Below are 119,525 nucleotides of genomic sequence, written 5' to 3' on the forward strand. Positions count from 1 at the left end.
AGATTGCTTGCAGATGGGGTAGCTGATTGCTTAATTGATTGTGGCCACACCCACACCTGCCTAGTTAAAAGCTCTGTGCTGACAAACAGAAGAGAGACAGGATGCAAGCAAGCAAGCAGGAATGCTGTTTTAAGCTGTGATGTGTTGAATTAATTTTTTTAACATCCAAATGGCAGTTTTTACCTTCCCATCGTTTAAAATGCACAACCAAGAAGCAATGGCTATTTTACAACTACTTAGGCTTAAGAACTACTTAAGAGGTTTTAAGAAACGCAGCCCCGGTTCATAAGCTCAGGAGCACCGGAGTCCATACCTAATATGCACCGCCTCCGTGGTCCCCTGACATTGGACATATGACTTTTGATTGTTGGTTTTTTTAATGCAACAAAATGCATGCATTAGAGATAGATAGATAGATAGATAGATAGATAGATAGATAGATAGATAGATAGATAGATAGATAGATAGATAGATAGATAGATAGATAGATAGATAGATAGATAGATAGATAGATAGATAGATAGATAGATAGATAACTTTTTACATTATCAACTTTCCCAATAACACCATAATGCCTCATGTGCATGGAATAACCCAATGGGGCAGCATTGTCTCTTTGAAATAGGCTACTAGAAATACTACCGTTCTGTAGACACGGGAGAAAGTCACCCATTCATTGTGTGCACGAGTCAAATGCAGAACAACCTTCACCACAAACTTCCTCTGGATAATCTTCATTTATTTAGATTTTTTTAAAAGGCAGATGCTATTTTCTGTTTGGTGTAAAGAGTGAACAATGCTATTTACACCGGGTGTATTTAGACAAATATGCTATTTCCACCCGGGTCTTCGTAGTCAGTAATGCTATTTACACCCAATTTTTGTCACATCCAGGTGTAGACAACAATTGCTATTTGTCCAGGTTATTCCGGTTTCACAGCACGACAGCAACGTTATTTCTGACGACCACTTTGTTTTGTGACAATGAGTCATCCAAATGGCCAAAAGGACCAACGCAAATGACGTCACACTTACATAATGCGTTAACTGAGACCAGTGGTTTTCAAAGTGGGGGTCAGGCGATACCTGCGGGGGGCGCGAGGAGATGCTAGAGGGGCCACGACAGGTTAGCAGGAAACACAATATATGTAAATACTTGAGTAAATTGAATAACTAAGTACACAAAAAAGAAAAAAATAAGCCAAACAGTATTCCCATTAGTTCAGAACAGCAATAAAATAATCTATTGCATCTCTGAACATTACTACTTGACTATTATGGGGCACTGACACAGAGACAGACTATTTGGCTGCACAGAAAAATAGAGTGGCACAACTTATATAAGGGGGGCCTTGGCTAGAATACCGGTAGTGTATATGGGGGGCCTTGTCATGGTGAAGTTTGGGAACCCCTGCTCTGGGACAATCAGAGGAAGTTCTCAGAAGTGGTCCTTCTGACACTTGCCAGTGCCAATTCTTCATTCTGAAAACACATTTATCTGGATTGAACCAGAACTACACACTATCTGCCCTGAGAAAAACAAGTCAGTCACTATACTGTAAGAAGCTTGCCTAACTGAATTCAATCTAATCTGGCTATTCTGTCATTCTCGATAGCACGTACTGTATATTCTTTTGCTTCTCCTGCTGACTCCACAACTCTGTTGCCTCCTTTGTTACTTTTGAAAGTATTCAAACCTTGATACATTTCGTCTCTACCAGATAAGCTGAAGGAATGAAGGATTACTTTATGGACATTTGCCTGTCTGTTACATCTCGGAAAAAGTAGCATTTTTGTTGTGTCAAACGTTGTTCCCTGCAGCAGAATTTGACTAAGGACTTTATTGTATAAAGCTACTGTTATGTTCTCTTAAACCATGGCTAAATAATTCTTAGTGTGCCATGTTGGTCCTTCACACATTAGCATTAACATCAGGATAATAAATTGGGGGGGGTTTCACTCATCACTGTCATTTGCAGAGTTGTATAAAGTAGAAGTAGTACTCTAGAGATATAATTACAACACTATTGGTCTGATATTACGAAGCTTAAACAATGTAATATCATAATACTACTGCTAGAGTTGTAATTACATCTGTAAGAGTACTTCTACTTCTACTTTGTACAATTCTGGTCATTTGCTCCGACACTTTGATGCATTTTGCGTACAACATGTATTATGTTCCTACTTGTACTGTCTTTTGCAGGCCACGGCTCCTTACTGTGAGAAATCAGTGGCGTCGCCTGTGACATTAAATGACACCGTGACTCTCTGAGCCACACACACACACACACACACACACACACACACACACACACACACACACACACACACACACACACACACACACACACCAGGAGATGAGGGCCAGGTTAATGTGTTAACCGGCTGCAGCAGGCTCGCTCAGAGGAAGCCGAGAGGGGGACAAACTGGTCAGTAGTCCTGGGCCCAGGGAGTGAGAGGGGGGGGGGGGGGGGTCAGAGCTTGGTCCTCACTACATTGTATATGTACGGGGTGGGGGGGCCAAATGACTTTGTCCCGGGCCCAGCCAAAGCTGCCAGCGGCCCTCTGCGTGGCTCGCTGACCCACTTGCGAAACGCTGCCCATAAACTGGACAGCAGCAGCAGTGTGACCTTGGAGGGCCTCGGGGGTGTGTGGGGGGGGGACGGGATTTTGGCAGAGCTCGGGCTTATGTCAGCTAGAGTCCCGGTATAAAACTGAGGGGCCAGGAGGAGAGGCGCTGTGGACATGCTAACACGGCATTGATCCTCCACAGCCACTGCTCTCTCTCTCCTCTCCTCTTCTCCCTTTCCTCCTCTCCTCCTTCTCCACCTCCTCTGCCTCTTCCACCTCCCCCCTCTTCAACAGCTCTCCTGTGGATTACCATACCGCTCGCCTCCTTCTCAACATGGGTGTCGCATACAGTGTTGGAGAGTAAGTTCTGTGCACCACATGCACCACAGTAGTCAAGTCATCATTTATTGTCACTTCTTCATATGCACAAGTCATACAAGGAAAATGAAATTACGTATGCATGCGTATGTATGCATAACAGTATGTATGCATGCAGTATGCATCATAGTTCACTTCTTTTTAAAAAAAAATTTTTTTGGTGCTTTTTGCCTTGAATTTGGGACAGGACAGTGAAGGACAGACAGGAAATGTGTGTGGAGAGAGAGAGACAGGGAGGGATTGGCAAATAGCAGTCTAGTTCCCTACCCTTAGAGCCACGGTAGGGCCCAGGTTACTTCTCAGGCCAGGAGTGTTGAGATACATGTGATCAGGACCGATACATGAGAAGGATTAGCGTGCTTTTAGTTATACAGAAATTTTGTGTGACTTTCTTCCTTGCTTCCATGAAAAGATGTACGGTATGAGATGTGACACTTGTCTTTTTGCTATAAAATGTCTGCGTAGTTTGCACTTGTGTTGTCACTGTAGCCTCTTTGTGCAGATGGGCCCACCAGCGGGCCTGTTCACTCTTTGCTGAAAATACTCAACACCATAAACAACATTGATAATATGACATTACAGAGAGCCAACAGATTAAGACTAAGTTCTGTGCAAAGGGGTTATGCAAAGTTATGATCTGGGGCCTGATATACAAAGACGTCCGTAGATTTCCTACTGAATCTTTGCGTGAGTGAAAATCTGAAATATACATTTGCACCTAAATTTTCAAATGTATCAGTCCATGCATAAGCAGTTTTTCAGGCTGATTCATGTGGTATGTCCAATTTCACATCAAATGTTGTAGACATGTGCCTTTTCAAATCAGTATAGTACTGTAGTATAGTGCATCTGAAAATATGTGTGAAAAGTTACTTACGGAGCTTTTTAATGCGTTTTGCACTTGAGGCCCCTGGAAAGCCTGTTTGGAAAGACCAAATGAAACTAAAACAATAGCACAATGGTGAGCTATGAGCTATGAGCGATGGACAGATTTGTTATACTTCCTCTGTTTCCTACTGTACCTTCCTCTACAATATCTGAAAAATCACTAGTGACAAATCCCAAGTGAGAGTAATATGACAGTTGAGAGGGAAGTGCAAACGTCATGAGCAGCTCTCTACTGTTTTGTGGGGGGGAAAAGTTTGCACACTCCTTTGAATTTTTTCTTCTTTAAGTTATTTTTGTCTTTTTATTCATTCACTGGCAAGCATGATGACGTTTCGACCTCTCGGTCTTCCTCAGCTCTCTACTGTAACAACTGTATCATAAACACTCACTCTGTTTTAAAAGACATTCATCACTTTTTTTTTTACTAAAGACTGTACTGAACTGCATGACCTTCCAGGTTTTCCAAGGCTGTTTAGAAGGAAAAAAAGGTTTAAAATGTTGTAATCAGATGAATGTACAGTAGGCCTATTAGATCCCTGTGAGAGTTACGTGTGTAACGTCATGGGCAGGGAAGCAGACAGGGGGGGACAAAGGGGACAGTTGTCCTGGGCCCAAGGACAGAGGGGGGGTAGAAATGGGTTCTCATTACATTGTTTGTATTGGGTGGGGGGACCTTTCACATGGCTTTGTCCTGGGCCCAGCAAAAGCTGTCAGCAGCCCTGGTCATGGGAAAGAAAAACAGAACCTGCAGCCTTACTAAGTATTACATAAGGTGCTTTACTCTGAATCTACTCTATAGCCTACTACATCAGTGTAATGTATCAGATTTAAGTTTGAGATGAAGTCGAGCAAAGTCTGGGAAACATGCCGGAGACGTGCAACCACTTTGTTGTGGATTGGGCTCCTAATTATCCCAGAGGAAATTGAAGAGATTATAATAGAGAGTTGTTTTAGTTAAATGTTTTAACCGAGCACTTATTTGTGTTGTTTTTTTGGCAGGGTGGACCACCTTTACACTTTCTTTGTGCAGTGGTCACCAGACATCTACACAAAGGACACCAAAAACCAAGGCTTCATCGTGGAGAAAAACGACCGGCTTTCAGCGAACCTCCGAAAGAAACCCATCTCAAAAACCTGGAAGGTATGTGGGATTGTTTTTTTTTTTTTACTTCGGACATGCTCAGACAGGGTTAGCCTCTTGACACACACCATTCCAGTGGAATGCTGTAATAGTCATATAAAAAACGTTACTACCATAGTACTACACCACTATGGCAGTGCACATGGCCTTTAGTAATACATTACGACTAGGTCATTGCCATTCTGGTTACAGCTAAATCATAACAGGGGCCGTGCCTTACTGGTAATCGATTGATTCGCTGTTCCGAGGCTGTTTTATTGCTTCGCATGAACTGACGGTTTCTGAGGAAAAGAGTGGCCGCACAAGACCCTCGTCTCTCTCTTCAAGAGGGGGTGTGGCTCGTCGGACAGGGCCGTGGGAAGCCTGTAAATAGCCTACTGGACCGACAGTGTTTTTTGATAATGTGAAAAATCTGGGAAGAAATCGGGAAATGAGTCAAAATTAGGGAGTTTCCCGGGAAATTAGGGATGGTTGACAGGTATGTCGCTCCATTGTCCTGGAGCGACGCTGCATTCAGGCTTTTTAGGTTTGAGTTTTCTATTAAAACTGTGGGTATGTTGGAGCTGAATGAACACATTCTAATGCAAAGTGAGGGTCCTAGCTTTTGAATGCAAGTTATTTCATATTTGTATGTGCTTTGGAGGCTGAAATATTTAGGTTTTACTAGGCAGAGGGCAGCTTTTCCCAAAAAGGGCTTAAAAGGGGTTAAACCAGGAAGTCCATACATGGTAGTTCCCTTTCTCTCTACTACGCCAACTGCTCTTCTGTCTTTTTTTTTCTTTTATGGGAAACGAAAGTAAACCACATGGGTTTTTCTTTGAGAGTACACAGGAACATTTACTGTACCGCGGATGATGTGAGGGTATATTTAATGGGGATGAGTCTCTGTGCACAAACTGGCTTCACCACACACAGTCAAGCTGAAGGTGACACTAACAGGATTATACGAGTCATTTTAATACTTTATGTGGCAAATGGCACCCAAAGTGGACCACAGCTATAGGATTGTTTTCTATGCAAGGGATGGTGATGAACCATTTGTGCAGGTAGGATTTTGTTTCGTACTACTAAAGCATGCTCAAAGCAGAAAGTTATTGAATACAGTATGTGTAATATCATGTGAATGAGAATCTTAACAGACAATGCATGCTGTGCTATCTGTGTAGATCATCAGTGCAACAGACCAAAAGCGCAGACAAAGTTTATGCAGCTTTGAGGATGAAGAACCAGAGGATCTACTACCGGAGATGAGAGAACCCAGCCAAATACTACAGGACCAACACCTTGAAAGAGTGAGTTACTATGCCCTTTAGTAGTATATGTCCTACCTCTAACTTTTTTGTCAGTATAGGCTACATAAATACAGTACAAAGAGATTGAAAGCATGGAGTGAATTAAGTGAATAACAGGGGCATGTAAAAGAAACAAAGAAACAAAGAAACAAAAAAAAGCACAAAATTCATCTTTTGTAATCTAAAATGCTTCAGGGTGTTAATATCATTTAAGGTAGAGACCAAGAATATCTCTTTATACATTACTATTTCACACCAATTTTCTTCACAATTTATTTGTTTATATATATATATATATATATATATATATATATATATATATATATATATATATATATAAAGATGACATCTCATGATATCTTCTTCCATGATATGAGTTGTAATTGTTTTGGGGTTTTTTCACCCTCTGCTCTCCACGTAGCTGGCTGCCCACCTGCCCGCCCGAACGCAGGGGTACCCATGGCGACTAGTGTACAGCACAGCCGTGCATGGCACCAGCCTCAGAACCCTCTACAGAAACATGGCCGAGACAGACCGGCCTGTGGTGCTCGCCATCAAGGACATGGACAACCAGGTAACCAGCTCTCACACTCAATATGCAACATTTCAAGCTCACTACAGAAAGTAAAGTTGAATGTCCGCACACTTGCTCCCGTCTTGCTTTTTCTTGTAGCCTTTTACTGCAGATGGGGTCGCCGGCGGGCCTATTCACTATTTGCTGAAAATGCTCAACTACATCATAACAACATTGCTATGGCTATGAAGAGAGCCAGATTAAGACATAGCCATTACAATTTTGGTGACAGTAAGGTTATAACAGAGGCTCTGCGGTAAGGGGTTAAAGAAAAAGCAAAAAGGGAGCAAGACATTCAACTTTATTTTCATAGTTGTCTGACCCTTTTGTCCTGCACCTGCGTCTTGGATGTGCGCACCATACCATACTTGACAAGCAGCTCACTACTCATTATTCAAACTCTTGCATTCCTGTGCACTTTGTATCTGATAGTGATGTTGACTATGATTATGTCCTCGACTGTAAGTCGCTTTGGCTAAAAGCGTCTGCCAAATGCAATGTAATGTAATAATAATAATGTCTTGTCACCATTTGTGCAGGTGTTTGGTGCCTTCTCATCCCATCCCTTTCGCGTGAGCAGTGGCTGCTACGGAACAGGAGAGACCTTCCTCTACAGCTTCAGTCCAGAGTTTAAGGTGGGCACAATGCTAACTCTAATTCGGTTATTCTTTTTCCAAAATTATCAGAATAATGCATACTAAATACTACTGCTGATAATAATGTAGTAATAATAATAATAACAGTAGAAGTAGTAATAATAGTAATGCCATTGACATACACTGTAAATGTGCAAAGAAATATTAAAATGGTTACACACTAAAGCTCAAAGTCAGGCATAAAAATGCAGCAACTAGCAATCATCACTGGTACCGTATCTGCACCTGTGTTTCTAGTTCTGGTGTAAATTAAAACTGTGAATATGCATAATAATGCTTGATGTTCCTCATATTCACACAGATGTTCAGCTGGACTGGGGAGAATTCCTACTTTGTGAAAGGCTTCATGGACTCACTACAGTTAGGCGGAGGAGGGTGAGTAACTCATTCTCTATCTCCCTCCCTACACTACACTAGCTAGTAGTAACTGGCAGTTACGTTCCACCCAGTGTACTGTCATCACCCCTCTGGCTCATATTACATTCATAGGGCCCTATGATTTCCGCGATAAGGAAAACATGGACGGAATCATGGAATGTAGACATTAAAACGGAATTTGGTTAGGCCTATAAACGCGGAATTGCCCGGAATTTGCTCATTTCTTATGATAAAATGAAAAATTCATTATTTTCGTCATCATTGATCAGTCTAAAAGACATTTCAAACACAAAATATGGTCACAATATCATATCTGGCCTATGCGACGTGATGCGCAAAAGTTCTAGATCCATGATCCATGTCAGCGCATGTTGACAGTGAACGCATCCAAAGACGCATCCCTCTCCCACGCGGCATTTCCGATGGTCTCCCGTCCTAACATTGGCCGTCAGAGCATTGAATACATCTTAAATCTCAACATGTCAAGAGCAGGCAAGTTTGGTTAAGTAAACAGGTCAGGAATGAACCTGTTGTTCTGACCATCTGACTGTTACCAAGACTAGAATATGCGATGCGATACAGAAAGGACGGGCGGCTCTCCACTACACTTAAATGATGAAATCATCCGATGCGAGGCACGAGTTTGGAGTTTGTTACAACAGATGCGACCGCTGGAAAATAAAAACTGAACAGGCAATGCTTTGATCATGTCTTGTTAACTTTGTTGGCCACGAAGCATAGTGAATAAAAGTTAGCAGTAACTTTGTTTATAAGAGTCAAGTCATCATCAGAAGAAAACGGCCGTCTTCTTGTGTTTGTGTGAAACGGTAGACGGTAGGAACTTTGGGAGGCTGTTTAATGCCTACATATAGGCCTAACGTGACCAAAATGTCTCTAATGTAGCGGCACGTTGCAATAGGCCTATAGCCAAACTTATACGAGAAAAACTGATGCAGCCCGAGTGCGACTTGAATGCATCAGAAGTGAAATCGCCTTCTCGTTGGGTGCGTGTATATAGGTTATATTAGAATATATGCGCAAGTACATTTTCAACTACCTATTAACTGGAATAGTTTTTAGAGCTGATATTACAAAAAAAATAGTAGGTAATTTTACTTTTCTTTTCTCTACCTACCATCCAACCACAAGTGGTTGGCTCTGTCCACCCAATAAGTTCAAAAATGTAAAAAACCTGATATGGTAAAAAAAAAAAAAAAATCCGAAAAAACTGAATTTGAGAAAAATAAAACGGAATTTGAGAAAAATTAAAACGGATTTCATAGGGCCCTACATTCATTCATAAGTGTGAATCTCCTGTGACCTGTTTTTTGCCACTAGGGGACCCTTTGGTCTCTGGTTGGACGCCAGTCTCTGCCGAGGATCCAGCTACGCCTGCCACACCTTCCACAACCAGCCTCTGGCCGTGCACCCTGACTTTGCAGTGCAGGAACTGGAGGTCTGGACGTTCGAGTGAGAAGAAGAGAACAAGGCTGGACTGGCCATCTGACATAGCGGGCATTTCCCGCAGCCTTAAATTGTTTTATTTTATTTATAACAGTTCTGAAAATAAGAGCCCACAAGGGTGAGTGGCCCACTGGTGAGTCAGTTCTGCACCGCTAATTATGAAGGGCCCCTTTAATCCAAAGGTGCCTGGACCCTATTTCTCCGCCAGTCCAGCCCTGGAAGAGAACACTCTCAGGTTACAGTTGAAGAATGTGAAGAGCGAAGAAGAGCCAAGCTTAAATTATGACTTTGAGCACTAAAAGTTTTAGCACTGAGCATTGATGTCTGTCTACAGCGGTGGTGGGGAACCTTTTGCATTCGAAGGGCCACTTCAAATTGCTCCAAGGGCCATACTAGAGTGGCCATGTCCGTGACAGCAAAAAGGAGGTATTATTTATGGATGGAGGGTTTGGGGGTCCTCCCCCAAGAAAATGTTTGTTTCTTAGATGCAATTTAATGCATTTTAATCAATTAGGTGTCTGGCTTAATGCTATGCCTCATGCCGGACAAGGCACTGAAAAGACGGACAGACCGTCCTAAAGACGGACAGACTGTCCTAAAGACAGACGTCTGGCCACTCTAGGCCATTCTATGAACACAAACCAAGATTTCCCCCAGCACTTTAGGCCTATATTGAAGGCAGACACCTTTACAACACACCCCACCGTCTCTAGGTCCCCTGAATACAGCTTAATTGTATCGCAAATGGAATTTCTAAGACTCCTTTACAAAACATCATATTTTATGTGAAGCTGCATAGTATTAAAATTACTGTATGTAGGGGGAAATAACGGCTTCAAGGGCTGCAAATGGCCCTCCAGACATAGGTTCCCCACCCCTGGTCTACGGACAGTGGATGGGCATTGCACACCACACGCCACAGTGTGGAGGTTAGCCAAGAGATTTGCAGTTTTGTTTACACTCCAAATTTGTCCTTGCACAACACGTCCAGACACATTTGCACAAATCTGAATTGGGGACAGGGCTGGACTGGTAATCTGGCATACAGGGCATTTTCCCGGTGGGCCGACAGTCCCCAGGGGCCGATGCTGTTGTTGTTGTTGTGGTTGTTTTCCTGGGCATTGGCCCACAATTTAGAGGGGAAGGCCCATTGGTCTGTTGTTAATATATAGACAGTGGACGCAGCCAGTCAAGATATAACATGAAAGTGTCCTGTGTGTGTGTGCGTGCGTGTTTGGGCCGATCAATGCCAAAAATGCCCGGGCCACTTTTCGGTCCCAGTCCAGTGCTGAATTGGGGACATGTTAAGTGGAAATGCCTACTACTTTTACCCGGTACCACAGCCCATTAAAGCACTAAACTGAAGTGGTGGCTTAGAAATGATGGCCAACTCAGGGGGTTGCGTTGTGTTATTTTGACATTCCTCCACACTTCTTTGTATGTGTTTTTGGAGTAAATAAAAAGGGATTTTTTACGAAATGACTGCATGTGTCCATGTATTTGTGGGAAAGATTTTGTACATGAACATGAAAGTTATATAAATGAATATGAGCACACAACACATTTGTAATAAATGAAGGCCTAATCAATCCTAGATGCACGAAATACTCTACCTACTAGCACAAAATGCTGTCAAAAGGATCATACTTATTGTTGTTAATGCCGGGGATCTCAGACATTTTCTATGCTGGAGAGGAGACCCCTAATGGAGAAGATTTTTTCATAAGGACCCCTTCAAAAATTGCACTTCAAATAACAGTTAACAAAAATTGCTTGAAATAGTCATTTTCAAAGCAAAAAAGGGGCTTTTGGTCCCCATGTAAAGTCATTAAATTATTGATTAAGGTCTAAACTCTAAAGCAAGACTCATTGTAATTAATCACTTAGCCTAAATCATTTTTTAGTGCGTAGACACATGTAGACGTCTGCGTTGGGGGTGCGAGGCTTGTCTTGGGTTAGGGGGTGCCTCAAGAAAAAAAGGTTAAGAACCACTGCTGTACACCATTGTTTCACAAATGAACTACCATGTTTCTGAAACTTGACTTTTGAGAATTAAGTGCGCGCATAAACAATTTTAGTTCGGCCAACGACAGCATTCCCGATTTTCATTTCGGGCATCAAAGAATTTTGAGTTTGACAACCTTGCTTTAGGTCCCCCATACTCAAATAGCGGCCCGCGGGCCACTTGTGGCCCGCGGGGCATCTATTTGTGGCCCTCGAATAATTTTGAAAAAATAAAAAAAAAAAAAAAAAAAAATTTTTTTTTTTTTTTTTTTGGTCCGATCGCGCTGCCGGCTCTTATTTTGAAATCGCGCCACAGACGCTAGGAAGATGCGTGCCGTGTCTCCGCCCCCTCAATCAGTTTCTCCCTGCAGGCTCCAAACAGAAGTGACTATGAGGGTGGCAGAGGCTGTTGTGAGGTAGACTACTGAAGGGAAGTATGGTAGAACTTGTAAATAAATTATTTACAAAGTTCTCTTTGCCTCGTTTTTGAAAGTAATGGTCCACATTTCATTGCATACAGTGTGTTAGGACTTCGAATTGGTTTAGCACTAGCTGTAGCTAGTTGCTAACACAAATGAAGGCAAATTGTGTTTGAGCTCTGCTGGCAGCTAACTAGGGGTAGCCTACTTCAAAACGAATTGCTTGATAAACTTTTCACACTTTTAAACAGTCCCCAAATAGTTTGTTTGGAAAGCTAAGCCCCTCATAAGATTTCAAACAAAGTTATGAGCAACTTGATGATTTATTATTGGCTGTTGCATTTAATCAACATTGCATCAATGTGCCATTTTCTTGTTGGCAAAACCTGGTGTCCTCCTATCTATGTGTCCTCTTTGTTGGGTCCATTATTGCATCTGATTCTCATTATGCATGTGAGAGCTGCATAAACAAAGTCATAATAAGCAACATTTGTTTGAAAAGTGTTATTTTCAGGCTTATTGGAAATAAATTAAGAAATAAATGTTTATGAATGTAGTCTGCAAATATAGGCTAATCTTATGTCATTTAAAAAAGATAATCTTATGTCATTTAAAAAAAAATACTGAAGGGTGGGTGGCAATGACAGCAAGGCAGGCACCTCACCCCACAGTGCTCCAGAAAAATGCAGGCCCTTTATGAGAGAAATGTTCTCCCATCCTGTCACTGGAAACTAAATATCTGCTGTGGGTGTGAGTGCGTGTGTTTTGTGATTACAAAGGCCTTATCATTTTTATTTATTTTTTTAATATTTTTTTTTGGTGGGGGTCGTGTCGTGTCAGCCCGGCCCGGCCCTTTATTGGGAGGAATTTTGAAAAACTGGCCCTCGGGGACTTTTAATTGAGTACCCCTGCTTTAGGTGAAGGCTATAGCGTGCTCAATAATTGTTTTATACAAGCTGGATGATTCAACCATCTCTGTTCATCAGATATGTGTGAGGTAAAACATGGTGTGTGCTCTGATCAACTATTATATGATAGTCCTCCCAGTTTCTCAAATTGAAGAGTCGTGCACAGGGCCGGATTAACCCACAGGCTAGATAGGCTATGGCTGCAGCCTGGGGCCCCCACCTGATAGCTCAAAAGTGAAAAATTGCACAATTGTGACAAGATGCAATATTGAAAAATGTATCCATCGTGTTGAGTACGGAATTTTTAGCATGTAAATTGTATATGTACATTTTTCTGGAAATTTGCCTGCCAGGGGGCCCCACAGCAACCTGTAGCCTAGGGGCCCTATGCCATCTTAATCTGGCCCTGGTGGTCGTGCAGTACCCAAAAACAAACTGAAAAAGTGTGTCCCATTTCCTACAGGAAGCATACAGGGTCCCGGTTCAGAAATAGAGAAGACTGCCATGTTCCTGGAAGGGTAAGGGAGTAAGCACATTTCTGAGGAGTTAAGTAATTCCATTTCCTATTAGCACACATACAAAGTACAGAGTTGAGTAAACGCAAAAAGATGATTCAACAGTCGGCCATGCTCGATGTGTGAAAGAAAGCCGAAAGCCCAACTGGGAAACTCCAACTCCCATTGTCATTGTGACACACTCCACAGCACACAAGGGTTCACTGCACACAGCACACAACAAAATTGCATTGATGCTTCACCCGTAGCTACCAAAAACAGTAGATGCGTATTAGATTACACTTAGCTGACACTTGATTTAATCCAAAGTGATTTACAGTGATTTAGGTACAAGGTATTGGTTACAGTCCCAGAGCAATGTGGAGATAGGTCAGGTGCCTTGCTCAAGGGCACTACAGCCATGGATGGAGGTGTAGGGAGAGGTAAGGGTAGGATTCGAACCGGCAACCCTCTCCTCTTAGGTCCCCCTCCCTACCTAATTGGCCATGGCTGCCCAACATATGCATGTAAGTGGAATGACGTTCCTACTGCCTCTGGTAAAACTGCTCATTTAATTGAATAATCTTGGAAAATATACTCCTTCTAGGCCACATTAGACCTGCAAATTAACTTGGAAAGCTTACCCATAGCAGTAGGCACTAGTCTAATTATGATTTAATGTGCTGAAGGGAAAATAGATAGAATTAAAAGCCGTCACTAGGTGGCAGCAGAGTGTCTCTAGTGTAACGGCTCATCTCACAGTGAAATCCCACCTGGGAAACTGCCATTATCATTGTGACACAGTACTCCACAGCACACAGTGCTCAGCGCACACAATACAATGGCATTTATGCCTTACCCACACAAGGGGACAGCCCCAAGGGAGCAGAACGGTACCATGCTCAGGATATCTCAGTCATGGAGGAGGGAAGAGAGGACCCATTAATTACTCCCCCAACCAACTTGGTGGTTCGGGAGTCGAACCAGCAACCTTAGGCTAACAAGCGTGATGTCCTGACTGATTACCCATGACTGAGGGCCCATCTCATTTACCAACCTCCTGTCCTCACCTTCTGCTTGAGGCCTCATGATGCGAAGCAAGATGTCATTGTCGCTAGAGGTTTTCAATATCTTGCAAAAGCACAATTCAAAGGTAATTTTTACATTTGCAATCGGGATGTTGAATGGGTAAAACAAGTCCCCCAAAAAATGTTGTAACTAGGCTGACAGTGAGAAAAGTATTGTTTTCTCCACAGAGGGGGCATGTCAGCGAAGCATGAGGCCAGGGAAGGATGAGGCCAACAGGGCGGGGGACAAAGGGGTATGTTGTCCTGGGCCCAGGGAGAGAGGGGCCCCAAAATTGGGTCCTCATTACATTGTATGCATTGGATCGTGGGCCCTTTCAAATGACTTTGTCCCGGGCCTGACCAAAGCTGTCAGCAGCCCTTCATGAGGCCACCAGCAAAAGGAGAGGACAGGATTTGTACAATGGCAGGATAATGGCACAAGATGAACATAGAGAGTATGTACATATTCTCAATGGAAGACAACAAGTTCAGATGAGAACAATTCATTGTAATTTTAATTAGCAAAAATACACAAATGCAAAAATGAACAATATTTGTGGTGAATTCATATTATTGAGTATGATGCTTTCTACAAATTTAAACGTAGAACTCGTTTAGGCCAACAGTAACCATACAAATAATCAGAAAATACACAACCTTATCAAGTTTTTCACATCTAATTTTAAGTCCAAAAATAGCTTTCATAAACTATGAACTAAAATCTTTCGATTAAAAACACCTCCATAATTACAGAATGCAAATCAACTCATTTGTGGAACTGTGTGACATAGTGTAGCTGCAACGCTTAAAAATTAACACAAAGGTGTTTTTGAGGTTCTTGGATCAGACTTAAGTTTGTGACCCAGTGCCTCGGGCCTTTAGACCAAGCTGTCGGAATTCCTTCATTGTAGCCGTACTCTCAAATCTGAATCCCTCAATGATCAAAACGTCCACAGCGCTTTCTTCACTTCTTTCCTGTTCTACCTATGGTCACAACAAAATGAGATATTTTAGCAATAGATATAGAACATTCTCTGGCACGGATTGATTCTGCACTCACACACACATAAAGTAAAAAGTGTGTATACATTGAAATACTAATTTAACTACTAACTATTAACTTAAAGGGATCCTACACAGTGCACCTTTAAGTACGGTAATACATCATGACTCAGTCATTTCCATTCTGCCAAGAAGAAACTTACGATCACGTTCATGGGATGTGTCTTAATGCACTGACATTTGTCCTCTGGCCTACAACAAGCACCTTCAGTAATTATCACTAATGGCTATTGTTTAACTTGACAACACTGTGCTGTACCTCCTCACATCTCTTTGTGGACCCTCGGTGTGTCTGTTTTGTTTTGGTGTCAATGCCACATTCTGCTATCAGCCCTTCTATTGACTCCATCAGTCCCTGGGCCTGGGAAAATACTACACTAACACATGGGGTTATTCATCTTCATCACAAACAGTATCATTACAATTTAGTGTTGCAGATTAGAACAATGAATTCATCTAGATTAAGATGTGTTGATCTTATAGGCCACAGTAAGTTGTACATTCAGGTATTCAGTCACAAAAGGATTTCACAGTAGCATTGACAAAACATTTTGTGACCCGTTATTAGGTCTTACTATATTAAAATGTGAACTACAATGTTGTACTGGGTGGGCTAGTTGTAACGCGATAGTCTTTCAACTTACACTGCTCTCGTTGGAAGTGGCAGAGCTGGAGTCTCTCTTCACACGACAGGTCTCGCATGTCCATTGCTTCCTCCATGGCTATTTTATAAGAAACCCTTGTAGTGCCTTTCAGAGACTTGACCTTCAGGGAAAAATAAAACAACCAATAAAAATGTGCATCCAAAATAAAGCAATCAAAACTGGTGTACTGTACATGCAGTACAAACTCTGTCCCGTAGCCTCTTAGTGCAGAAGGGGTCGCCGGCGGGCTGAAAATACTCAACTACATCATAACAACATTGCAATGACAGTACCGAGCGCCTTAAGTAACTGATTAACACATAGCCATTACAATTTTGGTGACAAGTAAGGTTATAACAGGCTCTGCGGGCTCTAAGGGCTTAAAGTTCCCATGGCATGAAAATTCCATGGTCTTTTGGGGCTTTGTATGTGTTTGCGGGGGTGTCAGGATGCTATATCCGCAATCTTTCTCAAAATAAAGCTGAAACGCGCCATTTAGGCCTCTTTGTTGAAAAGTCTCCTCTCCCTGTGCGTCGATCTGTTAATTATATGCAACAGGAGGAGGAGGGGGGCAGGAGGGGGAGTGTCGTTGATGAGCAGGGGAGGAGCCGCGGGCTAGTGTTGTGTTGGTGGTACGGCAGGTTAGCTGTTACCTAGAGTTAGCAATTTGCCCTAGTTAGCAATGGGACGTCCAGCACCTGATGGAACTTACTCTCGCTTGTTTTGACCGAAAGATGACACAATCTATTGCCTACCTGCTCATGGGCTTCAGTGCAGGACGCCTCAGAAGGGTGAGTTTGAAATGTTATGTCTGCAATTTTCGTTGAATGGGCAGTTATGAAGCACTGTTACTTGCCAGTAACTTTGTAATTACAGCAGCAATCATTCACCATGCAAGGACCTGGCAAGCACCGTCATAAATTACAATATTCTTTTTTTTACATATGAGCAAACAACCCCATTTGATGTGTGTGATGCACGTTACTGGCATCGCAACTGTCTCTAAACCCAGCAACTTTCTCCGTGTGGTTAGCATGCAATTGCAAGTCCTTCCCCTTTGTAATGTTATGCCATGCAACACAAACGTGGTAAAAAATGTTATTTGAACGAGGTTATAGTAGAGGTTATAGTAGACGTTTACACCTTTGTTTACAGCATTGTTCTGTTTCACCAATGCAATGCTTATCATGCATCACAAGTCTGTTTGAGGAGGGCGGTGTATTACATGACAAAAGGCTACTCTATACTAGTTATGATGTACGCACTTCCTCACCATCATAAAATGTGTCTACATACAACTAATCTGCATTTGAACAGCTCCCCTGTGCACTGCCTGTGCTGGAGAATAGCCAGCTTTCCTTTGTCCAATAAATGGCATTAAATGCATCTATTATGCCTTGTATTCCAGTGATTCCCAACCTTTTTTGCCCCGTTACCCCCTAATTAATTTTTTCACATCATGAGTACCCCCTCCTTCATGCTCTGTATGATCCTCTATACCAATGTGAGTACACTCCATATATTTGTTAGCATCACATTTTCCACGTACCCCTACTGGTACACAACGTACCCCTGGTTGGGAGACACTGTTGTATACAGTGGTGTAGGCTTGTCTATGTAGAACGCGGGTATACCCACTTCTAAATTTCAGGGATTTCAGTATACCCACTTAAAATTGAGTGATCCATTGTTTTGAATAGCACAAATATATACAGTATACCCACTTCAAAAAATGCTCAAATATACAGTATACCCACCATAAAAAAGTAGACTACACCACTGGTTGTATACAATGGTGAAATATTCCATGCTCTGTTGACATCACATTTATCCATAGTTGCCAGTTAAGTTTCCATTGCGAAAATAGCATCATCTCATGTTTACCTGAGAGTAACCTGGCTAACAGTATCAGAAAACTGCCTTTTTTGTAATAAGGTTAGCTGCTAGTGTGGAAACTGAGACAATGCCCACAGAAAGAGATAACATTATGCTGCCTACCTCAGGTAGCATTACTTTCATTTGAAGCCATCTGTGCATATAAGAGCAAACTTGCCATGTCTTATCTTTATCAGATCACTAAAACTTGGAGAGAAGGCAGGAGAGCCACAACGCATGCTGGAACTTTTTGTACAGAGTTCAAGATCACTATAAGCGGCTAATCCAATTATGCAGACAGTGTGAAGACAGTGTACACATTTATTTACAACAGCATCAAGAATATTAAATTGGAACATGGGAATATTTTATGGAAGGCAAATATTGTATTGAAAGAAGAACAGCAATAACAGTCTCTGTAACCATCTTTTCTATTTGTCCAGCTGTTTCAGGCATTTGTCCAACAGTGATTCGAGTGTTGTCTTGCATATCCATGCCGAGTTCCCCGATGAAGGACGTTGGGACCTCGATACAAGGCTGGCGGTGACCTCCTCTGGCTGGCTCGTCTGAACTGCGCTGACTTGTCTTCTAGGGCACCAACATTGCATTAGTCACAGGGTTTCCGAAGACCTTTCCACACAAAGCATACAGGAAAAGAAAAATATTGTTTAGAATGCCATGTCATTTTTCAATTATTGAAGTAACACTATTAAAATGTTATGTCAGAATTAGTTGAACTGAATTCTTTTCAAATCTTACCAAAGGTTGGATTAGCTTTTGATGTTTGCCGGTGGTTGGTGTGCATTTTCATTCTAGGGGACAGCCATCTGTAAGAAGTGTCTGCAGGTACAAAAGACAATGTGTGAACAGAGTGTCCCTCTTATTTTTCATTTGGTCAAGAGGGTGAGGGTTAGCCAGTTTCAAAGACAAACCTTGTTATTGTCATTGGAAAGGATATGAAGGGTTCCTTCCTAAAACACTGCAAGAGCCATTTTATACTAATGCCATGAATTGTATTGTGTAGTTATAATTACTTACATCAAGTCAAGTATCACCTGAAACCGTGTGTGTGTGTGTGTGTGTGTGTGTGTGTGTGTGTGTGTGTGTGTGTGTGTTGCATTGCCTTGTAAATCAAATATAGACATCTCAACAGAAGAGTGTTTTCAGGGGGCATAGTGAAGGTATCCACTCCATTATCCCAGCTCATGTCTTCTACTTGCGCTTGTGGCCCAACAACCTAGCACCCATGGGGAAAATAAGTTTCCCTGCTATGCACAACAACTAATAAAAAAAGACATTTGAATTTATCTTCTATGAGTTGTTGAATTGCCCATCTATCAGCATACCACATCATATTTTGCAAGGTCATCACAAGGCCACAAGCACAAAGGAGGATGAGAGTTTGGATAGTGGAAAGGAAACAAGGTAGGCCTACATGTTTTGCACTTTAGTGTAATCCTGCTTTAAAAAAGAAAAACAAAACAAAAATCAGGCGCTAGAACAAGATCCATCTTCTCACCTGCACAGCATATAAGGAAGGACAACATTCTTTGGAGCAACTTGTTCCAGTTAGACAGATGCATTTTTTAAACTTTTTTATTTGGCTACAATGCTTACGCGTTTCGGCCCTTATGGCCTTCTTCAGGGCGTATAAATTGCAACCTTTAGTGCCTCTGCATCTGTCTACCTGGACCAAGTTTGAGAGCCCCTACACTGATGAGCACCACGGAAAAAAGGTGAAGACACAGAAGCACTCAAATTACTGGTACCTGCTTGTGTTTGATTCTTTGGAGCAAATTGGGTGATGACTGAATGGGAAGACTCCAACGTAGTGGTGAGGGAGGAGTTTTGCTTCATCATGTTGCTTTCTTCGGGAACTTCTGTAGATGAGAATTGCGGCCATCAGGAAGAAATACAGAATATAACTTTCAATGATCTACAATAAGCCTCTCAAATTCTATACAAGAAAATGGTCTGAGTCAGAACAGAGACAGAAATGTCAAGGAAACATAAACCTAATATTCGACTGCATCTGGCTTTCCAAGCTATTCACGGATATGAATGAAAATGTGACATGTGGGACAGTGGGAGCAGGTTGCATAGCAACTCACACAGCTGCCTGCCCTGGAGCAATGCAAGATGGACAGGTGATCCGACTGCTGTATTCTGTGTACCTACCAGAGGTTATGCCAAATTTGTTATATGATGAAAACAAAAACGCAATCAAATGCCGTCACAACCACTAAATAGCAGCCTGTAACAACTGATTGATGTCTGTGTTGGATGTGTCAGCTGAGCTCGTGCATTCACGCACATCTCGCTGAGTAATTACTGTAGCCAGCTACGTTTCAATGCAGTGGCCAGTAGCTCTACACTCGGTATAGTTAGGTGACCACATCGAGTCAAAGGCTTGCCTGGTCAAATGCCAATTCATGAGTTCGGTGTGTATCGCTAGTCACAACTGATCTTTCCGAACATACGGTTAGTTCTAACACCTGTTAGCTCAAGTTATTACATCCCTAGTATAGGTGAAACTACGAACACCATGCTCCATAGGAATGAATATGTACAGCACCATGCACCACAGCCAACAAAAAGGGTTTCCTAAATAAATCGTGTTTTCACCAGCAACATTTTAAAATGCCTTGTTTTCAACCACAGGACCCTCCTTGGTCAACCAACGAAATGTTGAGCAATTTTGGTCTTGTTGAATCGGTGTTTAATAGAATAATTGTCAACATCACATTCCTTGTTAGCTAGCTAGCTGGATGCCCGTGTTATTTGACAGGGCAGGTGGGCTAACATAGCCGCTAGCCCGGTCGTCAAGGTTTCATTTCCATCGAAACTATTTAGTTAATTGTGCTCATGCTTGATGTACATGTAAGTTCCAAAGACCATGGTCATATTTTACAGTCGATGTCCCAAGAAAAACAAGACAGAGTATGGCTATTGCTTTTGTAGCAGTGTAGCTTTCATGGCTAATGTATGGGGGGTTTCCCCCACAGCTAATACTGCAGGCTAGTTAGCCATGCCACTGTTATACAGACTGGAAGCTTTTCATGACTTACTTGTTCAGGAGGCTTGGTGGTATTGATCCAGACTTCAGCGTCAGGTGTTGGCCATAACTTGCTCTGTATTGTCCCAGATTGTGAAAGCATTAATCCGGAAAATGTTCCCTCAGACATTGAACAGGCACGTATGTGGTGTTCTGCTGGTATTTATAGAGTTTTCAAATGAATGGGCGTGCTAGTGGGTGGAGAGAGGGCGTGGACGAGTTGAGAGCGAACGAGGGCAGGACGTCATCTCGGGCACACACGAGCTTTGCGTCAATTGGATGCTGTGTCAGAGTTTGTTTACAAACTGGGAGGAACCTCCAGCACAGCTCGGTGTACACAGTAACACATTGCAAACCACTGGGATGGCTTCAGGAGGTCAGAGTAACTCATTTTAAGGCCCCAAAACATCTTAAGGTCAAAATTTTACGCCATGGGCACTTTAATGCAGTGACTCCTAACCATAGAGGTGCGTGCATGTACCACTAGGGTGGGTTACGCGAGCATACTGTAATGCAGGGTAACACAGGAAAATGTAATAATAGCAAATGCATGGAGGGCATAGTCACATTGGGATAGACAAAGACAGAGCTTGAGAGAGGGGGTGCTCATGGTAAGACTAAACCCATATGAAAAAGTCTTATTAAAAACGCATATGGATTATATCTGTTCCATAAGAATAGTATAAGGGTCATACAAGGCACAAACCCACATATACAAATCTAACTATTTTTTTTATTCATTTTCAGTCATATATGCCACTATGGGCTTATATATTTCGTATAAGTAAAAAGATTGGAAAATAGTGCTGTTTTTGGATGAATGCCAATCAGATGTGTGCTGTATTTGTGCCATGTTGTTGTTGTATATGTTACAGTAGGCCCTATGTGTATGCCATATTTAAAGGTGCACCATGCAATATTTGTTGTAGCTTATTTCCAGCTAGGGTGACCACCTGCTAATAAGTCCAAGGGGGGACAAGGGGTATGCTTCGGAGGGACAATGTGGGACAGACCCCCCCCCCCACACATTTGTCTTTAGGCAATATAGGCCTATATATAATCAAAGTGACAGTCAAGAAAGACAAATAAAAAATCATGAGTGAAGTTCTTCGTCAGGTTGTTTTTTTTTCCGGGAAGCTTATTTAGACTGTCTAGGCCTGTGTTATATACAAATATTACATTTAAAGTCTCATGCTTCATATGACAAATGTGCAGAATTCATATAAATATTGGTGTCAGAAACTGTTTAAGAAATGTACAAATTAAATCAGGTTTGCATATAATTAAATGTATAAACTTTATAAAATTTATATACGAATATTACATTTCAAGTTGTAAACTTCATATAAACTTAATATAGGAAGTCTGTAAAATCCAACTACGGAACATGTACGGAACATATGTGTGATGGAGTGACCATCACTAGGGTTGTGGGTGTGTTCTGACTAACATGCCAACGAGCCTGGCTCTTTGGTGTAGCGGTCAGAGCCCCGGTTTACTACCCCAGAAGGTCTGGGTTCAAGTCCCAGCTGGGCAACTCTACTCCCCTTCGCTATAAATGGTGTCAGAAGTGGGATGGTACCGTGAGGCCATCGGAAGCGTACCCCAGGATTGGTTACCCCCGTGTGAGGGACCTCAGTGATAGGTGAAGCATTGATGATGGGGCACATTGGATGGGAGAAGCATGATGGGCAGTTGCGTGAGGGACACCATGAGTGTGTGAAGCGCATGCGTGCGCTTCCCGAAGGGGAAGGCAATGTGATGGAGTGACCATCACTAGGGTTGTGGGTGTGTTCTGACTAACATCTACTCCCCTTCGCTACAATACGTAAATTGAATAAGACTTCAATATGATTTTAACATAAAACGTGCATTATTTCTATAGGAATATAGTAGTTTTCTCCTATGTTTTAGTCAATATAATATAGTATTATGCATTGTTGGCATGTCAAACTCTTATAAGAATTTATACTGCATGCAGTCATGTTATACGGCATGCATATAAGTTCCATATAGTATTTCTTTTCGAAAAGGGGCCATAATCGACTATCATGATAGACATATATTAGAAAACGTATAAGTGACTCTTGCAAATCTGGCACATTTTTTCTATACGATTTCATGTAAGGAACATGCATGTTTGCAGTATATGAATCATATAATTCTTTTTCATATGGGAAGGGCTTAGCTTAGACAAGACAGTAAGACACACAAAAAAAAAGTTTGGGAAACACTCACACTAGTTGGTAGTGGTCGGAACGACTCCACTTTGTGTGCGTCAGCCCAAAATCTTGTGTGAGGCTTCCCAAGAAACTCCACGTGGTACTGCTGCACATCCCCATCTCCATCACAATCCACATACTGATTGGTAGAGGGCTCTGGGCTCAGTATGGCAGGCCACCTGTGCATTGATACATAAGATACATGAAACAAAAACAAAGCGTCATAAATTTACTGTTAACAGAATGGCAATGACCGAGTCATAGTGCATTACTAAAGGCCCTGTGTTATGTGTCATAGCAAAGTAGAAAGTTACTATGGTAATTAACCTTTCAATGACTATTACAGTGTGTCACAGATGGTACGGCGTGAATTATGGGGCTTCAGAGCAATTTGAAAGTTAATTTCAACACGTTTGGGGGTGGGAAAATAGGCTCCTTTACCAACTCTTTCAGAGTTTAGCAGTTTGTTTTTGTTTTCTTAACCTGTCTTGATTTTCTTTGACCCATTTCCATATCTACAACTAGAAGCACTCAGAGAGCGCAGACCTCCGCCAAGGAAGCTGCTTGATACACTTGACCATGTTACACCCTAAGTCTTTCTGCCTTGTTTTTGTGCTGTTCCCACAATTCAATTTCTGGTCACTAAGGGGCGTCTAGATGGTGAAGAATCTTTTGAAAAGTCCTGGTTCCGGTTCGTGATCCGGATCATCACCAGAATTTAATCACTTGTTCCTTCGGTCATTACTAACAACTCCACAAATTTTCGTCCAAATCAGTTGATTAGTTTTTGAGTTATCCCGCTGACAGAATCTTTTAAAAAGTCCCGGTTCCGGTTCGTGATCCGGATCACCACCAGAATTTAATCACTTGTTCCTTCAGTGGGTCATTATCAACAACTCCACAAAGTTTCGTCCATATCCGTTGATTAGTTTTTGAGTTATGCTGCTGACAAACAAACAAACAAACAAACAAACAGACAGACAGACAAACCAACGCGACCAAAAACATTACCTCCTTGGCGGAGGTATTACAGATCTCAGTCTTGGAGAAGGATTTCAGATTATTTAAATTGCCTATAGTCTAAAAAATCTTACTTTAACTTCTTACTTCTTCCTTTTGACATTAAAGGTGCACTGTGTAATATTTTTAGTAGTTTGTTTCCAGAATTCATGCCGCCCATTCACAGATGTTTCGTTTTTCATGAATACTTACCACCACCATCAAATTCTAAGCATTAATTGTGATTGGAGGTGGTGATCTTCTCCATTGTCCGAAATAGACATTTCTAGCTTCAAAACACACTGTACTTTGGTCATACTAGTAAATATTACTTCATTATTTGGTCAATATTCATGAAAAGATCAAATATGACAGTAGACAGCACAGTTTCAATGAGCAGCATAGTTGCAATACCCACTCTGGCCACCATCCTATACAGTGCACCTGTAAATAAGTTAATGGTTTTTGGAACTCTTGCATCTGTTACACCACTCTGTTTGAGTAATACACCATAATAAGAGTTCAAAAATGTGCCTATTTCACAAAAATGTTATGCACCCCTTTATGTTTCAGAGAGAATACTCACAAAATAGAATTGATTTGATCAAAGCACGTAGTTGTACTCACAGTGGCCATTTGCTGTATTTTATCAGCACTAAGGTCCCAGCAGGCAACTTGGAATAGACGACCTTCAGCCCCTTTTTCCTGAGAATGGAGTCTTTGTAGGATGATACCTGAGGCACTGTGCACTGGCTAAAGAATGGATCTGGGTTCATGTGGCAGAACCATGCTTTATCCGGGTCGAAATGTTCATGTTTTGGGATGTATCTCCACTTCAAACAGCTCGGCGATTCACACTGGACCCAAATCCATCTGGAGAGATCTGCTGCTTCATCCTCTTCTGCAAGTGGTACCATTCCGATGAAATCCATTCAGTTGTGATCGTAGTTTCTGCAAGATAAGACATTTATTAGCCAAGTTTATTTGCAAAACGGTGTATCCATTTGCCTTTTAATATTGAAAATTACTATTCAGGTCCTATCGCCTATGTGTGAATTCTTGCTGTAGACGATATACAACACTTGCCATTCAAATATTTTGAGAACATGCTTTTTCAACCTATATAAAATGCATTTTGCACTGCAATGCAATGCAATGCCCTATACAAAAATGTCAATTTCCCGAAATTCTACAAAATACACCGTTTTGTAAATAAACTCTTCAATATATAGTTGCAATTGATCCAGAGAGAATACAGGATTGTCATCGTACAATCTTACTATCAATCTATTGTTTTGGAATTGTCCATATGTTCATTGTGGGTTGCTTGTATGTTATGTGTGTCCTATGTCCTGAATGTTTTATATGACCGAAGCTCACTTTACTGCAAATCAAATCTATCCTTGGGTACCAATAAAGTAATCTAATCTAATCTAATCTACTCTGGTTGATTGTGAACTGATTCAGCATCAGTGTGAGTACAGACTAGTTTACGATGCATAGGTAAGTTTAGCACTATTTGATATAGACAGCTGCTGGAAATCTGAAGTCAATATAGCCATATTAATAATGAAGTAGTCTCCTCACCTTTAACATAATTTAACCACAATTATTTCTTAACTATTGCATTACTTTTTCAATGACAAGTCCTTTCATAATACAGTAACCTAACACTGTTAGCCATTTGCAACCATGCACAGGATGAAAAATAATAAGATTATGATTTAAATGGGAGTACAAATATTGAGAAGTTCTCTTTGACATTTCCACAGATACCCCACATTCAACACCATGCAACTAAACAAAATATTTTCAGTATGAGGTTTACGTTTACTATCTTGATGTAACTATTTAGTTGCTAGCAGCTAATATTTTACCACGTTCTTCAGTGGTCTGTCAACCGTTGTTTCACTGTCGAAGCCATAGGCAGTTTATAATGGTCTAAACAACACTGTAAAATATGTTGTTACCTTATTAATAGCGTTTGAATGTTATTTTTTGTAAGATGCAGAAGTCCTTTTCCGTCTGCGCCTATCTTTGATCTTGAAAACGTGAAATTACACAGCAGCCTTTTAGACTATCCCTAGCCCCCTGCATGAGTTTTTGAAATGTTGTGACGTCATCTTAATGATCGCAAAGTTCTCTCCTAAACATCTCTGATGATTGTGCACAGAATTGACATTTTTTGTTACATTGCGAGAGAATTGGACACATTTGGTGTCAGCTATAGAAACCCCATAAATGTATAAAGCAATGCAAATGTTACACCATTGCTGAAATATTGCGTGCCGTCAGAGACACACATGCTAATTAAAAAAGAAAGAAAAAAATCACCGGAAATAGCAAAGGTGATCTAATGTACTTCCTGGTTTGTGTTTTGTCAGATGACAGCTGATGTTCTGTTTGGGATTGGCAGGGTGAAACGATATTCATTATCGATGAGTTGAGATCTTGCCTGTGGCGAATGGTTTATCAAAGGATGCTTGGCACTTATTCGTTTTACTTGTACAAGTAATTTCCATTCGGTATGTATGTATCCGTGGTGTTTTTGATCAGCAGAAGAGTTAGCGAGCTACAATGTTATGCTAACCAAAATGCATACATGCGGGGCAGTTTGGATGCTAACTTGACCTAGTGTACATGCTAATATGTTTACATTCCCCTATGTCGTGAGGAGGATATATGATACCTCCACTGCCACTAAATGGTGTACGTTGTCATAAAAAGAGAGCGTAGCACAGCGTTGAATGAACCATAATGTTACCACGGACATTATCTGCGTTAGCTAGATGAATTTCTTTGTCCATAGGTAGCTAGCATTATCACCATACCCAGGTGAACAGTCAGCCAGCTAGCCAACAAATACCTGTTCAATACACTACAGGATGCTAGTCATTCATGTGCTTTGTGATTGACAATTTTCATTTTGTCATGACTACACCGCAGATCTGTCTTCCCTCAGTGTTTGAATGTCATGTTAGGCTAGACGTCTATGTGTGTGAACTGTGAAGTCATGGTCTCACAAAGTTACTTTCTCTTTCGGTTCGTTTGAGGACAACCCTCAGACATAGCTGCTTTATCGCGGTTTCGGGAACGCTGGTCATTCTCAACGAGTTCCAATAACATTGTTGCCTGGTTAACACCAGACCTAATCACAAGTGAGATTAGTGTCTTTCAGATCGAAACGATTGTGTAGAACTAAAGGCAGTATGGGAGTTCCCAGGCTAATAACATTGTGGTCTTTGATAGCAATCGATATTCCCATGTCCCAAGTCAGTTTTCTTACAGCTCAATGATTTTAGGTATTTTCTATCTCACTGTCACTGCAGACCTCTTAGTGTGTTGCCAGAGGTGTAGTATCAAATTGTGGGCCCTATGTATAATCAGCTCCAATGGACCCCCACAGCCATATATCTACATAAATCAGACGCTGTTTGACCCTGGTGACTCACACTATAGGCCTACCTCCCTGTACGACATCCCTGTGTAACTTACAATAAACAAAGTTGATGGGGTGGTGTAAGTCAAGTGTATACGTATGTGCAAGTGTGGTGTTAGGTCACTACATGGGTGATGATGGCACTGTCAAGTCAAGTTTATCTTGTAGTCCATTTCAGTCTTCTTGTTGCTCTCTCTCTCTCTTTCTCTCTCTCTCTCTCTCTCTCTCTCTCTCTCTCTCTCTCTCTCTCTCTCGTGCATGTCTATATATCAGTATGTCAGACTTTTTGTCAATAAAGTACTCTTGACATGACTTGTTGACTCATACTCAATGAGGCAACCCAATGTCATCATAAGTAACCTGAGTTGTGTTTGGCACTAGCTTTGGCATGGAGCCCCTTGCAGTGGATGACGACATCTGCATCCTAAAGCACGAGACGTATGGCCCCAACGAGAGCCCAGTGTCCGTGTGTGCCGGGGACGAGTCGGTGGCGTCCCACTTCGCCCTGGTCACGGCGTACGAGGACATCAAGAAGCGGCTGCGGGACGCGGAGCGAGAGAACACCCTGCTGAGGAAGAGGGTCAAGCAGCTGGAGGACAAGGTCAGACAAGATGACATGATGTCACTTTTTTAGCATAGAATGAAACACAATCACGCACTCTGCCACAGATGACATGCTGTCATGATGTCCACTTTTTATCATAGTACTGCAGGGATCGTCATTCACTTTTGTCATCACAGGCCAAAATGGCTAGTAGATGTTAATCTTACGTGCCAAACAAACACTCACTAATGGATCAAAACGGCATGTAAGTTTTCGTTTCTACCAGCCAAGATGTTATCTCTGTGTCTGGATAACAACTGCACAAACAGGTTTGAAATCATTTTACTAGATGCGTGTTTTGTGCCTAGAGGAGGGGAGGAAGAATGACAATAGTAGCAGCTGGAAGACAAGGGCAGACATGCTGACATGATGTCACTTTTTTGTCATGGTACTAACAAGGTCAGACATGCTGTCATGGGGTTCTTTTTAACATGAGGACTTCCATCGTCCCTCGCTCACTTGCCTCCCTGTGGCCTCACTCATGATGACATCACTGGAGACAGAAGTTTAGTTCAATATCTTGCATAAGCGCAATTCTAATGTAATTTTCTCATTTGCAATCAGGATGGTGAATGAAGAACAGTCCCCCCAAAAGTTGTTGTGGCTAGGCTGACCGCGGAGGAAACTTTATTGTTTTCTCCACAGTGCGATGCCACAAGTACAGGCTGACAGGCAGTATTGGAAAGCACTCATGATGGACATTTTAATGAAAGCAAAGTGAAAGTGAAGTGAAAGCCCATCTGGGAAACTCCAACTTCCATTGTTATTGCAACAGCACTCCACAGCATACAAGTGTTCAATGCATGCTCACCCATGCAAGGGGGCAGCCCCCAATGGCGCACGAAAGGGAGCAGTGCAGCGGGACGGTACCATGCTCAGGGTTCCTCAGTCGTGGAGGAGGATTGGATAGAGCACTGGTAAATTACTCTCCCTCCACCATCCTGGTGGGTCGGGAGTCAAACCGGAAACCTTTGGGCTACAAGTCTGACGCCACATGCCTTTGGCAATAGGCAGCACAATTTCAATGAGAAGCAGAGTTGCAATACCTATTTTGGCCACAATCTTTCACAGTACACCTTTAAAAAGATGCATAAACACAAAAGTCATGAAGTTTTCACTGCATTGTTGCCAAAGCATATGTCACAAACACGCAATGTGTTAATATCACAGATCGTTAGGAGTTAATATCATAATTCAAGTGTGCTCCCATCTCATGGTGTGTGTTTTATTTTATTTTCCTTTTTGACCCACTTACAGCTGTTTAGGCCAGAGGCTCCATCGCCCGAGGGGCCCCAGTATGTGAATAAGGCCTTCAGTGCCTACCGGGGGATTTACATTGAGAAGGAGGACCTGCAGATGGAGCTCAACAAACTGGTACCTAACCATGCCTTTCTTATGCCTTGTGTACACCAAGCGCGACATGCGCTACCTGAGCGGCGGAAGTCATTATTTCTCTGTGGAGGGAATACTAATAAAGCTACCAGAGCGAATTTGCCAGGAGCGAAGCGAACTGAGCGACGAGAGCGAATTTTAATGATTAAAGCCAAGCTAATCTTATGGTAATGAGCTATGACGTGGTTCAGAGAAAACCAATTGGAACGTTCATATCTTCGAATGTCCCAGGCTGTCAAGCCAGAGCCGTTAAGTGCTTAACTAAATCAAACATGTCAATGCCGCGTCCAGAGCGAATAAAGCGAATTCATGGCGAAACTTCTTCAACCACCTCAGCTACCTGGGTTGCGTAGGTCGTGCTTGGTGTATTCAAGGCTTTACACGGTAGATGACAAACATGTCACATGGTCTTATCCCAGTGTAACACATAGCATAGGCCATTTGGACATGTAAATCCAGATCATTTCGATTTTATTGGATTGGATTGTAGCTTCTGTATTCAGTATTCATCTTAGGAAAATGGGGATTCTTCTATTAGAGGATTTACGTCTTTTTTTTTTAATTAAATATTACACATTTTCAATATTGCAAGAAGTCCTACAATATTCCCATATCAATTCAGCTATCTGTTTTTTTTGGGGGGGGGTTTTCTTCGTTTTTTTAACAATATTATCACTAGATGATTTACCTCTTAACTTACCCTGTCTCACTCCTGAACCAGCTTCTTAGTATACCCTGCTGGTAATTTGTATCTCACCATATCTTCCTCTCCGTCCTGGTCTGCTAGAAAAAGGAGAAGAGTGAGGGGGAGAGGCATCTGAATGACCAGCTGCAGGCCAGAGAGATGGAGCTGCTACAGCTGAGGACGGAGCTGGAGACCAGCCAAGGTAACGGGCCACACACACACACACACACACACACACACACACACACACACACACACACACACACACACACACACACACACACACACACACACACGCACACTTTCAGGCAGGGTAACATGCTCACAGCATGCCCACCACAAGCACTCAGTCATTCCGCTCAGAACTGTCACATAGGTGACAGTGACACTACTGACTTATTTCACGTCATCTTTGATGTAGAACTTTCATGTGCTATGATTGTGATTTTGTGACAAACAGCAACAACACTGCATATAATAGATGTTGCAGTCAGACTAAAAAATCTGCCTTTTCTTGACTGTTCCTTTTCCAGAGAAAGGAGCCACCAATGAAAAGCAGAAGTTAGTTACACATTTGTCATCAGTCAGTGTTCTTATTGGTTTTACTTCATTCTGTTGGTCCTGTCTTGGAGAATTCTTTGCCAGAACAGTTCCATGTACAAGCATGGTGCGACAAGCAGCCTAGCTGGTTGTATGTTTTCAGCCCATTTGAAGTCTGTTTTATTGCACTTGCATATAAGGTTATGTCTCATTGGTTTAGGAGCAGAGTTGTGACTGTAAACCTGTGTAAAGCAACACAATTTTGAGAAGTGGGTGAACGACCCTGGGTGGGAATGACCTAGAATAGACTATAAGGTGTTCGGGAGAATTACAGGTATATCAGTAGGAATCATGCTTTTCCTGCGTTTCGTTGTTTTGGAGCGAAATGGTGCATAATTTCCTTCCATTACTTTGCATTGCATTTGGCAGACATTTTTTAACCAAAGCGACTTGCAGACGAGGATATAATCATACTCAACAACACTCGTAGATACAAAGTGCAAAGGAAATGTACAGAACAACTAAGTACAGATGCTAAGTAGGGTTAGTTTTTTTTTTAAAGTACATTCGCACAGGGTTAAGTAGAGTACACACACACACACACACACACACACACACACACACACACACACACACACACACACACACACACACACACACACACACACGCCATACAGTCTACCCGGGGATTGGGGCAGCTCATGCATTAATGCAGTTGATAGCGTCAAAGCATTACATTTGTTTAGGTAAATAGAAATCGACCTACCGTAATGTGGACATAGCATAGGCAGAAACATAGTACATTATACCTGTACATGTTCAAGGCTCTAGGTTAGCAAGTTAGCACATTTTTTATACATCCCCTTTAAAAGTTTGGCTATCATTTACTACCAAACCTAATTGAAATCATGTTGATATTGAATAGGCAGTGGTCTAAGTTCATTAAAACACACAGTTTGGGTGATCCCACCCTCATGTCATAAAAACACTTCTGCTTTAAACAAAGCGGATACTGACAATTTATGACACAATAGTATGTCCATAATCATATCCTAATAACAGAGTAATAACAGCTATTGCTAACAGTGACCAGGCAGCACACACTGACACAGTGTGAGGACATTGGAGAGGAATGTCGCCAACTCCCATTGTCATTGTGACACAGCTCTCCACAGCACACAAGTGTTTACTGCACACTGCACACAACGATATTGCATTTATGCCTCACCCCTGCAAGAGGGGAGCCTCCAATGGCGCCCCAAGGGAGCAGTGCGGCAGGATGGTACCATGCTCAGGGTACCTCAGTCATGGAGGAGGATGGGGGAGAGCTCTGGTTAATTACTCCCCCCACCAACCTGGCGGGTCGGGAGTTGAACCGGCAACCTTTGGGCTACAAGTCTGACCGCTTACCCATGACTGGCCATGATGTGCACATATGACAAGATTAAACATGTCCCTGTGCTTTGTTGTTTTTTTTTGTCTTCCTGTGCTGTTTCCAGTGATGAAGAGCCTGAAAACTGCCCCAGCAGGCCCCGACTACTGGGAGGTGGATAAGGTCAACAGCGAGCTGAAGATCCAGACCCTCCAAGCGGAGCTGGAGCGATCTCAACAGGAGTACCGCCGGCTGCAGGAGAAACAGCAGGTTAGACTTGTGGCTCTTGAGGGGGGTGCTGTGGCAGTGACCCGGGTTCGAGTCCTGCCTGGGTCGTCTCCTGACCCTACACCATCTCTCTCCCCCACTTACCTCTGCATTTAAAGGCACCAAAGCCCTTAAAAAAAAAAACAGAAAAGGAATCTCTTGTGAAGTGGAGGAGACGTGCTCTCACTCACACTATCGCCTACTGGTTACTACAGTTTATAATTGGGTGCTGAATCCCACATAAAACATAGATAAAATAAAGCGAAGGACAGTACTCATAGGCTAACAAACAAAGAAAACTCTGAAGATATTTGTTTGATATAGTTTACTATATATTTGTGTACACTGTACAGTCAGTTGTCAGCCTGTGGTGTGGGTTCCATGAGGCTTGTAGAGTAGAGTAGAGTAGAGTAGAGTATCATGTATTGATCCTGAGGGAAATTAACATATCAAGTAGCATACATACTGTACATAAATACAGAAGAGGACACAAAGACATTACACACAACATTGCACATACAGTAGGCCTATATTCACCATACATACAGTACATCGTCTTGTTGTGTTTTCTTATTTCCAAGCTTGGCAATGGGCCATTAAGTACGTTGGGTCTTTTTCTAGGATAGAACTGAAATGGACACCCTCTTGCCTTAAGTTAACGCTACTTGTAAATGCACAACACTACCTCTTTTTAATATATGTTCTATGTATGTCTGCTGTTGCCCAATCTTGCACTTCATATGTCTGGACGGGTATTGTATAGGTACTCTAGGTGTAATGTATGTATATTGTCTATGTCCACATCTAGAGTATAGAGTCTATGTCTGTCTATTGACAATAAAACCGACTTGACTTGACTTGACTACTTCTGCTGATGAGCAGTAAAATGCTTAGTGATAGGCACCCATGCCAAAGTTCACAAGATCAAACAGGAAAAGAACGCTTCATCATTCATTGATTTGAGGTGTTGGTTTTCATCAGTTGGCGTTTTATTCAGTCGGATGATTAACTAGTGTAGACTCGTGTACGCTATGGACTTGTACAAGTGTGTGTGTGTGTGTGTGTGTGTGCGTGTGTGCGTGTGCGTGTGCGTGTGTGTGTGCGTGTGTGCGTGTGTGCGTGTGTGCGTGTGTGTGTGTGCGTGTGTGCGTGTGTGTGCGCGTGTGTGTACACACACCAACACACACACACACACACGGTTTAAACATTATTAGGTGCTAACACACATAAGGTATAATCCAGTGTTTTTCTTCAACTGATGCTTGCCCCTCTGTGATGAACCTGCAAGCTGAGGGATGATGTGTGGAGTCTAGGGCTGTAACGATACTGTGTCGAACTGAGAAATTGTGATACGCAGAGTGGCGATACTGTATTGCTGTGCAAGAAGGCAGTATCGTGATACACCCTTTCAACGTACTGTTACCCTTCATCCAAGCTTCAAATGTGGGGGAAAAAAAGCAAAATATTGATTTTAACAGACAGTTTCAAAAATCATGGGGTGTATCGAGCCGTAGGTCCAAAATCGTGATGCAAACCAAATCGTGAGTCGAGTGTATGGTTACAGCCCTAGTAGAGTCCCAAAGCAACTTTGACTGATGGATGCTGCTTTTATTCCCGTCCAACAGAACAGTCCTGCCAGGACGGCCTGCGCTCGCGATGGGACAGAAGAGGGCTCATCTAACAACAGGTTGGCTGTTTCATTGGCTAGGCGCTTTCTTATTTTTTGCCTTCTACAAATGAAGACAGCGGGGACTTTCGGATGTAGCCATAGATTGTATATTGCTAGCCTGATATACATTCTATGGATGTAGCCCATGAGATGTCAGTTCCGGGTTCTGCCACACATTTAATCCAACCAGTTCTGAATCAGCTGACAAGAAGTAAGCACACAAGACAGATAGACCAGTTACTCAGGGCAGTCACCTGTGTTGAATGGACTCTATGGAAGGGTCCTTCTTTACTTCTGAACTGGGAGTTTGGCACCTCTGCTGTCACACGTGCAGAGCTCTGATGCAAGTAGTTATTCACATTAGACAATTTCCTGCTAGGTGTTTGAATGCCACCAACTTGCAGTTACTAGGCGAAACACAAGGGGGAGATATGAGATCAATGTAAAGCAGATTCTCAGACGTATGTTCAATGCAGTACAAGTAGAAGCAAACTGTCCTTGTATGTGAACATATTACATTACTGAAGACTTCTATCAACTGCTCCCTCAGCTATTATCAGTGAGTCATTTTGGTGCATTTCTTGTGTGTATCTAAACGGTTTCAATTATTTTAGCTTGTGCCAGGCAGTGTCTAAAACTATTCTATGGCTTTGTTGCCTTCCAGTGGGAAGACACAAAATACCAATTCAAAACTGAGTCTGTGTGGTGTTACTAAAATGTAAAATGTTAGCACTGTCTTGTTGCCAGTTAAATTAAGAAAACGAAAAAACAAAGTTCACTGTCCTGAAGTTACCACAGACTTGCCACTTGGTGGCACTGTTACACCATTTGCTTATCTTTTAAGTCCACAACATTAAACACTGTGTATTTTAACTTTTAAATAGAAACATATTTGCAGTCATATGTCACCAATGATGGATTCAGAGAATAATGATGTTGATTATTTTATTGTTATTTTTTTCTGCAGAGAATCGTGCGTTATGAAGTCATATGCTGACCTGTGCAACGAGATGTCTCGCGTGCATATGATGTTGAGGTCGCAGACGGAATTGGTGAAGAAACTTAGCGAAAATCCCAAACAAGGTGAGTGCACACAGATTTACATATTTCTGTTGAAATAAAATAATAGATATTTTTGTTAATTCAATTGTGTACTCTTGGTTCAAGGGTTTTTTTTTGCTTTTTGTTTTGAATATGAGTGCATCTTTTATTTTATTTTTTTGTTTTAACTTTATTACAACAACAACAACAAAATATTTCAACAACTGAGAGTGGCAATACTTACACATTTTAACAATCATCAGTTTGAACCTACACCTCAGGAGAAAAAAAAACATTTGTTCTGCTTGTATGGTGTTACAATGGGACTTAATGCAGCCACAATTTCCACAACACACATAAATAAAGTCTAACTTGATTCACATTTACCATAATCACATTTGCCATACTGTCTGTTTCAAACCCATAGGCAGGAATAGAGGAACATTTTTTTTAATTATTATTACAAAAGCCTTGTGAACTTTGACACTCGCTGCTTTATGATATCTCAATTGTTCTGTGTTCTCCTGTTATCCAGTCACTGTAGCATGGAGTATTAATCTGGTCAATGCAATCAAAGAATACAGAATGGATCAAATAATCTGTCTGCCTCCACCCCCCCTTGCTACACCCCCCTCCCCATATTATAGGTCTTGGCAGTCGGCAGTGTTTGTTTAGTATGCCTGTAATGACCTCAGTGGATAGGCAAGAGGTGTAAATTAGAACTAGCTGGAAGACACACACACACACACACACACACACACACACACACACACACACACACACACACACACACACAGACTGCCTTGCCTTCATCTCTATTCGGGTAAATTTGTGGCTTGGTTTCCGTGCGTCTGCTAAGCAGGCTGTGTGCACTATGAGATGAGATGAGATGGGGTGTTTGATATGTATTTATTCACAGATACTATGGGAATAGAATAGAATATCCCTGCTCCTCTGGGAGACATGACTGAATAATCTGCTACTACACACTCCCTCCACTCCTCCGCCTCCACCACTCCATCTCTCCACCTCTCCTCCACTCCACCTCCTCCCTATTCCTTATATCCCTTCTTTCTTCCCCCTACCTCATCCCGTCCTCCTCCAACAATCAGACTTATGTGCTGAGATGAGAGAACAGGTGGAGAGGTAGAATACGTAGATAGATAGATATAGATGGATGGATGGATGAATGGATAGATAGATAATAGATGGTGGAATGGGTAGATGCATAAACAGATGGCTGCACAGGGAGAGGGAGCATATGAAAAGAAATGGAGGAAGTTTCAATTCAAAGATGAAACAACCCTGTCGAGGCGTTTGTTTATTTCTTCTTCTTCTTCTTCTTCTTCTTCTTCTTCTTCTTCTTCTTCTTATTCTTCTTCTTCTTCTTATTTTTCTTATTATTATTATTATTCTTCTTATTATTATTATTCTTTTTCTTCTTATTCTTTTTCTTATTCTTCGTTTTGGTTATTTCTGTACTCAGTGGAAGCATAAATTCCTGTAGCACAGGGAGGCATGTAAAAAAAAAAATCTTTACATGCTTTCTGCTGGTGACAATATTGCAGAATCACACACAATACACAGTACACAGTCACACACTGGTGTTTGTGACATTTTGTTGCCAATCGCTTTGCGGAGATAAACGTCTGACTCGACTGTGAGTTCCTGTGGGCCCATTGACTTGAGGAGCAGTGGGGGACTTGTGAAGGAAAGCTGGAGGTGTGACTGACGTACAACCATCACTCTCTCTCTCTCTCTCTCTCTCTCTCTCTCTTTCTCTCTCTCTCTTTCTCTCTCTCCATTTCTCTTTTTCCTTCTCTCCCTCCCTCCCTCCCTCCCTCTCTATCCTTCTCTACCTCCCTCCCTCTCTCATTCTCTCCCCCTCTCTCTCTTTCTCTCTCTCCCTCCCTCCCTCTCTCTCTCTCCCTCCCTCCCTCCCTCTCTCTCCATTTCTCTTTTCCTTCTCTCTCTCTCTCTCTCTCTCTCTCTCTCTCTCTCTCTCTCTCCTTCTTTCACTCTCTCTCCCTCAAGCTCTCTCTGTCTGTGTCTTTCTTTCTCTCTTTTCTAGCTCAGCCTCACAGTCTTTGTCACTTTGCATATCTTTGCACGCTCTCTCTCTCTCTCTCTCTCTCTCTCTCTCTCTCTCTCTCTCTCTCTCTCTCTCTCTGTCTCTTGTCTGTCTCTCTCTCTCACACACTCTCTCTCTCTCTCTCTCTCTCTCTCTCTCTCTCTCTCTCTCTCTCTCCTTCTTTCACTCTCTCTCCCTCAAGCTCTCTCTGTCTGTGTCTTTCTTTCTCTCTTTTCTAGCTCAGCCTCACAGTCTTTGTCACTTTGCATATCTTTGCACGCTCTCTCTCTCTCTCTCTCTCTCTCTCTCTCTCTCTCTCTTTTGTCTCTCTCTCTTCTCTCTCTCTCTCTCTCTCTCTCTCTCTCTCTCTGTCTCTTGTCTGTCTCTCTCTCTCACACACACTCTCTCTCTCTCTCATCTCTCCATCTTTCCCTTATGGAGTAGCCAATTAGTTTGCTAAGCCTCTGGGACTCCACATCATCTTCCGTCTGTCTTGAGTGTCGCCATGCTCATCGCTGCCTCTGTGCCCATGTCCTGTTGTCTCTTCACTTCTATCCATCAGTGTCTAGTCTTCTAGATCTCTCTTATAGTATAGTGGTGAGATCAAACATACCAATCAACAAGTCTGACAGGAGACGGAAATCCTGAGCCTGAGCCTTTAACACTTTATGACAACAATACCAAAAAGCTAATGACTGCTTGCAAGCATAGACTAATCTCTACCAAACCTTAAAGGGACACTGTGCAGGAAATTGTTAAAAAAGGTACTGCAACTATGCTGCTCATTGAAACTGGGCTGCCTATTACCAAATTTGATCTTTACATGAAAGTTTGCTAAGTAATAAATGAATATTTTCTAGTATGGCCCAAGTCATTTTTGCAGCTAAAATGGCTATTTCTGGAAATTCAAAATGGCCCCCTTTTCATGTATGAAAAATGTATTTTTTTTCCAGTTATAATGAATACTTAGAATTTGATGGTGGAGTATTCATGAAAAAGGTAACATTATTGAATGGGTAGCATGAATTCTGGAAATAAACAACTAAAAAAAGGCCTGTCTAAATAGTTCGAGAACTCTAAGACATTATCTAAAAGGTATCTTTAGTAAGTTACATGGCAATCTATTGCGAATCTTGGTAGGTAGTAAAATACCAGAGTTGCTGTGATGATTTTGGTTTGAGACAAGAGACTATGCAGTATATATGGGCAGCCATGGCTCAGTGGTTAGTGCACTGGCCTTTAGATCAGAGTGTTGCAGGTTCAAATCCCACCCTTACCAGCACCTCCCTCCATGGCTGAAGTGCCCTTGAGCAAGGCACCTAACCCCACATTGCTCCAGGGCCTGTAACCAATACCCTACACTTAAATAACTGTAAGTTGCTTTGAGTAAACAAGCATCATCTAAGTGTAATGTAATGTAATATATACTGGATGTATCTGTATTCATCTGTTGTTCTTTACAGCTGCTTCCACCGTGCCCGTGCAGTGTCTGGACGATGTGGAGAAGACCCAGACGACGACGATGGTGAGGGTGAGCGTTCCGCGACCCCCCAGTGCCCCTCCACTCCCCTCCACGGCCGGTCGCCCTTGCCCACCCTTCGGGCCCCCCCTCGCTGCTGCCGCCGCTGTTGCCGCCACCACCGTCGCTGCCATGCCCCCCCACGCCCTGCCCGAGGGGCTCCGGGAGGACTGCTGGCAGAGGCCCTACCCCATCCCCAGGCCCAACCCTCTGGGCAGCCCCGCCGTCACACTGCCCCCAACCCAGCGCTCCGGATCCCTGGAGGACAGCTCCTGGTCCATCCCCAGCCCCCCCAGGCCCAGCGACGCACTCTTCTGGGAGGCCAACAACAAGCCACCGCCTAAGAGCACCACCGCGGACTGCGGCAAGCCTTACTAAGCCTTTTACGTATAGAGGGCCAGCGGATGGACAACCTGATTTCAGAAGTTACAGTCCAGTCCTTACATATTCCACATTACCTGGTATTAGCTGTCCAGTTAGGGCAATCGCCTTGTGTTTCTCGACATTATAGTTGCTAACTAAGTTAGCAACTTGGTTGCCATGCAATTTCCCTTTGGGAACCAAGTAAGTTGCTAACTGGTCAGCAACTTTCGAGAAACAGGGTCCAAGGTAGGGCTGCTCGATTATCAGAAAAATCTATATTATTATTTATTTTAGCCAATATTGATATCACGATTTTTTAGACGATATTTCTTTTAAAGACAAATAATTGTGCTAAACAATTCACAATCTTCCCTCCCTTTAGCAGTGTGACTGGAGGGCCATAGAGAAACACACAGTGGTGTTGGGTAGCAAGTCTGCTCTGAGTTCGCAATGGATCAAGTGGATGGGAATGTATTGTGCTTAACATAACCTACCTTTTGGCAGTGTAGACGTATGACAAAAATATTGTTTCAACTCGATATTATGAAATTTGATATCACAATATACATTCGATATATTGTACAGCCCCAGTCCAGGGTGACTTGGAATATCTGGCACTGAATTGTGGCATCTGAATCGTTGGTTGCCCATCACTGTAGGGGGCACACGGTACACAGGCAGTCCTCAGACGCCTAAGAGCACCAATGCAGACTGGGTCGAGCCTAACTGAGCCGTACTGTACAGGGCACACGGTACACAGGCAGGCAAGCCCCTCACACAAACCCAACCCCCCCCCTTACCGTACCCATACAGGTAGATATGAACACCAGATATCCTGTTGACCACTCCCTTCTATTGGAACCAATGCCTCAAGTCGGGTCGCCGCTAGCCTTGGAAATCCCATGCTGCCTTGCACAATCGTTCCGATGTGAAGAGCACTTGTGATTACCGTAGGTCTGGTGGTAAGGTAACCACCTGGCAAGGTCGCCGCCATGTTTAGCTGTCATATTGCTGCAGTCAATTTGTGACGAGGCAATTTGCACATTACCCTGTAGGTGGCGGTAACATCTATGAGAAATGCCATTATACTGGCCCAAGATGGCGTCGCGCAGGGTTGGGCCACGCCAAGCCAAGCCAAAAGGCTGAACACTAGGGGTGTAAATAGTAAGTGTAAATGTATCGATGCATCAATCCTACGGCCGACGATTTAATCAAATCGGGCATTCTTAAGCATCACAAAATACTGGTAGTCGAATTGCTGGCCCCTGTCCAATGCCCTAGCTCCATAACATAATAGAAGTAGAAAAGTATTGGAAAAAACCTAATCGAATAGAATCGTATCGTGGGGAATTCTTAAGTATCGAAAATAATCAAATCCCTATTTTAAGAAATCGACACCATATCGTATCGTCATGGAGCCTGTGATTTACACTCCTACTGTACATGGTATCTGGTGTTCATATGTGTGACTGTACCCAGTTCCCCGTGTACTCACTCCCTGTTTTAGAGACACCTAGTCTGCCTTAAGACCTTCACTTCGTCGAGCTCCCAGGAGGGATGGATGTTTTGGGGGACGACATACAGTACCTCTGCCACTTTGAACTCCAAGCGACGCTCCCCCACACTCCTCTTACTCCGACACACCACCCCCCCATCACCCTGATCCCCAAAACTGACTAGACCTGTTTCTGTGGTCTCCCTATGGGCCTCCGCACATCGGCTCCGACAGCACTGCGGAGCACTTTCGCTTCCGACACAATTCCGACCCCCAAACCCAATTTCACACGAACATAGCATTGATAGTCAATGGGCGGCTCCGACAAAATAGAACTCGTCTCTAATCGCTAGCCGACATCCGCGAATGTCCGCGGACATCGGCGCCAGTGTGCGGGGTTCTATTGAAAACAATGGAATCAAACTTTTGCGGAGCAGTGCTCAGCACTTTGTCGGAGCCGATGTGCGGAGGCCCTAACTGGGCTAAACAGGAGCTGAGCTTTGTTGAACTTGAACTTCACGACGAGACATCTCAGACACCAAAGGGCAGAAAGCTTGACGGGATGAAGGATTTTTTTCAGCGCTGACACTTCGGACAAAGATGTGACGGTGTGTTAGTGTGTGAGATCGAGAGAGAGCGTTAGTGTATTTGTGTGTGTGACTGTGTGTATATATAATATATGTGTGTAAATTCTTCATTTCCATACATTGTAATGACGGCTACTTCTAAATAACTATTTATGTGTGAAGGGAAAAAGCGTACTCCTCTATCTGCTGTACAAATATGAAACTCCTGAAACAACTGAACTCTCTTCACGTTCAGGTGAGCTGTTTTGACTATTAGATTTAACTTGCCAGTGGTAGTCAAGTCAGTGTATTTCTTTGGCTGATAACAGCTGGGGAGGGGGGGTTGGGACATTGTGGAGGAAAAGAAAAAGGAAAGACTTGACCTGATCAATTGTTTACTGTCTTGAAAAACATCTGAGGACTCCCAAGGGCCACTCCACAAAGGTGAATACGTAATGACACGCCAACGTTTGTTCACCCGCTCAATGGTACTTAGACCCAGGGCTTCATTCCCATAGCGAAGCATTCAATGCCAAAATGCTCGTGTCCTGTCTAGGTTTACTACAGTCTCTGAGGAATGGGGAGGTTCCAAAAGGTTTGAGTGTTTAACGAAAATGTTAGAGAGCCTTTGTTGCGGGGGGGTTTTCCCCCCCAAGAGAAATTGAAAATATAGCAGCTAAAAGTGCAATTTTAAAACAATATGAGGACATAAATATAGACCAAAAATAAAGTCGTTTTTTTTTGTAGCGTGGAAGTTTGGGCTTCAGGGCCTGGGCCCGGTGGGCCTGTACAGTAATCCATCCTTGTTTTATAGAAAAGCCGCATCCTCAAATGTCATTTTATTTTAGTGGGTTAGCATGACAGACAGATGTTTCAGCCTAAGCCTTCTTCAGCGTCGCTGAAACGTCTGTCTGTCATGCTAACCCACTGAAATAAAATACAAGAATCACACCCGAGAGTGCGGCTTTTCTACAAAATATGAATGTTGCTGTTCGAACCGAAGAGCCTGTAAAAAAAAAATAGGAGTTGAGCGCACTTTCTCTGACTCCACTGGACAGGAACGGTAAACTAAGATGGTCCTCTGTGAACAATTTTAGAATATGCTGTTTTTATCTCTTTTGGGGAAGTGACTTGAAGCAGATCATTTACAAGGTGTTTGAAACATACAGACGGGCAACTTATACCAAGTGTGGGAACGCTAGTTTTCACGTTAAAAGTTTTGTATCCTATATAAACTGACACAATATCAGTGGGTGTTGTAAGGGGGAACTCAAAAATGTGGTTTGTTCCTTAACGATGTGTTTTTATTTCTTTTGTGAAGAAATGGAAAGAAACAAGCTTTTATTCAATTCAATATCAATTGTGAATGTAATTTATCTTTCTTTTTCTGAAACTTAGCAAGCAATTGCAGTTGGTTCGGAAGAATGGGATGGGATGGCAGGGGTTTGTTTCTTAAGGCCCCATGCTTGGACTGGGTCAGAGCCAGGTCACAATGTGAGGGGATGTTTTTAAAAGGGTAGTTGGATGCAGAGCTATGGAAGTAAGAGTTAGGCTACCACCATTGACCTCCATGTTCCATTTTTACACAAATATGGCGACTCATGGAAACTTTGATGTACAGATCGCCATTGCTATAGTTCCAAAATAGTTCCAGGAAGTAAGCGTTGAACATGCAGTTGAGGTAAATGTAATTCATTTTAATTCATTTTTATGTCATCTTTGCTTGTCACTGTATGTAGCGGTTCCGTGTTAGTCTTAAACGAAAAGAAATCTGCTGCCTAGATTTATTTGAATCTACGTGAATCACGTCACCAACTGACTTCCTGTGCCCCAGTTGTCACAACTCTGAATTCCATGGCTCTGTTTGGGTGCATTTAGTGCCTATAGTAATGTAGAGTGACCAGAGGTGGACAAGTCAACTTGAAGGCTAAAAGTCCTTCCCCGTTTCCCTTTGCCTGTCTAATTTAATCCAGGCACCATCACAAATTTTCTCATTTACCTGACTGAAGATTTTTTTTTATCATCTTAGTCAGTGAGTGAGATGATTTCCCCCAATGTGTTGTAGGACTCTTTACTTTCTGAACTGGGAGTGTCCACCTCTCTATGTAACTAAGATGTTGATAATGTTATTTGACAATGTGATGGTGATCTGTGGTGTGTTGTTGAAGGTATATGGTATTGATTTTTTAAAAATCTTTTTTTTTTCTCCTTTCAATTTAAATCGTTGCTGCTCTAAAATCACCATCGGAAATATACATGGGAAACATAATCCTGCATGTCCATTGGAATATACAGGACACACATATTTACTTCCACATTGTGTGATGCATGTCAGTCTCAGAAGTCGCAGAAGTGAATTGATTCATCACTGAAATAAACAGTAATTGGTCATGGCTACCTACTTAAAAAAAACTTGAAAATGAGCTACTGGTAGATCTAAGAGACTGTACAGCCCATAAATTGCCAGTTTTCCTCCGTCACATCATTGTCTTGTCAAATTTGTTTTAAATGATATTTCCAAATGTTCTGGAGTCTGCCTCCCTATAAATGTATATCAAAGGTATATAAAGACTTCACTGATCGGAGGCTCCATTTGGAGGTGGTTTATAATGCAGACAAAATAACTTTCAAAATGAGTCTGCATCTCACACATGCAGCACACACACTCAAATACAGAAGGCCTACAGTACATCTCCAACGGGGATGGCATTTCTGGCAACCCTATTGACTCCATGTGATCTGTGTTCAGTGTTCTGATAACAAATGTATGGGGCATGTAGTGCTGGGAAGATTACCATTTATATTCCATACAAGATTAAATCAGACTTTTTTCTTTTTTCATTTGTTTTGTTTTGTTTTTTTTTAAAAACAGCAACTGCAGTGATATATTCAATATTCTTGCAAAAGATTTGCAAACCAAAATGCAATGTACAGTAGATAAGGATTATTATTATATTTTAGGATTACCACTCAGAAAAGACTGTTTGTAAATATGATTTAAATTAAATAAATTAATGAATGTCAGAATGCTTGTTAACATTATTTTCACATCAGTTTTGTTTTTTCCCTCATTTTAATTTACATGATAAAACAATCATTTTATGGTGGCACTAACCACTAGTCAAAGGTGACTATAAGCTTATTATTATTACATTACTATTTAAAGGAATAGTTCAAGCTTTTTTTATTTTTACATTTGCAGTACACATGCAGTATTTCCAAGCGTTACACATGATGACTGTGCACACCATTTTCTTTTCAGTGTGTTCAGTGCTTAGATTGGCATTCTTAGCATAACTTTGTACAAATCACTGGAAGTAAATGGTACCATTCACATCCACCCACAAGTTTTTAATAGCCATTTTGCACTCTGGTGAATTACATTTTTTGTGAAGTGATTTGTAAGTACATTTGATGTTGTATTTGGTACCATAGACTTCCATTGCTATGTTAAAAATAGCTACACTGTCAAACTAGGCAGGAGAAAAAAATATATACATTCTTTTGTGTATGTATGTATATACATATATATTCTTATATATTTTACCAGGGCCTAACTACATATATATAAGCAATTCCCTGAAATGAGGTGGCCTGTTCTTTTAACAGCAGCCTATGTGGCTCAGCATCAGGTGCATGGTGGTGCAGTCTGTCACTACCAGAGGACATTCATCTGCCAGGTTGAAAGGAAACACTGCAGACGATCTGTCAATACTGCAGTTTCAACTGGTGTCTCAAAGCTGCCAGCTGTTTGTTTTGTTGTTTTTCTTGATGTGGTTGGGCAAAAGACGTCAAAACAGCCCATCTCACCTCACGTTCTCTCCTACACCGTAGAGAGCCTGTTGCTCAGGTGGGGTCTGTTTGGGAAGCCTCTGGCCAAACCAACTCTTATTCACCTGCATCTACCGTAAGCACAAACACATAGAGACCGATAGAAACTCACATTGTGTTTCCGCTCATTTCATCGTTAGGCCATTTTTCACACCTTTGCACCTGCAGTAATTCATAGCTGTCATGCATATGCACTGTTGCAAATGTAGGTACAAAATACACATCCACAAGCTGAATAAATATGAATATTTACTTTTTACACACATTTTTTTTTTACAAAAACAAAAAATAAACCAAAGCCTGATGAATATAACCCTTGATTATTTACATATCAACCATGTTAGTTGTATATTTGCTTCCTTCTGAACTGATCAGCTTGTTTTACAATTTTTAATATTTTTCATTTAATTACCGTCTTCCTGAATCCTGACGCATCTCATGTTTTCACTATGTCATCGTGGCCAGTGCACAGTCATTGAAACAATGTACCAATTAATTACTGACAAAATATCCCATGTGGCTTTGCAAATCATTTGCTCAAACTAATTTTCAAAGCTCAGTCCACCTGGACGACAAGCACGCACATCAATATGTGCGTGTCTGAAATGGGGGGAGGGGGTTGACAAATCTCGATTTGAATCTGAATTTCGATCATGTGTTTATATCAAGTCCAAGATCACAATGAAAGATCATTCTGCACACATCATTCTCACCAAGCCAGCGGTCTATACAATGCAATTGCATCAAACTACTGCTAAAGCAGTCACACTTTGACATGAATGTCCCTGTCACCAACTCAATTTCTATTCATGAAAAATCAAAACAAATATGCAGCACAAAACAAAGACGAGAGTAATGTGGGCACTCTTGTATGTGACGGTTTTCAAAGCAGTCCTTGATGCTATTGGACTAAATGTCTACATGCTGGTGGGGACCTTCTGTGTCCTGTTCTTGGGTGCAATTCCAGTTCTCTGGAACTCCAACTTCTCTTGAATGTACTGCTGCTTGCACTCTTCCTTGAAGGCCGGGTCTTGGTAACTGATGGTCAGAAAAAACATAATTAGCAATGTTTAAATGAATAATATAATATAATGTGATACTCATAATAATAGTGTTTTATGTTCCAGCCCATGTTTCAAGTTTCAAGTTTATTTATTTAAACAAGGGGACAGCATATATTACCAGCAGCATTTAAACAAAAGGCAAAATATGCAAGATTGTACAGGTAGCCATAAGGCTAATTTCCCTTTTAGTCCCTTGTAAACACAGTACATAAATTAATGAACATGAAATGCAGATACAGTGTATAAGTGGTGAGCACAAATAATGCACTATAAATATAATGAAGAAAAAACGCACGAAAAAGCTCCATAAATCATGAACGCAAAATGTACAATAAATCATGAAATATATTTTCCAGTAATCAACAAGTAGTTACCACGAGTCAGAAAATCTTATAAAATGTCATATAATATAAATAAAATGTTGACCCTTCACACTCGTGTGTGCGTGTGTGCGTGTGTGCAGGATGTGGCAGTGGTGTCACACATCAGTTCTTTTGTAAAACATGAACGGAACTCTCAACAACCAGCCAGAAGTATTTCACTTTTTGAGGGGCTGGTACAGTATATTTTACTTTTTGTCACTGGCTAGTTAATTTAAAATAACAAAGTTTGGAGCCGTGGGACCTCATGTACAAAAAAAGTTATTTACTTCACATTTAGCTGTACTATTGGGGAAGCCATGGCCTAATTGTTATGGAGGGGGATCTTAAGGTCAGAGGGTTGTAGTTTCGCATCCCACCCTTACCTCTCCCTACACCTCCATCCATGGCTGATTTAAGGCAACTAACCCCACACTGCTCCAGGGACTGTTAGCAATACCCTGTAAATAACTATACATGACTTTGGATAACATTGTCAGCTAAGTGTATTGTAATGTAATGTAATGTAGTGCTGCTGAGGTAGAACAGAGAAGGGACACTCACTACTTGGTCAGGCACTCCTTCAGCGCTGCGTTCTCATCCCTGCATTTGAACACCATGAAGAAGCCAGACTCTTTACAGCACTGGGAAAAGGCTGAGGAGGGAGGGAGAGAGAGAGAGAGAGAGAGAGAGAGAGAGAGAGAGAGAGAGAGAGAGAGAGGGAGAGAGAGAGAGAGAGAGAGAGAGAGAGAGAGAAAGAGAGAAAGAGAGAATGAGGGAGAGAGGGGGGGGGGAGATGGTGAGCAACATTTCACATTTCTGTCATGCAATCACTAACAGTTCAACAATAGAGCACCATTTTACACCTCTGGAGTCAGACAGGTGCATTGAGCATCACCACAGTGAGGTTGTCATTCAAATGTAAGAAAACTCCTGCTCATTGACCATTCCACAAGCAAATCAATTTATTTCAATGTTTCAGTCATGTGTCGTTCAACCAAAATGTGTGCCACATCATTAACAAAATGAAAGAAACATTACTTGAGTGTGCACCTCATCAATAATGTGCGTTATGGGCCGGCCTTGGCTCAAGCGGTAGGGCACTGTACTGCTAAACCGGCAACCCGGGTTCGATTCCAGCCTGGGTCCTTTGCAGACCCTTCCCCATCCCTCTCTCCCCACTCGCTTCCTGTCAATATCTTCAGTGTACTATCACAAAATAAAGGCAACAAGTCCTGCCCAGTTTTTTGTTTTTTGTTTTTTTTTTGTTAAGATAACGTGCGTTATTGCTGCTGTTATTGCTATGCTTTCCCTAGTGCGAGTTGAGCACATCCGCCTCTCTAACTGGTCCCAGGTGAAAAAGTGGTTCAATTTAGTACAATAAAAGCACAACTGAAGTGTACTTAGCATGTTAAAAGCGCACTCACACTTTTTGTGCTAAGAAAAAGTATGTTTACAATATGCTTATTTAAAGTGTACTTAAAATTAGATGTAATTAAGTTGCTCTCAAAGAAAGTACACTTTGTGAACCATACATAAAGTGCACTTAGAAGATGTTTGGCTAAAGTGTATTTAGAGGAATATACTAATAGTGTTCTAATAGTGAACTTACTAAAAGTGTATTTTTTAATAACATATTGCAATTGCACTTTTTTTAAGTGCACTTTGATTATACTTCACCCAAGTGACTTCGAAGTGTGATTTTCTATAGTGCGCTTTAAAGTAAATCACTTTAACATATTGGAAGTATACTTTTTCTAAGTGCACCATGATTGTGCTTCATCCAAATATATTCAAAGTGTGCTTACACAAAGTGCATTTACCCATCATGCATCATCATGCATGTACCATCATGTAATGCACTTCCTGGAGCTCAATTTCTCAAACAGAAAGCCATTTACCTCTAAGGAATATCTTTGGTTTGCATGAAAATGTTACTCATTGTTATATTCTGCGTTTATTGTAGGAGTTTTAAAATTTTAAAGTGATACACAAAAAATGACCATGTTCCCACCGTCATTATGATGGTCACGTATATGTCTGGTATATATAGGCTCACACTTCCCATGACATCATGGTGAGAGGTAAGTTGGAACTAGTTGTTCAAACAAAGAATCAAGGGTCACCAATAGTGATAAATTCACATAATCAATTGCAGGAAGGTGGAACAAGAATGAAATAAAGTGAGATGTGTGTCTGAAATCTCTGTAACAATGCAATGATTGTAAATGTCAGTCGTGCTAGGCATGCATACTGTATCACTACTGTGACATGTGGCTGTGTGTAATGTACAAGCTCTGAGGACCAGCATGGATTGTACTATTACATTTATATTATTTCATGTACTTGGGAGTGTACTGTAAATATACTTCAAGCATACCTGTTATATATTTACAATACTTAATATGATATACTTTTTACAGACTTAAAATGTTCCAATGTAGTCCAAAGAAGCATGAAGTTAATATACTTTTATTGTACTTCTAGTAACAATAAAATGTTATAGAAGTGTACTCAAGCACACTATTAATGCCATATGAATGCATGAAAAGCTTGTTTGGAGCATACTTTCAAAAGTATGCTTGTAGTGCACTTAAAGTTGTCCAAAAGCGGTGCCAATTTAGCATCCTCAGTGTGCTGCAAGTGTGCTGAAGTACTGCTTTAGTAGTGCTTCAGCGCACTAATAGTGCAATGAAGCGCACTTTAAATCGCCGAAAATAGTACACTTTGTACTAAGTACGGTCAAAAAAAGTACACTTTAAGTATATGGGTTTTTCACCTGGGGTGGGCTAAACATGAAAATAAGGGAAGCTGCTGAAGACTATGTTTAATATCCATTTCTGCCTCTTGTCATTATATACGTACGTACCACACAAGTATACAGGACAAGGTTTAACCCATTTTAGCCTGATGACTTGAAAATGTTGTTTAACCTTTGGTGCCTGGAGACACACACATATATGCTGTGTTCAGGCTCTTGAGATTTTAGCCTTTTCAATTCAAATGTGGGTATGTTACAGCTGAATGAACACATTCTCGATTGCAAGATGAGGTCTTAGGGTTTAAATGCAACTCATTTCATGTTTTATGTGCATCAGAGGCTGAGATATTTAGGTTTTTATTGGCTGAGGGCAACTTTCCCAACAAGGGCTTAGGCATTCAGCAGGCGTTTTTTTGCAGGTGCTTTGGGCATCACTGGTTTAACTAGTAACACGAGAGCATTCTCACACCTCATTTTCAGTTTAGGTAGATAAAAAAGTGCTACACAAAAACTGAAAGTATGATGGAGGGGAAAAAATAGAAAAACAGTCTTCACTTTCCCCTAGTTCCCCTTTTCCAGTCAACATGAAGTGGCGGCTACATGGAGAGAGAGAGAGGGGTGATGGCTAGAGAGCAGAAAGGAACCGAAACGTGGCGTCCCCGAAAATACTCGTTTATGATGGATGGATGTTTTATTAGCTCAACTGCAGGATGCCCATCTCACTCACTCTCACACACACACACACACACACACACACACACACGCACACATGCGCGCGCAAACGCGCATCTCAACATGACCAAAACGTTTGTGTGTGTGTGCCGTCTGCCACCACGAAAACCACATTCTGGTGTAATCCCATCCCATCCCACATGTTTAGAACCAGAAGTGTCAGAACTAAAACAGACACAGTTTCCTTCCAACACAGGTGACTTATCAAAGGCAAAGTTCACTTCTTTATTTGCCATTTGTGCATGAACTAGTAGCCCAGGCACATAGGAACTCTTGTGCAGGCCCTCTGAGTCAATTAATAGAAATAAATAGAAAGAAGAAAAAGGACATTCAAAAACATGCTCCAAGTAAAAAAATGTCAAGGAGTCATGTCTTGATTATTCTTTGCAGACTCTTCCACTCTGAGTAACCAGTAGACCTGTGTACTTGTCTTGCGGTCAACTGACACTGCACTGGTTGCATCTAGTTTGTGGTTGGTCCTTGTTAAATTTGTATGTTTTCCAGCAATAACACAGTCTCCATTATTTAAGTACAGTACAATGGAGTGAATGGTGAAACAGCTATGTAATAACATGCGCTAATGTTGTACTTAGACCATGAATTTACTTTTACTTTTAACACCTCTGCTTAGAGCGATGGAGTGCCTTCATGAAACTGGTCCCTTGAGGAGACGAGCATTGATGGTCCCAACAGGCCACAGATGTCTAACCTCGAGACGCCTGCGTGCATCACCCGCACTATTTGAAATAAATAACAAAAAAGAGGCCACCCTTACTGCCTTCTTCCCGTGATTTCCTTCCATGTCTGTTTCTACGTCCAGCCTTTAAAAATAGCATACTCCAAAAGCAATATCAAAAACAAAAGCTTACCGTTACAAATGTGGGCAGTTCACCACCCGCTTTCACATTCATAAAGACAATTCTGGCTTGTTGTTGGCCACAGTGGCAGGTTAAACAGACACCTCATTCACACGTTTTGTCACATTTCGCGAGACGGAGAGAAGGAGAGAGAGAGAGAGAGAGAGAGAGAGAGAGAGAGAGAGAGAGAGAGAGAGAGAGAGAAGCCCTCCGCGTGGGGGGAAGTAAACGTTAGGAGTGAAGAGACACAGAAAAAGGTGACACCCGTGAGATTTCACACAAACTTAGCTCATCCAGACATGGGGAGGTGTAAGGTTTCTGGTGTGAAAAGGCTGTGGAGCAGTTCAGGGCAAACCTACGGTAACCCTATTAGTGGATTTCTGTTTGCTCATTAATTTGGGGGGAGGTGGGGGGTGGGGGTGATTATTCCAACAGCTTTTCATCACTAGATTGAACAAAAGCAATTTGGATAGCCAGAAATCTGAGACTAATTTAATGACAAGTGTAAGGCCAGATTCACACTAGAGCGTGGCGGGACGGAAGCGAGAAGACTGTGAGGTCTTTCTACTTAGTCTCAGCCGGTGTGTTTTACTCAGCCTTTCACACTGGCACAGCGTCGAAGTGTGCGGCCAGTCCTGTTCAAAATCTCCCCCACCACTAGTGAGCTACTTTGCCATTCATTTCAACGGGACACCGCCGGCCACTGGCGTCCAAAATCCACTCGAGTTCTATTTTCCAAATGCAGCACAGAGCTGAGCCGGGTCCTGCACCACTACCGCCCGAGTAACACGTGTTGGTGTGGAAGGACAGATCTGTTTCCATATATTTTCACCACCTCCAGTAAAATCACTTCCGTCCTGCCCTGCTTCCCTGCTCTGGTCTGAAATAGGCCTAATATAGCCACTCTCCTCCAGACAGGAGCAACAGCAAACCACACTTGCCCTTTCGCCCTTTTACACATTTGTTTGCTCTGCTAAAATACAAGCTGACCAGATCCACACTGACCACTGATAACTAAAAGTCACCCGTTTGTCTTCCTAATTCTAAGCGTAGGACTTGCCACCTCAAACCTTATCCCAGTAAGACACAGCCCCTGTTAAAAATAAGCTGTTACCACCAGAATGGCATGTTCATGACCAAGTCAGAATGTATTACTAAGGGCCCTGTGCACTGCACTGTCATGGTGATGTAACTTAGTACTACAGTATGTTAGTTAAGTTTTATGAGTGACTATTACAGTGTTCCACTGGTGGAATGGCGTACGTTAAGGGGCTACAGCATTAGCAAAATAGTTCTGCAGTTCTGTTCCAAAAACAAAACGTGACAGATGGACCCATGTAGCTATCCTATCCATGTACATTTGAGTTATTCAGTAGTAGTATGTATTGTTTTGAGTCCATCTGAGGAAAAAAAAAAACGCTGCACCCCATCCCATCCGAGATCTCCATCCATTACTCTCTCTCTCCATTCCACTCCACCACCCTCTCTCTAGAATTATCTCCATCTTCTCCATTCAACTCTCTCTCCCTCTCCCTCTCCCTCTCTCTCTCCCTCTCTCTATTCCTCTCTCTATTCCTCTCTCTGATGGCTCAGCATCCCCCTGCAGCTGAGGGACTGCTATAGCTAGCACATGCATAGTCAATTAGCTCCCACATGATTATGCGCATACGCCTATTCAAACTCAATCATGTCTTCTCTGGAGCGGAAACCCCAATGTTTCAAATGCGATTCACAGATTAAGCAAGCCCCACAGATCACAACAAAGACAGTGAGAGAGAGAGAGAGAGAGAGACGTTTGTTTCCAGGAGGAAGGCCAGGATCAGAGGAGCCGGAAAATGCCAGAATAAACGCGGTTGCCACACCACCTGAAACACACACACCACCCGTTCAGGGCTTAGTGCTGTGCAGGTGGACGGGGTTTACTAGCTCGCGATGTTTGACAAAAAAAATGTATGCAACAGATGTAAGATGTCCACATTCATTTCAGAGTGAGAGGTGGACTAGAACCTTCCGTGCTGTCCGTCTCTCTTTTTGATAATCTTGGACACTTTCACTTTTTGACTATTTGCCTGCTCTGTGCTCCGAGAGTGCCGTCCGTCCGTCCGTCCGTCCGTGTGTGTGTGTGTGTGTGTGTGTGTAAATGTATGCATGCGAGTGCTATATGGATAATTTCCCTCGGGATTAATAAATGATGCTCTGCTGGTGGGTTCTCTTTAGTCAATCAATTCAAGTATTTTACAATCTTCTGTGGCAAGAATTAGGTGGAGTATTAAACTGTGTAACAATAATGCACTTACACACAGTGCCACAAGGAGTTCTTACGTGGTCAAGACAGGTGTTGAGAATAATATTTTCTTTGGAACACCACCGTTCAAAAAATGTACAAATTTCAAAGACAACTGAAAAAGCGTGTTTTTTGTTTGTGACAAATTCAGTGTGTGTGTGGTGTTTTTTCCCCTATATTTCAGTATATCCCACAACAGCAGCAAATGCAAGAGGATTTTGCACCTGAAGTCGCATTTAAAGCAAACTTCTAAACAAAAGGTGCAACTAGCAGTAACTTTGAAACCACTCAGTGCAGCGTTTCCACGGTAGCCAGACTCTCGTTTCGTAAGAACAGTGAGCTTCCTGAAAGAGCATGGGCAGGCGCATAGGTAGGTGTGAAAAGGGGGAGAGATGGATGTGGAGGAGGTGCTGGTGGTGGTGGTGGAGGTGGAGGAGGAGGGGGTGGTGGTGATGGGGGGTGGAGGTGCTGGTGGTGGTGGAGGAGGAGGGGGTGGTGCTGGTGGGCTGCTCTGCCTGGTGGCGTGAGAGGGTCCTTCCAGCCTCGAGACCCCACCTCCTCCCCCCCCCCCTCCCCCTTCCACCGTCTGCTTCCACTTCCCCTCTCTTCCACAAACATCACCTCACCTCCCATTTGATCTCTGCTACCGTGAGCAGGTGTAATGCCCAGCAAAAGAGAAAAAGAAAGCACAATGTTTGAGACCAAGACCACAACACTCACACCTCGATAATAGTATGTGTACGCAAACAAACGGGCTGAGCCTCTGCTAAATATGGGTAGATGGATGCTAAGTAGTCAACACATGGAAGCGCTTCTACAATGCAGCTTTTTTTTCAGTCCATTCCTTGAGTGGTCAAGGTGTGAATTCTGTATATTTCACACAATATTTCTTATAAGTCCATCGACTTCCAAGTAAGTACAGTAAGCACCAAAGACCACAAGTCTTGTTGTCAACAACTTCTTGTCATGCTCTCCTACACCCACCCAAACATGTCACAGCTATACACATCCACATTCATTCAGTAACCCAATAGCCTTCTTTGGTAGCACATTTTAGTGCAGTAATTTAGTGAAGTGGCTATTGGGTAAAAAATGTTTTGTACTGTAGTCGAGACAAACTAGGGTACTTCTCATTGACACAACCCAGGGCTGACAAGAGCACTCGGCATACTTTTTCAGTAGTTTTTCTCAGCATTTTTTTCCCTTTTGGTGCAAAAAGTGACTGACGTTTCGACACACCTGTGGCTGTCAAAAACACCCAAATAATAATGAAAATGTTGTTTGTTGTCTTCTATCTTCCTGTGCCCGCACTTCAGTCATTACAAAATGTTGAGCTGAAGTTGATGCCATTGCCTACACGTCCGTCCATCTATGGTTGAAGTGCACTTCTTGGGCAATGCACCGAACACCACACTCCTCAATAGACATTACAGTATTACATTACATTGCACATGACAGACACTTTATAACCAAAGCGACTTTCAAAAGAGGACATAATCATAGCCAACCTCACTAGCAAATACAAAGTGCACAGGAAATATACAAAAACAAGTGCAGAGACTGTAACCAATACCCTGTAAGAGAACTCAAGTCACTTTATAAAAACATCAGCTGTGTAATGTAATGTGTAATGTAATGTAACATCCCCCTTGACACTCCTATACAGCACTATCCTTCAGCCACTGACTATATGGAATGTTTGTGGTCCATGAAAAAACAGTCATTGACAGCAGGACAGTGCACTCATATCAGTTTGTTTTGTTTTTATTCAGTGGTGTAGTCTACGTAGAACGCAGGTATACGGAGTATACCCACTTCTACATTTTAGGGGCTTCAGTATACCCACTTAAAATTGATTGATCCATTGTTTTGAATAGCACAAATATATAGAGTATACCCACTTCAAAAAATGCTCGAATATACAGTATACCCACTTCAAAAAAGTAGACTACACCACTGTTTTTATTCGTATCTTATGTATTGAAACTGTCTATATTTATTTATGCATAGTGTTTGTGGGACAAAATGTAACCCAATTAGGATACCAAACTTTGTTAACCTAACTGTATCAGGGTCAGTTCGAAGTCTGGGGAACTAACAGGCCTACCAGAAACGTTCTCTGAACAAAGCTCCTTGGCTTTCTCCCGCATCATCTTGGGAATCAACACGTCGGTTTCCACATGCCGCAGCACGGGCTCTTCGGCAACTAATGAAAGACAGGGGCAAAACAAACAACAATGTATATGCTGTCTGTCATAATATGGCTTTAACAACATGTTCTCTCAAGGATATAGGCTACCAAAACAATGGACAGTCACAGTGCATGGTTATTTCAACAGATGCTTCACTCTCTCCCACCTACACGACAGTCACGTCGCTGTAGCAAACGGATATTTGCACACCTTCAATATAATGTGTTGACCAAATCTAATCTAGCCTATACAACTTGCATCCAGCTGTGCTTCATTTCATTTGTGCACGCAAATGACCGCTCTGTGGATATTTCTGAAAGTTAATGCCCTGTGAAGCTTTTTGCATCGCAGAGGGGACAAATAGTAGCCTATCTATGTTTCTGTCAAGCCACAAACACGCAACATATTGTTAAAATGTTGTGCACGGAACAAGCTGGTATGTATATTAGTCTATATTTGACAGAAATTACATATTTGACGCAAAACCAGAACATTTTCAGGCGGGTGACCACCACTTCACATGCCCTTGCAGTTCGCTAACGCTAGCCATGCTTCCTCATGCTAACAGACATTTCAGATAGTTTTCTATCGGAGTTTAGAATACATAATTGCGTTTTCGTTTTTGACAGCTATCGGTACAGCATGCCGATAATGTTTCACTTTCAGCACTTGTAGGAAATACCTGCTTGGGTGGCTTCCATTGCGAAAATGACAATATCAATGACAGGAGTTTACATAGCACGTTACAAAACAGCGTTTCAAAACAGCGTTTCTGTCCTTCCCTTGGTTGACCAATCACATTCATCCAAGACCCACCCTCAACAGACGCGCTTCCGCTGACGCGTAGCAGAGAGAGCATCCCAATATGTGTCCTTGCCTCCTCCACTTGCGCTTGTCTCCTCGCCCCGCCTCCTGGCCCCTCCTCCGTGGAGAAAACGATAAAGTTTCCCAGCTGTCAGCCAAGCCACAACAACTTTTGAGGGACTGTTTTTCATTCACCATAACAATTACACACGAGAAAAAGACTTTACAATTGAGCTTTTGCAAGATATTGAAATATAATGCTGTTGTCAGTGATGTCATCATGACGGGAAGCAAGTGGAGGAGGCAAGTGGAGGAGGCAAGGTCACATATTGGGATGCACCCAGAGAGAGCAGTCAGAGAAATTAGCAGGACTTGGATGATACATGCACCTTCTGTGAAGGATCCCCAGAAACGAATGCACATTTGTTTTGGTAGTGTGGGTTTTCTGAGGGATTCTGGAAGGACCTACTATCGTTATTGAATGAAAGAGTGTGTAAAAACCTTCAATTTTCTTATAAAAATGTTTTATTTGGTTCCCATGACTTCAGCAGAGAGGACAGTAGCATGTTTTACATAATAAAGCTCATTTTTCTACTAGCTAAATACTTCATACACAAATGTAAATACAGCAAAAGCAAGCCTCTTCAATCTATCTTTCTGAATGATTTAAGATTCTACAACAACTCCTTAGTTTTTTCTACCAACCCCAAAGCCATAAAGACAGTTCTCCTCCTGGGCGCCTTCCACCTCTTAGAATAGTTCTTGTTTCATTTATTTTCATTTTATTATTTAATTTTTTGTCATTTGTACTTATGTTGATTACTTTATTGTCTTGCCGTACTTGTCTTTGTGTTAATATCTCTTAATGTACCCTGGAAAGACTTCCATTAAAAAATAAAAAATAAATAGAATAGAGCAGGGCTATTCAAATGGCGGCCCTGGGGCCAGATGCAGCCCTTGGACAGCAAAGCTCTGGCCCCCCACAAGACCCTTGTAATACGAAATTGTTTTTTCGGAATTAAGAGATAAAAGTACAGGTTCCGTATCAAGCTGAAATGGGACACAGACGTTAAAATGCAGAAAATTACATCTAAGAAATGCAAAACTTTCTGGGGGAGGACCCCCGGACCCCCGACCTCAATGAAGTGTCCCGTATTTTTTTCATTGACAGTCGGCAGCCATAATACATACAGACATTTCGGGCCCTTTACTGGGAGGAATTTAAAAAACTGGCCCTCGTTGACATTTAATTGAATACCCCTGGAATAGAGGGTGCAGTCAGTCGTCTGGTACTGTATCTATCTATCTAGTAGCCTACTACCTCCATTCTATCTGTCTATCTATCTATCTATCTATCTATCTATCTATCTATCTATCTATCTATCTATCTATCTATCTATCTATCTATCTATCTATCTATCTGTTGAAACCAAACAATCTATTGAAATAAATAAACAAAACTAAATTTAAAACAAAGAGGAACAAAATGCAATCATTTGGAATGAGCTCAGGAGGGTTAGGGTTAGGTTTTTAGGTTCTTTTTGGATTTGTTGAATGAAGAGAAAAAGAGGCAGGATCAGATGTGCACATTGATGTTGAAAGTGTGTAAGTGACAACGACAAGAGGGTGGTGCATTGAATAAAGAAAAAGATTAGGGCTGGGACTCGATTACATTTTTTAATCGAATTAGAAATTAATAGAATTAATCGCATTTTAATCACATTTAAATATCTGACTTGTAAACAGTGAAAACTATTTTTTTCACATGGATTTTGAATAATGACAATAAATAAGCTTAATCTAAAAATATTGTTCATTTTTAAAAGAAGAGAGAACTCTTCTCAATTTCAGCAGACTGTTCACCATGAGGCGAAATGCTGCCCTCCACACTGGTCTAATCCAGAACTATGTAACTATAGTTTTATTTTTTTAATCGCGTTAATTTTTGTGTGATTAATTAATCGAAATTAATGCATTAATGTCCCAGCCCTAAAAAACATATCACTTACACGGCCATTGACAGCTTTTATTTGGCTGATTCTGGTACAAAGTCATCTGAAAGACACTACCCCCACCGCAACTCAATACATGCAATGTCATGTGGAGCCAACTCATTATGCATGTGTAACTGAGGTCATCTGCGCCAGTGCAACACTTGGGGCTCGAACCAGCGTCCTACCAGTCCACGCTCCAGTTCGGACATGGCAGATGGCAGTCACTGCACAATACGGCTGAGCTAGAGGTCCAGACAGATAGCTCAGCGCTACCAATGCTGTGTGAGGCTTCAGGAGGGAGGTTTGCTGGCATCCTACCACGGAACACTTCTAGTTTACATCCGTTACACATGTAAGGCTGGAGCCTACCCGTCCCGAACCAGCCACGCTATCATCGCCATGGGCAGCAGTGTATGGCATTTTAGCTTGGTTAGGCCCCTACCTCCAATAGCTGAGTTTGCGGTGAGGTTGAGGCTTCAAGATTGGGTCTGGACTGGATAGCGCTGGATGACTTACAGTGGTGACCTGACGGTAGTGAGGTGTAAGTAGGGAGGATGAGAGCTTATCATATGACATTAGTAAACAGCAGACAGGGAATCCACTTCTTTCTTCTCTCCACAAGAAACTACATGAACATTTCATTCACCATATCACTTGCATTTTACCCTTCACTCCTGACCTTACATAATGCATCTGCACGACTGGACATAACCTATATCACCACTGATAACAGTGCCCTATCGTTAGGCCACGGCAGGACCTGATAACACATTGTGTGTGTACTGTGTCTGTGTGTGTATGTGTGTATGCGCGTGTGTGTGTGTGTGTGTGTGTGTGTGTGTGTGTGTGTGTGCGTGCGTGTCAATGTCTATGTATAGTTTAACTGCACATTGGAGAAGGAATGGCGCCCGAAAGGGACCTGTGTGGCGGGAGGATACCATGCTCAGGGTACCTCAGTCATGGAGGAGGATGGGGGAGAGCACTCGAGAATTACTCTCCCTACCAACCTGCTGAGTCAGGAGTCAAACCGGAAACTTTTGGGATACAAGGATCGGGTGTCTGGACTTGTGTTGGATGACCTTTGTTGCGCACAGGGCTGGACTGGTAATCTGGCATACAGGGCATTTTCCCGGTGGGCCGTCAGTCCTCAGGGGGCGATGCTGTTGTTGTTTTTTTTGTTTTTGTTTTATGTTTGTTTGTTTTTTCCTTAGAGACCAACCAATGGGTTCGTATTTAGTATCGCCAGTTGACCTGAATAGGCAGAAAGGCAGGGCCCACTGGTGAGTCAGTTCTGCGCCGCTAATTATGAGGGTTCCTGTAATCCAAAAGTGCCCAGGCCTTATTTCTCCCCCAGTCCAACCCTGACTCTGACCCGCCCGGAGAGAGGCCAATATTACCCTGTGTTTGTCTTTGTTTGTTTGTTTTTTCCTTAGAGACCAACCAATGGGTTCGTATTTAGTATCGCCAGTTGACCTGAATAGGCAGAAAGGCAGGGCACCGTGTGAGAGGCTGGTCTATGTCAAAAATGCCCAGGCTGTGTTTCGGACCCAGTCCAGCCCTGATTAGCACACATTACATTACAGGTAGCGGATGCCTTTTTTTATTCAAAGTGACTCACAGCTACTTTTAGGTACAGGGTATTGGTTACTGACCCTGGAGCTATGTGGGATTAGGTACCTTGCTTAAGGGCACTTTAGCCATGGCTGACGGTGCTGGTAAGGGTGGGATTTGAACCTGCCACCTTCTGAACTTAAGACCAGCGCTCTAACCATTGAGCCATGGCTGCCCCATAGATCACAGACATTGAGTATGAAAATGAAGGCCATGTTAGAATATGAATGGGATGAGGGGTAGAGGAGGAGGCACTGACAGGGGGGGTTAAAGGAGGTGATGGTGGTGGGGGGGGGCATGACAGAGGGAGAGACCACCTGTGTGCCTTGTGCCCTAACCAGAGTGCAAGACATCATACGGCACCCTAAACGGTAAACGTCGCCGCCGACCAAAGCACAGGAAGTTTTTGATGAGGTGTCATCATGTCTCCTCAGATCGCCCATGAACACAGCCTGAGCCGCCACTCAAGTCACATCAATGACAAACAGCTGCCTCTCTCTCTCTGCCTATAACCGATGGCTGGCTGTCTGTCACAAGGCAACGTGTGACCTTTCAGTTTTCACACTGTCCCCCCGCTGAGATATATAGACTAGATGTCACGTATGTGAGGAGGGGTAGCAGTGTTATTGTCGCGCCCGCGTGGTTTGAACCACAGCAGTGGCTGAACAGAGAGTCACCCATGAGCTCTACATGTGGAAAAGTAACACATTGAGGTAGACTTGTTTTGTTTACGCTCTGCGTTTACGCTCTGCAGATGACTGCCCTGTATCTCTTCTGCTGCACATGGGAAATGCAGAAAGCTAATGTGTCATTCGTTCGTTGTGGCCTTCAACATCAGTGGTTGCACCTTTGTCCTAACTCAGCAAGTTGGTGTGTGTGTGTGTGTGTGTGTGTGTGTGTGTGTGTGTGTGTGTGTGTGTGTGTGTGTGTGTGTGTGTGTGTGTGTGTGTGTGTGTGTGTGTGTGTGTGTGTGTGTGTGTGTGTGTGTGTGTTTGATATAGTGTGTGTCTGTGTGATTGCAGGTGTGCGTGTGTGTGTGCGCAACTGTGCGTGCATGTACGTAAATGCATGGGTGTATAAGTCTGTACGTCAGTTTGTGTGTGTTTGTGTTTGTGTGTGTGTGTGTGTGTGTGTGTGTGTGTGTGTGTGTGTGTGTGTGTGTGTGTGTGTGTGTGTGTGTGTGTGTGTGTGTGTGTGTGTGTGTGTGTGTGTGTGACTGCAATTGTATGCTAGTGCCTGTGTGTGTTTGCTTGCGTGCCCCCCAGGGTGTACTCTGAAGGGCTTCACAGTCCTGAAAGTGCCGACAGGGTTTGCAGGGAATTTTGGGGGGACAGTGCCATCACCTGCCAGACACCGCACACTTTTCCTCTGTGTGTGTGTGTGTGTGTGTGTGTGTGTGTGTGTGTGTGTGTGTGTGTGTGTGTGTGTGTGTGTGTGTGTGTGTGTGTGTGTGTGTGTGTGTGCGTGTGCGCGCACCTCTCCTCTGCATTTGTGTGTGTGTGTGTGTGTGTGTGTGTGTGTGTGTGTGTGGGTGTGGATGTGGGTGGGTGGGTGTGTGTGTGTGTGTGTGTGCACGCACCTCTCCTCTCCTCTCCTCTGTGTTTGTGTGTGTGTGTGTGTGTTTGTGTGTGTGTGTGCGCACCTCTCCTCTGTGTGTGTGTGTTTGTGTGTGTGTGTGTGTGTGTGTGTGTGTGTGTGTGTGTGTGTGTGTGTGTGTGTGTGTGTGTGTGTGCGCACCTCTCCTCTGCGTGTGTGTGTGTGTTTCTGTGTGTGTGTGTGTGTGTGTGTGTGTGTGTGTGTGTGTGTGTGTGTGTGTGTGTGTGTGTGTGTGTGTGTGTGTGTGTGTGTGTGTGCGCGTGCACCTCTTCTCTGCGTGTGTGTGTCTGTGTCTGTGTGTGTGTGTGTGTGTGTGTGCATGCGTGCACCTCTCCTCTGCGTTTGACTTTTTCCATCTGACACCATAACAGGAGGGGGGCGACACACGGGAGAATTTAATAACGACACGTCGTGGCCCTCTCGTCAGGGGGGTGGCACTGCCGAGGCCTGCATGGGCTCTGGGCCCTGACCTGGGCTGGACTGGTCTTCTGGCATAGCGGGCATTTCCCGGTGGGCCCCGCACCCTCGTGGGCCCCTATTTTCAGAAATGTATTAAAAAAAGGGCTTTTTTTACATTTCTGAAAATAGGGGCCCACGACGGTGCGGGGCCCAAGAGGGTGCGGGGCCCACTGATGAGTCAGTTCTGCGCCACTAATTATGAGGGGTCCTGTAATCCAAAAGTGCCCAGGCCCTATTTCTCCCCCAGTCCAGCCCTGACTCTGACCCGCCCGGAGAGAGGCCAATATTACCCTGACAGCGGGTCGCCGTGGACCTGGCAGAGGGAAGGTTAACAAAGTTAAACCCTCTTATTGCACGCTTCGCTGGCCAGGCCAACTGTGTCTCCCCTGCCCAGCCTAGCCCAGCTCAGACCAGCCCAGCCCAGCCCCGATCCAACTGTCTGTGGATGGACATGTAGGATGGACCCATGCATAGAGGGATGGATGGATGGATGGATGGATGGATAGATAGAGTAATAGAGAGTAGTATAATGTATTAATCCTGAGGCAAATTAAGGTGTCCAGTAGCATACATACATAGATGGATGAATAGATGGACGGATAGATGGACGGATGGATAGAAGGATAGATGGATGGATGGATGAATGGATGATCCACACAGTGATTATTGTCAATGTCTTACATGTTTAGTTTAGATGCACATTGGAGACTGGTCAAATGCAATTTCAAACTTCTGTGCTAACCCTGTTACACAGATTTTTGACAATAAAGTACACTTGACTTAACTTGATTGGGTGGACGGAGGGATGGCTGGATGGATGGACGGATGGAGAGAGGGAGAGAGGGAGGGAGGGAGAGAGGGATAGGTGTATGGATGAAAGAGTTGGTTGGCTCCCGCCCGTGTCCAAATGCTGGCCTACCAGGTGCTCCACAGCACCTCGTGAGGGCTGGGTTAAGTGCTCGTGGTGAAGTCACTGATTCCATAATCAGGAAGGTGAGAGGGACCAGATGGTGTGGGGAGGGGGCAAGAAACTGCTGTTCCTATGAAATGAAAACAAACAAAACAACTTTATGTGAATTATGAGTAAATGTAAATAGAGCAGTGAGAATGCTTATAATGATAATATAATTGTATATTGTATTTCGTAATAATAATATAGACGGCTTGACTGGGGAGGGCATTTGAAAGAATAAAAATGAAATTGGACTTCACAGGTGCAGTTTTTGTTTTGGCACAGTATAACTCCACACAAGCGGAGCAGATGGGCCTTTAGATCCAATATTTTACGCTGAGCTGAGGACGTCACAGTGGAGAGGCTGCCACCTTTGGAGAACGAGACCTGTTCTTGGACACTTCCATATTCACCATTAAAATCAACATTTATTTAATTATTATTATTATTATTATTATTATTATTATTATTATTATTATTACCCTACTACTTTAGTTGTTAGTATATTAAGCCTTTCAAAACACCCAAGGTCACTTAACATGATATCAGTGTAGGTGTGTAAGTATGTAGGTAGGCTATGTGCTTGTGGACACTAGAAGCCAAAAGCCTCCAAAAAGAGATGGGTTTTAAGGTGTGGTTTCTTTGTAGTATCGACTAATTTTTCAGTAGTATTAGTATACCTATTTTCTAGTGGTGGATGCCAGGGGCGGTTCTACCACTGGGCAAGGTCGGGCAATTGCCCGGGGCCCCGAACTTTCAGGGGCCCCGACGTTACCCAGATCAATTCCACGTGGAATGAGTTTTCAGGCTCTCGGGGCCCTAAACTACAGCACGGGGCCCCCTGGTACAAAGTAGCGGGTCTTACCCGACTTGCATGTCTGCACTCAGTACAAGTTGAAGGCTCTCGCGCTTTATACATAATTGAAATGATATTGAAAATCTGCATTTGTATATATAGCCAGTGCCACACTTCAGCACGACGGTGGGACTTAAATTTGAACTCAACATTATGCCACAAGAAAATGAATAGTAGGCTAGGCCTACTTTTAGCAACTGTAGGTCACATGGGTGGTAGAATTATACAAATAAATGTTTCAAATACAAATGTAGACCATAAAAGAACGATATTTATGTGGATTTTCTTTGATTTATTTTTGTACATTGCGGCCTTGCATTGTGGGATACATTATACCGGTAATAGCCTAATACAGTCTGGCTGTTTGGAGAGAGCGCCAGTTGCATCGGCAATGTTCTACCGTTATTTAATGTTAGCCAGCCCCAGAGAGCTGATTCGGCCCTGACGCGTGGGAGCTTGTCCTTTCATGATAATAATAAGCCACAATAAGTCATGGTTGTCAGTGAAAACTCAGTCGTTTGCCTATGTTGTAGCATGCCTTCTTGACCTTGTTTATGGATGTAGGCAGAACATGATTTGTGCATCTTGATAAAAAGTCCGTGTTACAAATTGCCCTGCGTTACTTTGTGCTACGCACTCCTCTACTTCAGAGACAGAATTGTAAAATAACCAAGTCACTTCAATCGCCAGTGCTAGCATGAACATAATGGATATTCAGAAGATATGTTGTACAGAAGCTACAAAGAAGGCACGGTAGGGGTTTATTCCTTTCAATCATTATGTCCGCCGCAGCACAATTTTGATACTGTATCATGTCATAGGCCTACTTCACGCATTGTTGTCATTCGGTGTAACTATTAGGCTAGTGACAATGGCCTCAAAATTTTGAGACACCCCAACCGGAGGTAGAACAAAACCCAATAATGTTTTTCCTCATCTCTAAGGTGTCCCATACATGAAAATGATTCTTGGCCAAAGTGATTTTAATGCTAAGCCTAAAAATTTTACACATTTCCATATGCACCTCCAAACAAAAAAAGCACCAAAAATATGACTTCTCCGTATGGGAGTAGATATATAAAAAATCATGCAGAAAATTACCAGAAGCTCTGAGAGCTTTGAAAATTGGTATGCTTGTGCCCAGGGTCTACCGGCACCAGATAGAACTGGTTGAATTTGACCATCTTGATGTATGAGGGAGATATAGGCATTTAATCACACACCTAAAATAGGCGGAAAATGAAAAAAGTGATATTTATACAGAATGTCATCATTTACATTGTGGTTGCTTTGTCAGGGAATGTCCTATGCACACATATGACAGCTTGGTGGAAAGATGAGATTGTGCTGAATCCAGCAATACCTCATATGTATATATTTTCTGAATATTAAAGATGGCATATGTTCAATGTATGTGCCCAGAATGAAAAAAATCGAAAAGGAGTTACAGGACCTATTTCAATGCACTTTAGTGGTGACAGGAATGCTCACAATTGTATTACAGTATATTACTTCAAATAAACTTATTATTAGTGTGTGGTGCTATAGATTATGCTTGAATGAAGAATCAGATTAGGGTGAAAATATATTTATCACTAGTGTATATATATATATAATTTCTTGCACATTGTTAAGCTGGAAAATGCAGTGACTCCACCTACTTCCAATGCCTTCCAATTAGCTCATCAGAGTATTGCATCACTCCTTTAGATATGGTAGATATGATAGAGGAAGGTGAAATAGAGTGGATGTTATTCAGTTTGTTCAGAGATCTTTTGTCTTCCACGGAGTGAAGCTCTCCAGTTCTCCCATGAAAGAGTCAGCTTTATATATAGGCCTATATAAATATATATCTTGCATCTGTAGGCTATAATAAAGCTGGAAAAGGTGAGATTGTGCTGAATCTAACATTACCTCATATGTATATATATATATTCTCAACATTGATGATGGTACATCGTTCAATATATGATGTGTCCACCAGTCCATTCCATAGATATAAAAGTTCAAAGGCTGGTTAATTATTAACCGTAGTGGTGCTCTGTAGCCTAGTATATATTTAAGTATAATATTATTAACCAACACAACTCAGTGAGGGAACTATATGGTATAAGGATATTTGTTCTTAAAACTTCCTTACAATAATATAGCGTACCAGAGATACACTGCACCAACATACCAATAATGTGTACAGGTATGGTAATGGCATTGATAAACCTAAATCAATAAAATCGATGAATCAATCAAAGTACATCATGATACAAAATTGTCATTCAATGTCCTAATGATTAGAGAAAGAGAAAAGAGAAGAAAGAATGCATTGTGTACTATACTGTATCACTAAAGGCAGATGAGAATAAAGCTTTTCACATTTCTTTTTAAAACAAGATACTATCGGGGCCGTTCTAATTTGGACAGGAAGCTGGTTCCAGCATTTTGCAGAATGACTAAATGCCATCTCACCCTGTGTAGATCTAGCCAGTAGCCTACAGGGAATTTAAGTTCATTACATTTCCCTGACTCTTTTATCCAATGGCTACATTCAGTGTGTGTGGAAAATACAGAGTGTAAGCTTATACTGTATATAGGGTTATAAGAGTTGAGCATGAAGATAAATACTCTTAGAAGATATGTGTATTCACAAGCTTCTTAAAAGTTGAGGGGGATGACCAAACTCTTGTATCAGCTGGTAACTTGTCAGACCATTGGGATTACCTTGTCAGAGGCCAAGGCCAGACTGTTGGTGTTACAGTATTGCGAAGGAACATTAGTCAAGTCAAGTCAAGTCAAGTCAAGTTTATTGTCAATTTCTTTACATGCACTGGTCATACAAAGAATTTGAAATTGCGTTTCTTGCTCTCCCATGCAGACATAGACTAATCTAGGTAAGGACATAGACAGTATAGACATAGACAGTACTCATACATGGACATAGACAGTATGGACGTAGACATTGCTCATACAGACATTTAAAGTGCAAGACTGGACAACAGAAGACTTGTAGAGAACATACATTAAGAGGAGGTATTTTGTTGTTCTTTTTCTAAAAGTCCTTTATAGCGTTCTGACATAGTAATAGTAGCATTTGAAGAAATAAATAATTAAAAAAGGTTTTTATTAAATACACCAGCAGCAGTATGTGTGTGTGTGTGTGTGTGTTTGTATGTGTTTTGTGTGCGTGTGTGTGTGTGTGTGTGTGTGTGTGTGTGTGTGTGTTTAGTGCAGGTAGAAAGTGCGGTGTGCGTCTGTGTGTGTGTACCTGTGTATGTGTGTGTGTGTGTGTGTGTGTATGTGTGTGAGTATGAGTTGTTACATTTTAGTGCAGGCTCAGATAAAATGAAACAGTTCCTTCCAGGAGAGAATTGCACTAGTCAAGGTACAGAACCTGAGTGGCATATTGGGTCAGGTACAGTCTGATTTCCTGTATATTGAACAGTGCAAAAGAGCATCAGTAATTTGGCAGTGTATTCAGAAATGATGGGCAGTCATAAATAATACCACCCAGGTTTATGTAGCGTTTTCTGGGGTAACAGTGGTTGACCTCATGTCCTGCTTGATATAATGGCAGATGATGGTGGTGTTGCTTCATCCATGTGGCCAGGTCTGAGAGACAGGCAGATAGACACATAGACATCGCAAAAAGGTGGAGCCAAGACAATGCATTAGGCAGGGATGTCAAACTCAGGCCCGGGGGGCAAATTTGGCCAGCAGAGCCATTTTATTCAGCCCACGAGATCATTTCAAATGTGTATTACAGTTGGCACATACACCATTAATGTATAGCGTAACACTACTTGAACATGAAATTTGCTGTATCACAGGATGCACAGACACATTTGAAAAGACAAATATGATGGGAAAGAGTGTATGTGAACTTTAACTATTAGTATAAAGTGCATGTATGCACAATTTTAGTCCATTTTTCAAAATAATTGTTGAGTTCAGCCTGCGACTTGGTTCCAGATTTTGATTTTGACCCTCAGTCAATTTGAGTTTGACTCCCCTGCATTAGAGCACCCTAATTTTCCCAGTTATTTATTGTCATTCAAGTTGTAGATATTGAATGCATAGCTTGAGATGGTACAAAGGTAATTAGACATCTAGAGGTGAAGAGACGTTCTGAAACGTTTGATCAGTAGTGCACACGCAGAAACTATGGAGTATTTCGCTGGACAGACAGGTGTTTATCATCAACATAGCAGGGAGCAGGGTGAGTGGACAACATTGCCCAGTGAGATGAGATAAAGATGGCAAAGAGAGGGGGACCTAGCACAGAACCTTGGTACCCCTGAGAGGATTTGAGTTGAGGGGTCTTGACCATGGCACATTAAAGGAATGCACAGTTGTGGTCTGTACCACCGATGCCTTGTTCCCAATTAATTGTATTAAGCCTACATTTAGCAAATGCACCAGGATAGATAACGTCATTACTCTTCTGACTTGCACTTTGGTTGGCCCTTTCTTCCAGGTCCAGCCAGAGCATTTGCTTAGCTGTAGAATATGATGCGGTTGCTGGATTGAAGTCTAGTGTATTTGACACACTGTTATTTCCCTTAGTTTAACAAACATACCATAGCTTTAACTTTCCTCCTCTTTGCCAAAAATGATTTGCCAAAATTATATTGAAATTATATTGAAATTATATGAAAATAAAACGATCTGCAACCGAATGAAGAAAAGTGTGAGACATCATAGTTCTTTACTTTGTCAATCCAGCCATAGGGATTAGTCATCAGATGACGTGAAATGTCACCAGTAGGCTACAGATATGGTGCTTTATAACTTCACTAACATTTAATGGCAGAAAGTGGGTTAATCCATTTTTTAATTAAAGCTATGAACAAATAATTCACTGAATTCAATTCACTAACATGTGACATGATGGTATCAAGCCACACATGAGTGATGTCAGGTAATGCCTGAGTGAACGATGAAGAAGCTATGCATGGATCTATGACCTTTTGAATTCACTATTCAATATGTTTGCTATTCCCCTCCCTGTTTATTACAGTAGGCTCATGAAATAAAAGGCCTTTGCTTCCTGCTGTCAGGCTTTGGTAATACACATAACACTTGTATGTAAACATAAACTCATTGCTCCTTCCAGGAGCAGTCTTTATTGGAGTCACACTACCACCACCCAGCACCTCCTCCCTCCCTCCCTCCTCTCTATAACCACAGCAGGCCTGGTTAAAGCCCATTAACTGGATAGGTCATCACCAAGACTGCTAAAGACCTGTGCTGCTGAAGTGGCTGAGCTACTGGAATATTTATTCAGCCCGAGTGTACATCTTAGTAAGGCACCAACTCTGAACACATTATGCCTTATCCCGGTCCCCAAAAAGCCACATCCAAAAGAGATAAACGACTTAAATCGAGTGGCCCTCCCCTCCCACAGCATGAAGACAATGCTGTTACATATGCAGTAAGTCATGCACTGGATCTAGTACAGTTTTCATACCAGGAGAAGGATGGAGTGGATGATGCCATCACATACCTATTGCACAGGACATAGAGTCATGTTCCTTTACCTTTCCAGCGCTTTCTAGAACATCCAAAACTCAATTGGGAGAGAGGCTCCTGGGTCTGGATGCCCTCGTAGTGTACTTGATCAGGGACTACCTAACAGAGTGGCCACAGTTTGTCAAACTGAAAGATTGCCTCTTGGACACTGTAGTATCTGGTACTAAAGCAGCCTAGGGAACTGTGCTCCCTCCTCTCCTGTTCACTTTGTACACATCGGACTAAACGTATTTACAACACAGGCACATGCCACAGACGTTCTTGGATGATAATGCAATTGTATGCTGTATTAAGGCAGGAGGGGAATACAGGAGTACAGGGCTTTGTGCAGTGGTGTAATGCACCTACTACTCAACACTAAGACCAAGCAGATGAAGGTGGACTTTTGGAGGTCTAAGCCCGCTCTGCAATCAGTCTCCATTGAGGTTGATGAAGTGGAGATTGTAAGTATTTCAGGGTATAACAAGACAATAAACTGGACCGGTCAGCCAAAGATGCAGTTTACAAAAAAGTACAGTGTTGGCTGTACTTGTCTGCTATAAACTCCTTAATATGTTCTATGAGACTGTGGAAGCCAGTATGTGTCCTTTTCTATGCAGTGGTGTGCTGGGGAGGGAGCACAATGAAGAGGGGGTATTGGGTGTCTTGAAAGACTGACAAGGAAAGCTGGCTCTTTCATAGGAGTGGAGAGCTTCACTTCGTGGAAGATAAAAGATCTCTGAACAAACTGATTAACATCCACTCTATTTCCCCTTCCTCTATCATACCTACCTGAAAGGAGTGATGCAATATTCTGATGAGCTAGTTGCAAGGCATTGGACGTAGGTGGAGTCACTGCATTTTACAGCTTAACAATACCTACAGATGTGCAAGAAATGATATACTGTATACGTGTATATATATACACTAGTGATAAATGTATTTTCACCCTAATCTGATTCTTCTTTCAAGCATAATCTATAGCACCACACACTAATAATAAGTTTGTTTGAAGTAATATACTGTAATACAATTGTGAGCATTCCTGTCACCACTAAAGTGCATTGAAATAGGTCCTGTAACTCCTTTTCGATTGTTTTCATTCTGGTCACCTCATACATTGGACGATATACCATCTTTAATATTCGTAGAATATATACATATGAGATATTTCTGGATTCAGCACAATCTCACCTTTCCATCAAGATATCATATGTGTGCATATGACATACTCTGACAAAGCAATTACAATGTAAATGATGACATTCGGTATAAATATCACTTTTTTTCATTTTCCGCCTGTTTTAGGTGTGTGATTAAATGCCTATATCTCCCTCATACATCAAGATGGTCAAATTCAACCACTTCTATCTGGTGCAGGTAGCCCCTGGGCACAAGCATACCAATTCTCAAAGCTCTCAGACCTTCTGGTAATTTTCTGCATGATTTTTTATACATCTACTCCCATACGGAGAAGTCATATTTTTGGTGCTTTTTTTGTTTGGAGGTGCATATGGAAATGTGTAAAATTTTTAGGCTTAGCATTAAAATCACTTTGGCCAAGAATCATTTTCATGTATGGGACACCTTAGAGATGAGGAAAAACATTATTGGGTTTTGTTCTACCTCCGGTTGGGGTATCTCGAAAACGAAGGCCTTTTTGGGCCCATTGTCACTAGCCTAATAGTCAAAAGTTGAGAGCTCTAATGTCGGTTCGCTGCATTTATTTCTGGTTAGCATGACGGTTTGGCTATTGTGTAGTCTGGCTGTTATATCACGTCACGAAGCTGGGTCACTTCAGAGTTGTGAGCGATATAGTTATTACAAGTTAGAACTAGAGAGGGGACTTGTTAACTATTCAACAGATGTGTGCACGCGCAGTTGGCGCAAGGTGCCTGTTGTTCCTCGTTTGTTGCCTAATTTCGGTTTCTGAAACACAATAGTTTCTACTTCAGTCACCGTTTCCTCTGTATTGGGTGTTCACTGGCGAGTGCAGTGTGCGTTATGGTGCACCGTGGTGTGTCGACTCGTGACTGTGTTTTCATCGGTGTGTTGTGCTGTGATCTATGTTTTAGTTCAAGGGGCGCATCACCATTTTTTTTTTAAGTTTTCTTTTGTAATCAACCCTCTACCGCGAATTGTCTGATTCTATCTTCTTTTCTCATTTATGGAACGAGTGTGGGTCTATCCTGGCTATTTCTCACGTGTTGCAGGCTGAATGCTCACATCAACAGCATAACTAAATCATTTGTCACCTTAAGAAGAAATTAAGCTCTGCTTTTATTACCTGCAGAGATGGCTATTGTTATAGCCTGCCCTTACAGGCATTCCCCAAAAGTCACTCAGGCAGGTGAAACTTATCCACATGTTGCTGCTAGAATTCTAAATAGCAAAAGAGATCACAACACTCCAGTATTTGGTCATTTCACTGGCTACCAGTGAGGGTTTTTGTTTTGTTTTGAGAATTGAGTTTAAAGCAGTCCTGATAGTCTTTAAGTCACTAAATGCCTTGTGCCCTAAATATAGGCTATTGTGGATGTGCTAGAGCGATATCATCCTTAGATGCCTTAGGTCTTCTCTGGTAGTGTCTAGTGTTAAATCCAGATAGGGTGAAATGGCACAGTCATTATGCTGCCTGCTGGGGCCAGCTAGATGTCCAAATAAGACCTGCCCCAACAGTATGATTTCAAAAGAAATTAAAAACAGCTTTGTTTTCATCTGACTTTGGTGATAGTTATCTACTATCTATAGCAATATATTTTTCTCTCTTCTCTTTCGTTAGCCTACTCTTTAGCACACTGAATGACAGTTGTGTATGATAATGTGCTATATAAATATTGATTGAATGTGGGGCCCACCAAAATAATCTTGCTTATGGGTTCCGTTGTTACGCCACTGCCTGCATACATCATCGATTATTGATTAATCATTTAAAGGGGGCCTCAAAATTGTTTCTTGCCCAGGGCCTCAGATTTTCTAAAACCGCCCCTGGTGGATGCAGGCTACTTATTGGAGACAGGCAATATTTCAGGTAAAATGGCTTGACTGTCAAAAGATCATCCAATTGGCACATATGGCTTTAGCGTCATACCTGGTGCACACACAAAAATACGTCGACTGTCAGTATCACATTAAACTCCCATGTTAGTCAATCTTATTAATTATTTATCATGTCAGTTTGAAGTGTAATGATGAAATAGAAGCAGGGTATGCTTTAAAAATTAAACAATATCATTTTGATAGTTTCAGATTCGCAGGCACCTCTCACTTCCAGGCATTTCTCCACCTGTAAAGTATGAACAGGTACCGATACGCATGGAAGCCGACAGGGGGCAGTTGTCCCAAGCCCAGGGAGATAGGAGGCCCAGATTTGGGTCCTCGTTTTGTATGTATTGTGTGTGTGTGTGTGTGTGTGTGTGTGTGTGTGTGTGTGTGTGTGTGTGTGTGTGTGTGTGTGTGTGTGTGTGTGTGTGTGTGTGTGTGTGTGTGTGTGTGTGTGTGTGTGTGTCAGATGACTTTGCTCCGGGCCCGGACAAAGCTGTACAGTAAGCTGTCAGCGGCCCTACACCGGTACCTATTGCTGTCTTTTTTTGCTGTTCCCCTTTATATATTTGGGTTAAGTGAGCTTGAGCAAACCTCTTGTGACAGGAGAGGTGAGAGATGGCAACGAGAGAGCGAGGGCTACGCTGTCAGAGCCTCTTCGTGATGCTCCTCTCCAGACGTCGCTCGCTCCAGGTAACCCCCTCATCTCTTCGCATCATGCTGAAAACTGATCTCGGTTTAATTAATCCTCTTACAGCGAGTGTATTACACAGAAAACACTCTGTTGTCCCGTGTAGCAGTCAGATGGATAGCACTGCCACGGATCCTTACTATATCACGGCCAACTCTGGTGAAAAACTGCAACTCAAGCCAAATAAATAAGGCAGAGGACTCAGGGGATCGGCCAGCGCAAATTAGCCTGATTATCATCGACTTTCAAATCTCTTCGAGACTTGGTCTGACTAAGAGTATAACAAATTAACATTTCCCAAACGGCATGGTTGACCCGCCTCCCTTGGTTTGCTAATGATGGTTGTTTGCTTCCCGATAAAAAGTGGGAGGAGTTCCTGATTTTTCGGGAGCTCAGAAAGTACTTGCATTGCTTTTGACCTGACCAGTAACAACGCTGAAGGTGTTGCGTCACTAGGAGGGCACGGCCTGGCTACTGCAAATACTAATGCAAGGGGGCCCACCAGACTGCACTATCAGAAGTCTACGCTGTTCATAATGAGTAGCGAGCGATAATCTCTTTAAAAAAAAAGATATTTCTTTGGTCTTTTTGACTATTGATGATAGTATATTGAAGATGGTGACAGGAAGACATTGCGGAGAGAGAGACAGGGAAGGACTGGCAAAGGACCAGGGCCGGGAATCGAACCCGGGGTCGCCGCATATACGGAAGAGTGCCCTACCATTAGGCCACAGTAGGGCCGATTCTTTCATCTAACAGAGGTAAACAGTACACAAGACATACAGTAGAACCCCAGCTCTCCAGCTCTCTACCTGGTCTGCAGGTATTGCCCCCTCGGGCCCCTGTGGCAGTGTGTAAGTGACCCTGGTAGCGGTGCCGTGCCCACCAAGCGAACATGCCCAGGTAGCGGTGGCGTGGCCGTGCCCACCAAGCAAACATGCCCTGGTAGCGATGGTCGTGCCCACCAAGCGAACATGCCCTGATAGTGGTGGCATGGCCGTGCCCTGCCCACCAAGCGAACATGCCCTGGTAGCGGTGGCGTGGCCGTGCCCACCAAGCGAACATGCCCTGGTAGCGGTGGCGTGGCCGTGCCCACCAAGCGAACATGCCCTGGTAGCGGTGGCATGGCCGTGCCCTGCCCACCAAGCGAACATGCCCTGGTAGCGGTGGCGTGGCCGTGCCCTGCCCACCAAGCGAACATGCCCTCTAAAGAGGAGCAGCTTTTGTTTATCTGTCTTGGCTGCTCCGCTGGTCTCGCTGGTGCTGGAGCCCGGGCCGGGCGCCCCGGCGGTGTCAGGAAGCATTTCCTCTGAAGCAAGTGAGGGGGCTGCCACAGCGCGGCAATCTGGACCCGCTTCTCAGGCAGAGCAAAAGCCTTTGACACCGCGGTTTTTAATTAAAATTACATTATGAGTAATCAGCCGGAAGAGCAGGAGGGGTGAGGGGTGGGGGCCGTGGAAGAGAGGGGGAGGAAGTGGGGGGGAGAAGGAGGAGGACAGGGGAGGCCACAACGGGTGGATGGATGGCACTGCTGCGTGCGTGCGTACGAGCGTGCATGCGTGCACAAGTGTGTGCATGTGTGTGTGTGTGTGTGTGTGCGTGTGTGTGTGTGTGTGTGTGTGAGAGAGAGAGAGAGAGAGAGGCAGTCAGACAGACAGACAGACAGACAGATAGACAGAGAGAGAGGGAGTGAGAGAGAGAGGAGAGGAGTTGAAGTGAACTGTATTTCTGTGTATATCTGTTGAGTGGCGTCAAACGTTTTGATTTCACAACATGTAGGCTACGTTGATATTTTTGAAAACGCATTGATTTTGACCTTCTGTTACACGTAAACAAAGTTTTAGAATGTGTAAAAGGGTTTCAAAAACATCCCTTAGGGGGCTAAAACGCTAAAATGGCTAAAATGGAGGGTTTATTTTTATTTTTATCCACATGTCGTGTTTACACGTAAACAGATAGAAAAAAAATCTGCGTCCAAGAATTTCTTCCATGCGGCACCTGCCGTGGCCACTGGATTACTATGCTGGCGACCCAGTTTCCATTCCAGCCCGGGTCATATGCTGATCCTCCCCCATCCTCTCCCTATCTCACTCGCTACCTGTCACCATCTCCAACTGTCATATCAAACAAAGGCGACAACCCCAATAAAAAGACAGTATGTATTAAAAAAACAGCTCTTGCCATGTATTGGTTAGTGTGATAATCTGCTATAAATCCCAGGAAAACATTTTTCAAATTAACCAATATACCAGACAGGGCTGGACTGGCCATCTGGCATAGCGGGTATTTCCTGGTGGGCCCCGCACCCCCGTGAGCCCCTATTTCCAGAAATGAGTGATTTTTTACATAATCTCTTGCTCTGCTTTACTGATGTCTACTCTAGGCTGTATAGTTTTACATTTCTGTCAAACAGAGAGAATAGAGAGCAGAAAGACTTTTTTAAATTAATTTCCGAAGGAAATTAAAGGAAAGGAATAGAGTAGATTTAGCCAAGGCTGGACCGGCGGAGAAATAGGGCCTGGACACTTTTTAATTAAATTAATTCATTTTTAACTGCTTTTTTAAAAAAAAAAAACATTTCTGAAAATAGGGGCCTACCAGGGTGCGGGGGGCCCACCAGCAAATGCCACCTATGCCAGGTCCAGCCCTGAGGAAAGGAACAGAGTACATTTAGCAACAGATAAAGCAGCACATTAAAAACAACAATGAGAGCCTTTCCCATTAGTATGCATACTGCCAAGGCTCTGGGTGTCAATCAGAAAAGCAATCTGGTTAATCTATCAAGATAATGAGAGTAATGTCACTGGATGTACTTTTCACGCTTTGACTGAACCAAAGGCGGAATTAGACTAGACTACTTACCGTGGAAATGAGAGGCAACAATTCATGAATCAGGATCTGATTTACAGTGCCCTCCATAATTATTGGCACCCCTGGTTGAGATGTGTTTTTTAGCTTCCAATTATTTTATTTTTTTTCTAAATAATATGGGACCTTAATGGAAAAAAAGAGAAAAATCCAACCTTCAATACAAGTGCATTTATTCAGTGGGGAAAAAATCCCACATAAAGAAATAATTATTTGACATCAAATAATGTGTGTCACAATTATTAGCACCCCTGGTGTTAATATTTTGTACAACCCCCTTTTGCCAACAAAACAGCACCTAATCTTCTCCTATAATGTTTCACAAGATGGGAAAAGACAGAAAGAGATCCAGCCATTCCTCTTTGCAGAATCTCTCTAAATCATCCAGAGACCTGGGTCCTCTCCTCTGTACTCTCCTCTTCAGCTCACCCCACAGGTTCTCAATGGGGTTGAGGTCAGGGGACTGAGATGGCCATGGGAGGAGCTTGATTTTGTGTCTGGTGAACCATTTCTGTGTAGATTTGGCCATATGTTTTAGGGTCATTGTCTTGCTGAAAGACCCAGTGACGACCCAGCTTCAGCTTTCGGGCAGAGGGCAACAGATTTTTATTTAAAATGTCCTGGTATTTCAAAGCATTCATGATGCCATGCACCCTAACAAGGTCCAGGGCCTTTGGAAGCGATACAGCCCCACAACATCACTGACCCACCCCCATACTTCACAGTGGGTATGAGGTGCTTTTCAGCATGCGCATCTTTCGTGGTACGCCAGACCCACTTAGAGTGTTTGTTGCCAAAAAGCTCAATCTTGGTCTCATCTGACCAAAGCACACGGTCCCAGTTGAAGCCCCAATACCGCTTGGCGAACTCCAGACGCTTGCGTTTATGATTGTGAGTGAGGAAAGGTTTTCTCCGTGCATGCCTCCCAAACAGCTTGTTGGCGTGTAGACAGCGCCTGATGGTTGATTTGGAGACTTTGTGACCCCAGGATGCTACCATTTGTTGTAATTCTGTAACAGTGAGCTTTGGAGATCTTTTGATTTCTCTTACCATCCTCCTCACTGTGCGTGGTGGCAAAATAAACTTGGGTCCTCGTCCAGGCTTGTTAGGGGCCAAGCAGCGAAGCTGGCGAAGGCCCCTATAGAGTTAGTAGGTTTTCTTCATTATTATTATTATTATTATTATTATTCTCTAGTCACCATTCCTATCCCTCTGCAAGTCTATGGCAGCCCATAGAACCGTAGGCAGGAAAATGCTGTAAATTGGCACACACATTCGGGGCAGTCTCAGCATTACCCACAGCAATTTATAGGACCCCAGCCCCAACGCTCTAGCGCCACCAGCAGGTCAAAGTTGCAGGTACATTTCTGCTTGTAACTTTTGAACCGCTGGGCCAATTTTCATAAACTTGGTATCCCTGGAATCCTTGAGTCAAGACGAATCCAACGCACCATATGACGTCATTTTCCGCCAGGATAGTTTTCCCGCCATTTTGAATTTTGTAAAATTCAATAAAAATGTTAATTTTCCCGCAATTTTTGACCAATTTGCCCGAAATTGGGTATATAGTATCTCTGGACTGAGCTACACATGGGGTCTTCAGGAATATTGGATATCTTTTATCGTTTAGCCGTGAGAGCCAATCAAAATTGTCGTAAACGTGGCAAAACAGGAAGTGAGGTCATATCTCAGCAACCGTTTGTCGAATTGGGCAGGGATTTTGTACACACATAGTAGTCCATCCCATGACCTACCACAAAAAAAAAATCAGATCCCCAGCTCAAACTCTGTAGCGCCACCAGCAGGTAAAAATTTTAGCTACATTTTTGCCTGTAGCTTTTGAACCGTACTCCCAATTTTCAAAATATTGGTACACAGGTCATCTTCACACTATGTTGCACCCAGGTATGGATTTTCGTAACGATTGAAAAAACTATCAGCTCACAGCAGCCATTCCAAATTGTGGAAAGAATGGAGGGATTTTTTCTCATCTCTCTGTCCCCTTTCCCTCCCCTGCGCACGTTCACTGACACCATTCTCGGCAGGGGGTCTAGTGTCAACCAAAGCCCCACTGCCCCAGCCCCTTGCAACCCCCCCCTCACACACACACAGACAGACAGAGGGAGAGGGAGAGGGAGGGGGGAGAGGGAGAGGGAGAGGGACAGAGAGGGAAGGAGGGAGGGAGAAGGAGGGGGGAGAGGAAAGAATTTTGAACACCTCTTGTCGTTTGCCGGTGACAGCCAATCAAAATTGTCATAAAGGTGGCAAAACAGGAAGTGAGGTCATATCTCAGCAACCGTTAGTCAATTTCTGTAAGGATTTTTTGCACACATTCTAGTCCATCCCATGACCTCTCACAAAAAAATCCAGACCCCAAGCTCTCTAGCGGCACCAACGGGTAACAGGAAGTGAGCTCATATCTCGGCAGCTCTTCAACGGATTCAAACTAAACTTGGTTTACGTGATCACACTCTCGTCCAAGGAATGCACACCAACATTGGCGAGATTTGGACCAAAGGGGGCGCTGCAGTTCCTTCTGTTGCCGTGCCGACTCTGGCAAGTTTACTGCTTGGCCCCGCATTGCTGCTTGCAGCTATATTTTACCACTGTTCCAGTTGTTTTGAACTTCTTAATTATTCCTCTCACAGTGGATATGGGCAGCTGCAGTTGAGTGGCAATCTTCTTGTAGCCACTTTAAGAGTGGATAAGAGAAATGGCCTCGGTGTCACGTCATATTTATACCCCAGGGAAACAGGAAGTGATGAATTACTAATTAAATGTTCCTACATACTCTGGTAAACTTTGTAAACTACTGTAGAAATGACAGAAATGCTTCAATTATATTTATTTCCTGGGAATTGTTAAGGGTGCCAATAATTGTGGAACAGGTGATTTAATGAAAAATAATTATTTTTTAGTCAGGGATTTTTTTATTTTCTTACAATTCATTTGAGTTGAAGGCTACATTTTCCTACAATTTTCAGTGTGACAGTATTCTTCTTACCTGGTTAACACCAGACCTAATCACAAGTGAGATTAGGTCTGGGGAGTTGCCTATTGTAAATTCCGTATGGGGCCGGAATACTTGGCTATTATGACACACTGCCCTGCTCTCTGATTGGGCAGAGAAACTGTTAAGGTCGGAATGCTTGGCCATTATGACACAGATCCCATGATCTTGTACGTTATGAGTCATCCTCGCCATACTGTCTTTCAGATCGAAACGATTGTGTAGAACTAAAGGCAGTATGGGAGTTCCCAGGCTAGTATTCTTCTGCAATAAACACTGAATTTATTTTAAGGCTTTTAACACATCTCAACCAGGGGTGCCAATAATTATGGAGGGCACTGTATTTGATGTAATTTGCCCAACTATAGCCTACTCACAATATACACATGGTAAAATATGTGAATATAAAAACAAAGAGTACATATACTACACTTCCAGGGGCGGACAAAGAGGTAATTTGTCCTGGGCCCAGGGAGAGAAGGTCCCTGTCCTAGGCCCGGACAAAAATGTCAGTGGACCTGCCTGTGGACAGAATATTGCTATCTCTCTGTGTGTGTGTGTGTGTGTGTGTGTGTGTGTGTGTGTGTGTGTGTGTGTGTGTGTGTGTGTGTGTGTGTGTGTGTGTGTGTGTGTGTGTGTGTGTGTTTTTAACAGAGAGACTTCCTTAGTAGATATGCAGACATGTCTTGGTAGAAACAGTCCCATATAGAATGACTGTGGCATGTTGTATGTATGCATATTGATCCTTATATCAAATGATAGATTTGGAACGTAGGTCGTGTGACGTCTCCAAATGTGTCACTTTTCTAAGCTTGTGTGGTATCGGATGCAATGCCATTTTACGGCTTGTTGGTTTGGGGTGACTTGAAATTTTTCATGAATGGAAAGGGTGCCTCGCCTAAAAAAAGGTTGAGAAACACTGCGATAGAGTATTATGACTACGGCTACTAACACCAATTGGACTTTTATGGTGCGGACGTCAAAAACGTATGATGTTCGGCCTTGCCGTCGACTCAGGTTTGATTCCGGCCCGAGTCATTTGTCGATTCTTCCCCATCTCTCTCTCTCTCCCCACTCATTCCTTTCTCCCCTCCACTGTCCTGTCAAAAAGAAAGGCAAAAAATCCTTTAAAAAATTAATACAAAAAAACACATGATGTTCCATCTGCACATGAGCAGGGTCATTTCACGTTGTCGTATTACAAACCCCAACTCCATAGAAGTTGGGACACAAGGTAAATTGTAAATAATAACAAAATGCTGCCATTTTCAAAACGTCTGATTCTTACATTAGATGGAGAACGGCACAAAGAAAACATATGAGCCATCAAAGCTGACCAAAGCTTGTTTTGGAGGATATTCATGAATATGTAAAAACAACACGTCTCAAAAGAGTTGGGACGGGGACAATAAAAGGCAGCAAATGTCAAGGAAGACTAAAAACAAAACAAAAGACAACACTTAACAGTTAAATACATTAACCGATGAGATGATTTTATATAAAAGACAGTGTTAATTCCTATCTTGGACATGATTTCACCAGCTTAAATGATAGGTGTATTCCTCATCATGTTTTGCAATGTTTCCCTCTCTGTAGTACTTACAGTGTGACAGGTCTTGACCAAAAGCCAGCCATTGTATCACCTGCTGGTTCTTACGATGGAGTTAGACTGTTAAAACATAGTAGAGAATGCTATTTGCCCTTACTATGTGGCAGTAATTGAAGAAATCCCTTCAAAATATAATGCATGAGTCGCTTTTCATGCTGTTTAAAACCCATTTATATCATTCAACACTGTATTTAACTCCAACTCCAATTTAACCAATGCACTACTGCACCCCCATGCCATCATGGTGGCTGACTTTTGAAGTTAGCACTAACACAAGTTGGATGGTCCATTTTCACTGTAGCACAGGATGTGCAAGACTCAGAAAGAATTGACTTCTGCAACTTCTACTGTCAAAGGACAGTTTCCCATGTCTTCTGGGTCTATTTCAAATGAGGTCGGGTGCATAGGAGAATGTTAAACCCCTCTATCATTTGCACACATGAAGCATTCTTCATATGGTCAATTTTCAATAGCTGTAATTCTTTGGGTGCTAGAGTGAGACTACAGCCAATATATATTTCATGATGTCATGAACCTATACAATGATTATAATGACAAAAAATTGTCTTATATACACTCAATCATGGTAAATCAAAGGGAATAAAAATATGTATGTAATAACTATGGTAATTATTCCCTCTGCATCTTCAATTCTGAGTGACCTCTCTGTGATGATCTTACACCTGGACACTCATATTGTCCATCAGTACAATTCATTTTGAAATGTTCTTCTCTGTTGTTTTATCTCATTTGGATGTTTATTACAATTCACTGATCCCCGTCCCAGTTTATTTGAGACGTGTTGCAGTTATGAAATTAGAAATGAGTGCATATGTTCCCCAAAACAATATTTATTCTCGGTTTTAATGCTTAATGTGTTGTCTTTTCATTATTCTCCATCTAATAAATGGATTGAATGTTTTGAAAATGATAGCATTTTGATTTTATTCACAGTTTACCAAACGTCCCAACTTCACCGGAGTTGGGGTTTGTAGAACAAATACACAACAGATACGTGTACAGTACATTTCATTTCATTTATTGTTTATTTAGCAGGGACAGTGCACAATGCAGTGCCACAAGGCTAATTTTCATCTGTAGTCCCAGGACAGGAATTGGTGTTAAGCTAAAAACAATCATAGGCCTACAGTATATTATATTATATACTTAAGCCATTACATCAGTTTATGTTGTATGAAATTCTCATAGAAGGTCTGAGTGACACTGACACAGCCTACTGTAGGCTCCGCGTAAAAAATCTTTTCATCGAGTATAAAAAGAGAAGAGGCAGAAAAGGGGGACATGTCGTGAGGGTCTGCAGGAAAGGAAAGTTGGAAACTTGGATGGGGTTCTTCTTCTGTCTGGGATATTGAGGACAAAATGTTAATATGACTGACTCTCATGCGGGACACAAAAAAGAATCCACCTCCCCCAAAAAAGACCACACCGCACAAAGACCTCTTCGATGCACCTCGAGTGCACTCACCAACATAATTATAAAGGCTGTATAAAGGCCCCTACCATCCCCCCACTCGGAAAAAAGTAGGAAAAAGCTGGCCCGAAGAATGGCTGAAAGTAAATTACTTCTGTGGCTTTATGCTCCTGTAATAAGAGGAAGACGAGGAGGATGGTCTTCTTCAGAAGGCAAGCCGGGCCTCGGCGGCTCGCCTCATACACAAGGCAGGCGGGTGGGGTGGAACAAGCACGACCCTATTCAATGTCCTCACCACTCTGCTTCCTCTGGGCTGCCTGGGTGTTCATTAAGTCCCCCTAAGATCCTATATATCAGCCGAGTGCCTTGTTCATTACTCCACGTTGCCTCCCCCGATGTGTTAAAATGGAGGAGAGGAGAGGAGAGGGGAGGAGAGGAGAGGAGAGGGGAGGAGAGGAGAGGAGAGGAGAGACGACGCGAGGAGAGGAGAGGAGAGGAGAAGGGAGGAGAGGAGAGGAGAGGGGAGGGGAGGGGAGGAGAGGAGTAGAGAGGAGAGGGGAGAGGAGAGGAGAGGAGAGGAGAGGGGAGAGGAGGGGATAGAGGAGGAGAGGACAGGAGAGGAGAGAGGAGAGGAGAGGAGAGCAGGGGAGGGGAGGGGAGGGTTAGGAGAGAGGAGAGGAGAGGAGAGGGCCTTTAAAAAGGACGGTGATGATGAGGAGGAGGAGGAGTGCGAGGAAGAGGCGGATGAAGAAGAAGCCACCGATGGTCTGAATAGGAGCCAACAAATCACTAAAAGCATCTTATCAATTGTTAAGATTTTTCACACTTTTCCTGAAATGTACTATTCAGCCTCTTTCTTTTCCCTTCGTCTTCTTTTTTCGCCGCTGCATTCTGAATGAATGAATCGAGTTAATTACCAAGGGCAGAAAAGTTTCTGTCTACTGAAAATGTATCTTTTGGAAATCCAAACTTATTACGAGGCATCCGATTCATGAAAGGGAAGCAAAAGGTATTGGAGAGAGAGGGTAGCAGAAGGGTATAGAAGAAAGAAGAAAGTCTTTGGAGTCTTTGTACTGTAGTCGCCTTTTTTTAACGAGGCAAGTTGGCTAATAGGTGCCTTGAAAGCAGGTTAAGTGAAGCAAAAAATCTATTAGTATTTTGTATATATATATATATATATATGATTATTTTTGATCTAGCCTGGGGTTCAATTTATAGGGCCGGAAATCTCTGGTCTTCACGGTTTCCACAGCAGACTTTGTAATGTACTGGACAGCACAGTGTTTTTGTCTTCAACTGCAAAGAATGGCATCTGGTGGCTTTCAGACCTGCCTTTTCTCTCTTTTGGTTTGTGCTTGCCCTCTGTGTGTGTGTGTGTGTGTGTGTGTGTGTGTGTGTGTGTGTGTGTGTGTGTGTGTGTGTGTGTGTGTGTGTGTGTGTGTGTGTGTGTGTGTGTGTGTGTGTGTGTGTGTGTGTGTGTGTGTGTGCATGTGTGTGTGTGTGTTTTGTCTGCTCTCTCTCTACTTTTATGTGTGTGTGTGTGTGTGTGTGTGTGTGTGTGTGTGTGTGTGTGTGTGTGTGTGTGTGTGTGTGTGTGTGTGTGTGTGTGTGTGTGTGTGTGTCTGTGTGTGTGTGTGGTGCCACAGACTTGTCTGTGTGTGTCTCTGGTAATGTATAGAATGTAATGGGTTGGGGGTGCACTTGCAAATATGAATGCAAGAGAAACCTGTGCCGTGTGCCGTGTGCCGTGTGCAGAGTGCAGTGTGCAGTGCATGTGTGCGTGCGTGCGTGTCGTGCTTGCAGGTGTGTGTGTCCTTCTGTCTGGAGAGCATGAGGGCCCATTTGCAAATATGGGTGTAGCAGTGACAAAACTGCAGTAGGCCTATTTTGACACCCCAGCGCCACCGCCACCTCCACCTCCAGCGCCACCTCCACCTCCACCTCCACCTCCACACCCAACTGAACTGTTCAGCACCCCCTGCCTCTCAGCATGTTAGTTAACGTGTGAAAACATCTGCAGCCATTTACAGTTCAGGACAACACATCACATTTTGGTCGATGTTTTTTGCTTCGAGGCGAGTCCATTGGCAGCCGTACAAACTTAATCATGACAAGGCCCCCCATATACCAGTAGATTTCAGCCAAGCCCCCCCTGACATGGCTCAGGTCACACTTCTTTCTTCTGTGCACCCTCTTTCACAACCATAGTCTGGGTGTCAGTCCAACACTGAAATATATGATGAAATCACGAGATCAGCAATGCAATATTATTATGATTCAGTTCTTAACTAATGGGAGTATTGTTTAGCTTCTAATTTGTTTATTTTGGTTTATATTAACTATTTGGTTATTTATTTTGTTTTGCTGTACATTTCCTGCCAACCTCCCTTGGCCCACAGCCCACAGACTGCATAATATAATGGATAATGGACAAAGGGCAGTCAGACTTGGTAAGCAGTTAGGGCGTCAGACTTGTAGCCCAAAGGTTGCTGGTTCGACTCCCGCCCCACCACGTTAGTGGGGGGAGTAATTGACCAGTGCTCTCCCCCATCCTCCTCCATGACTGAGGTACCCTGAGCATGGCACCGTCACGCCATACTGCCCCCTAGGGGCGCCATTGGGGGCTGCCCCTTGCACGGGTGAGGCATAAATGCAATTTCGTTGTGTGCAGTGTGTGCTGTGTCACAATGACAATGGGAGTTGGACTTTGCCAGGTGGGCTTTGACAAAGCATTCATGATGTCACCCACAGACTTTGGCAGAGCCAAATGAAACCAATGTTGAACCACCGGCGGCTGCCATTTTAGCGCACTTGAGCATCTTTTACAGTCTGCCGGCTCACGTCATTGTTGTGGATATCAACCATAGCCGGACTCGAACCCGAGTCGGCCGCATGTGGTGCGTTGTGTGTTAACGCTACGCCACATCACCCCCCCACCCCCACCCCCACAGTAAGCCCACTTTTGACTCCTATATGACCTCGCTCTACTGCCAACCCCCCAACCCCAAGCCCCCCCAACCCCCCCCCCCCAAACCCCAGACTGCCATCACAGCACACTCATGTCAAAGAAGTGAGAAGTAAGATGGCATCGCGGCTATTAACACTTTTGAGGCGGGGGTGTGACAGGGGGGGCTCAAGGGTGTGACAGGGGGGGCCCGGCCACCACTACAGGCAGATGCATCGTGCCTGAACGCTTCCATCGTCACCAGGGACCGGGCTGCCAGCAGAGATGATGGCTGTGTGTGTGTGTGTGTGTGTGTGTGTGTGTGTGTGTGTGTGTGTGTGTGTGTGTGTGTGTGTGTGTGTGTGTGTGTGTGTGTGTGTGTGTGCGTATATAATGTGTGTGTGTGTGTGTGTGTGTGTGTGTGTGTATGTGTGTGTGTGTGTGTGTGTGTGTGTGTGTGTGTGTGTGTATGTGTGTGTGTGTGTGTGTGCGTGCGTGTGCACGCGTGCACGCATGTGTGTGTGTGTGTGCATGTGTGTGTATGTGGTGTGTGTGTGTGTGCATGTGTGTGTATGTGGTGTGTGTGTGTGTGTATGTGTATGTTTGTGTGTGTGTGTGTGCATGTGCGCGCGCGTGTGTGTTTGTGTGTGTGTGCATGTGTGTGTATGTGGTGTGTGTGTGTGTTTGCAAGGAAGCCGACAAGAGAGGACAAATGGGTCTGTTGTGCCGGCCTAAGAGAGAGAGAGGGCCCAGAATTGTGTCCCCATTATATTGTGAATGTTGACAGCGGGACCTTTCAGATGATTTTGTCCAGGCCTGACCATAGCCATCAGTGGCCCTGTGTGTGTGTGTGTGTGTGAGAGAGAGAGAGAGAGAGAGAGAGAGAGAGAGAGAGAGAGAGAGAGAGAGAGAGAGAGAGAGAGAGAGAGAGAGAGAGAGAGAGAGAGAGAGAGAGAGAGAGAGAGCAGTGTGGGGCATAGTGTAAAGCTTGTGAGATGTGAGGTGCTATGTGGGGCAGAAGGTTAGTGGTGATTATGCTACTGTACCACTTACCACATACACAGAACAAAACACTGAGCTGTGAAACAGAAAATGCACTATATTTGGTTTGTATAGGGTATTTATGGTGTGTGTGTGTGTGTGTGTGTGTGTGTGTGTGTGTGTGTGTGTGTGTGTGTGTGTGTGTGTGTGTGTGTGTGTGTGTGTGTGTGTGTGTGTGTGTGTGTGTGTGTGTGTGTGTGTCTGTGTGTGTGTGTGTGTGTGTCTGTGTGTGTGTGTGCGTGTGTGTGTGTGTGTGCGTGCGTGTGTGTGTGCATGTGTGCATGCAGGGGCGCTGCCAGAAATGTTGGGCCCCATGAAAGATTCGAATTTTGGGCCCCCTTAAGGGCCCCTGTCAGTGCTTGGGCCCCCTTAAGGCCCCCTGTCAGTGCTTGGGCCCTTAGAATCTGTACCACTTTTCCCCCCCTTGCGGCCCCCATGTGTGCATGTGTGCATGTGTGCATGTTGTGTTACATTCTCTGTGCCCATTTTAATGACTCCTTGCCTTTATGATCAGACGCCGTAGAGAAGAGTAGAGAAAAGTAAAGCAGTGTTTCTCAACCAGGGTGCCGCGGAAACGTGGCTGAGGGTATGTGAAACTGACCTCAATAAATAAATAAATTATGTAATATAATACATATTTGTCTAAATTAATAAATTAATGATTAAGGCTTATTCAGTGGAATCTTTAATCTACCATTTATGCACAATAAAGTAAATTTAGGTCGCCCCAGTAAGCTGCAACTTGAAACGTATGTTGTGTGATTCTCCAAATGTGTTACTTTTCTAAGCTTGTGTGGTATCGGTTGCGATGCCAAGTTACGGCTTGTTGGTTTGGGGTGCCTTGACAATTTTCATGAATTGAAAGGGTGCCTCACCTACAAAAAGGTTGATAAACACTGGAGTAGAGTACTTTTATTAATCCTGAAGGAAATTAATGTGTCCTGGTAGGGTAGCACACACACACAAACACACACACACACACACACACACACACACACACACACACACACACACACACACACACACACACACACACACACACACACACACACACACACACACACACACACAAAGAAGAAGAAGAAGAAGAAGAATACAAAAGTTCAAAATAATAATTTGACTCTCTGCTTTTCCATCTCCTCTTCTCACTCTGAACCACCAGGGGGCGTATTACAGAAACTTCCTATCTTGAAAATCTTATCTTATCTGTCTAGTTACCGCGGCAACGGCACTTTAGGACCGAATTTAGGAAAAGCGTATTACAGAACAGCGTTTCCTAAGTTGTTTTGCGCATCCTATCTTAAGTTAAGAAAGGGGTATTACAGAAGCATCCTAACTTCGAAAAATCCTAAATAATTGGTCCTAACTTTAGGACAGCCACCCAGCTGTCCTAATTCCAGTTATCCATTGATTTGTTAGCCAAAATTTAGCTGGTGTTCATCACCATTTACCCACGCTCAGCTTGCTGTTTCAGCCAGAGCTAACAGTGAAGTCTATCCGGGAAAACAACGCAATAGTGAACGGATGAACTGTTAATTAAATTAGGCTATATTGACTGACCTAAACGATGTGTGAAGTGAAGAGTTGATGATAAATACCCGACTTCGACGTGAAGTCCGATATCAACTTCCTTAATTGACAGCTGACCATGGGTCAAGCCAAGTCGGCTAATTGTCATTTATTATATAGGGCCTACATGCGCTGGTCATACAAAGACATTTCATGAAATTACATAGGCCTATTCACTGTTTTGCGTGCATTCGCTTGGAAAAACAAAGCATTGGGATGAAAATATGGAAAATGGGAAGCACTTTATTGGGACTGAAACCACAATGTTTGGTCAACTTGAGGTTGCAGGCAGCGAGAGTGACCTAATTTCGTCCTCACAGATGTTGCTGTATTATAAATCCGTTGGGTGGAACGTCACTAATAAGTGCGTTATTTAAAAGTAATGAGCTTAAAAAGTTTAGCGAAATATTTACGTCCTCTTCCTCTCTGGTTTAGTATCACGCAGACCGCGAGATGCAGCCGCAGTCAAATCTGTGTATTCTAGCTTGCGTCGCACTACTGTTGCTAGGTAGCGGTGCATTTGTTGTCAGGTAACAGACATAAAAAGTAGATCGTAGATGTTTAGATCGCTACTTTAGGATTCCTAACTCAAGATAAGATAGGATTTCCAAAGATAAGATAAGAATCCTAAATGAAGTTAGGATTTGTTTCTGTAATGCCAAACTGGAAAAAATCTTATCTCAAGTCAAAAGTTAAGATAGGACGACTGAAGATAGGAAGTTTTCTGTAATACGCCCCCAGATTCCTAGCCTGGGAACTCCCATACTGCCTTTAGTTCTACACAATCGTTTCGATCTGAAAGACAGTATGGCGAGGATGACTCATAACGTACAAGATCATGGGATCTGTGTCATAATGGCCAAGCATTCCGACCTTAACAGTTTCTCTGCCCAATCAGAGAGCAGGGCAGTGTGTCATAATAGCCAAGTATTCCGGCCCCATACGGAATTTACAATAGGCAACTCCCCAGACCTAATCTCACTTGTGATTAGGTCTGGTGTTAACCAGGCAACCAGATTCCGGGAATACACAGAGAATACACCACCCCAAACTCAGCTTTCGAAACCCAAAACAACAAATGTGTTAAAATATACAGAGAGAAGTTTCCTAAAAATGTGATAGGGGGCTCAGGAGGAAGAGTAGTGAGATGCAAGCAGGGGGTTGGATATGTGACGAGAGAAAAATTCAAGCTGTTTCCAAGCAGAGATCAGAATTCAAAATGTTTGATTTCTTTCCTTGTTATGCGCTCAGTTCAGTCATTCAAAACATTATAAACTGAGTGAGATTATCACTGTTTTTATCTGTTTATTTCTGGTGTGCAATACAGTACACTACATTACATTGAATGGCAGACGCTTTTTCAACCAAAGCGACTTACAATCGAGGACATAATCAAAGCCGGCCCAACATCACTAGTAGAAATAAAGTGCACAGGAAATATACAGAATTACAAGTCCAGATACTAAGTAGGTTTTTTTTTTTTTTTTTAAGGTACATCAACACAGGGTTGCACTGCACCGCTACTCAATTCTATCCTTCTCAAGACTTTATTCCAATGTACGGTGGTTATATAACTAGCATGCTCAACATGCAATCTCATTACGTTTATTATTTCATAGGTTGTGCCACTGAAATGTGGCCATTCTGGCAGCTCATATGGCATATGGATGCTATTTCACAGCACTGGCCTGGGACCCAGAGGGTGCCAAAATGAAGCAGCAGGACAGACGTCATAATGTAATGTAGTGTACTATCTAAAGGTTTTTCACATGCATCATTTTATACATGGTGCACAATTTTCTTTCTGTGTGCAATCAAATGTTTTTTTTTAATCATCTATTTCCGTCTCAAGGATACAAGGAGTTTTATATTTATGGAGGCAACAAATGAAACTCCTTGTATACTTGAAACAACAACGTATCATGCCTCCTCCCTCTTCACAATCAAGGAATGAATTATGTGTCAGATAATAATGTAATGAAACAAAGTTTTGTGTGGATGGATACCCGAAATGCAATTGCAAAAGCCATTGAGAGAATAGAAGCAACACCTATTCAACCATCCTAAAAAGGAGCACGAAGAGCAATCATGAAAACTGCCATGATCGACCATAACAAAGAATCAGATTACCATGAGAGAGAGAGAGGGGGAGAGAGAGAGAGAGAGAGAGAGAGAGAGAGAGAGAGAGAGAGAGAGAGAGAGAGAGAGAGAGATTGCAAGCAATATGAGCTACAAGATGAGACAGTGATTACATTTCAGAGCGTGTTTAACTCCAGACTAAAGAGACTAGACAGAGATGATGAATTCCCTAACATAGTTCATTAGGAAAGCAAAGTCTCTTGTCACACTCACTAACAGATTCATGGTGCATTTCTGAATTAAACTTAGTTCAAATAAAGCCGATTAATTAGCTCAGGCTTAGATTTGTTTGGGTACAATAACGTGCCCCCATGAAAAAAATAAAATCAAAATAAAGAGCTTACATATTACCTCAGGGAGACTGGTAAGCTGAGAAAGCTGTAAATCAATCAATGGGTGAAATGAAGCCTGTCTAATATAATAGAATATAATATTATTATTTGCTAGTGCAATGCAGCAGCAGGAACTTAAATTTCAATCATCTGATCTGCGGAATAGCAATGATAGACAAGGAGAGAGGGAGCTCTCGGCAAATTGCTAATCGCAATGTGATGAGAGACTCAGCACATTTTCAAAATGAAACATACCAAAACATCCACTTGCAGGATACCGCTGCTCAGTGCTCCTACCGGAAGCAAGTTGAGTGCATTTTCTGTTTATAGCAACAGTATATCTTACTAAGATCACCAGTAGCATCATGCCAGTTGAGGAAAAGACATACAAAGAAAAACGTCTGCCACATCTGCACAGTGTGCACTGCTTTTCTACTGTATATTAACTCTTCAGTGTATATACACAATACATATCTAATGTATTTGTATTCAAACATTAGCCTATACGTGCATCATGAAACATGGGCTTCATTTCAAAAAAGCACTTTAAGTATTCTGCTGTAACGCATTGCATTCCTTGATTTTGGGTTATTATCATAATCAAATAAAAAGGGGGAAAAAAACATCGGCCAGATAAAAAAAACTATAGACTTATAAATAAACATAATATAAACTTCGATGAGTTTATGAATAGAAATAGCCAGAGAGAATATAGGAAGATGGAGTTTACTGTCTCTGGCGTAGGCTATAGAACTAGTCTAGGACTCCCAGACGGAGATTACTGTCTCTGGTGTAGGCTATTAGTCAGGGACTCCCAAGCAGGACGTCAGGACTAACTAATGCTCTCTGGCACATGGGTGTATTGACAGCTCAGATGGGGCGATAATGAGAGCGAATGTCAGATGGCCCTGCACACTCACTCAGGGACGATGACAAGAGGAGGGGTGGGGGGGGCGTGTAAAGGGGTCGGTTGTCCCAGGCCCAGGGAGAGAGGGGTGCATGGAGGCGAATTGGGTCCTCATTAAAGGACCACTTCAGTCAATTTCAATATGCTGTTGTATTGCTCACGCTACCCTTGACTTGTCAGTACCCGATGAGGCCACATTTTTCGTCTCAGCCCTTTCTGAGATATGAGCTATTCTAATGGGGGCAGTGTTTGTTTACATTTAACAAAAAAACAAAAAAAATAGGCCTACTCCAAATATTTTCCCAAAAGGTTCCGCTGTTTGCTAGTTGTCTGCTCATGTTGTATAACCATTTGGATGTATTTGGGAATAAATAAAAATGTTTTTTGAAATGTAAACAAAGCACTACCCCCATTACATTGACCAGGATCTCGGAAAAGACTGAAGAAGAAAAAAAAACACCTCAGTCTCTGTCTCTTTATGTCTTTTATATTCTATTTGTCCTGGGCCCAGCAGAAGCTGTCAGCGGCCCTGCACTCTCTGATTGACCATTCCTGGAGGAGTTGGCGGTAAACACCTTCACTGAAAAGCGGAAGAATGTCACATGGAGAAATGTCACATAGCCTACTATATTATGCTTTCACACAGGTCTGCCGACAGGGTGGGACAAACAGGTATCTTGTCCCGTGCCAAGGAATTAGGGGGGCCAAGAACTGAGTCCTCATGAAGTTGCGATTAATGATTCTATTTTATTTCAAAATAAGTTGATTTGAGGGGCAGAGAATGCGTTATGTTTGCATTAAATACAAGTTTTGTTTTTTTTGTGGGGGGTGTTAGATCTTTTGCCTTTCTTGTCCTTAAAAGGGATAAAGGGGGTTAGGAGGAAGGTGGGCCCATTCAGACATTCTTGTCCAGGGCCCAGCCAAAGCTGTCAGCGGCCCTGCATTCACATCTGAAAGGATATAAAACATTCATTTCTCATATGAGTGTCTTTGTTTGTTTAAATGTATGACATTTTCCTGCTGAGCTGGCTGTCCTCATGGGCCGAGACTTTTGTTTTTGTTTTTGTTGTTGTTGTTGTTTGTCTGTTTCAAATTTTCCCTCAGAGACCGGCCCACAATTTAGATGGGGTAGCCCATCGGTGCGTCCTTAATATATAGTGGACTGGCCATCATAGTATGGGGGTGGGGGTGAAGGGCTTGTCTGCCAAAAATGCCCAGGCCGGTTTGAAGCAGCCCAGCCCTGGGAGATTCTTATTAGAGATGACAAATAGGAGCAAACAGGAGTTAACATACAAGTACTTCTCCACGCACGTTTGTGAAAGTTTGGGGAAAGAAAAGTAAGATTTCAGCCCTGCACAGTCATCAGATTTCGTTCAGCAACTGGCTCTGACACATACAGTGCGCTACATACTGTATCTTGCTACAGTACATCTGTGAATGTATATTAATATTAATATTAAAGGGACACTGTGCAGGAAATGGTCAAAAAAGGTACTGCAACTATGCTGCTCATTGAAACTGGGTTGGCTATCACCAAATTTGATATTTACACGAAAGTTTACTAAGTAGTAAACAAATATTTTCTAGTATGGTCCAAGTAGAGTCATTTTTGCAGCTAAAAATGGCTATTTTTAGAAATTCAAAATGGCGGACCATGGAGAAGATCCCCCTTTTCATGTATGAAAAGTGCAATTTTTCCAGTCATAATGAATACTTAGAATTTGATGGTGGTGGTAAGTATTCATGAAAAAGGTAACATTAGTGAATGGGCAGCATGAATTCTTGAAATAAACAACTAAAAATCTCACACAGTGTCCCTTTAATGGTCACTTTAAACTACTGAGTATATGGCTTTGCATTGAGTGGTAACTGCATTGATTCAGTGGGTTCATAAGGATGTGACACCTAAACAAAACGATGCTAACAACGTCTAATTAGCAAATGCAAATGAGGACGGCTATCTTTTTTCCCCTTCTCTTTTCTTTTATTTCTTCTTTTTCATTTCGCAGAGAGGCAGAAGAAGCGCTCGGTGGGGTAGCTGGAACGCAGGAGACTATGCAAGCGCACCCCACGCTGTGGACCAAATGTGATGGTTCACTCCTGCTGCTGCACTTAACAGGAGAGTGGACTGAACCATAAAAACAGTCATAGGGGGTACGAGAGGGAGGAGGTCACTAAAGGCCTTGACCTTCTGCTGTCCAAATCCATTCCAGTCCTTGCCCTGCCCTGCCTGCTCCAAGACATTTTTTACTAGTACGTTCTGTACTGTACTGTGCCATACGTATACATAATGTGCGTGTACTATGTCTCGCTTGTACTGGGAACGCCCACAACAAATCTGCTCTGAATCATGTTTTTTTCTAGACAGATTTAAGCCCTCTCTCGTTCTCCACCCTCTCTGTTTTACGACTGAGTGCTTATCCTAATTACAAAATTGGACTGATGGTTGAGATGGTTTGAAATGAGTGAGATGGGTGGGTCGCTGTTGTGGGGATGGAGGTGGAGGTGGGGGTGGATGGGGTAGAGGTGGAGGAGGTGGAGGTTTAGGAGGAGGTGGAGACGGTTTAGGTGGAGGTGAAAGTGGAAGGGAATCAACACTTGAAAAATTCTGTGATAAAAACACACACACACACAAAAATGGGCGAAAAAAAATAGGTGTTCCAAAGAACTCAGCAGCAATGGCAGTGGCCCCAGATCTCTCTCTCCAACCGTGGAGCAGAGCAGAGCAGAGCAGAGAGGAGCGAGGCGGAGAGGAGCAGAGGTCCCGCCCGCAGGGCAAGGCTGGCACGGTTGGCATGGTGTGAGAGCCAGGCCTTCTGCTCTGCACCAGGGCACGGGGAGCGGCAGGGCTGGCCTGGAAGCAGAAAACGGCCCCGGCATTTTTGGGCAGCCGTGTTGGGCTAATGGGCTAAGGGAGGTGGTATTGAGGGTTGCCTGTTCAAATCCCACCCCCCTTACCTCTCCCTACACCTCCATCCATGGCTGAAGTGCCTTGAACACCTAACCTGACAAAATGGTCCATCTCAGTTAGGGGTGGGGAACCTATGTCTCGAGGGCCATTTATTGCCCATGAGGCCCCCAACATAATTTTAAAGTTATGCAGTTTCACATGAAATATGACATACTTTGTTAAGAAATGTTAGAAATGATATTTGTAATAAAATTAAGGTGGGGTCTGCTGTCAAGGTGGCCACCTTCAATAAAGTGCAGGAAATACTGGTTTGTGTTCATAGGTGGTTAAGGGAAGGTCTTTAGAAAACAGTAAAACCATCACCAACGACAAAAAAAACCCCAAGAGCCCTGGCCCCTGAGGACAGTCGGCAGGGTCGCTGCTAGACATAAGCAGAGTACGCAGAGTGCTCAGGGCCCCAACCAGTGCTTGGGGCACCACTTTGCCCCTTAAATTGAGATTGACAAAAAGATGTCAAGAAAAAAATATTGAATTACATTGCAATTGTTTTAGATTATAATAATAACAATAATAATAATCGTAATTATTATTATTACTATTATTTAATTATAAGGGGGGGGGGGTGCTCCAAAACCTTGGCAGCAGAACCTGCCAGTCGGCCCTGCACCGGGAAGATGCCCTGTGTGCCAGATGCCCAGTCCAGGCCTGGGGTGCGGCCAGCGCAGGGCAGCAGTATGGCAGCGAGCAGGTCACCACCACTTTCCCCTGCGCTGAGCGGCACCACGGGACCACGGCACAGGGTGGCATGACATCAGATGGGTCGTTTTAGACGTGTCAAAAAGAACGCGTAGTAGGGGAAGCACAAAAGTGTAAAACACAAACTAACACCCTCCCACTCTTTATGCTCTGCCTGACTACCACATCCAAGAAAAATGCAAAAAAAAAGAGAAAAAAAAAATCGGCCCCAACCCCCACCCTCCCACACATTCTGACACGTCGTGCCTACACATCTTTCCAAACCGTCTGTTGATCGAGCCTACACAAAATAATCCTATCGATAAACATGGCTTGAAGCAATTAAAATATAAATATCAAATACTATGAGTAAATAAATGTGCACTGTGTATGACAGAACCAATAATGTAGCCACATGGCAGCACGCATGCTACACCAAACCAGGCTAATTATACCAATTCCGTACATATCCCCGAGGAAGTTCAGTAGACTAAAAGCTTGGCTTATTAAAAAGAACACAAAGAGACATGTTTCTTCCTATTTTACACAGTTTTTGTTTATGTTTGGCATCTTGTAATCGAGAGCGCGGTGTGATCCGGTTGAATACCAATTACGTACATATTTAACCACTAACCAAAGCTTTTCTTCCCATGTCATAGCTTACCCATTGCTTTGGTTTTGAAGTAGTGGAGGTGGTTTTGGCATTCCTCCAAAACAACACAAGCAACACAGACAAACCACATATGCACTATCAGTCAGCAAGAAGCGGCTCATTTCTGAAAAGGGAAATTACCATGGGATGGCCTACAGCAGTGGTTCCCAACCTTTTTTTTCAGGGACCCATGTTTTTACCATTGTAAGCTTTGGTGACCCAACCGCACGAACGCCTGCACGAGACATGACACTGTTATTTTATTCCTCAATTAGTCTTTGGCCAAATATAGAATAAATATTTAGTGTAGCACTTACATTTTGTTGCGTCGATGCATATATTAGTTAAATAGGCTAAATGCTTTGTCATTTATTCAATATGGGCTATATATGGTATTTAAAATAAAACCTCTTAAAATCAAGAAGGCTTCGCGACCCCCTGTGGATTTTTGGCGACCCATAGGTTGGGTCCCGACCCATAGGTTGGGAACCACTGGCCTACAGTATGCTGCTCAGGTTGATCTACTATATAATCCTACAGTGCCCACACTTGGCAGGCAGAGGTGTGAACTAGCAAAAGGGAGCATCATGTTAAGCTGAGTATGCCCGTGTGTGTGTGTGTGTGTGTGTGTGTGTGTGTGTGTGTGTGTGTGTGTGTGTGTGTGTGTGTGTGTGTGTGTGTGTGTGTGTGTGTGTGTGTGTGTGTGTGTGTGTGTGTGTGTGTGTGTGTGTGTGACAGACAGAGAGCAGCTACCCCCCACTGTACCTAACTGTTGGCGGAGGATAGACAGACAGTTCGGTTGTGAACGTGTGAGACAGGAAAGCCTTAATGTCTATCCCTGGTTGAGGATAAAACAAATTGACAGCTCAGCCAATTCAATGAGGAAACAAACAAACAAAAAAATCAGATAGGCCTACATTGTTGAAGTTTACAATGCGTATTTATAGAGTAGTAGAGTACTATTTACTAATACCAAGGGGAAATAAAGGTGTCAAGTAGCATACATACATCATACATGCCATCTGTGATGGAGTTTAAAAAAATCTATTTGGTTTATTATCAATTTGCCCCTGTTTACCTCTTCTCTTTACCCATATTTGGCTTTGGATATTTTCTCCATCTATCATCATTCCCCGTGGCTTTATGTGTACAGAGGAAAAAAACTATGTGGTAATTTCACACTACACTCTGGGTCTGGGACCATATATCCTTTCTCATTACTAATCTCTACCCCTACCCCTACGCCTTCCCCATGCCCCTCGTGCTTTCCAACGAAGCTGTAAGGTGTAGGGCTTGAAACGCAACCGCTACGAATTGGGATACCCCTTCAACAATCATGGAATGATACTCACAGCTGTCACTAATTCCATGCATTAGGTTGACATTAATAGCGAAAAAAATATTTTTTTTCATGTGCATTTCACGGAGAAAAGGGCCATCACACATTAGAACCATGTTAAACTTAGTACAATGGAATGATTATTACCACTTACAAACCTTCAATTGTGGCGAAAATACTTAAATTGATTCTCTATAGCACTACTTTTTAAATGTACAGTGATGATTTTTGTCAACGGGGAGGATTCCGCCAAAAAAAAGGGAAACAAAATGTGGCTTTTTTGCTCTTCACAAGGTCTATGACACCATCACACCATGCGGTGTGTGCACCATCCTGACCTAGATTTCCGACTGACACTTAAGTATCGCCTACGTAAGACACACAGAAATAGAAAAGGCACCATCCCCACACTGCATTTTCCCAAAAATAGAGCATACTTATATGTGAAATGTTCGCCATCTAAGGAAAGTTATATTTTGAAAACAAGAGAGAAGTGTTGAAAGAGGTCTGAGGCAATTTGATTGAACTATCTAAACAAGTCTCTGAAACAACATGTGCAGTTCAAGATTTTATACACACTTAGGAATTTACTTCAACATAACACTATCATATGATATTAAACGGTTACAAATAAGTGATGTGGGCCCTTCCGTGGCCTAACGGTAGGGCACTGGGTTACTACACCGGTGACCCGGGTCAGCCTGGGTCATTTGCCCATCCTTCCCCATCTCTCTCTCTCCCTTCTCATTTCCTCTCTCTTCTCCAGAGTCCTGTCAAGATAAAGGCAAAAAAAGCCCTTTGAAATATATGATATATAATGATCTGCAAATGACGCTCGATGTAAAAGCAAAAAGTGGGTGAGTTACAGGGGGGAATATCAACCAGCTTTTAGGAAAATGTGAAAGTACAATCTGTATGATGCGAGAGGTATACTAGTATTTCACACCTTTTACGTACGTAGTTGCATCTCAGGCTGCAAGAGCAAGCGCATGCAGAGCAAGCCGCAGAGCAGACCACAGAGAGGCTCCTGCAGTCCCACTGCTTTGAAACCAGCCGGAGATTCTGGCAAGTGTAGGCTACGGTATTCTGTTTCATATCACACCAAACTTTGTCACCCCGGCCTTCAGCCACTCTACTCCTCCACTCTGCTCTACCAAGCAAGGAACAGCATCCCCTTGCTTAACCCATTCATGCCTGATATACCAAGTACCAAGGGCGCCGGAACAAGTTTTAAAGTGGTGGTGCAATTTTTTCTCCATTCTCTATTTCTTAACAATGTTACTGCTGCTGCCCTCTGTGCTCATTTGTCTTCAGTAAACGTTGAGAGAGCCTCATTTAGGGAGTCCAAAAGTGATGGGCAAATGCACCACTGCATCCCCTTTTCCGGCATGTAGGCCTATGTATAGTACACACACTGACCTAGGCACCTGGAGCTGCATGGCTCTGCATCCAGGCTCATGACATTTGATTTAAAAAAAAAAAAAATTAAAACGTGGGTATGTTAGTAATGAATGAACACATTCTAATGCAAGAGGAGGGTCTTAGCTTACACAACTCATTTCATATTTTTATGTGCGTTTGAGGTCAAGATATGTAGGTTTTCATAAGCTGAGAGCACCTTTTCCCAAAAAGGGCTTCAGCATTTAGCAGGCGTTTTTTGCAGGTGCCTTAGGCTGCAATGGGTTTAGATGCTGAGAGGCCGACAAACGCAGATGGAGAGACACACCTACGAGAGAGCCATTGTGTGATTGTGCAACACGTATGTGTGTGTGCGTAGCCCACCGTATGTCACACCTTGTGCACCCCCCCCCCCCACACACACACACACACACATACACACACTTCACAGTTCGTACGCAACACCAGCTGATCAAAGATATGGCAGAACTAACAATAGAACACAACTGACCAGAAATTCCATTCCAACTCAAGACTGGAGTCCAGTTTGTATTTCTAAGATACAAGAAGGCAAACCATTCATTACAATGCACCTACAACATGTAAAGTTAAAAAAAATGGGTTTTTAACAATTCTCAGCTAGGATAGGTGATGTGTGCAAACTACGTAAGTGTTCCTACACCACACGCCTTCAGAATGAAACCAATCGTGTGAAGAATTGCATTTTAAATGTGTAGCAGATATAGCATTTAAATGTGTTAAAATAACACATTTTATAGATATAAATGGAGCTGAGCTGAAAACAGTGTTGCATCCCCGGCTCAGTGTACAGTACAGTAGTAGCACGTGAGGGTGGCGGGCGGATAGCCTCCCGTTTAACAACAGTAGCCAGTGTGAGCTAGTTGCCATATTGCTTCATCAGAGCCTGCCAGCCCGGCCTCCTGTCACAGAGATAGAAAGCACCAACGTGTTAAAATAACACATTTGCACTCCTGACTCACTGATTTAATCACAGCGCAGCAGGACGCGCATGGGCAGCAAGCTGATGACTGTATGTGAGTCTACTGTATAGGCCTACACAGTAAATGTTGCTGTGTTAATTTAACACTTAGAGAGTTCATTTAAGTCCAAATGATGTCAAATCAACTCTCTAAGTGTTAAATGAACACTGCAGAATTTACTGTGTACTTGTACAGCAAGCATGTGTGTCTCTGTGTGCTGTTGTGAGGGTGGGTATTTCTTGTGTGTTTTTGCTTGTGTGTGTGTGTGTGTGTGTGTGTGTGTGTGTGTGTGTGTGTGTGTGTGTGTGTGTGTGTGTGTGTGTGTGTGTGTGTGTGTGTGTGTGTGTGTTGAACAGAAAGATATTTAAATACAGTAGAAGCATGCTGATTTCTGCTAGAAGTGTGTGAGGGTAGTGTGTGTGTGTGTGTGTGTGTGTGTGTGTGTGTGTGTGTGTGTGTGTGTGTGTGTGTGTGTGTGTGTGTGTGTGTGTGTGTGTGTTTTTAACAGAAAGACCAGTAAATACAGAAGCATGCCGATTTCTGCTATACAGTAAGTGTGTGTGGGTGTGTGTGTGTGGGTAGTGTGTGTGTGTGTGTGGGGGGGGGGGTAGTGTGTGTGTGTGTGTGGGTAGTGTGTGTGTGGGTGAGGGTAGTGTCTTGGTACACAGAGACAAACAGCATTGCAAGCTGAACACTTCCTGATTCTTCAGTATCAAAATAATATTAAGCTCAACAAGCATACTGACAACAGCATCCATGCAATGCCACCACCACCACAGCAATGAGAAGAGGAGCACAACGGCTACAGACAGTGCTGTAGTCTATGTAGAATGCAGGTATACGCTGTATACCCACCTCAAAATGTCAGAGATTTCAGTATACCCACTTAAAACGGATTGATTCAATATTTAGAATAGCACAAACAGTATACCCACCTCAAAAAATGTCAAATATACAGTATACCCACCACCACAAAAAAAGTAGACTACACCGACTACAGACCTCCTGGCCTGTTCCCTTTGGCTGTGGCTCGTGTGTGCTATAGCCTGTCAGAGGCTCATGAGGCATAAGCAGCAGACCTCTACAGCCCAGCCGGCCCATGCCCATGCCCATGCGGCCCCCATTAAACATTGGACTGCTTCCCTTTTATTTGCTCCGCTGGTTATCGACTTTGACAACAATATGGTAAGACTTCCCTTACCCCCGTGGGGTGGGCCACTGGCCCCCAGCCAGACAGGGTCACTTGTGCCTGTGCATCCCCCCAAATACTGCCCCCACAAAGGCAATGTGCAGTAACACATTTACTCCAAACTGAGTGTGGACTGAAGATGGTCATCATAACACCTCTTTTATCTTGTTGTTACAAAGCCTAATGGTCCAAACGTGTCCTGTTGTAGGAGATATTGCTATGTCACATTTGCAATAAATACAACGTATCGAATAACGATACTTTGAAAGCCTTTTTCTCAGTTTCAATGTGGTTGTAGTTTCTGCACTTTCTTTGTAGGGCAGAATATATTAAGGCCCTGTGTGTGCATGCTTTGCAATGAAGACCGCAGCTCACAGGCGACCAAATGTCAATAAACATTCCTTCAAGTGAGACTGTGGGAGTGAATTTATGTAGGCCTTCATTAATGTAGTTTGGTTGTACTGACTCAATAATGACAATATAAGCCCTCAAATCCTGCACCGGTTAGGTGCACTTCTGGTCCAGTTACATGACAACCTCCTATCAAGTTCAGTGTAGCAGTGTACCTTGCTTTTACGTTTTGTAAATATGATGCATCGTTACAGGCTAACTGATAACATAGTGGGCTTGCTGATTGTATTGTTCACAACTTAGGATACAGTACCAAATGAACCAGCAAGAAAGCGCCCTTTAACCCCCAAAAATAAATGATGTGTGCTTTGTATTGCTATCTTATCGCCTTATTCAAAACAGAACAATAAACTTGAATTTATTATTATTATTATTATTTTTTGGGGGGGGGACGGGGGGACTCTCCAAGCGCATACGTACGCAGATAAGACGAGCCCCGACCAGTGAAGGACACGAGGGAGGGAGCGCTCTATCGCGCACTTCACAGGTCCCTCATGATAGAAATGAGACGGGGGATTGCCGTAGTTCACACGCCCTCAGCTTACAGCAGAGGCAAGCATCGTGAAAGGCACACACTGGGCTGTACCGACAAAGAAACTCTGATAGACAGGGTAAGTAAATTATTTTCTGAATATTTGGCTTACATATAGCATATTAAATAGCCCGGTAATGCCAAACGAGAGAGAGGTTAGGTATTGTCATGTTTGTCATTTGGATAGGGCTACTGCGATAGTTGTACTGAATATTAATTGCACGTTTCTACAATAGATTTAAGTTCAATTGATCTATGTTTTTTGTATTCATTTTAAAGACATCAACAACCAATATCTTTTTCACATTACAGTAGCCAAAGTGGCTTGACTCAATGTCATTGTAAATTGCGCAACTTGCAATAAAATATTTAAACAAGCCTTCCACAGTAAAATAAGAATGTGTCAAAGCTGGGTTAAATATGTATTTTTTAAATGCCTCTACACGATCATATTAATAGGACTAGGCCTATAAGATCCAGCATCACCAACATAATGACAATAATAATCACGTGCGTAATGATGACCTTGCACAGTGATTCTAACGTGCCCAATGAAATTATATTTGGCATGAATATAGGCTACAAAACTAGGATAATGTATGCAAAATTATCATTATTATTATTATTATTATTATTATTATTATTATTATTGTTATTATTATTATTATTATTATTATTGTTATAATTTTACCGGGGCATATTTTCCGGGGAAAATAGTGGCGCCTGTCATCCATGCGTCCAACAGCTTGAATCAGAAAAAAGCGGGAGAAACGGATTCATGGGAAGAGGGATTCTGTCTGTCGATCATGAAATCCATCAAAAATTAGAACAGCTCAGGTGCTCATGAAGGAGGGTCGTAAATTTATTTAGCCTGTATTGTAACAAATAAACGCAGATTTTTAGCCTATCACACAGTGTAATCGAATTCAGACCAGTACTGATTCAAATTGTTTTGTGCAAAAGCAAATAAGCCTAATCACGTCCCATAATTTAAATATTTGAACCAAAAGTAAAGTAGAACTCTAGTGAGGTTTTGCTCCCTAAAACTGACGTGGCGCGTAAAATTAACAGGGAACCTATTTTAACACTCGGTTTCAAAATGATTCTTGAAATATAGATGGATGGTCAATAAGGCGGCGGTTTAGTTGTTCTTGGTCGACACACCGGCGATGGAGCTGTGCACAACTATTTGACAACCCCGCCTGTTGTTTCGGCAAATTGGAATTTGGACCAATCCACTTTGAGGAGGTTACCTGGATCTCCGCGTTATTAGATGCACGTGTATCTGTGGTGAGGGAGTTGTGTTGGAGGTGTGGCCGCCGAGGTCTGCGGCATGGATGGATGGCACATGTGAAAGCACACTTGTCTTTCTCCTCTCTCTTCCCAGGTGTCGGTCGCTCGGTGTTATTGCCTGAATGATGCAGCTAGGAGAAGGTCAACTTGACGAGACGTCCATTAACGCACAGAAAGTATTGTACGATTCTTCAGACAATAACAACAGGACTCAATCCTCAAGCGAAATACATTTTCATCTTTCACCTTCTCGACGTAAACACGAAGCGAAAAAGTTTTTATCCCACGCTGAAAACCGCGAAATGCTCGGAGAGGGACAGAGCGATGCCATAATATTGTCGAAGGACTCGGTCGACAACAGAAAAAGTTCTCTGACTACAGAGGAAGACCCATCCGACGGCAGCAGGCATATCATAATTGACGGAATTAGTCCGGATCGTTATTTTATCTCACCGTCTTCAGCGCAAGACATGAATCCCTGCTCTCTGTTTCCCTACACGGGCTCTGATGGCACCAGGTATTCGGCGTCGTTACATTACAGTTCCGTCCTTCCATCTCCGGGGTTTTCTTCTCCGGTCTACTCCGGCCGTGGACAGTGCGGTTCGGGCTACCAGTTCGGTCAAAGTCCCGGTTGCCTCTACCCATCCTACCAAGGGAGCGCACCCGGTGTTGGGTCCATGTCACACGCTGGAACAGGCACCGGTCTGAGGGCGCAGGTGTATCTCTGCAATCGCGCTCTCTGGCTGAAGTTTCACCGACACCAGACTGAAATGATAATCACGAAACAGGGCAGGTGAGATGAAATTGAACTGTTTGAGTGTACTCCCGACAGCTTTTCCTCCGAGATATGTTTAATGTCACTGTGTGGACATGAGTTGTGAAAATGACAATGGGTAGATGACAATTCATTACTGCGCACTTATGGGCCTGGTAGCCTATACAAAGCTAGGCATGAACAAACAACACGCTGTTGCGCAGGCATCGTGGATGGAATGTGGTTTATAGTTTGCCCTGAATTTCTACTCACGGTTTTCTTTTTGGTATTTTATGATTTCATATTTTACAGGCGGATGTTTCCTTTTTTAAGTTTTAATATCACTGGTTTAAGGCTCAACGCACATTACAACGTCTTCGTGGAAATCGTTTTGGCCGACCCGAATCACTGGAGATTTCAGGGGGGCAAATGGGTGACATGCGGAAAAGCTGATAACAACATGCAAGGTAAAGTTACATTTATAATTTTTGTAGATTTTATGCGCCTAATTTATCATTGACTAGGGCCTAGGCCTATTTAAATGCTGATGTCCGTTTCCCCTTGGATATTGTTTATAGGTTTATTTGACAGATGTAAAATATTTCCACGGTCAAATTCTAAATTATGTCTGGATAAATAGGGAATAAGGTGTATGTGCATCCGGAATCTCCCAACACGGGCGCTCATTGGATGAGGCAAGAGATCTCCTTTGGGAAGCTGAAACTGACAAACAACAAGGGGGCAAGCAGCACCAATTCTCAGGTAGCCAAAACGTGCTTTATTTTATTATTAAATTAAAATATGGAATACCAACGTGGCCAAAAAATATAATAAATTATTGCCAATGATTATCCTCAAGTCCCAATAAAAGACAAATTCAAGGACTTATTAGTTACTGTATTTATCTAAATAAATGATGTAGGCCATGGGCATCTCCAGCTCTAATCTGACTGTAGGTGTATGTCTTTCTTTCCAACTATATTCTACATTGTGCAGATGGTCGTCCTCCAGTCTCTACACAAGTACCAGCCAAGACTTCATATTGTAGAAGTTGGGGAGGATGGAGTGGAAGATTTGAATCGCGAATCAAAGACTCAAACCTTCACATTTCCTGAGAACCAGTTTATTGCTGTGACCGCCTATCAGAATACTGATGTGAGTGTGTTTGTGTGTGTGTGTGTGTTTTATTCCACCCCTTTACACGTTTTGGATAAGTTGTATTTTTTCCCTTCAGTTAATTTAATTCTCTTTAATTCCCTGTCTTTAGATCACACAGTTGAAGATTGACCACAATCCATTTGCAAAAGGATTCAGAGATAATTATGACTCGTGAGTGCTCCTTGTTTTTTTGTGTTTATTTACCACTGTGCCCACGATGAGATCAAATCTTTTCAAGATGATTGTGAAAATTTACAAAATGGTTTCTGCTGAATGTCCATGAATATATCTTATATATTTTTGTCAGAAAGTTTCGATATCTATGTCCAACAAATGGATATTTAATTTAAATAACACACACACACACGCACACGCATACAGGATGGGGGGGGGCAGTGGCATCTTTAATATAAATAATGTGAAATGTAAACAAGTTAAATCCCACTTTAATGTACCACCCCACCATTGAGAAGCTGGAACTGAAACTGCAAACTTTTTTTTAGCTAAACTCCTGTCACACCGTAAAAAAACTTTGGAGAGTACTCTGGGATCAGATACACTCTTTGAGATGTTAGATCTACTCTCTTAACACTGCATTTTTTTCTCACCATGCATGTATACTCAGGGGCACATTTCATATCAATCAGGTGAAATGTAAAAGAACCGAACTAAACATGCAGGCCACAATTTAGAAGCTGATAACAAACACTGGCTTTTAAAAATGGCATTGTATAATTTACTGTATTGTATTGTTTTGTTTTCCTGCACTCCTGTCAGGATGTACACAGCGGTGCCTGAGGGGGACCGTCTGACCCCGTCCCCGACCGACTCTCCGCGCTCCCACCAGATCGTGCCCGGCGGCGCCCGCTACGCCATGCAGCCCTTCCTGCAGGACCAGCTGGTGGCCAGCCAGAGCCGCTTCTACCACCACCATCACCACGGCCACCACGGCCACGCGGGCGAGCGGGCGGTGCCCCAGACCGGCAGCCTGCTCTCCCCGCCACGGCAGCCCGAAGACATGGCCTCCGCCTCGGCACAGCGCTGGTTCGTGTCTCCCGTGCAACAGGCTGGAGGTGGTGGTTCTGCTGCTGGTGGTGGTGGTGGGGTCGTCGTCAGCGGTGGTGGTGGTGGTGGTGGTGGTACCCCAAAGCTGGAGCTGGGCTCGTACGAGGGGGACTACTCGAGCAGCCTGCTGCCCTATGGCATCAAGCCTCTGCCCCTGCCCGCCTCCCACTCCTTCGGGTACTACTCGGACTCGGCCTTCGCCTCAGTGGCAGCCGGCTGGGGCTCGCGCAGCATGGCCGACGCAGCGACGGCGGCGGCAGCGTCAGCGTACCAAAGAAAGGTGGCAACTGCCCTGCCATGGTCGCCCAGGCCCAGCCCCACCCCTACGGGCTTCACCGACGACCAAATGTGTGACAAGGACAAGGCCCGAGGCGGAGGAGGAGGAGAGGAGGGCACAGCAGGGGTGCAGACGCCAGCGTGGCTAGAGACCTCCTCATCCCTGAAGGCTCTAGACGGGGGTGGCGAGGCCGGGGTTGGGGTGTACTCTGGGGGCTGCAAGCGGAGACGCCTCTCCCCAGACGGGTCCAGTGTGGAGGGCTCTCCGCCGGTGAAGGCAGAGGAGATGGGCCCGCCAGAAAACCTGGCCAGAGAAACTACTCCGTCCTCCAAAGGCATGGGCTATTACGCGTTCTATACAAGCACTTGAAATTACTTTAGGCTTTCTGACAGTTATCTGTGAGAATTTTGGTCTCACACCAACTCCTTTTGTCATTTCATAATTGTTCTACTACCATGGTGTATTTGTACAAGTTCTTTTGTATGTGCAGCTGTTATGAAAATCCAGCGAATCCAAAGTTTTTGAGGAGGAAGTTTCCTGCTAACATGACTGTGTGTATTCCATGTATCCTCTCCTCTTATTTTAGAGCACCATCACTTCATAATGTCTGATGTTGTTCATAGCCTGTTTTCACGGACAGGGTTTTAATTTGTAGGACATCAATTTGTACAGTGTTCTGAGACAGAGTGTCCTTGTTCTTAAATTGTGTTTCATTCCATGAATTTATGTACTGTATGACTAGTAGCCGAATAAAAGGTCTGGTGTGCTTTTAAAAGTTATTTCCCCCGCACCCATTATGTTAAGTTACACAAAAAACGCAGTGAGTTAGTGGCGTTCATTTATCATTATTAACATTGGAGATTTTTTTTTCAGTTATTTCGTTCTAGCGTCCTGGTACTTGCGCTCTCGTAATGTTTGTTCGGGTGCCGTCCAACGGCATGTAAATGCATTCATTTTGGCCAACATTAATTATTTTGAAAATGAGTACAGTCAGCGCATCACGTCATTTAAAACGGTCGTTGAGGAGTTTTAAAACGGGCTTTTAACCTGGTGAAATCAAATACTGAATTTGTTTTGTTTACTTTGACAGAATACTACAACTTTTTGCACGCGTAAAGATGCTGTCCACCATCTGTCCAGCGCTCCATCAGTTATTAGGTGTAATGTCCCATACATGCATCATACGAGAGACCGGGGGCAAGGCACAGGCAAATAACACAAACACATGAACAGTTTCCCCTCGTAACAATATATTTTACGAAGAGAAGACACCGGAGCAGCTCAGATGGGATGCATCCCGTCTGAGCTGCTCCGGTGTCCTCTCTTCGTTCAAGATTACCTGCCTCCCTCCCGTTGATGCACCAGATGTAAAAGCAGAAGCGCGTGGGACCCCTTTTTTGTTGAATATATATTTTACGTTTGTAATTGCTGGCCAATGCGCATCAATGCCATGCGTCACTGGCATTAACCAACTCACACCCAGTCGTTACTCAAGCAAATTACAGGTCGTTGTGCTTTCTTATTTTTGTTTTTTTGGCTCAACTGGTAAAACCGTGATTTTGCCAACGCGCATGACCTTTAACTTACTGGCTATCTGCCATTTGACAATATATTGAGGTAAGAAAACAACCCTGTGTCACTGTACCACTAACATATTAAGCTTTTCTATTTTGATTTTTTTTTAAAAGACAGGCAACTAATCAGTGTTATAGGCCGAGTCAGACTATGTGAGGCATTTCTGACCATTTGACTGACATGATGCATCACTGGCTAAAGGGTCCACTAAGGTTCCATAGTGACATGTCCAGGACGCACAATGTCCTAGAACCAAAATGAAGGGCTCGTCCGGGATTTGAACCCGGGACCTCTCGCACCCTAAGCGAGAATCATACCCCTAGACCAACGAGCCACATAGGATGTGCGTGGAAATGTCTAGTCAGATTTCCAAAATTGCCACGTCGAACTTTTTAGCCACGTTTTGGTCCGATCCATTGTGTTGTTTTGCTGCCCTCTAGGGGTTAAAAGGCATCCTCTTAAAGGATGGGGGAGAGGAGAGGACACCTTCAGGAGGGCTTTTAATTTACTCAGAAATACCAATAAAAATGGTTAGATTCTTTGTGGGTGGGGAACATTTTTTATTTGAGGGGCCTCTTCAAATTTTATAAATTCCTCCAAGAGCCATACTATGAACACAGACCAGGATATCTCCCTGCACTTTAGGCCTACAGGTACTGTATATTGAAGGCAGCCACCTTTACAACAGACTCCACCTTCACTAGATCCTCTGCAAATACATCTTAGTTGTATCAGAAATGTAATTTCGAAGATTGCTTTACAAAACATGTCATAATTCATGTGGAACTGCACAACATAAAAAATATATCTGGGACAGATGAGACAGGCTCATGGGCTGTAAATGCTCCCCGGGCCATAGGCTCCCCACCCATTGTGTAAGAAAAGCTGCAATTACGGTATGTTGTCTTCATTTGCACCACGATTCTCATAAAAATACGCCGCATTACATACACCTTATTTTTAAAGACTTTAAAGCTTTCATGTAGGCCACTCTCTGATTTAGAGGTGCTGCTTTATATACTGTAACTACTTTACATGGCATTCACATCAGTGGCGGAACAATTGCACCCAGGGCCCCAGGGCAAAACATTGATCAGGTCCCCTTTCCGCCCTGCCAAGGTTAAGATAGGGCCCACATTACCAATATGGGAGGGCCTTGGGCCCAGGGGCAAGAACCCCACACACCCGTACACCTCCGCCACTGATTCATGTACATACCGGTAGATGGCATGCATGGAAGAGCACTCTGAGCTTCTGTTTTACAACAAGCTGACAAGTAGAATGGAGAAGGTGGCCTGCACACCTTGAATCTTTGTTTGCAGGTGCAGCTATCTCAATGGAAATCACTTGAAAATTATAGAAGAAGCGCAAGACTGCTACAATTACGGTCAAGGTTTTAATGTGAAAGCTGACGTTTCGGTCAGTCAGTCCTTCATCAACCAGCTGACAGACACAACCATATGGTTATGGAGCTCATTATTTATAGAGACTGTAGTTGTCTTGATCAATATTCAAGAGGTCCTAATAGTGTAGTCATAAATGGAGGTTCCGTGACCAACCTCTGGCAACAATGTTTTGATGATTGATTTGACCTCTATGGACCCTTTAGAAAAGATTTAGCCCCCATGTCCCTCGCAAAAATCCCGGGCTTTTTTGCAAGAGAGCCAAATTCAAAATGGCGTCCAGCGGCATCTCTAAAAAATAACTTTTGATCTGGATGACCTAGAATCATGTATGAAGGCACTTTTTCATACAAGCCAACCATGAGGATTCCAAATCTGACATCATTTTGGTTATAAAACTTTGTTTTGACAGCGAAATTCAAGATGGCCGCCATCTAGAACCGTTATTTTCGACCTTTTTAGGCCGTCACCGCCCAAAATGATCATATTTGGACTGGGAACCTCCCAATTTGTGTGACTCCATTTCTCATGTAAAGATATTGAGCGAATATCTGATCTACAAGCCCAGAATTTCTCACATTGGGAGGCGTAGTGGGCTTGTAGATGGGCTATTTTAACAATGTGTCTTTTTTGTAGGCTATTATTTGACAATTTGGCAGGTATTTTAGCATTGTTTGATGATTACTTTGGATGCAGTGATGGTCTTTTACTTTGAGAGTCCTTACATTATGACCCCACCCCCCAAATCAGGGGGTCTTGACCCACAGGTTGAGAACCACTTATCTAGTTAAAAAAAGACCTTCACGTTTCACATTTTCCAAGCATTCTTGCACAGAGAAGCCCGTTGAGGAACTCGAGGCAAGAGCTGCTGAAATTGAAGAAGTGCGCTCACAGCAGTGATCAACTTGGTTGAAGACAGTCAGTTTGTGAAGCTCCCCCAGCTGCAAGAACACTGTGTTGTTGAGGAATGTGTGGTCTTATTCAACCCCAATGGCACATACAGGAAGACGCAGAAGAGCAAGCTCATCTCGAAGATCTCCCTCCACCCTGTTTTGATTTTAAGAATCCTATCTTGCTCTAATTCAGCCGTTCTCAAACTTTTCCCATCATTTGCCCCTCAGAGGGTCTGGATGCCTCCGTGGCCCCTCCCCCTTTTTGTGGGGTAAAAATCACTTCTGGCTGGCGCTATCATAGTTATGTCTGACCTGAGGTAAATTAGTAAATAAATGGTTTCTAAGCAAAAGCAGTACTTGCGCAAACTGATTTTGCGATTGCTGCGCAGAATTAAAGGAAAGGTGAGATAAAACAAAGAGGGACTGCAGTCGAATGCAGTGTAGATGTGTGTTCATTTCCTATTCTATTCAAATCAATGACAATGAATAATATAATGTTGGTGAGGGGGGCTTGTTTAAACATATTGGCTTATTGGCCATATAGGAAATCTTTTTTTGGGGGGGGGTGGCAGATGTCACACTGTGATGCCTCTGCGCCCCCCCAGGAAGGCTTGCGCCCCACTTTGAGAAACTCTGCTCTAATTGACATAGGCATGATCTGGAGGATGGGAACTCCATCAGCAGAAGATTGGCAGGCACAGGACGGCACCCGTTACAAGTAGGTTGGGCTATGCCCAAAAGCTGTTATCCATCATCCTTGCCTTCTCATGCTCCCAGTATCATCGGTGCCAGTGATCCCTAGTACGATACACCATACTTAACAAAAGAAGACGAACGGGACCTGCGCATACATGGTAATGCACATACATACACATGAAATTGACAAGTTCCCATCTGCCAAGTCTTTCAAAATGTTATTGTGTAGTGTCAAAAACAAGAAAAAGACTACACCATTGAGCAGTCTGAAGCTCTTCACTGTTTATGATGGTCAATGACAGTCAGGTTGTAGTGGCCCTGTTGTTATTGATGCAGCTGATACCGATGTCTATGGCAGCTTCCTGGCATGCTAAGCATTAAGAGAAACAAAGAGACTGTCCTCTTCCATGACCTGCTGACAAGAGATGGCAGACTGCATTGTGCAGCTACACTATTTTACAGGCTGTGATGCCAACTTACCTGTAGGGTTCTATGAAAAAGGAAAATCATCAGTACATGATAAGGTGATAAAGAGCTCTGTGGCAAGGCAGCAACTCTCGGTTACTCTCTGTTCACAACAGCTGCTTGTGTTCACGATACAGATGATCTATGCAGACAAGAAAAGTAGCACCATGGCTGAAGCCTGTGCTTCCAAGTCGAAGACCATGAAGAGAAAGTCTTTTATCTGTCTCCCTCCATATGCAGACAGCTTATGCCAACTCTGTCCCAACTACTTGCCGTATCTAGTGTGTCACCCCACACTAAAGAACCACCCATCGCCACTCAAACATGGTTGAGAGTATAGCGTATAGCTTCCCCGGGTCCTGTATTCCCCGGTCTTTGTATGGGACTGAGGAACTACCGACCCTTTTTCTCAAAAGGGTCCCATGTTCCCCGCATTGTATGGCCCAGGATGCTTCACATGCATATCTCTTGCACGAACGGTTGCCATGCGTATTTCATGTCAAGTTTGTTAACAGTGGCAGCCTAACCCTAACCGTAACTCTAACAACAACCCTCGCTAGTCATGCGGCAGCAGTCTACTTGGAAGCAGCAGGAATAGAACCCCTTTTTGAAAAAAGGGTTCTAAGTTCCCCGGTGGCGGGGGGACATAGGACTCGGGGAACATAGCTCCCGGGCAACATAGGGGTGACCCTGGGAGCTCATACACTGATGATTTTCCTTTTTCATAGAACCTTGAGTTGGCATCATGGCATTGTGCAGCTACACTGTTTTACAGGCTGTCTGCCATCTCTTCTGTCAAAAGGTCACAGAAGAGGACCGTCTCTTTGTCTCTCTTAATGCTTAGCATGCCAGGAAGCTGCCGTAGACATCGGTATATCAGCTGCATCAATAACAACAGGGCCACTACAACCTGACTGTCATTGACCATCATTAACAGTGAAGAGCTTCAGACTTCTCAATGGTGCAGTCTTTTTCTTGTTTTTGACACTACACAATAACATTTTGAAAGACTTGGCAGATGGGAACTTGTCAATTTCATGTGTATGTATGTGCATTACCATGTATGCGCAGGTCTCGTTCGTCTTCTTTTGTTAAGTATAGTGTATCGTAGGGATCATTGGCACCGATGATACTGGGAGCATGAGAAGGCAAGGATGATGCATGACAGCTTTTGGGCATAGCCCAACCTACTTGTATAGGGTGCCGTCCTGTGTCTGCCAATCTTCTGCTGATGGAGTTCCCATCCTCCAGATCAGGGGTTCCCAAACTTTTTTCCCTGCGCACCCCCTTGTACATTTCAATGTGGTTCGCGCACCCCCTCAGCGAATATTTTGGTGTGCTGATGGCCACACAAGTAGGGATTCACTGCTCATTCACTGCATATTAAGCACAGTCGTTTTTGGGGAATTCTCTTTTCCAATAGCCTTGGAATTAAACTACACTTCAGATGGACCATCCCAGCATACAATTCACCATACAATTAAAAACTACTTAATGTTCATTAATACTGGATAAAAAACTACCATATCTGCCATTGCTCTATTCAGCTCGCGCACCCCCTTAAAGCGATGGTTCGGAGTAGAATCACCCTAATGCCATTTGAACCGTGACACCCATCCACCTTTACACCCGAAGTGTTTTCTGCCGCAGACTTACATCAACAGAGTTGCCGTGTTATTCGATGTTTATTCCGGTTAGCTTGACTCAAGCGCATATGGATACTGGGCACCGTCTCCAAACTTTCCCCACAAAAATAACATGTCATTACACCAAACTTCTGCAGTAGCACAAATATGGTCTGTACTCACGAAACGAAGCATTTGGAAGTTTGGAAATAGTCCAGGAGTTTAGTATTATCAACACAAGCTGAATAGCTTCTCTGCTGCTAAAGCTGTGCCAACGTTACTTCCGTCATATGAGACAAGCCCGTAAAAGTCTTCAACAAACTTCCAGACGAGAGTGTTAAAAAAGTTTTCACTGAATTGTGATTAAGGCTTATATTTTCAAGGCAATACTTAAAAGATATTTCAAATCTTACCTACTATCAATTAGACAAGGATTTTCGTTATCAATACTGATGCTGAATTCACTTTTCATTGTGCATATTATGAGCTTCGTTGAGGACTCTTACATGCTTGTCTTAGATGACGGAAGTAACGTTGGCGCAGCTTTAGCAGCAGAGAAGCTATTCGGCTTGTGTTGATAATAATAAACTCCTGGACTATTTCCAAACTTCCAAATGCTTCGTTTCGTGAGTACAGACCATATTTGTGCTACTGCAGAAGTTTGGTGTCATGACATGTTATTTTTGTGGGGAAAGTTTGGAGACGGTGCCCAGTATCCATATGCGCTTGAATCAAGCTAACCGGAATAAACATCGAATAACACGGCAACTCTGTTGATGTAAGCCTGCGGCAGAAAACACTTCGGGTGTAAAGGTGGATGGGTGTCACGGTTCAAATGGCATTAGGGTGATTCTACTCCGAACCATCGCTTTAAGGCAGGCCGCGCACCCCTAGGGGTGCACACACCCCAGTTTGGAAAACCCTGCTCCAGATCATGCCTATGCCAATTAGAGCAAGATAGGATTCTTAAATCAAAACAGGGTGGAGGGAGATCTTCGAGATGAGCTTGCTCTTCTGCGTCTTCCTGTATGTGCTATTGGGGTTGAATAAGACCACACATTCCTCAACAACACAGTGTTCTTGCAGCTGGGGGAGCTTCACAAACTGACTGTCTTCAACCAAGTTGATCACTGCTGTGAGCGCACTTCTTCCATTTCAGCAGCTCTTGCCTCGAGTTCCTCAACGGGCCTCTCTGTGCAAGAATGCTTGGAAAATGTGAAACGTGAAGGGTTTTTCTACTTGATAAGTGGTTCTCAACCTGTGGGTCAAGACCCACTGTTTTGGGGGGGGGGGGGAGGGGGGTGTTCATGATGTAAGGACTCTCAAAGTGAAAGACCATCACTGCATCCAAAGTAATCATCAAACAATGCTAAAATATCGGCCAAATTGTCAAATAATAGCCTATTAAAAAAGACACATTGTTAAAATAGCCCATCTACAAGCCCACTACGCCTCCCAATGTGAGAAATTCTGGGCTTGTAGATCAGCTATTCTCTCAATATCTTTACATGAGAAATGGAGTCACACAAATTGGGAGGTTCCCAGTCCAAATATGATAATTTTGGGCGGTGACGGCCTAAAAAGGTCGAAAATAACGGTTCTAGATGGCGGCCATCTTGAATTTCGCTGTCAAAACGAAGTTTTATTACCAAAATGATGTCAGATTTGGAATCCTCATGGTTGACTCATATGAAAAAGTGCCTTCATACATGATTCTAGGTCATTCAGATCAAAAGTTATTTTTTAGAGATGCCGTCGGACGCCATTTTGAACTAAAAAGCCCGGGATTTTTGCGAGGGACATGGGGGCTAAATCTTTTCTAAAGGGTCCATAGAGGTCAAATCAATCATCAAAACATTGTTGCCAGAGGTTGGTCACGGAACCTCCATTTATGACTACACTATAAGTCAGTTTCACTGGTTCAGTACTTACATCAGTCAAAATACCATTCATAGCCTGCATGTTCTTCCATGTTCATATCCAATGTTGCATGACATACGTTTTGACTATGATATGATTATTAGTCAGGTGTCTGCTTTGATCGCAAAGTGATCGATTTTTATGAAAATTTGCGATTAACCGTCTTGCCAAAACATTTCCAAATACTTTCTTCCCACTGATCCATTCCCAGGTTATCTCAAGAACTGGTTGTCTACAATGTAATACTTTATATATTAATTTACTAGTCAAACACACTTTCAAACTTCTGTGCTAACCCTGTTACTTAGACTTTTGACAATTAAGTACACTTGACTTGACTACAATGTAAAATATTACTTTAGCCCAGACAGACTAGAAAGCCCCATTGGGAAACTCCAACTCCAACTCTCATTGACACATTGACTCCCATTGAGACAGCACAAAAGTGAACACTGCATTTATGCCTCACCCATACAAGGGGGTAGCCCTCAATGGCACCCCAAGGGAGCAGTGTGGCAGGAGGGTACCATGCGCAGGGTACCCCAGTCATGGAGGAGGATGGGGTAGAGCACTTGTTAATTGCTCCCCCCACCAACCTGGCAGGTTGGGAGTCAAACCGGCAACCTTTGGGATACAACTTTGATGGCCTAGCCACTTACCCATGACTGCCCTTTAGCAGTACATTCAATAGAATAGAATAGAATAAAATAGAATAGAATATAATGTGTCTGATGGTCCTGCATGGAGGAGACCCTGTTGTCATTTTGGGGGAGTCAGTGGAGGAGCCCTGGGAGGTTGGCAACTCCCAGCACATATACTGTACAGTAGGTGTGGGGAACCTTTTTTTCTATTCGAGGCGCCACTTCAAACTCCTCCAAGGGCTGTAAAAGTTCTCTGAGGGCCGTACTATGAACACAAACCAGGATTTCCCTCTACACTTTAGGCCTATTTTGAAGGCAGTCACCTTTACATCAGACCCCACCTTCTCTATATAATATAACATAGGCCTATTGCAAATCTAATTTCTAAGACTCCTTTACAAAATGTGTCATATTTTATGTGAAGCTGCATTAAAACATTAAAATTATATCGGGGACCGGACAAAACAGCCTCCCTGAGACACGTAGATTCCCCACCTGTGTACAGTTTACATTGTACATAGTGTATAAGGTTAGGTTAGGTTTTTGGTGTTACCCCGAAAACACACCATTGCCATGCAACTGAAATCCATCACGGCCACAGAATGGTGCACTGCACAACATGCCACTTCACACTGTATGCCCATGGCAAGGATAATATTACATTATTTTACCAGTAGAGGGCAATGTTTCATTAGCTACTGTGCACACTGCACAGTGTGAAGGTTCAGACAGAGTAAGCGATGACTTCTTGTTCGCCCAATGTAGCGTTTCTCCTCTCAGAAACAAACATTTACATCTAATCACTTCACATCTGATAGTGTGAAGGCACAGTTACCGTATCTCAGCGAAAAGATATTCTACTACTAATGTATGGTAATAAGCCACGAGCTGATTCATAAACCCATCATCATCAACACTGCTTGCCTGCTCTTCTGTTCTCCAGGCCTAAAAGACTTTTGTATACACTGATATGTAAGTTTAGGAACAATTCATATATTTTTTTTCTTTTGGTGTTTGTTTTTGTTTTTACTTTGAGGATCTGTTTACAATTTTTTTCCTCAATATTTAGTGGCAAAATCCTAGAGGGCCACAATTATGTATAGCAAATTCTTACCTGACTCTTGCCATGCACAATTTAAGGTGTTTTAAGGTTTACACCTTTTCAGTTGATCTTTTTTTTATTTCCAGGGCAACCCTGAATAGCAAACAACTGGCTTCTAATATTTTTTTGCTATGAAATAGCTAATTATAAAGTTGCTGATTGTATATGACAAAAATATAATGTGGAAAATGAAATATGATGTGGAAAAGTAGGCTATGTATTTTCAGAAGGCCTACCATAGAGGAGAAGAATGGAAGAGGTCATACTTTTTCAACCTATATAAAATGTATTTTGCAATGCAATGCAACAAATTGGCCAATGCAAAAATGTCAATTTCCCAACAGTCTACAAAATGGAGATACACCGCTTTGCAAATAAACTCTTGACGTCAGGCGAGTCCAGCTCTGCTTGCCAGTACCTCTAGTCTATATGCATCAGAAAATGATGTAGAATTGTGACTGACAGGATTTAATAAATAACGCCAAGGTTATCATGAAAAAAAATATTAGCAATATTGTATCATGACCACTAGATGGAGCCTTGTGACAGTATGTTGGTAAATACCACTAGTGAAAATATCACACAGTGGTATATGCACACCACACACACTGCGGTCAGTACCATAGGCTACGTTGAATAAGCATGGTTTCAGGATGGCATTATTAGGTGGCCTTGCCACCGCACAAAAGTACAAATTGCACACAACGCGTGCAAGGGGGCAGCCTCCAATGGCAAATTGCCTCACACGTGCAAGGGGGCAGCCTCCAATGGCGCCCGAAAGGGAGGACGACCATGCTCAGGGTACCTCAGTCATGGAGGATGGGGGAGAGCACTGGTTAATAAGGTTGATCTGATATCACCAAATCTGATATCATCAAGTATTAACTGATCCAGGATCAACATCAAAGGTGTTGGTCCAGGATCAATGTTACAGGTGACCAATCAGGGATCATTTGTGATTGATGATGTCATTGGCCTGAGACATGCAAAATTCAAATTTCCCTCTCCTTTTACCATCGGGGCCATTTTGAACCTGCAGGACCCTGCATTAGAGGGGACTCACTAGGCCTACTCACTGACAGACAGAGCTCCACACATTTTGATGGCGGCTTCAGAAACACCTAACTTAGCAAAGGTAAGATTAAAAAAATATTTTTTTTATATTAAAAATCTTTATGAGTGAATTTCAAACCAATGTATCCGGTAATTACCTTCACATAACATGGGTGTCCACAGGTTTAGAAAGCCTACTATCTACTAGCTACAGTATAATATTATGGATTGTGGTGGGTCAAAAATATCTTAAATAAAAATTAACAAAATAGAAGTAAGTATTATTTTTAGTGGATTGTTGAAGGCTTAGGGTGTGTTTCTTGAAAGCTTACTTGATAGCCAGTTAGCAACTTGAGTAGTTCCAATGGGCTAACCTAGTTAACAACTAGCTAATAATGTCGTTTGCATAGTTAGCTTAGGGGAAATATACACCTTAAATCAATTGTTTGAAAGCATGATATTCATCCAAGACCATTTTTTATTTTACCAGTCCAGGACAGAGCATATAAGCTTAGGCATGCAATTTTAGCTCTTAAATTGCTGCCATTCTTGGTGTTACTGCTCACAGTGATTCAGGATCATTGTTCATTTTACTGCTCACAATGATCCAGGACCATTGTTTATGTTACTGCTCACAGTGATCCAGGATCATTGTTCATTTTACCGCTCACAGTGATCCAGGACCATTGTTTATGTTACTGCTCACAGTGATCCAGGATCATTATTCATTTTACCACTTTCACAGTGATCCAGGACTATTATTTATTTGACCGCTCACAGCGATCCAGGAACATTATTTCATTTCACTGCTCACAGCGATCCAGGACCAAAGTTTATTTTTGCCAATCACAGTGATCCAGGACCATTGTTTATTTACTGCTCACAGTGATCCAGGATCATTGTCAATTTTACCACTCACAGTGATCCAGGACCCTTGTTTATGTTACTGCTCACAGTGATCCAGGATCATTATTCATTTTACCATCCTCACAATGATCCAGAACCATTATTTATTTTACCACTCACAGTGATCCACGACCATTATTCATTTTTACGCTCAAAGATCAAAGCGATCCAGGACCAAAGTTTATTTTGCTAATCACAGTGATCCAGGACCATTGTTTATTTACTGCTCACAGTGATCCAGGACCCTTGTTCATTTTACTGCTCACAATGATCCTGGACCATTGTTTATGTTACTGCTCACATTGATCCAGGACTCTTGTTCATTTTACTGCTCACAATGATCCTGGACCATTGCTTATTTACTGCTCACAGTGATCCAGGATCATTATTCATTTTACCACTCTCACAATGATCCAGGACTATTATTGATTTGACAGCTCGCAGCGATCCAGGAACATTTTTCATTTTAACGCTCACAGCGATCCAGGACCGAAGTTTAATTTGCCAATCACAGTGATCCAGGACCTTTGTTTATTTACTGCTCACAGTGATCCAGGATCATTGTTAATTTCCCCGCTCACACTGATCCAGGACCATTATTTATGCTACTGCTCACAGTGATCCACAACCATTATTCATATTAACACTCACAGCGATCCAGGACCAAAGCTTATTTGGGATGAGACCCACCCAGCACATCATCTGATCAGTCTCCTTCCCTCCAGAAAGAGGTAAAGGAGCCTCCGGTCCAGAACCACAAGACGGGCGAATAGTTTCATCCATCAGTCCATCAGGATGCTGAACTTCCTCCCAACACAGACTGATCCAGCTACCAGGCAGACAGGAAGCTAAGACCCTGTAACCACCACCACCCCCCCAACACACACACACTCTCCCCCCCCCCCCTCTGTCTCTCTATCACACACACACACATATAGACACACGCACACATAGATACACACATAGATACACACACACACACACACACACACACACACACACACACACACACACACAACCTATGGAACTGCTTCATGTGACTGCCCTGTACCCGCACTCTCAGATCTCTTCTACCAAGAACTGCTTGCACTATGAGACTTGCAACTATGCTTCTAAAATGCTGGTGTTGACCACTGGACTACAATGGACTATGCTGGACTGCACCGTGTGTAGTACAGCACAGCCTTGACTTTTTGCATTCTACTATTGGACTGGACCTGCACTACCTCACAAACACACACACACGCACACATGCACACACACACACACACACACACACACACACACACACACACACACACACACACACATACACACACACACACACACACACACACACACACACACACACACACACACACATAGGCACGTATGTTTATTTTTATTGTATTTATTATTAATCACTTGTTACCAGTCCATCACTGTTACCTGTCCTGTCTTGCATTCTAGTCTGTAAAATACAGGGGTGAGTTTCTCAAAAGAGAAGTTATTAGCCTGTTTGCAACTTCGGTAGTTGCCAATGGGAAAATGCATTGAAAACAACAAAGTAGCTAAGGTAGTAAGCAACTTTGTTTTTGAGAAAATCACCCCAGGGCTGTAGTACTCGAGTCCGGACTCAAGTCAGTTTTTTTGTGGACTTGGACTTGTCTCGGACTCTGTATTGTTTGGACTCGGACTTGTCTTGGACTCGGACATTGGTCTTGCCAAATTAGGCTTTTGGACTCGCCCGGGTCTGTGATTATTTTGTTTAGAACACTGGCCATCATAAATTCTAAAGTGGAGATTGAAATCCAATAACAAAGAAGTTTGTCTTCACATCCATGGCGTATAGGTTACCTTCAAATTTGTTCACATTATTGAAATTAATCCTTTTCATTGTTTAACACTGACCGACATGTGACTTGGACTCTAATCTTTTTGGACTCGGTCTTGTCTCGGACTCGAACCTCTTTGGACTCGGACTCGTCTCGGACTTG

General features: G+C 42.9%; 5 protein-coding genes and 1 non-coding gene across 8 annotated transcripts; 3 read left to right on the top strand and 3 right to left on the bottom strand.

Annotated features, from left to right (window-relative positions):
- Positions 1 to 2,755: 2,755 nt before the first annotated feature.
- Positions 2,756 to 10,883, top strand: LOC134449013 (nuclear receptor coactivator 7). 2 transcript variants are annotated; one of them, XM_063198748.1, is made up of 7 exons: positions 2,756 to 2,934; positions 4,840 to 4,981; positions 6,148 to 6,273; positions 6,695 to 6,847; positions 7,387 to 7,482; positions 7,805 to 7,878; positions 9,220 to 10,883. In XM_063198748.1, exons 1-7 carry the CDS (start codon positions 2,909 to 2,911, stop codon positions 9,353 to 9,355), a joined length of 753 nt encoding a protein of 250 aa, XP_063054818.1. In that variant the 5' UTR covers positions 2,756 to 2,908; the 3' UTR covers positions 9,356 to 10,883. The 2 variants fall into 2 exon arrangements, with proteins under 2 accessions (XP_063054818.1, XP_063054819.1); XM_063198749.1 differs by lacking the exons at positions 2,756 to 2,934; positions 4,840 to 4,981 and adding an exon at positions 5,628 to 6,027.
- Positions 10,884 to 14,724: 3,841 nt separating this feature from the next.
- LOC134448320 (zinc finger CW-type PWWP domain protein 2 homolog) lies at positions 14,725 to 26,213 on the bottom strand. 2 transcript variants are annotated; one of them, XM_063198003.1, is made up of 6 exons: positions 26,065 to 26,212; positions 24,722 to 25,045; positions 23,112 to 23,274; positions 15,944 to 16,064; positions 15,559 to 15,671; positions 14,725 to 15,221 (listed from the first exon to the last, which is right to left on the bottom strand). In XM_063198003.1, exons 2-6 carry the CDS (start codon positions 25,024 to 25,026, stop codon positions 15,087 to 15,089), a joined length of 837 nt encoding a protein of 278 aa, XP_063054073.1. In that variant the 5' UTR covers positions 25,027 to 25,045; positions 26,065 to 26,212; the 3' UTR covers positions 14,725 to 15,086. The 2 variants fall into 2 exon arrangements, with proteins under 2 accessions (XP_063054073.1, XP_063054074.1); XM_063198004.1 differs by lacking the exon at positions 14,725 to 15,221 and having other exon boundaries at positions 15,556 to 15,676; positions 26,065 to 26,213.
- Positions 26,214 to 26,465: 252 nt separating this feature from the next.
- On the top strand, positions 26,466 to 39,761 carry azi2 (5-azacytidine induced 2). The gene is made up of 8 exons (XM_063198750.1): positions 26,466 to 26,619; positions 27,915 to 28,134; positions 29,395 to 29,511; positions 30,317 to 30,416; positions 32,254 to 32,396; positions 34,019 to 34,080; positions 35,030 to 35,145; positions 38,638 to 39,761. Exons 2-8 carry the CDS (start codon positions 27,922 to 27,924, stop codon positions 39,069 to 39,071), a joined length of 1,185 nt encoding a protein of 394 aa, XP_063054820.1. The 5' UTR covers positions 26,466 to 26,619; positions 27,915 to 27,921; the 3' UTR covers positions 39,072 to 39,761.
- A 5,423-nt stretch (positions 39,762 to 45,184) lies between these two features.
- On the bottom strand, positions 45,185 to 56,014 carry cmc1 (C-x(9)-C motif containing 1). Its single transcript, XM_063198005.1, has 4 exons — positions 55,880 to 56,014; positions 55,113 to 55,211; positions 46,936 to 47,026; positions 45,185 to 45,986 (listed from the first exon to the last, which is right to left on the bottom strand). The coding sequence occupies exons 1-4, from the start codon at positions 55,896 to 55,898 to the stop codon at positions 45,866 to 45,868; spliced, it is 330 nt and encodes a 109-aa protein (XP_063054075.1). The 5' UTR covers positions 55,899 to 56,014; the 3' UTR covers positions 45,185 to 45,865.
- A 46,028-nt stretch (positions 56,015 to 102,042) lies between these two features.
- eomesb (eomesodermin homolog b) lies at positions 102,043 to 106,260 on the top strand. The gene is made up of 6 exons (XM_063198006.1): positions 102,043 to 102,809; positions 103,083 to 103,237; positions 103,411 to 103,532; positions 103,767 to 103,925; positions 104,038 to 104,099; positions 104,706 to 106,260. The coding sequence occupies exons 1-6, from the start codon at positions 102,139 to 102,141 to the stop codon at positions 105,637 to 105,639; spliced, it is 2,103 nt and encodes a 700-aa protein (XP_063054076.1). The 5' UTR covers positions 102,043 to 102,138; the 3' UTR covers positions 105,640 to 106,260.
- An 847-nt stretch (positions 106,261 to 107,107) lies between these two features.
- trnap-agg (transfer RNA proline (anticodon AGG)) lies at positions 107,108 to 107,179 on the bottom strand. The gene has a single exon. It is a non-coding gene; the product is annotated as a tRNA-Pro (tRNA).
- Between the last annotated feature and the right edge of the window lie 12,346 nt (positions 107,180 to 119,525).

Source organism: Engraulis encrasicolus, chromosome 5, assembly GCF_034702125.1.
Source record: "Engraulis encrasicolus isolate BLACKSEA-1 chromosome 5, IST_EnEncr_1.0, whole genome shotgun sequence".
In the NCBI taxonomy this organism is placed as follows: domain Eukaryota; kingdom Metazoa; phylum Chordata; class Actinopteri; order Clupeiformes; family Engraulidae; genus Engraulis; species Engraulis encrasicolus.

Coding starts and splice junctions, on each gene's coding strand:
- LOC134449013 (XM_063198748.1), top strand. CDS start 2,909: ATGGGTGTCGCATACAGTGTTGGAGA. Junction 6,274..6,694: donor AGGACCAACACCTTGAAAGA/GTGAGTTACTAT, acceptor CTCTCCACGTAG/CTGGCTGCCCACCTGCCCGC. Junction 7,483..7,804: donor GCTTCAGTCCAGAGTTTAAG/GTGGGCACAATG, acceptor ATATTCACACAG/ATGTTCAGCTGGACTGGGGA.
- LOC134448320 (XM_063198003.1), bottom strand. CDS start 25,026: ATGGATTTCATCGGAATGGTACCACTTGCAGAAGAGGATGAAGCAGCA. Junction 23,275..24,721: donor AAATACAGCAAATGGCCACT/GTGAGTACAACT, acceptor ATCAATGCACAG/GTGGCCTGCCATACTGAGCC. Junction 15,672..15,943: donor CCACTTCCAACGAGAGCAGT/GTAAGTTGAAAG, acceptor GTGTTAGTGTAG/TATTTTCCCAGGCCCAGGGA.
- azi2 (XM_063198750.1), top strand. CDS start 27,922: ATGGAGCCCCTTGCAGTGGATGACGACATCTGCATCCTAAAGCACGAG. Junction 29,512..30,316: donor AGATGGAGCTCAACAAACTG/GTACCTAACCAT, acceptor CTGGTCTGCTAG/AAAAAGGAGAAGAGTGAGGG. Junction 35,146..38,637: donor TAGCGAAAATCCCAAACAAG/GTGAGTGCACAC, acceptor TGTTCTTTACAG/CTGCTTCCACCGTGCCCGTG.
- cmc1 (XM_063198005.1), bottom strand. Junction 47,027..55,112: donor TTGTTCAGAGAACGTTTCTG/GTAGGCCTGTTA, acceptor CTCCCTCCTCAG/CCTTTTCCCAGTGCTGTAAA. Junction 45,987..46,935: donor AAGGAGTGCCTGACCAAGTA/GTGAGTGTCCCT, acceptor TCTGACCATCAG/TTACCAAGACCCGGCCTTCA.
- eomesb (XM_063198006.1), top strand. CDS start 102,139: ATGATGCAGCTAGGAGAAGGTCAACTTGACGAGACGTCCATTAACGCA. Junction 102,810..103,082: donor ATAATCACGAAACAGGGCAG/GTGAGATGAAAT, acceptor CATATTTTACAG/GCGGATGTTTCCTTTTTTAA. Junction 103,926..104,037: donor CCGCCTATCAGAATACTGAT/GTGAGTGTGTTT, acceptor CCCTGTCTTTAG/ATCACACAGTTGAAGATTGA.